Source organism: Sus scrofa, chromosome 6 (genome assembly GCF_054392235.1).
Source record: "Sus scrofa isolate SSC_HxYL_T2T_F1_AM1 chromosome 6, Sscrofa_HxYL_maternal_Yorkshire_Landrace_v2.0, whole genome shotgun sequence".
Classification (NCBI taxonomy): domain Eukaryota; kingdom Metazoa; phylum Chordata; class Mammalia; order Artiodactyla; family Suidae; genus Sus; species Sus scrofa.
This window is the reverse complement of record NC_139388.1, coordinates 19,836,136-19,958,031: the sequence shown is the minus strand read 5'-3', so window position 1 is coordinate 19,958,031 and position 121,896 is coordinate 19,836,136. Positions and strand designations below refer to the sequence as shown.

General features: G+C 47.6%; 1 protein-coding gene across 15 annotated transcripts; it reads left to right on the top strand.

Moving 5' to 3' along the window:
* The first annotated feature begins 1,146 nt into the window (after positions 1-1,146).
* On the top strand, positions 1,147-74,239 carry BBS2 (Bardet-Biedl syndrome 2). 15 transcript variants are annotated; one of them, XR_014805612.1, is made up of 22 exons: positions 1,147-1,403; positions 7,086-7,313; positions 12,401-12,526; positions 12,788-12,850; positions 14,383-14,460; positions 18,269-18,373; positions 18,458-18,544; positions 20,416-20,551; positions 21,098-21,237; positions 22,658-22,802; positions 22,890-23,061; positions 23,833-23,962; positions 25,444-25,575; positions 26,063-26,200; positions 27,128-27,240; positions 32,715-32,863; positions 33,743-33,864; positions 55,492-55,600; positions 63,746-63,959; positions 64,518-64,717; positions 65,141-65,203; positions 65,301-65,924. XR_014805612.1 is itself a non-coding variant. In XM_084959800.1 (18 exons), the coding sequence occupies exons 1-17, from the start codon at positions 1,287-1,289 to the stop codon at positions 33,847-33,849; spliced, it is 2,166 nt and encodes a 721-aa protein (XP_084815926.1). In that variant the 5' UTR covers positions 1,147-1,286; the 3' UTR covers positions 33,850-33,864; positions 65,141-65,924. The 15 variants fall into 15 exon arrangements, 6 of the variants coding, with proteins under 6 accessions (XP_084815926.1, XP_084815930.1, XP_084815925.1 ...); XR_014805613.1 differs by lacking the exons at positions 55,492-55,600; positions 63,746-63,959; positions 64,518-64,717; positions 65,301-65,924 and adding exons at positions 68,199-68,261; positions 71,117-71,179; positions 74,191-74,239; XR_014805616.1 differs by lacking the exons at positions 55,492-55,600; positions 64,518-64,717; positions 65,301-65,924 and adding exons at positions 70,230-70,999; positions 71,117-72,035.
* Positions 74,240-121,896: the final 47,657 nt, after the last annotated feature.

Below are 121,896 nucleotides of genomic sequence, written 5' to 3'. Positions count from 1 at the left end.
CTGTGGCTGTGGTATAGGCCGGCAGCTACAGCTCTGATTGGACCCATAACCTGGGAACCTCCACATGCTGCTGGTGCGGCCCTAAAAGACAAAAAAAGAAAAAAATTGTACTCCCTCCAGAAGTCAATCTCTCTCCCTTCCTTAGCACTTAACCACCAAATGACCTCCCATTTGTATTTCCTGTTTAGTGTTTCTCTCCCCTGACTTGTATGTCAGCAACAGGAGAGCAGAAGTTTGTCTTATGTTTGCTGCCATATTGCCCAGAACAGTACCCCCCACAGAGCAAGCCCTTAAAAACTATTTGAAAAAATGCTGAAAAAGTTTAGTGACTTTGCATGTCCTGCTTTAAAAATATACAGGGAGGAGTTCCTGTCGTGGCGCAGAGGAAATGAACCCGAATAGGAACCATGAGGTTGCGGGTTTGATCCCTGGCCTTGTTCAAGTGGGTTAAAGGATCCGTAGTTGCCGTGAGCTATGGTGTAGGTCTTGCAGATTCGGCTGGGATCCCGCGTTCCAGTGGCTGTGGCATAGGCCAGCGACTGCAGCTCCAATTCGACCCCTAGCCCAGGAACCTCTATATGCTGTGGATGTGGCCCTTAAAAGCAAAAAAAAAAAAAAAAAAAAAAAAAAAAAATTTATATATATATATATATACACACACACATAAATATACACACACATATGTACATTATATGTATATATACTCAGGGAATCTTACAAAGGGCCACGGGCTGTTTAAAGTTGAGAGTTTAAAGCATTTTTTTTGGGGGGGGGAGGTGATTGATACATTTAAGAACTACCGTGGGCATCAACATAACAGCTAAAGTTAAGGGGCAAAGTAGGCATTCAAGGCATATTTCTTGAATTAATGACCGTTTGGAGTGGCGTAGAAATGTGTGTAAACTGCAACGGTGCAGCAACTTGGTTGTGGTGCTAGAAGAAGCCCCAGGGATGCACTGGCTCGGAAACTGCCGAAGTAGACCCGATGAGTCCCATCGCCGTTAAGTTACAGCAACAAAAAGCAGACCCAACCACTGGGACCCAACTTCAGACTCAGCCCAGCGCGAGGCCAGAACGCGCAGCCGCAGAACTAGGTGGGCGGGCCTGCGCAGGCGCAGAAATAGCCAACGGCCCGGGGTCCACGTCGGTGCAGCGGTTTCCCGCCAGGCCTGAGGCTGCAGGAGCAGGTCTGGCTTGGTCCCCACGTCCCTCACTGCGGTGGGTGAGGCGGGCTCCACGGCTCCGCTCTCGTGCCGCTAACCCTTTTCTCCTGAGCCACCGCCATCATGCTGCTGCCCGTATTCACCCTCAAACTGCGCCACAAAATCAGCCCCCGCATGGTGGCCGTTGGGCGCTACGACGGGACTCACCCGTGTCTGGCCGCCGCTACCCAAGCGGGCAAGGTAACCAATCCCACCTGCTCCCAACCCGCACGGAGCCAGTGCCCCTGGAGTCCCCCGCGGGGCGTGTCCCTGCAATCCAGTTCTTCATTGTCTGACTCCGCCCCCAGCCAGGGTTGCCCGGCAACGAGTCCGAGTCCGTAGTGTTTGTAGCTCTTTAGCTTGCGCAGAAGTAATGAGTGAAAACGGGGAACGACTTTGCTGAGCAGTTTATTTCTCTTCAGGTACTTAGACTCGTGTTGGAATCTCTGTACGGCTAGGGAGCTTGGGGAAGAGAAGTCCCTAAAGGGGAAAGGGCTTGGTCGGCGTTAGCAGTAGGGACAGATCCCAGATTAGAGGCCAGGGCTTCTGCCTATAGCTCTGAACTTCTCTCAAACTGCCTCTCAGAGCTAAACAACTTTATGGGGAAAAAGTTACAAAGACACCCTAACTTAAATGACTCAAATTACACTTTTGATCTTTATCCACGTATATTCACTTTTCATCCTGCTGTTTATTCACTAAGTACCTGTTAGGTGCTTCCTGTGTGGCAGGTGCTGTGCAAGTTGTGAGTCACAGAGATGAAAAAGATATGCCATTCGGCATTCACCAGACTTTCTGAACTCTCCTTCGTACTAGATCTTGGGGATTCAGAGATAAAGCTGGAGTGCTTACTTTCAGAAAGTTTATCGTCCAGAAGGACAATAGACAAGGCAAATCAAGGCACTGTGTATTGACGGAGGCATGCCCACCATACATGGAATACAGTGACATCAAGCGTAGTAACTTTTAACAAGCACAAAGCCTTATTACATTAATTATATCAGCATCCTTGCTGCATTGCCAATGGCAACAGCATAGCACAGGTGTGGTAGATCCTGGCTCCAGTACCTGCTAATTTCATGACCTTGAGCAAGGTACTTAGTCCCTACCACAGAGGGTTATTAAGAGGATTAAAATGTTACAACGTGTCATGTGCTTGGCATCTAGGCGGTGGTCACTAATTGTTAGCTGTTACTTTCTTCATTAGAAATAACAGTTTAGAGAGGTTCAAAGCAATGTTTAAGGCCGCTCAACTGGAAAGTGGTGGAAATGAGATTAGAGTGCATGTTCTGTGACCCAGTGTGTCTGTCTGTGTATCTTTCTCTCTCTCTCTTCCTCCCTTCCTTTCTTTCTTTTGCACCTGAAGCATATGGAGCTTCCCAGGCTAGGGGTTGAATCGGAGCTACAGCTGCCAGCCTACACCACGGGATCTGAGCTGCACCTTTGACTTACACCACAGCTCACAGCAGTGCCGTATCCCCGACCCACTGAGCAAGGCCAGGGATCGAACCCACATCCTTGTGGATACTAGTCAGATTTGTTTCCGGTGCGCCACGACAGGAACTCCCCAGTGTGGATTTAATAAGCTAACATTTAGGTAGTGATTTGTAGTTTTCAAGACACTTCGACCTATGTTGTATGTTTTCCCATATGCTATGCCTTGGGCTATGTAAGTAAAAAGTAATGATTCATTTTCACTGAGTAATATAATGGAGTAAAACCCTTAGCACAGAGCCTGACATGTAATAATGTTAGTTATAAAAATGTTGGAAGGCACTGACAAATAGGAAAAAGACATTCGTATTGGTGCACAGCAGCTAACTCAGTGGGCTGAAAAAGTCCCATGGATGTTAGCTTAGCCCTGATTTTTTGAGGGCTTGGTATGTGCCGGGCACTGTTCTTAGCTCTGCAGGTACAAGGTTGAATGTGACAGACAAGTTGTACCCCCTTGGAGGTTACCTTTGAGAGGGGGAACCAGACAGTTAGCAGAAACACAGACACACAAACACATGCGCACAGTGTCTTGATAGAAGAAAAACAGAGTAAGGGGTTGAGTGTGAGAGGATATTGCTCTTTTAGACGGTGGTCAGATAGGCCTGTGATAAGGTAACTGTGGATCAGAGGTTTGAAAGGCAATGAGGAAACAAGCCCTGCAGATAGGCAAGGTAAGTGTCCTCCAGGCAGAGGCATCAGTAAGCACAACAGCCTTGAGGTAGAGATATGCTTGGTGTGTTCCAGAAGGCTGCTGGGGCTGGAGTGGGATGAGGGAAGCAGTAAAGTAGCCAATAGCTGGATCATTTAGGGCCTGGTATGCCATAGTGAAGACCTTGGTTTTAAGAAAGTGGGTGATGGGATTTGGTTTATGTTTTTAGATAAAGGATTACTGGCTGGTGCTGCAAACAGATGCAGGGAGGGAACTGTAGGAATGGAAACAGGAAGATCAGGCAGAGGTTCCTTTTGAAACCCTTTTATTAGAATGTGATATAGAGTCAGAAGCAGGTACACTTGATTCTAAGTCTGTTTCTGGAGATGGGAGTCGGGGGAGAGAGAGGAGGTGCTATGGCCTATGTAATTGACTGCTTTATATTCAGAACTGTAAACAAATCTGAAAAGTTCTGACCTGATCTTTTATCTTGAGACTTTAAAATAAAATTGGTACTATTTTGTGATCCATGCAATACACAAATATATTTTTCTTTTAAAACTAACATTTTAGGGAGTTCCCATTGTATCACAGCAGAAAGGAATCTGACTAGTATCCGTGAGGATGTGGGTTCGATCCCTGGTCTTGCTCAGTGGGTTGGGGATCTGGCGTTGCCATGAGCTGTGGTGTAGGCTGCAGATGTGGCCCGGATCCTGTGTTGATGTGTCTGTTGTATAGGCCCGTAGCTGCAGCTCCCATTCGACCCCTAGCCTGGGAACTTTGATAGGCTACAGGTGCAGCCCTAAAAAGCAAAAACAAAAACAAAACCAAAAATACCACACCCCAAACCCAAAAAACCCCCAAACCATTTCAGGTAAGGCTAAAGCCCTCCTTGACCCATGTCTCTAGAAACAGGACTTTGTCATTTTCAGTGAGATTCTTTTGTGAATGTGGGGCTGACTTATTGGGATCTGGTCTCTGACCTTGAGCAGGCATATTTTTTTTTTAATTTTTTTGCTTTTTAGGGCTGCACCTGCAGCATATGGAGGTTCCCAGGCTAATTAGAGTTACAGCTGCCAGCCTACGCCACAGCCACAGCAACGCCAGATCCAAGCCAGGTCTGTGACCTGTACCACAGCTCATCGCAATGCCAGATCTTTAACCCACTGAGCAAGGCCAGGGATCAAACCCGCAACCTCATGGTTCCTACTCAGATTCGTTTCTGTTGCGCCATGACAGGAACTCCAAGCAAGCATATTTTAAAAAGGGGTTTCTTGCAGGATGAACATGGTTCGTCCATGGACATGTTTCTTTTCCCCACGCAGTTGGAGGGCTTAGTTGGAGTTCACATTGTCAGCAGCACCCCCTTCGCTAGAACAAATACGTGACTTTCAGCCAGTCTGTTGGGAGTGACCTATTTGTTGTGTGACTAAACTTGACTTTTTCCTCACCTGTGGGACAGCTAGGTCTCCTGGGCACTGATTTCTGTGTGTGGAGAACAGCAGGAGGGGAACTAGGGAGAAACCAGACTCCTGGGACTCTTGTTGCTCTTGGCAGCAAACCCCAACCTCATTCCATTCCAGTAACAATGAAGTCCATGGGTTATTTCCCCGCCTGTTCTTTCTGGGCAAATCTTATTACTAGAAGACTGTACGAATTTTTTTTGTTGTTGTTCAGAATGGTTGTAAAAGGAAGACAAGTTGATAGAGATTAGAGTTTGAAGCCAGACACCTGGCTTGTGTCTTATCCTTGTCACTTATTAGTGGTGAGACCTTGGGGAGGGGCCTTAATCGCTCTGACCTTCTCTGTATATCAGGGCTTGTTGTGAGGACCAAATGCAGTAACATTTGTAAAAGCATGTTGTAAAGTAAACACAAATGAGAACAGGAACACAATATTCAGTAGCTAAACACCTTTTCTATATGTTTCTAACCCATCTTTAAAAAGTTTTTTGTTGAATAGGCTATCTTTTTTATTTATTTATCTATTTATCTCTTTAGGCCTGCACTTGTGGCATATGGAAGTTCTCAGGCTAGGGGCCCATCGGGGCTATAGCTGCTGGCCTATGCCATGGCAACGCTGGGATAATAATTTAATATTAGTCCTACTTGAATTTAAACTAAGTCCCCTAAAACTGAGTTCCTCTGCCGAGTTTATGATTAACCTCTCTATCCAAAACTTTATTCCTTTTCTCCTTTCACACCTGTTCCTCCTCAGGATTGAGGAGCAGCAAAGAAAGGGGAGGTTTGTAACCAAGCAGGAACCTGTGGGCCCTTCTGGGACAACCCCCCTCCCTGCATGTCCTCCACCTGCCTCTTGTTTGTAGAAAAGTTTTAGTCTCCTAGGCCTCTCCCGAGTCTCAAAAGACTGGCTCAAGGGTTAGTAATTAGGGGAAGTTCCCTTGTGGTGCAGCTATGGCTCGGGTTCAGTCCTTGGCCCGGGAACTTCTTTGGGTGTGGGCAAAATAAGTGAATAATTAGGCAAGGTGAAGATGTAGAAATAATGAACAGCTGTTGGGCCGAGAAACTGACAGCAGTTTAGGCTATAAAGCCACTGGACTCCCTCACACTGCCTTCAAAACCTTGTCTCCTGACCGGCAACTTGCAGATGATCTCAGGACATCAGTCCACCATCTTCCCAGGTTGTCGGGCTCCTGAATAAAGCATTTCTTTTTCCACCGCACTTGTCTCTTGAGTATTGGCCTTTCGAGTGATGAGCAACTGAGCCAGCCTTGTCTGGTTAACAGATTTATACCAAAGTGTTAAAATGCTTGTTGAAAACAGACAAGTTTTAGAACTAGAAGGGACTTAAGGGATCTCAAGTACAGTTTCTCATCCTTTTTTTTTTTTTTTTTTCCCATATTGCTTCCCAGTGAGCTTTGTTCAGAAAGTGAAAATTTTCCTAGTGAAATTTTAAAGCCGTAGATATGCTGTATATCTACCTGTTCTTGTACTTTGGTCCTTTGGAGCCCCACAAGCTTAATGTCTAAGATCCTTCACCCCAAACCCAGTTACCCCTCCTGGGAGCAATAGCACCCCTCCTGAGAATCATGTTCTTGTCCAAACCTCCTTTTTACAGATGAAGCCCAAGAAAGTTGAGTGATTTATGTGGACACTCATAATAGAGGATTATGTTTATGATAGTTGAAACTGCTAAATTAGCTTTGAGCTAACTACTTAATTCTGTCTTCCTAATATAGACAGATAGCCTTTAAAAAGCTTGATTTGTGTGACTCATTTTATGTTTGTAAAAGAGATTTACTCATTACCAGGCTTTAAAACTACCAATTTTAAGGGTTAGGGTTAGGAAGTGAATATGTTAGGTGCTTGGAGGAAAGATGCTAAAGGATGTGTTTCTTGTTTTCTCTGAGCTTCTTGGTGCATAGCAATCACTCTGTAGCTGGTAGCAGCTTTGTATAGGTTGATTAGGAAAAGGCTGTTTTGTAAAGGGGCTTTAACATCCTGCTGGTGGGGTAGTATATGAGCTGTCCAGGTAGATCTTGGCCATTACCTTATTCTTTACAAAGCTAAGAACCACTGAACTTCTATGATTCACAGTGATTGAAAGTTAGCCACACAGAAAACTGTGTGTGGGTGTTTTAAGTTTTGTACATGATTAAAGTAACTTCTTGTTAATGTTGATATCTGTTACTAACCTGAGTCTTTTTTTAAAAAAAAACTGCATGTTAATTTTACATTTTGGTATTTAAGGGGATGTAATTAACTTTTTTTTTTTTTTAGGTTTTTATTCACAACCCTCATACACGGAGCCAGCATTTCAGTGCATCCAGGGTCTTCCAGAGCCCCCTGGAGTCTGATGTTTCGCTTCTCAACATTAACCAGGCAGTCAGCTGCCTGACTGCAGGAGTACTGAACCCTGAGCTTGGCTATGATACTCTTTTAGTGGGGACACAGACTAACCTTTTGGCTTATGATGTCTACAATAATTCAGATTTGTTCTACAGAGAGGTAGGTGTACCCCTTTATAATCATAAAACTCCCATTACCCATTAATGTCTTTTTTTTTTTTAATATTTGAAAGATCAGACATTGCTTCTGGTTTATTATGTGGCTGTTATAGTGTAGTTAAAAAACATGAGATTTTGCCATTTGGAGTTCCTGTTGTGGCTCAGTGGGTTAAGAATCCGACTAGTGGAGTTCCCTTTGTGGCACAGTGGTTAACGAATCTGACTAGGAACCAGGAGGTTGCAGGTTCGATCCCTGACCTTGCTCAGTGGGCTAAGGATCCGGCGTTGCCATGAAGCTGTGGTGTAGGTTGCAGACTCGGCTTGGATTCCATGTTGCTGTGGCTGTGGCGTAGGCCGGCGGCTACAGCTCCGATTTGACCTAGCCTGGGAACCTCCATATGCCTCGGGAGCAGCCCTAGAAAAGGCAAAAAGACAAAAAAAAAAAAAAAAAAGAATCCGACTAGTATCCATGAGGCTGCAGGTTCGATCCTTGGCCTTGTTCAGTGGGTTAAGTATCCGGCATTTCTGAGAGCTGTGACACAGATGAGGCTGGCATCTGGTGTTGCTGTGGCTGCAGCCTAGGTGAGCACCTGCAGCTCTGATTTTACCCATAGCCTGGGAACTTCCATATGCTGTGGGTTCATCCCTAAAAAGAAAAGAAAAGAAAAGATTTTTGCCGTTTACATCTGCTTCATGTACTTGATACTTAATGTGTTTGGTCACAGTTGGTAACCACTTGGTGACACTCCCAACTTATCTCTCATGAGGTTGATCCATGATAATACCATCTGTTAGGATTTGCTATTGATAATGAGGTCCTGCTGTATAGCACAGGGAACTATATCCAAACACTTGTGATGGGACATGATGGAAGGTAATAGGAGAAAAAGAATATATATGTATGTATAACTGGTCACTTTGCTGTATAGTAGAAATTGACAGAACATTGTAAATTATTAAAAATTTTTAAAAAAGGTTTACTATTGAGAATTCAGCCAACAGCCAGAAAGCCATCAACCAGGTCTCCTGGTGGCTTTGGATTAAAGTTTACTATATAATTTGTGGGAGAAGCATTTACTGTAGCCTGCCATCTACAGGCCACTGCAACTTTAGTATTCAAATAATCGATCTTTATTATAGAAAAGATATGGAAGGAAAATAAAAATAGTTACCCATAATTTCTTCATTTGGAAATAACACTTAACTCTTGAATTGATTTTTCCCATTTATACTTATTTTACTAAATATTTATGATTTTTTTTTTTTTTACAAAATAAGATCATACTATGTACATGTAGCCTTTTCCTTTTTTTCCTGTAACAGCTTTATTAAGATAAAATTCGTATACCATACAAAGGCTCTTCAGTTTATTCAGAGTTGTGTAACCATCACCACAGTCAATTTTAGAACATGTTCATTATCCCAAAAAGAAACCTGTATCCATTTAGAGTCACTCTCCATTTTGCTCCCAACCTCTCATCCTTAAGCAACCGCTAATCTGCTTTCTGTCTCCATCGATCTACCTGTTCTGGACAGTTTGTTGCATGTATCACATGTCATTATTTTTATGGCTAGTATTCCATTTTATGTATACACAACATTTTATTTACCCATTCATCAGTTAATAGACATTTGGGTTATTTCCACTCCCTGGCTATTACACGTGGCCTTTTTATTCAATAAGATATGTGTCGTGAACATCTTTCAAGTTACTGTTATATCTCTGCTTTATTCTTATTAGCTCTATAGTATTTCACTGTGTTAAAATATACCATAATTTGTTTCACCCATTCCATATTGTTGCATATTTATGTTTTCATATTTTCTCTATTACAATTGATAACTTTCATAAGCATATGTCTTTGCCACCTTCTCTGATTATTTCCTAAGGATACGTTCTTAGAAGTGCAATTTTTTTTCCCTTTGGTATTTTTTTTTTCTCGGCTGCATGAGAAAGATCCCAGGCCAAGGCTTGAACCTGAGCCACAGCAGTGACAACTCCAGCACCAAGAATCTCCTTTGTGCTTACTTTTTATTTGCATGTCTTCTTTTGTAAAATGTCTAAGTCTTTTGCCTGTTTTTTATTGGTAGTGTTGAGTGGTTTTTTTTTTTTGTTTATGTTTTTGTTTTTTCCTTTTTGGTGGCCCTGTGGCACATGGAGTTTCCAGGCCAAGTACAGCAGCGTTGGATCCTTGACGCACTGTGTTGGGCCAGGCATCAAACCTGTATCCCAGCACTCCAGAGATGCCACTTGCTGTTGTGCCACAGTGGGAACTCCTTGAGTATATTATTGATTTTTAGATGTTCTTTGGATATACTTGGTACAAGCTCTTTATCAGATTCATATATAACAAATATTTTTTTCCAGTATGTGTTTCATTCCAATAGGTAGGTGTCTTGATGAGCAAAGTTTTGATGAAGTCTAGCTGATCAGTTTTTTTCTTTAATGGTTAGTGTACTTTTTGTACTAAGAAATCTTTGCCTATTTCAGGGTCACAAAGATACTCTTTCTGTATTTTTTTCTTTGTCTTTTTAGGGCTGCAACCGTGATATATGGAAGTTCCCAGGCTAGGGGCCGAATTGGAGCTGCAGCTGCCAGCCTACACCACAGCCACAGCAATGTAGGATCTGAACCGCCTCTGCTACCCACACCACAGTCCAGAGCAACACTGGATCTCCCACCCACTGAGCAAGGCCAGGGATCAAACCTGTATCCCCATGGATACTAGTTGGATTCATGACTGCTGAGCTAAGACAGGAACTCCTCTTTCTGTATTTTTGTATGACTGAAATTGCATTTAGGATTGTCTTAAGGTTCTCTAGAGAAATAGAACCAACAGGATGCATATATATGTAAAGAGAGGGAGTGGAGAGGGATTTATTTTAAGGAATTAACTCCCAAAATTGTGCAGGCTGTCAAGTCCAAAATTTTCAGGGTACACCAGCAGGTTGGAGACAGAGGGAAGAGTTGAGGTTGAAGCTCAAGTCCAAAGGCATTCTGGTGGCAGAATGCTTTCTTCCTTAGAGAGGTCAGTCTTTTTCAATTTAAACCTTCAACTGATTGAATGAAGCCCACCAACATTATAGAGGGTAATCCGCTGACTCAGAGTCTATTGATTTAAATGTTAATCTCATCTAAAAAATACTTTCACAGAGGAGTTCCCTTGTGGCTCAGCTGAAACAAATCCAACTAGGAACTAGGTTGTGGGTTCGATCTAAAAAAAAAAGCAAAAATAAAAAATAAAAAAAATAAAAAATACTTTCATAGAAACATTTGGAGTAATGTTTGACCAAATATCTGGATACCATGGCCTGGCCAAGTTGACATAAAATTAGCGATCACAAGAATTCAGTTTTACAATTGCTGAGTTAAACACCTTTTTTTTTTAAATTGGTAAGTTAACTTTTTTTTTTTTTTTTTTTTTGTCTCTTTAGGTCCACACTTATGGAACATGGAGGTTCCCAGGCTAGGGATTGAATCGGAGCTGTAGCTGCTGGCCTACACCACAGCCACAGCAATGCCAAATCCAAACTGTGTCTGCGATTTATACCACAGCTCATGACAATGTGAGATCCTTAACCCACTGAGCAAGGCAAGGGATCAAACCCATGTCCTCATGGTTGCTAGTCGGATTGGTTTCTGCTAAGCCATGACGGAAAATCCAGGTTAACCTTTTTTAAATGAGATTTTAGGTAGATATTGGTAAATTGCTCTCTAGAAAGACAACTGTTTTCTCACCTCCCCCCTCAGAATATGAGAGTGCCTACTTTATCACACCCTAGTCTACAATGGATAGTGTTGGTTTTTTTTTTCATCTTTGTCAATTTGTGAAATGGTATTGTGAGAATGGATATTTTTCATGTTTTTTGTCTATTTGTATTTCTTGTGACTTTTCTGTTTATTTATTTTTGCTTGTTTGCTCATTGATCTGCTTTGTATTAACAAAAATATTAACTCTTTGGAGTTCCCATTGTGGCTGAGCGGTTAACAAACCCGGCTAGGATACATGAGGATGCGGGTTTGATCCCTGGCCTTGCTCGGCGGGTTCAGGATCCGTGAGTTGCGGTGGCAGGTTGCAGATGTGGCTTGGAGCTGGTATGGCTGTGGCTGTGACCTAGGCTGGCAGCTGTAGCTCTGATTGAAGCCATAGCGTGGGAACCTCCATATGCCGTGGGTGCAGCCCTAAAAAGCAAAAGAAAAAATTAATTCTTTGTCTTATATATCGCAGTTATTTTTCCTAGTTTATTTTTTTACCTTGATTGATCATTTATGTTTTTTATTTTTTATGAATTCTTTCTTTTTATACACAATCTGTTTTTTGTAGTTCTTCAACTTAAAGATTATACAAGTAAGGATTGTTTTCCTGTACGATAAACAATTAGGTTTACAAAGATGTCCTTGAATATTCCAAAAATAAATTATGCTTTTACATTTTATTCAAGAAGTCTTATTTCCCTGTGACCTAGTAGATTGAGGATCCGGTGTTGTCATTGTTGTGGTGTGGGTTTGATTGCTGGCCTGGAAACTTTTGCAGGCTGTGGGTGCAGCCAAAAAAAAAAAAAAAAAAAAAAAAAAAACAATCTGAGACATTTATTAATTCTAGATGGTGGCTCTTTAGGTGTTTGTTTTATTCTTTGTAGTTTTTAGTACTTTATAATCCAAAAGAGCAGTGATAGGAGAACTGGGTAATAAAGATTAAAAATATTTCCATCTAAAATAGTTAAAATAGATTTCAAAAGTTTGAATGTTTTAAAGGCATACATCTTGATTCATTGGAGAATTTGGCTTCCAGAATCTGGTCGTCCAGGAGAACCTGGGATTTTGTAGCAAGTTGCTCTAGCAGATTAGTGTGAGGAGCCAATCACCTGAGTTGATCCTGGGTCTGTGCTCATCCTGGCATGAACACATATAAGCCAAAGAGACCATCCTAGGTGGGCAGGCCTGGCCTGCTGCTCAGGAGACCACTTGGCATTTCAGAAAAGGTGGCAGAGAAACTTGGGTGTCCAAATAGAAATAAAGATCTGTGTGCCTCCAGTGTGCCTATGCCTCATTGTGTTTGAGAGTTGATGTCTTTTTTTCCTTCTTAGGTGGCAGATGGGGCCAATGCAATTGTGCTGGGGACATTGGGAGATATTTCCTCTCCTCTTGCAATTATTGGTGGAAATTGTGCTCTGCAGGGTTTTGATCATGAAGGAAATGATCTCTTTTGGACGGTAAAGAACAGAACATTCTCTTTAATACTCTTAAGCATTTTTACTTTTAATGTTCTTTAGGTCTTGTTTGTTCGCTTTTTACAATTGACTGTAATGAATACTAGGAATAAAATAGAACACTATAATTCTGTATGTTAAAAAAGTATATAAGTAATTAGAATTTTAAATTCATGGTTTGTATCATCCTCTCTTTCATGTAGCTCCTATGTTTGGATTAAAAGGAAAAAGATGGCATAGTAATGATTTTGGTTTTATTTTCAGGTTACTGGAGATAATGTTCACTCCTTGGCCTTGTGTGACTTCGACAGTGATGGGAAGAAAGAGGTACTGGGGGAGGAGATCTGTCTCTTTTTGTGTCGGCTCAGTACATACATTTTCCCATGACAGTGACACTAGGGTTGTTAGCTTCTCATGGTTGTTGCCTAAATAATAACCTCTGTGGCCTCATTTTTCTCTCTCCTCTCTTTTGAACAATCATCATTTGTGTTTGTCTCATACAGGGATCAAGATTATGATGTTTCAGGAGTTCCCGTGGTGGCGCAGTGGTTAACGAATCCGACTAGGAACCATGAGGTTGCGGGTTCGGTCCCTGCCCTTGCTCAGTGGGTTGACGATCCGGCGTTGCCATGAGCTGTGGTGTAGGTTGCAGACGCGGCTTGGATCCCGCATTGCTGTGGCTCTGGCGTAGGCCGTTGGCTCCAGCTCCGATTGGACCCCTAGCCTGGGAACCTCCATATGCCGCGGGAGCGGCCCAAGAAATAGCAAAAAAAAAAAAGATTATGATGTTTCAAAGACACAGGATGAGGAGGGAGGGCAGAACAGTTGCTGGTTTTGCAGTCATATTCACAGTCTTATAACTTGATTCTGTTGCTTTGAAATCATAATAGCACCTACTCCTTAATTTTGGCCAACTTTTTTAGGAATCTAAAAGTTTTAGAGGTTGGCTCTTAGCCTTTTTAAACTACTGTAATGGTTACTCTAGATATTAGCATCTTGAGCAGCTAGTGAAGCACTGTGTTAGGCATTGACTTTACCTTCCACTTGTACATGAATACTGGGCTCTGGCTTTTTAAAATTTTTTTGATTTTTTTTAATGGCTGCACGTGCAGCATATGAAAGTTCGCAGTCCAGGGATTGAATCATAGTTGTAGGTGCAGCAGCACTGGGTCCTTTAACGCACTATACTGGGCTGGAGAGTAAACTTTCAACTGCACAGAGACCTGAGCTGCTGCAGTTGAATTCCTAACTCATTTCACCATAGCGGGAACTCCTGAACTCTGGCTTTTGAAATAGGGCTTTCACCTGCAGGCAGACAGACACTGAACCAGGAATATTTCAGGTGCCTAGTGAAGGAACTTGTTTTGGTAGGAGGTGTAGCCCACGTGGCAGGATCTGTAGTAACCACTTTTTCATCACTGACTGAATCTTGACCTCCTCATTAGAAGGAACCTTTCCTAGAATCACATTCCTGGGGGGTTGGAACTCTTGGGTGGCTGTAGCAGCATACAAAGTATTATGCAGTTTTGGAGTTCCCATTGTGGCTCAGCAGAAATGAATCCAACTAGGAACTATGAGATTGTGGGTTCGATCCCTGGCCTCGCTTAGTTGGTTAAGGATCCGGCTTTGCCGTGAGCTGTGGTGTAGGTCACAGACATGGATCATATCCTGCATTTCTGTGGCTGTGGTGTATGCTAGCAGCTGTAGCTCCGATTGGACCCCTAGCCTGGGAACTTCCATATGCCGCAAGTGTGGCCCTAAAAAAATAAAGTATTATGCAGTTTTTACATTTTATTTATGGAAATTTTGCTGTGTTCATTTGCTGAACTAAATATGCATAAATTTTTTTTTCCTCTTAGCTGCTTGTTGGATCTGAGGATTTTGATATCCGAGTTTTTAAAGAAGATGAGATTGTGGCAGAAATGACAGAAACAGAGGTAAGAAGTGCTATTTCAGAATTATGATAAACCTCGATAGATTAGCACAGTCAAATGTAACATTAGATTCGAGCACTCGGACATCTTACAGTCTGGACAGTTTTTAGGGTTAAAAACTGGGGATTAAACAGAGCCGTACGTTATAGATAAAGGATATTTAAATGTTTCGTTACCAGGATATATTTTGAAAAGACTGATTGCCTAGAGAAAAATTATTAAGCACCTAAAGGTATTTTAATGAGCTATTACCTACTAATAACAATAGGTGTTCCCACTATGGAGCAGCAGATTAAGGATCCGGCTTTGTCTCTGCAGTGAACTGCTGAGGCTTGGGTTTGATCCCTGGTCTGGTGCAATGGGTTAAGTATCCGGTGTTGCTGCAGCTGTGGCATAGGTCTCAGCTGTGGCTCAGATTCTATCTCTGGCCCCCAGAACTTCCATATGCTGTGGGTGTGGCCCCCATTTTTTTTTTAAAGGCAACCATTTATTGTGTACCTTATGTATACCAGGCACTGTTCTAAGTGCTTTACATGAATTTACTCATTTAATCCTACAACAACCCTATTATGAAGGTGGTAGTATTAATTCTCATTTCACAGCTGAGGGAACATGTTAAGTTTCTTTGTTAATTCTTACAAAGTTATGACTACTAAGTGACATGATCAGGATTCGAAGCTTTGTGCCTTGGCCTCCTCTTCCTCATCATCTGTTAAATGGTATTGAATATTGAAGTGCATAAATGAGATTTTTATACTTTTTCTCTTCATTCAAATTAAGTACTTCTTAAGCACATTTCTGTAGATAAACTTAAAAGTTAAATATTATGGAACCTAATGAGTTTCTTTGTGATTAGAATTATTCATGTAATTAAATCTGAGATATTAGTTTATTTTTTTTAAGCAGGATCTAAAGATTGCTCTTATCCTTTGTAGTTTTGGTATTCTGAGGATCCTTATTTGCTGCTGATTTTCTAAGCTTGGGTAAGATGGAAATAAAAAAGATGTAGGATATTCCAAATGAGGGAAGGAGAAGGAGATTAAGGAGCAATAGCTTGTGAATGTTGTAAATGGACAGAAAAAGAAACCACTGCAGAAGGAGGTTTTAGAGAGCAGAATGGTGGGATTGTACAAAATGTAATTAGGATGCTTGAGGGTCTGTATCAGAAAAGCTTGGAGTTCCCGTCATGGCACAGTGGAAACGAATCCAACTAATCCAACTAGGAACCGTGAGGTTGCGTGTTCCATCCCTGGACTCACTCAGTGGCTTAAGGATTCGGCATTGCTATGAGCTGTGGTGTAGGTCACACATTCGGCTGGGATCTGGCATTGCTGTGGCTGTGGCGTAGGCCAGCGGCTACAGCTCAGATTGGACCCCTAGCCTGGGAACCTCCATATGCCATGGGTGCGGCCCTAAAAAGCCAAAAAGAAAAAAAAAAAAAAAAAGAAAAAAAGAGAAAAGAAAAAGAAAAGCTTGAGGGAACTTGCTTCAAAACCCACCTTGACCACTTGTCCTTGCTTCTTGTCACTTACAGAACTGTCTAGGAACGTCAGGCTTCTGTTCCCCTGGCTATGAACAGGAGACCAAAGAGCAAAATGTGCATATTGATATATAAAATGTTATCAATTATTTTTAACTTGTTTACCTTTAGCATAGATTTTTGATTAGTCCTCCTATTTATATATTCATAGGTGTTATAATTGTAAGCCGACAGTTGTGGATAGAGGGAAATGAGGGGAGAAATGAGTGTGAGAAGCACTGGCCTGTAGGTGCTGCATCCTGCATTACCATTTCCCCTTCAAATTTGTAATAAATCTTTTCCCATTTGGTGGGGATCATTGAGGTCTTTTTGGATCTCTGTTAATTGTCAGTACTAGATGTGAAGGCAGTGCCTCCTCTGAAAGACCTTCTTCCTAAATCCTAGAAAAGGGTAGGAGAACAGGAAATAGGGAGATCTGAGGTGCCGGTTGATCCTCTGGTCTGCAAAACAAGAAACTAGTGAACTAATGAAGAACTGAAGGACTAGGGAATCTGGGGCTGCATTTATGACAATGTGGACTTTAGGAAATTGTTCATTTCAGGGTTGTTTTCCTGTCCTCTTGGTTTGATTTTGCTCCAGTTCAAATGTCCTTCTCACATTAGCAAAATGAGAATTTATTTGGCAGCTGAAAGTACTGGCAAAAGAATGCCTTCACTAAATGATTCTGGAGTCCTACATGGCACTTTATATTCTGAGTTAAGTGAAGTGGGTGGTTTTATAGACAAGCTGTAGGCGTAGAAGAAATTACATAACTATTCTCTGTACAATTTATTTCTTAATGTCTCTCATATTAGTGTAAGAAAGGATATCTGCAGGATTGTAGACATCATTAAACTTTGGTTTTAATTTTAAAGGATAATTTCATTTCATTCACTATCTAAAACTTTACCCTTTTAAGTATATTAAACCCTCGAATAGTGCTATAAATACTTTGTATAATACCTCTATTCTGTATGTTGTTAGATATACACACAAATCTATGTGCTGAATTTTTGTTTTCTGTTTTTCTTTTTACAGCTGTACCTGTAGCATATGGAGGTTCCCAGGCTAGGGATCGAATTGGAACAGCAGCTGTCAGCCTGTGCCATAGCCACAGCAATGCCAGATCCAAGCTGCATCTATAGCCTAAGGTGCAGCTCGCAGCAATGCCGGATCTTTAACCCACTGGATGAGGCCAAGGATTGAACCTGAATCTTCATGGACACTCTGTCGGGTTCGTAACCCACTGAGCCACAGTGGGAACTCTAACACATGGCTTTTTTTTTTTTTTTTTTTTTTTTTTCCTTTATTTGGCCACCCACAGCATATGAAGTTCCTGGACCAGGGATCAGATCTGAGCCACAGTTGTGACTTATACTACAGCTGCAGCAATGCCAGATCCTTAATTCACTGTGCCAGGCCAGGGATTGAATCTGCATCCTGGCACTTGAGAGACACCACTGACCCCATTGTGCCACCGCAGGAGCTCCTATGTGCTGAGTTTTCCCTTTTCAAAGGATTATGATTTTTTCTAAAAAATGACTTGCATCTCTCTGGCAAATAATAAATTAGGTCATAGAAAAGTAAACACTAAAGAGATAATTATGGATTTTACAAGTCCTTTAAAATTCTAGACTCTGGGATATTGTTAGTTAAGGAAACTAGAGTAATCATTAAAACATTTTGAGTTAGTATATGTAACATTTGTTGTAGGAGTTCCTGTTGTGGCGCAGCAGAAACGATTCTGACTAGCATCCATGAGGATGTGGATTTGAGCCCTGGCATTGCTCAGTGGTTCAGCGATTCAGAGTTGCTGTGGCTCCAGTTCAGTCCTTAGCCTGGGAATCTCTATATACCACAAGTGCAGCCCTAAGCAGAAAAAAAAAAAAAAAATCTGTTGTACATATTCCAGATTTGTGTATGCAGCTTATTTCTTCCTTATTTCCTCAATTTTACTATTTTTTAAATTTTTTTAGATTTTTTTAAAGATTTTTTTTTTGCTATAGCTGGTTTACAAATTTTTAAAAAATATGTAATTTGTTGAAACTTACTATATATGCTTGATCTGAAACAGTAAATTTTTGCAAGTTTATTTAATTCTAATTATTCAACTCTGGAATAGGTGACATTGATCATAGAGAAGAGCAACGCATTCCCCACTAATGGGTTGGAAGCATGTTTAAATCTAATTTTAACACACTTGTAGCAAGGCATCCAATTTCATAAAGCCACACTTTGTGTTAAATTGAGCCTTAATGAAAGGTGTTGTATCTTTATCATTATTTTCTGCAGGTAATCACCTCTCTTTGCCCCATGTATGGCAGTCGATTTGGTTATGCCCTTTCCAATGGCACAGTTGGAGTTTATGACAAAACAGCCCGATACTGGAGAATTAAAGTTAGTATGATTCAGCCTCTGATGTTCAAGGATTTTATATTTATTGAGAGTACTTCTGTACTAATTATTGAAATTTCTTTTCAGTCCAAAAATCATGCCATGAGCATTCATGCTTTTGACCTTAATTCTGATGGAGTATGTGAACTGATAACTGGTTGGTCCAATGGGAAGGTAAGTTTAAGTAAAATTCAGATGTAATTTAAAGTAATAATTGTCTGAAATAGATTGGCTGTATGACTCAGAACGGTGATGTGAGAATATAAACTTGAGTTCCTTGGCTGTGCTTTTTAACTCCATAATCTTTCCGTGTTTTCAGTTCCTGCTCTAGTTATCAACACTGCAAAGTGAGTGAGTGTCCTTTTGGTCTTATAAGTCCTATTTGGAGGAAAATCTCCAGGAAGGTTCTTTCTAAATCTCTTCTTAAAGGAATGAGATTCAGTTTAATCAGGTTGATCCTGGGCATAGGCAAGCAAAAAAGGATTTTTAATAAGCTAATAACAAACTGTTTGTATAGCTCTTTTCTAATCTTCAAGTCTAACTAAAAACTTAGAATTAATGGGAAGAATTGTGTTATCATATTGTCTTCCCAGCTACAACTTCAAGATAGAATTTTAAAAATTCTTTCCTTTTTTAACTTCAAATCAGAGTTTTCTATAGTTTTTTGGCAAGTTGGGATTGTCTTGTTAGAAACTGCCTAAGTAGCTGCCAGGTCTCCATGGATACCATTTGTCCTAGCTCTTTTGTCTGTCAGTGCTGATTGCCTAAAAGGAGATCAGCTAATTCTGTCTCTTCTTTGATTTTCCTTTACCTTTGGTCAGTGCCTTGTAATCTTCCTTTGGTGTTGTGTGAAGAACAAATTCTAAAAAACTGTTATGTTTCTTCTTCTCCACTTGATTTTGTGTTTGGTATGTACATTAAAAATTGTAAAGGAAGACTATGTAGTTGTTCATTAAAAAAATCCATAAAAGGTACCCTATTCTGAGGAATATAAATTATTGTACTGGATCCAAGTCTTCATTCAAAGAAAGGATTGTAAGAGTGCCCATCCTGGTATAGTGGAAACTAATCCAACTAGTATCCATGAGGATGCAGGTTCAATCCCTGGCCTTGCTCAGTGGGTTAAGGATCTGGCGTTGCTATGGCTGTGTCGTAGGCTGGCAGCTGCAGCTCCTATTCAGCCCCTAGCCTGGAAACTTCCATATGCTGTAGGTGCAGCCCTAAAAAAAAAAAAATTAAGTTAAAAAAAGAGAGCTAACATGTCTCATATATCTCCGTGTGCCAGGGCCTGTTCTAAGTGCTTAACATGTGTTAACACCTTTAGGCCTCTTCACAAGTCTGAGGTCTAGATACAGTTACTTTCCTCAGGTTATTATTGATCTCCAGAGGAGGAGGCCAAGTACAGAATGGTTAAGAAACTTCCCAAGATCCCACAGATAGTAAGTGGCAAATTGGAATCTGAACCTGGGCAGTTTGGACTTTTGTACTATGCTACATATTCTAAATGTACTGCCTCTCAGCTAAGCCACTTCTCCAAATGAAATATTATGTGAAGGCCCATATGGAAAATAGCTTTTATTTACTGAGAAAAAGAAAAAGAAAGCAGAGCTGATTGGCCCCTATGGTTATAAGTCCTCCTGAGAAGCCACAGGGCTCTATGGAGTACTTTTGAAAACTTCTAGACTAAAGCTGATTTAAATTTGAAATTTCAGAGTTCCCATAGTGGCTCAGCAGAAACGAATCTGATTAGCATCCATGAGGAGGCAAGTTTGATCCCTGGCCTTGATCAGTGGGTTAAGGACCTGGCATCACCTTGAGCTCTGGTGTAGGTCGCGATGTGGCTCGGATCTCACATTGCTGTGGCTGCGGTGTAGGGCAGCAGCTACAGCTCTGATCCAACCCCTAGCCTGGGGGACCTCCATATGCCCTGGGTGCAGCCCTAAAATTTAAAAAAAGACAAAAATATATTTGAAGTTTTGTGTTATTTAAACAAACAAAACAAAACTGTAGCATAAGCTATTTTTCAGGTTCTTACTTTATTTTAGGTCGATGCTCGGAGTGACCGAACTGGGGAGGTCATCTTTAAAGACAACTTTTCTTCTGCAATTGCCGGCGTGGTAGAGGGAGATTACCGGATGGATGGCCACATTCAGTTAATCTGCTGCTCGGTGGATGGGGAAAGTAAATTGAGATAGGAGCAGTCCTTGAAAAGTCAGATTTTCAATTTGATTGGGTCAGAATACTGGGAAATTCCACTAGAAAGTGTTTGTGTTGCTGTACTTTTGTCCTAATAAATTCACCGAAGTTGGGGAAATGAGGCCTTAGGTTTTAAGAATAGGTAATTGGAGTTAAGGACCTGGCATTGTCACTGCCGTGGTGCCATTCAGTCTTTGGACTGGAAACTTCCACATCCCTTAAAAGTAGACTGGGCTGAAGCATTCCCATTGTGGCTCAGTGGGTGAAGAACCTGACCTGGGTTGGGTCCCTGGCTTTGTTCAGTGGGTTAAGGATGTGGCATTGCCACAAGCTGTGACATAGGTCACAGATGCGACTTGGATCCAGTGTTGCCGTGGCTGTGGTGTAGGCCAGCAGCTGCAGCTCTGATTTGACCCATAGCCTGGGAACCTCCATATGCCACAGATATGGCCCTAAAAAAGAAAAGGAAAAGTAGATCTGGCTGTATTTGGGCCTTCCCTCAGTCTGGTGAGTATGTTTTCCTCCTGTCAGTCCGTGGCTACCTGCCAGGCACGCCTGAGATGAGAGGGAACATCATGGACACCAGTGTAGAGCAGGACCTGATCCGAGAACTGAGTCAGAAAAAACAGAACCTGTTGCTGGAGCTCCGTAACTACGAGGACAATGCCAAGGTGGGTCCTGATGCGGAGGGTACGTGGGAACCTGAAAAATTGAGGGCGGCCGGGAAGGATCGGCGCTTGTGAAAGGAGCATTTCCATGTCTGCCCCGGACAGGAAAGGGAGAGAAGTGCCTGTTGGCTAGTGCCAGAGTGAAGAGGTCGTGCATCCTTTGACCTAGAAATCCCACCGCCAGTAGCTAAGCTGTAGAAGTGTTTGCACGAGGGTTCAGAGGCATTTACTGCGTCACTGTTTGTAGCAGGGAACAGATAGAGGCAACCTAAGTTTTGATCAGTGGTAGGGAGTGTGGGAGTTCCTGTGGTGGCTTGGCGAGTTAAGAAACCGCCTAGTATCTGTGAGGATGCAGGTTCTATCCCTACCCCTTTCAGTGGGTTAAGGATCCGGCGGTATTGTCGCAAGCTGTGGTATAGGTCATGGATCCGGCTCGGGTCTGGCTTGGCAGTGGCTATGGTGTAGGCCAGTAGCTATGGTTTTGATTCAGCCCCTAGCTTGGGAACTTCGTATGTCTCAGGTGGGGCCCTAAAAAGATGGGAAAAAAAAAAAGTAGTAGGGAGTGTGTGCTGGGGAAGAATAAGTAGCTCAAGAGAAAAAAAGAAAAAATTAGGTGTATTGGAGTTCCCGTCACGGCTTAGTGGAAATGAATCTAGCTGGTATCCATGAAGACACAGGTTTGATCCCTTGCCTCGCTCAGTGGTTAAGGATCCGGCATTGCTGTGAGCTGTGGTGTAGGTTGCAAATGCAGCTTGGATCCCACATTGCTGTGGCTGTGGTGTAGGTCGGCAGCTACAGCTCCACTTCAACCCCTAGCCTGGGAACCTCTGTATGCCTTTTTAGGGGTGCAGCCCTAAACAAAAAAAATGAGGAGTATATATATGTGTGTGTGTGTGTGTGTGTATATATATATATAGGCTGATATGGAAGGTTTTCTGTGGTATTATTGAGTGAGAGAAAGCCAGGGCAGTATGTATAGAGTATCTTTTGATTTTTCAACAACAAATAAAAATTGACAGAAACTCTGGTGAGTGTGTATATACATTTATGTCCATTTACATGCTAAACTGGCAGGAGGATGAGCTGGGGAACAGGGTTTTAATTTGTTCCATTATGCACAACTGTATTTGAATTTGCTAAATTAAGTGAATTTCTTTAGTAGTTTTTAAAAAACGAAACAGCAGTCAGTAAAAGGCATGCTAGGGGACAATGGACCCTCACTGCAGAAAGGGATGAGGGTATTTCCTTTTAAAAGGCCAAGTAGAGCAAGAGCACTAATGAGGTGAGTCTCTGAAGTCTGAAGAATGGGATTAATAAGATGATGGGGATCTGTCTTCTGAAGCTGAATAGCTGAATTATTTAAAACTGGCATCAGTTCAGTGTTCCGAGGACTTGAGCTGGATGTGGGTGGGGTGTTTTTCAGGCCGAACTGAGCAGTCCCCTGAGTGAGGCTGATGGGCATCGGGGCGTCATCCCGGCCAACACCAAGCTGCACACGGCCCTCTCCGTCAACCTGGGGAGTGCAGCGCAGGCTGCCCACACCGAGTTGTGCATCTCCACTTCTAACGGTAAGTTGGTATTTATAGCTGATGTTTGCTGGCACCTGCACCATCTTGGAGTGGTTCCTGGACTGCCATCTTCTCTCTTCCCTGCAGACACCATCATCCGAGCAGTACTGATTTTTGCAGAGGGAATTTTTCTAGGTGAAAGCCACGTGGTGCATCCCAGCATTCACAACCTTTCCAGCTCCATTCGCATCCCAATCACACCTCCCAAAGATGTCCCTGTGGATCTGCACTTGAAAACCTTCGTGGGTTACAGAAGCAGGTAACCATTGCAAGTCGCTTGGTTTCCAGACAGCACTTAGGGGACAGAGCAAAATGTGTAGATTTCCCTTCATGCTATGTGTTCTCTGGGGCTGGAGGGGCCATTTAGTGGTTCTTCCCACCTAGGCAAGCCATGACTGCTTATTTCTCTAATTTGAAATCTTTAAAAAAAAAAAGTTTAAGATGGTTATTTTCTGGCTTTAGTCAAATTATCTCATATGCACAAAAGTTCCAAAAATATGTTTTATTGATGATTTAGTTTTGGCCACTAAGACTATAGGGGTTATGTTGTACCTTGCAAATGAAAGTTCCCAGGCTAGGGATCGAATTGGAGCTATAGCTGCCAGTCTACACCACAGCCACAGCAACGCAGGATCTGAGCCATGTCTGCAACCTACACCATAGCTCCTGGGAATGCCAGATTCTTAACCCACCAAGCAAGCCCAGGGATCGAACCTGCATCCTCATGGATACCAGTCAGATTCATTTCCACTGGGCCACAGAGGGAACTCCTCATTCCTTTTAGAGTGTTTTAAACCCTTGGTGCATGCATGTATATTCATGGACTCATGTTATCTCTAAATCCCAACGTGCATGTCTATGGGACTTTAATCTTCAAGGTTTTTTATGGGAGTGGGGAGGTTACTTGAGTGAAACCCATAAATATCAGGTTGATGACCCGGTAGTGATTTTACATGTATTTTCTGGGTCCTTCACGTTGAAATAACACTCCACACAAACGGTTCCCTTGTGTTCCGTTGGTTGGCCGTAGCACCCAGTTTCATGTATTTGAGCTGACAAGACAGCTCCCCCGCTTCTCCATGTATGCACTGACCAGCCCAGACTCAGCCAGTGAGCCGCCTAGTTATGTCAACTTCATCATCGCAGAACGGGCGCAGAGGGTGAGTGTCTGCCTTTTTTTTTTTTCAACACTTTTCCACTTTGGAATCCTTCGGATGTTATTTTGTAGGAAGGAGGAAATTACATGAGTGTGTTATTTGGTAGCAGTAAATAGGACATGAAAGAGTTATGTAGCTTGGAGTTGGTTTATAACCTGTAACAAAAGTGTTGCTAAAATACCTTTTCCCATTTTGAAAAATTATTCAAAAATATGTATTTTGGCTAATCAATTCAAAAGTATTTACTTAAGCAATCCTTAGTTACAGATGAGTTCTTAACCTGTTTTTAGTTCCTCTCTTTCTTTTCTCACGGTCCTTGTGTGCCTGTCCCATCTAGTGTTGCAAGAGGAGCCTGCATCAGAATAGAAAGAGTAGGACTTGGCAGTGAGAACATTTGGGGGTGGGGTGGGGGGGTTCAAGTGCTGGCTTAACTGATGAACTTCCTAGTGGTCTTAGGGAATTCCCCTCAGCAGTCTGAGCCCCAGTTTTCTCACCTATAGGTCAGGAGGTCTTCCCTCACTAGGGGCCCCGGAGGGTAACATGTTGGTGCAGTAGCACTTTGTAAGGTTTAGAGGACTACTGCCTGTGGATTTTAACCATGGTTGGACTTCAGAATTCTCAGTGAGGCTTTTCAGTCATGTAGATTGTTAGGCCCCTTCCTGGCCTGTGAAACTTGAAACTCTACAGGTGGCTCCTTCCAGGGCTCTCAGGTAGATCTTATGTGGCACCTGTGTTGCAAACCACTGTAAAGTATTATTATTATTGATATTAAAATTTATTCTTTACTTATAGAATGGATGTAGCTCTGTGTCTTTGATATGTGTACATGCAAAAATTTATGTTTTTTAAAGGATGGAATGGAATGATTTTAAGCAGGATATAGCCACAAAAGATCTGTCGTGTAAACAGAATTAGCATCATACATGAGTTGTTTCCACATGACATATAAGTTATATCTAAGTAGAGAATGCTGTAAAATCATGCATGCTGTGGGACCAGACGTAATTGTGAATGTTACTTTAAGAACATGTATGACGTGGGAAAAAGTGTGACTAGAGAGGGGTAAAGTATAAATCTTTGTTTTTGGGTCTTTTAAAAAATTATTTATTTACATCTTTTTTTTTTTTTTTTAAAGGCCAGACCCACGGTGTATGGAGGTTCCTAGGCTAGAGGTTGAACTGGAGCTGCAGCCACTGGCCTGTGCCACAGCCACAGCAATGCCAGATCTGAGCTGCGTTTGCAACCTACACCACAGCTCACAGCAACGCCAGATTCTTAACCGACCACAGCTCACGGCAAGGCCAGGGATCAAACCTGCATCCTCATGGATACTAGTCAGTTTCGTTTCCACTGAGCCATGATGTGAACTCTGGGTCTTTTTTGTTTGTTTGTTTGTTTAAACCAAGCAGTAGGATAAAGTAGAATAACTTAATGATGACTGTACTTTAAAAATTGAAGTTCATTTCATCCTCTTCATCTTAAAGGTTGTTATGTGGCTCAACCAGAACTTTCTGTTACCAGAGGACACAAACATTCAGAATGCTCCATTTCAAGTGTGTTTCACATCCTTACGAAATGGTGACCAGCTGTTTATAAAAATAAAACTTAGTGGAGAGGTAATTTTTGCTGTCATGGGCATAGATTTCTAATGTAATACCTACCTTTCAGTGTAAAGTGAAGCGGGTGGCACAGATCTCAAGGTTGTAAAACCACGTTTCAACCCAGTCTGTTAGTGTTAGCATCTCTGACATGAGGGTATCATCTAGAACAGCGGTTTTCTGCCTTGCTCTCTCTCCTTCCCTTCACCATTCCTTGCCTAATGTGGGATGGCTTAAGAATACAGTGGAGAGCAAAACATTTGCACTGTTTGAATGATTTTGTTGTTTAGTTCATAAGGCAAGAGGATTGATTTTTTTTTTTTGCCTACACTAGAAATAATTAATGTGATTTTTAACTTCTTTGAGAGCTAGATCTTATCTTTATCACTGCATATAAATTTATGTCCTGTAAGTGTGTTGAATGTGGGGATGTTAAGGTACTGTTTCAGCAAAGTTTGTCTTTAATATTCGAGGATACCAAACTTGTCTTTTTCCCTCTGGATAGATCACTATAAATACTGATGATATTGATTTGGCTGGTGACATCATACAGTCGATGGCATCATTTTTTGGTATTGAAGACCTTCAGGTAGAAGCGGATTTCCCTGTCTACTTTGAAGAATTACGAAAGGTGCTGGTTAAGGTGAGGGCACCTAGTGGGTGCATTTGGGAGAACATGGTGGTTCAATAATGCTTGACTGCCTCTGTTAAATTAATGATACTACAAATGTTACATGATAATCAAGATTTAAAGAATTTTTGCAAATTCCTTTTTTTTTTTTTTTTTTTTTTGCTTTTTAGGGCTTCACACGCAGCATATGGAAGTTCCCAGGCTAGGGGTCAAATCAAAGCTATAGCCATAGCCACAACAATGCGGGATATGAGCCGCATCTGCAACCAACACCACAGCTCACAGCAGCACCGGATCCTTAACCCACTGAGCAAGTCCAGGGATCAAACCTGCATCCTTGTGGATACTACTCAGATTCATTTCCACTGCGCCATGACTGGAACTCCCAAATTTCTGCAAGTTCTTAAAATCAAAATTGAACTAGTACTGGAGAGTTCATTAGTTAAAGATTTCTTGTATAAAAATGAGTATTTAGCTCTTGACCACCGTACTTTCTTTGTTTGGTTTGGAGGGATGCTTTTAAAAAATACATGAACGTTTTCCTTGGCTAGTCCTTCATCTTATCCACTGTATCTACTTTGTTCTTGGTTTAGTGCTTTCCAGCAACCCAAAATTGAAAGAAAAAAATGATTGTGATTCGTCCCCACTTTTATCAACATTCTCACCCCAAATCTCTAAAATATTAATATGTGTGTGGCTTAGGCTCATGGTGCTAAAACATGGAAAGGATTCACATAGAATGTCATCTCGACTGTTGGAGGCAGCATAGACTAATTATTTCATTGAAGAGGAAATGAAACAGTGGGAGACAGTTAAGATAGGATAAATGAATGATGGAAAAAAAAAAGGCCCTGGTGTATAGTAGATAGTCTTATCAATTTGTCTAATTTAAAGAAGTTTGTGAGGCCTTTTTAATTCCTGGATGTTCTCGGTCTCCAGGTTGATGAATATCACTCAGTCCATCAGAAGCTCAGTGCTGACATGGCTGATAATTCTAATCTGATCCGAAGTTTACTGGTCCGAGCTGAGGATGCTCGTCTGATGAGGGACATGTGAGTATTTTCCATTGCTAGGACAGGTGCATGGTTTAAAATGTCAGCAATATAGGGAGTTCTTGTGTGGCTCAGCAGTAACAAACCTGACTAGTATCCCTGAGGACTCGGCTTGGATCCCTGGCCTTGTTCAGTGAGTTAAGGATCTGGCATTGCCGTGAGTGGTGGTGTAGGTCACAGATGTGGCTCAGATCCCATGTTGCTGTGGCCGTGGCATAGACCAGCAGCTGTGGCTCTAATTCGACCCCTAGACTAAGAACTTCCATGTGCCACAGGTGTGGCCCAAAAAGCCAAAAAAACAAAGATTATGCACAAGATGCCTCCATTTATGTAGTTTGGAAACACACAAAAGTGAACCATATTGTTTGGGAAGCATATGTAGATGATAAAAATACAAAGAAATGCAGGGAAGAGATTATCATATAAGATGGTATTTTCCCCTGGGGAGGAGGGACTCTGCAGAAAGAACACATTGGGAAGCTTCTGGGATGTTGGCAAAGTCTTGTTTCTTGACCTAGTTAACAAGCATTTGCTTTTATGAGGTTTTTCTGAATATGTATTTTATTTTAGAATAAAAAAGTTAAAAATTTGTGCAGGTCTAGCTAGCTTTTTGCTAAGATGCAAAATTTATCTTGAAAATAAAATGTACTGAGGTGAACTCTGTAAAAAGGTTATCCATTGATGTATAAAATAGTTAACAATAATAGATGAACTTTATATTTGTATTTTAGAGGTAAGGGTTCGCCTAAGGTGCTACTTGCTTTTTTTTCCCCCTGAAAGGTCTGAGTCATTAGCAAATAGTTAAAATGGTCTTTATCAGAAATAAGTGATTTTTTTTTTGAAATAATTATATTGCTGAAAATTTCAAACACACACATGACTAGATTGAATTATATAATGATTTCCTATAATACCAGCCTCTTAGTTTCAATAATCATCGACCAATGGCTCATCTTGTTTCCTCTCCACACTCAACTTCTCTCTCTTCCAAACACGTTATTGTATTGAAATTAGATTCTAGACATCACATAATTTTAGCCACAAATATTTTAGACAGTGAAACTTTAAAAAACAATAATCGCAGTACCATTAACACACTTAGAAAAATGTAAAATAATTTAATATCACAAAATATCTAGCCAGTATTTAAAATTTCCCCAGTTGTATCATAAATGGTGTGTGTGTGTATCTCAGTGTATTTTAAGTTGTTTTGTTGCAGTCAAGACCATGTGTTGAATTTGGTTGATGAATTTTTTTTAATCCATATGTTTGCTGCTTCACTTTTTCTCCTGACCTTCTCCTTCTCCTGTTGTTTCCCTTTTTGGATTTTGCTGATTGTGTCCTTGTGGTAATGTTTAGTATGATTCTTCCGTACTGTGTATTTCTGTTAGAATGGTAGTTAGATATAGAAGATTGATCAGATTCAGGTTTAGTTTTTTTGGCAAGAATGAGTATGTACTTCCATGAGGATGCATGTAATGTCTGGTTGTCTCCTTTTTTATAATGTTACTAGCTCTCTATGATCATTGCTGAGATCGATTATTTCTTTTGTAGTTTGCAAAAATAGTGGTGTTTTAATTCACTTATTTCTTTGTCATATATTAGCTGAAATAGCTCTGTAAGAATAACATGCTCTGGAATTCCTGTCGTGGCACAGTGGAAATGAATCTGACATGAGGATGCAGGTTCTATCTCTGGCCTCACTCAGTAGGTTAAGGATCTGGCGTTGCTGTTAGCTGTGGTGTAGGTCACAGCTGTGGTGTAGGCACAGACCTGGCTCAGATCTGGCATTGCTGTGGCTGTGTTGTAGGCTGGCAGCTGCAGCTCTGATTTTGACCCCTAGCCTGGGAACCTCCATATGCCACAGGTGTGGCCCTAAAAACAAAACAAAACAAAACAAAATTCTGTCGGGAATTAATGAATTACTGGGTTTCCTAAGGTAGTTTGTCCTGGAAAGACGGGCTATTTATTTATCAGCTTTAAAATAATGAGTTGGTTTTATAGCATTTCCAAGTTGACCAATGAAATTTAAAAATCCTTATTAACATATATAATGTGCTGCAGTCCATTTCACTCTTTTTTTTTTTTTTTTTTTTGTCTTTTTGTCTTTTTTGTCCTTTTAGGGCCACTCCTGAGGCATATGGAGCTTCCCAGACTAGGGGTCTAATCAGAGCTGTAGCCACTGGCCTATGCCAGAGCCACAGCAACACCAGATCTGAGCCACGTCTGTAACTTACATCATGGCAACGTCGGATCCTTAACCCACTGAGCGAGGCCAGGGATTGAACCTGCAACCTCCTGGTTCCTACTCGGATTCGTTTCCACCACGCCACAATGGGAACTCCCTTTTCGGTCATTCTTTATGATGGCTCAGTTATCTTGTCTTTGGCTAGTGGAAGCCTTTTCAGGTTGGCTACAGTTACCTTTGGATGGATCCTATTAATTTCATTAGTTTGTTTTCTTGTACACGATGTTTTAGGCTTCTGTAGTATACATCCTGTTCTGAATCTGGAATCACCCATTTCTTTAATCCTGCTTCTTTTTAGTGGGAAATATTACATAGATGTCATAGTCTGAGCATTAGAAATGCTCATTTCTACTGGGTTGATTTTTGATTCTAGACCTTTTCAGTGGATAAAGCTAGAAAATGTATAAATTTTTTCAATGAGAAAATGTATCATGAATTCATAGTATTTAAGATTTATGAATATAGGCTCTTACTTAACTGTGATATTGGAGTTATATCTCTTCTCCCTCATGTTGAAAATCATGGTTGTAACCACTATCAACATAACTATTGGCTTTATCTTATAGTACAACATACTATAATACAACATTTAAGGATAATACCAGTATTTAAGGTCAACAATATGATTGCCAACAGTGGTGTGAGATTTTTTTTCCCCAGTGCTTTGTGTCATTAGAGTGTATTCTAGAACAGAGTTTTGGTCAAATTACTGTATTTTAAAATTTGAAATAATTCCTCACTTTGTGATCTTGCTACAGATGTGCTATACAGTTAAGTTCATTTGGTTTATTTTGCTTTCAGTCTTGGGGGATTGATGTTCTTTCCTTTTTTGTTTGATTTTATTACATATTTATTAAAACTTTTATGTAGTTCCAAAGTTGGCTCTATAAAACACATCCAGAAAAGTCTAACTCTCCTCTCCTGTCACCTCCATCCTGTTCCCTCCCTTTCATTACAAATCACTAAAAATTTTAAATATACGCATACCTCCTCACATAGCATGTTAACTCATTTCCACCTTGCTTTTTGAACTTAAAAATATACTTTGGATTTCACTCCAAGTAGCACACAGAGATATTGCTCGTTTGTTTTTACAGCTGCATAGTACTCCACTCTCCGGATGTTTATTCAGCCAATTCCACACATTTGGATCATTTTTTGGCTATTATATTGCAGTGTATAACTATTACATAAATCTTTTCATATTTTTTCCAAAGTATCTTTCAATAAAAGTTTGAAAATGGGATTGCTGGGGAAAATGGTAAATGTGTACACAGTTTTGCAAGATTTTGCCAAATTCCTCTCCATAGGTGTCATATCATTTTGTATCAGTAACCTATGAGAGTGCCTGTTTCCCTTCAGTCTTGCTGATGGAGTATATTGGTAAACTCGTGGATATTTACCAGTTCAGTGCCTGAGAAATGGTTTCATTGTAGTTCTAATTTATTTCCTTATGAGCAGTATTGAGTATCTTTTCATTGTTTTACAGGCCGTTTGCATTTCTTTTCTTTTTTTTTCTGTCTTTTTAGGGCCACACCCACAGCATATGGAGGTTCCAAGGCTAGGGGTCAAATTGGAGCTATAGCTTCCAGCCTACACCGCAGCCACATCAACATCACCTAGGTATATACAATTTTTGCTTTTTCTTGCCAGTTTTATGCCAATACAGACGGCTCCACCCACCTTTTTTTTCTCCCTGGCTTTTTTTTTTTTTTTTTAAATGGTGCTGGCTTTAGGCATTTGACTGTACTGAACTGCAGAGAAGTGATCAGCAACCTCTGAATTCCTTTTTTTCCTGATTTATTTATGTTTCATTTAGAGACTGTCAGAGGTACATTGTTTTATTTTTTAAAAGTCAAGTTAGTTGATACATAATTTATAATATACATGCAGAAAATATATGGTTTTTAGGTTTTTTTGTCTTTTTATTTTATTTTATTTTATTTATTTTTTCGACTGCCCTGGTGGCATATGGAAGTTCCCAGGCTAGAGGTCAAATGGGAGTGATAGCCGCCGGCCTATACACCACAGCTCACGGATCCTTAACTTACTGTGCAGGGCCAGGGATCAAACCTGCATCCTCAAGGATCCTAGTCTGATTTGTTTCCAATGAGCCACAATGGGAACTCCTGCTTTTTAGGTTTTTACAGTTCAATAAATTTGGGGAAATGTATACAGTTGTGCTGCTACTACCACAATCAAGTACCTCTCCTAACCTCCTGACAACAACCACTGATCTAATTTCTCTTCCGATAGTTTTACTTCCAAAAATGTCATATAAATGGAATCATACATTATATATAGCCTTTTGAGTCTGTTTTTTTTTTTTTCTTTTCTTTTTTTGCTTTTTAGGGTCGTACCCATGGTATATGGAGGTTCCCAGGCTAGGGGTCGAACTGGGGCTACAGCTGCCGGCCTACACCACAGCCACAGCAATGCCAGATCTAAGCCACATCTGTGACTTAGACCACAACTCCAGATCCTTAACTCACTGAGCAAGGCCAGGGACCGAACCCACAACCTCATGGTTCCTGGTTGGATTAGTTTCCACTGCACCAAGATGGGAACTCCAAGTCTGCTTTCTTTGACCTACCGTAATGCCTTTGAGAGTCATCCATATTGTCACTAGTTATGAGTAGTTCATTCCTTTTTATTGCTGAATAGAATTCTATTGTATAGATATCCATACTTTGTGTAACCTTCTACCAGTTAATGGACTTTTGGGTTATTTCCAGACTTTGGTAATTGAGAATAAAGCTCCTGTGAACATTTGTGTACAGGTTTTTTGCAGACATGTTTTCATTTCTTTTGGATAAATAGCTCATAGTGCGATTGCTGGGATGTATAGTAAGTGTATATGTAACTTTATAAGAAATTGCCAATATTAATCTGAATCCTGGGAGATAGCCTGAACCTTGCTCACTTTTCCCCACCCCTCATGTTGTTAGCATGGATAATTCTTGGTTCTTAAATTCAAACAAACCATGGATCAGTAACCAAGGAAGTCCTTGTCTTCCATTCATTTGGAAGAAGCAGAGTATTTGATGGAAAATTCTCAATGTTTTCAAAGCAAACTTTAGCGGTTACCCTGTTTTAATGGACATATAGCTAAAAATCTGATGTGTTCCTTTTTTAAAATTTTTTTAATTGTGTCTAAGAAGTTGGCAGCTCTTTTCATGTAAGCCCGCTGTTTTGAGTGGTGTTAAATCTATATTGATGTATACAGGAAAACAATGAAGAGTCGCTATATGGAACTTTATGACCTTAATAAAGACTTGCTAAATGGATATAAAATTCGCTGTAACAATCACACAGAGCTCTTGGGAAGCCTCAAAGCAGTAAATCAAGCGATTCAAAGAGCAGGTCGTCTGCGTGGTAAGTCTCTTTCTGTGGCATTGTATTCTGTCTGTAATTTGGGGATGAGAATCATTGGCAATGGTGGTAGCTTCAGGAATCCGTATCAGGGCTTGTATTTTTAAAGATAACTTTTACACTTAAGTTGGCACCACTCACTCGAGTTTCAGTCAGCCTCTTGTTTGGCTCTAGTTAGGCTGCAGACTTCAGAGAAAAAGAACCACTTTCAGCTCCTTTCCTTAGATCTTGCTGCATCCTCTAAAGGTAAAGCTAGTGACATGTACCCAAGAGGAAAGCCTTAAATATTCCCATTAGGGGGGAATAAAAAAAAGACCGAAAATTAATGAGGGTAAGTGTCCAACTTAAAATTTAGGAAAAGAACAACAGAATAAACCAGAGAGGCAGAACTATATTCCAGAGATTTATACTTGGAATCTGCTGTTTTGGGTCAAGGCTTTGACCTCCTTTTATGTTTTTTTTTTTTTTTTTTTTTTTGCTTTGTTTGACCAAGCCTGTGGCATACGGAAGTTCCTGGGCCAGGGACCAAACCCATAGCACTGACCTTAACTGCTAGGCTGAGTCCTTAACTTCCAGGCCACCAGGAAACTCCACGACTTCCTTTTAGAAATAATGGAAGGTGGCTAGGTGGCTATGAGCTCCAGTCCTTTTCTGTAAAACTGACTTGTGGTTTCTAGGTGTGAGATGGTCTCTATGCTTGGTTTGTGATAAAGTCCCTCACTAAAGGCATCTTTTTTAGGGAGTGGTAAATCAGTTAAATTTGCATTGTCTATAACTTTTCTACTTTAGTTTTATGTTGTTTTATTAAAGATGGCCTCTGGTTTATAATTTCACTTTTACTAATTTCTTGCTCATACAGTTTTGATGTTTCTTCTCATACAGTTGGAAAACCAAAGAACCAGGTGATCAGTGCTTGTCGGGATGCCATTCGAAGCAACAACATCAACACGCTTTTCCGAATCATGCGGGTGGGGACAGCTTCTTCGTAGGAGAGGAGAGAATAGGTAACCAAGTTCCTCAAAAGGATTTTTCTTTAAACATCTAGGCTGGTTTGCTTTGGGTCACATCCTCGTGAACCCAAGGTGCTAGGAGTGAAAACAACCTTGGTGAGTTGTACAAGTGAAAAAAAGCATTTGTTTCTGAAAAGTGTCCCCAATTTATTTTTCTGTAAAAAGTCAGTAGTACTGTTGCCATATAATACTAGGTTTGTATGGAGATAACCGAATACTTTTGAAACATTATGGATTCAAAGTCGTTTTTCTGTATGTGTGTAAAATGGTATGTAGATACGTCTTTTTTCTTGAAATTGTTACTGAATTTGTAATTAAAAATAGATTATCTACTTTTTCATTAAAATTTAAAAGTGCTGCACTTTGTGTTGACTGATTATAAAATCACCACCATATCAGAATTGCATAAAACCAATTGTATTACATGGAGAAAAACAAATGGCTATTCAATTTGTGTGCCCTTTTTAAAAAACCTTGCATTAATGTACTGAATGTTTATTTGTCAAGGACTTACTTATAATAGGAATGTTCTAGACTTGGGACTGTGCTCAAAAGATGGACCAAATATATAATTCTCTGTATAACAAGAAAAGGTTTGGAATTTTCCAAGCTTAATGTGGAGCAGAGACAGTGAAGTCTAATGTAGTAATGGAGGTTTGGCTCAGAATAAGTATTTGAGTTTTCTTCTTGTGTGACTTCCCTTTTCTCTGAAGAGCAGGAAGCTAAAACACAAATTTCTCCAATTTGTTTTCAGCTGGTGATGTCCAAGTTTGATTCAGCTTCCATTTCAGATGCAACCACATGAGACTTGAAATTTGAACTGGGAGAAATAGGATATTGGGCATGTATTTTTCCAGTGTGGATTATAGTGAATGTGATGTGGTTCCTTCCAGAGCCAGCCTCTCTGTCTCTGAGGCTTGCTGATTGAGCAGAAGTAGTTCGGGATAGTAGAAAAGGTGGCATGATATGAGACTTGGAAGCTAGAATGGCAGCTTCCTGATTTGGGGCACGTGAGGTTTCTTGAATGGAGCACAGTGATTTTGTTCTGGAACCAGTAACTGTAGCTGATGTAGCAGCTCCGATTAAGGCAGTCCTATATTTATATACACAGTAAGGGGTGCCTCCTGATTTCACAAGCAGCTTCCTGATTTGGCAGGAGAAGCAGCTCCTTTGGCAGCCTGCTTCTGCAGTGTAGACTTGAGCATAGATTCTGGAATTGCATCCTACAGCTTTTTATTCAAGTACCTTAATAATTCTCTAAGCCATCTGGCATGCTGTAATCCTCTTATTCAAATTGTCTAGCAAGGAATCCGGTCTCTGCATCAGAATATTGATCAATATGAAACCTCAGAGTATACAGAACATGTAAAAGAATAGTTTTTTATGATTATATTTTAAAAAGTCAGATAATTGGGTTGAGAAATAACTGACTCTGATAACAGTTCTCCCATTGTGATTTCTGTCCTTTTTCACTCCCAGTTATTTTCTGCTCCTTTCTCTCCATGCTTCATGTGAGGCCTCACCATTCAGAGGACAGGTGAGAGTAGGTTGCATTTTAGCTGTAATATCTGTGAGGAAGTGTTCTCTTGAAATGCAGTACTTATTGTTAGTTTGCAGTGTTTAGTTCATCCTCAGTGTGGTGCAATAATCTTTAACTCTTTTTCGGCTATATCTTCAAGTGTACACTCTCTTTTCCTCTAATCAAACAAACAAAAATCCCTACTGCTAAACTTCCTTTTTGTCCGCATTCCCTTGTCTATCTGTTGAAAAATTGCATTTAAATCTTAAAAATTCAATTTCTTTAACCTAAAAAAAACCAAAAAAGAGTTCTCCCTTTTCTCTTACCCATTCTACCCCCTACTTCTTGAAACCACCAGTCTGTTCTCTATCTATGAGCTTGGTTTTATTTTTTGTTTTTAGATTATTTTTGGTTTTTATTTTTTGTTTTTTTGTTTTATAAGAGAAATCATAATGGTATTTGTCTTTGTTTGACTTATTCTGCTTGGCATAATGCCCTCAAGGTCCATCATGTCATTGCAAATGGCAGTTTTCTGTTTTTCTTTCTTTTTTTTTTTTTTTTTTCTTCTATGGCCACATCTGTAACATATGTAAGTTCCTGGGCTAGGGTTCAAATCAGAGCTGCAGCTGCAGGCAACACCTCGGCAACACCAGATCTGAGCTGCATCTGTAAACTGTGCTGTAGCTCTCAGCAACACCGGATCCTTAATCCACTGAAAAAGACCAGGGATTGAACCTGCATACTCACGGACGCTATGTTGAGTTCTTAAGCAGCTGAGCCGCAAATGGAAACTCCCTCACACTTTCTTTATCCCTTCATCCATCAATGGACACAGGTTCTTTCAATGTCTTGGCTATTTTCAGCAATGCTGCAGTGAATATAGGGGTGCAGATATCTTTTTGAATTAGTGTTTTTGTTTCCTTCAAATAAATACCCAGAAGTGGGATTGCTGGATACTATAGTAGTTCTATTTTTAATTTTTTGAGGAACCTCCATACTGTTCTCCATAGCAGTCAAACCAGTTTACATTCCCACCAACAGTGCATGAGGATTCCCTTTACTCCAGATTCTTGCCAACATTTATTAATGCTTGTTTTTTTTTTATAATAACTATTTTAATAGCTGTGATGTTTCATTTTGGTTTTGTTTTGCATTTCCCTGATGATTAATGATGTTGAACATCTTTTCATGTAGCTGTTGGCCAGCTCTGTCTTCTCTAGAAAAACATCCATTCAGATCTTTTGTGCGTGCCATCTTTTTAATCAATGGAAAGTGAGTGTAAGCACATTGGTATTACGGGAGAGCCAATTTAGAATGACTTATTAGGTGGAGTAATGTTGAAACAAATAGATCTCAAAATTCACGATGACTTCACTTCTCATTTATGCTAGGATTTCTCTGTAGTTATTCAGGGACCCAGATTCCTTTAATCATCCTCTAGGGCAGCCTTTCTCAACCTGAGTTCCCTCGAGAAATAAGCTTCAGGAAAATGACCTGGATGACGATGTCCACATGCACTGCACACAATGAAGACCTTAGGATATTGGAGCCTAATTCCCTCACTCGGAATTCCTCCTGAGAAGGGTTGTTTTCGGGCCTTGCAGTTATTTATATCCAAGCCAGTAGAAAAGGAAAAGCTTTTAAAAGCTGTAGTCTGAAACTAGCACATTATCATTTCCACTCACATTCCAATAGCTAATGCGGCTACACCCTACTGCCAGGCAGCCGGGAAATGTTATCCAGCTGTATGCCTGCAAGGCAAAGAAAGCTGATGTTTGTGCCAACAGCTAGCAGTTCCTTCCATAAGAGTTAAAATTTCGCCTTAGGGTAGGTTTTAGGATTGGCTTCAGGACCAAAACCTTAGTTTCACATCTTAGAGCATTTAGAGTTCCCATCATGGCTCAACGAACCCAACTGGTATTCCTGAGGATGCAGTTTCGATCCCTGGCCTTGCTCAGTGGGTTAAGTATCTGGCATTGCTGTGAGCTATGGTATAGTTCTCAGACTTGGCTCAGGTCCTGTATCGCTGTGACTGTGCAGGCTGCAGCTCCAATTTGATCCTTAGCCTGGGAACCTCCATATGTCATGGGTGTGGGCCCTAAAAAAGACAAAAAAGACATAGTATTTGTAAGTAGTTAGAGGAGAAGGCCTTTCCTCTCTGGTAAATTATTTTTCTTCCATTTCTGAAATGTGATCTTTAAGGAGTCCTAAACTTTGTGAGACTATGTACAAAAAGACAAAAAAAAAAGACAAAAAAGACATAGTATTTGTAAGTAGTTAGAGGAGAAGGCCTTTCCTCTCTGGTAAATTATTTTTCTTCCATTTCTGAAATGTGATCTTTAAGGAGTCCTAAACTTTGTGAGACTATGTACAAAAAGACAAAAAAAAGACAAAAAAAGACATAGTATTTGTAAGTAGTTAGAGGAGAAGGCCTTTCCTCTCTGGTAAATTATTTTTCTTCCATTTCTGAAATGTGATCTTTAAGGAGTCCTAAACTTTGTGAGACTATGTACCTGTAATACCTTTGTTCTGCGTTTTCAACCTGTAAGCTCAAAAGACCTCCACTTATACTGTATTTTCATTAATCTCTGAAGTAATAAGGTCTCTTATATCAGCTTCAAAGTGGAGGGGAATGAAGTGCAGGGATTAATTACTTGCCAGAGTCACAGAGCTACTGGCAAAACTCAAATCCCGCTGTGGAGTCTTTCTCTGTTTTAGCCATAGTCTAAATTAAACCTTTTGAGATCAAAATCTCTAATTGGTGTTTTTTTCTTTGTTTTTTCTTTTTAGGGCTTCCTTTGAGGCATATGGAAGTTCCCAGGCTAGGGGTCAAATTGGAGCTGCAGCTGCCAGCCTACACCACAGTCAGAGCCACATTCAGGCCAGATCCCAGCTGTGTCTCCGACCTACACTGCAGCTTGGGATCCTTTAACCCACTGAGCAAGGTCAGGGATCAGACCCACATCCTCATGGATACTAGTCAGATTCTTAACCCACTGAGCCACAATGGGAACTCCCGGTATTGGTTTTAAATGGTATGGCACTATTCATCTTTAGGGACCCTTAATAATCTCATTAAAGGTCATTCTGTTGTTCTTCCGCCCCAAAACTTCCTTCTTACACCTAAAAATATTCATGGACAAGGCTTGAAGGGGTCTACTTACAGCAAGATATCTCCTTATAACCCTGATATTTAGATTACATATAGGTTATTTTCACATTAATTTGATCCTCTTTATACTAGTGTCTCTGAGCTCAGAGAGGCAGATTTTTTTCTGTAGGTGTCTACAGCTTGGTTAAGTCACAGTGGAGATTTGAAACTAAGTAGTCACTGCTTTTTCTGCTCTTTCAAACTATTCCTAAGTGAGTAAAGGCAGGATGAGATGTGCCTCTGACACCTAACTACCCTTTTTATCCCCCTCGAGGTCATGTTCAGCCTAGGGAATAGAGCTGGTGTTTGGTTATCAGCTACTTCTCTGTTTTGTTGCCATATTTCTTCTATTCTGGTAGAATCTGAGTGCCTTCTAGAAGCTAGACACTTTTGTTGCTGAATTTCCTTGAAACTTTAAGTGAACACTCTGCCTTCATTTTAAAGCTCTTGAGGATTCTGGTATTTGGGAGAAAGCTTGTAGTCACTTTTAAAGCATTCCCTTTAAAGTCACCCCCTCTTACTCCCAGATTCAGTTATTCAGCATTTCAGAGAGAGTATGATTTTTTATTACTTTCCACCATGTCTGCCTGTTTAAATGTATCAAGGCTCAGTTCAGATGCTCTCTCAGGAGACCCTTCCTTCCCCATGTCTGTTCTTTAACCCTTTTTACATTTTGTGTTTATGTAAATCTTAGTCCTCTATTAAAGGAGAGCTGGGGCTGTATCTTAATCAGCTTCATCCTCCCCATGGTGCTGAGCCAGTGCCTGGAGCACAGAAAAGCACTGCTGCTCTCCTTGGACGTGTCCTGTGTAAGCCGGTCAGTCGCTTCAGGAGTCAAAGAACTGGGAACTTTATGACTGTTACGCAGCCCTAGAGGTACTTTACAAGAAGGATCTTCAACATTATTAACATTTCAGACTTTATAATTAGCAGTTGCAGATGTGCCAGTGCACAGTCCTGTGATCACAAAAGTGAATTATCTTCAATTTAGTAGCCTCAAGCCATATGTGGGTGCGGAATAATAAATAGGCAAGTGAAGTAAAGAAATGCATACATAAATACAGCACTTAAATGAATCCATACACCTCAGGTAATGACTTAAGGTCAAATGTCACATGGCTAAAACTCTTGATAGGTTCCACAGAGTCATGTTGGCAGTTTTTTTTTTTTTTTTTCTTTTCTTCGAGAGGCTGTCGTCTGGACCCAGACACCTTTTCTGGTTCATGCTGAGCTGGTAATTTTGGGTGTTTCTCATCAAGTATTCCGTTATAGCTGACTCACAATGCTCAAGTCCTCTTTGACAGCCAAGGGAAGCAGACATAGGTATCTACATACTCTTTTTCCCACCTTATCCTTGATTTTGTTGCAAAAGTGACCAGATATACTCTCCCGAACTATATGAGGATCTCACTGCTTACCCACTCCAGGTGTGAAATTTGGCCTCTATTACCCCTCAAATCCCAGTCCTTCCCACACACTGCATGTCAAATCTGGCAACCACACCTCTGTTTTCCAGTCCATGCCTTTCTTGTGGGTGGAGAGGTTCATTTGTGCCATTTGTTGGATTCCAGAGGGAAGGAGTACCCTGGGCTCTTGGTCCTTCTCTATCTCACTTAAGTGACTTAGCATGGGAGTTTCTGTTTTCAGCCATGTGGCTGTGAATGGCTTGAATTTGATCTTATTTTATAGCTGAGTAGTGTTCCATTGTGTATCTGTACCACATCAAACTAACCTGTTGATGGATGGACATTTTTCTTGCTTCCCAGTCTTGGCTGTGGTGAAGGGTGTTGAAATGAACATAGCGGGGCCTTTAACATTTGGAAAAGGACACCTTTGTCCTGGATACATGCCCAAGAGTGGGATCGCTGTGTACTATAGGGGTTCTTTATCTTTTTTCAGGTTTACCTCGATCTCTCTTCTCCAGAGTAGTGGTACCAATTGACATAAACACCCACACTGTGGGAGGGCACCCTATTCTCAACACCCTCTTGAGAAATTGTATGGAGACTTACTAATCATGGCCATTCGAACAGGTGCTAGGTGGGACTTCAGAATAGTTTGGATATGTATGCATTTCTCTCCTAGTCGATGGTGATCATTTTTTATTTTGGGGGCTTATTGCACTCTGTATATCTGGCTTAGGGAAATGTCTATTCAAGACTTTTGCCCATTTTTCCCTTGGGTTGTTGGTTTTGTTTTGCAGTTGGGTAGTATCAGTCAGTGGTCGAGCTGGTAATTTTGAAATCTGGATCAAGTGCCTGCATGTTGTGTATGGAAGGGGGTCAAATGGGGATATTTTGGTGAGTGGCTGCGCTCATCCCTGTGTGTTTTCAAAGAAGAGGTCTGCTGAAACCGCATCCTTTCCTTTCCATGGGAGTCTATTGTGTTCTCTCTGTACACATGGTCTGAAGACCAGATCGGTAGCCGAATTCAGGTGATTTGAGGATGGTAGACTGGTATAAAGCAAGCGCTCATGGAGAGCCCACCTAGCTCCCTGGCTAAAATTTCTGTCTTTGCTCTGTGAAATTTCCTTTTTGCCTTTTGAAATTAGTCTGTTTTCAGTACAGTGCCAGAATATGAGGCCCAACCTAAACCAGCTCTGATCCCTTAATCAGGGTTGAATAGTATCATCAAGAATGCTCTCAGGGTTACCTCCTGGCCGCCTTGCTTATGAATCTCCATCTGACCCTTCTGTGGCTGTGGTAGAGTTGTGTTGGGAAATCAAACCCTGGCCAGACAACCAACCAAAGTCAGTTGGGGGCACCTTATAATTTCTATGAAGTAAAATGGATATTGCAAAGATTGAGCTCAATGGATATAGAAATCAGTAAATACATGCCTACAGAGGACTTAAGGAAATGACTGATAAGGCAATCATAAGAGCTCTCCTGGCACAACATCTCTGGTGGCAGAGGGGATTTAATACACGCAGGGGATTGTACAGCAGTGGCGTGGATTCAATTCCTAGCCACACTGTATCTTCAAGCCACACATGTGTAGAAAAATAAATATGTACATAAAATAAATAGATGAATATTAATAGAGAAATAAATTCGTACACCTCAGGTAATTACTTAAGGTCCCATTTCACATGGCTAAAGACTTGACAGGTTTAGCAGAGTCAGGTTGCCTGTTTTTTTCTCAAGAGTCATTCATCTGAACCCAGATACCTTCTGTGGTCAACACTGAGCTGGAAATTTGGTGTATTTTTTCATCAATTATTATTTCCATTTTAGCTGATTGATCATGCCCAATTTCTCTTTGACTGCAAAATGAAGATGTATATACATATTCTTTTTCTCACATTATCCTTGATTCTATTCCAAAAAATGTGACTAGATACACTCCCCCGTACTATATTTCAGAATCTCATTGCTTACCCACTCCAAGTGCAAGATTTTGCATCTATTACCCCCCCCCCCCCAAATCCCAGTCCTTCCCACACACTCCATGTCAAATCTGGCAACCACACCTCTGTTTTCCAGTCCATGCCTTTCTTTTATGTAGAGGGCTTCATTTGTGCATTTGTTGGATTCCAGAGTGAAGGGATATCCTAGGCTATATGTCTTTCTATATCGCACTTACGTCACTTAGTATGGGAGTTTCTAGTTCTAGGTATATGGCTTCGAGTGGCTTTACTTTGTTCTTTTTTTATGGCTAAGTCGTATTAAATTGTATATCTGTACATGATCTACCTAATGCAAGCATCTGTCGATGGATATTTTGTTTGGTTCCCTGTCTTAGCTGTAGTGAAGAGTCCTGAAATGAACATAGTGGGGCCTTTAACATTTGAAAAAGGACATCTTTGTTTCATATATATGCCCAAGAGTGGGATTGCTGTGTACTACAGTGGCTCTTTATCTTTTTTTTTTTTTTTTTTTTTTTGATTTACCTCGATCCTGTTGTCCAGAGCTATGGTACCAGATTACATGGAAATCCACACTTTTGGAGGGCACCCTCTTCTCAACACTTTCCTCTGGATTTGTTTATTGTAGACTTACTAATGCCATTTGGACAGGTTTCAGGTGGTACCTCAGAGTAGTTTGGATATGCATTTCTCTCCTTAGGAGTGATGCTGGTTTTTTGTTTTTTTTTCCCCCCCAGTGCTTGTTGCCCTTTTTATATCTGGTTTAGGGAAATGTCTATTCAGGACATTTGTCGATTTTTCCATTGGGTTTTTGGTTTTGTTTTGCTGATGGGTGGTATCATTTGTCGAGCTGGTAATTTTGAAACCCCATCCTGACCCAGCTTTAGGATCTGGATCAAGTGCCTGCGGGTTTTGTATGGAAGGTGCTAAAACAGGGATATTTTGGTGAGCATCTGGCTTATCCCTGTGGGTTTTCTCACAAGAGATCTGCTGAAACTCTCTCCTTTCCTTTCCATGGGAGCCTCTTTTGTTGTCTCTATTTGTGTTCTGAAGACAGGATCTGTAGCCAAATTCAGATGAATTAAGAAAGGTATATTGATATAAAGCAAGCCATCATGGAGATCCCACCTGCCTCAGTGGGTAAAATTTCGGCCTTTGCTCTGGGGTCGGTTTGGTAACCTCTGTGCCTTGAAATCCTCTAGTGGACTTAAACCTCATGCACCCTTCAGGTTGGGTCAATAAAGTAAGAATGAAAGAGTGGTTGAGTGAAAGAGAAAGAAAAAGAAAAAGAGGAAGACATTACTGTACAAATGAAGGCATAAGAGTTGGAAAATTAAGAAAAAATCAAGACTTCTATACATACATACCTGTCTTCATCAATACATAACTTCAAGTGTATCCAAAGAAGGCTGTCATGAGTTGAAGCGTTGGGAGCTGAGGGTATGAATGGAGTGGCTCTGAATGCCTTTGAGAAAGAAATAGCCCACTTGGAATGGCCCTACTTGGTATTTTAGGCAAGTGGAAGAAGGAAATCCATCCAGCATATTACCTAAGGAAAATGCAGTCATGTGTGTCGCTGAGCAAGAGAGGGGTGGAAACCCTGGGAGTTGCTGTTAGAGCAGATGTCCTCCTGGAGGTGCCAGAGTACCTCCTGGACCCAGGTGCAGCTCCAGGGCTGCAGGTGCAGGCTCAGTATTGGTGTTGATCATGTGTTTTGCAGAATCTACAACAGGCACCTAGACACCTTCTCTGGCCAACACTGGTAATTTTGGGTGTTTTTTTCCATCACATATTATTTCCATTATTGCTGATTCATCATGCACAGTTTCTCTTTGACAGCCAATCGAAGCAGACATACATGTATATACATATTCTTTTTCTCACATTAGCCTAGATCCTATTCCAAAAAATGTGACTAGATATACCTCCCCTTACTATATTTCAGAATCTCATTGCTTCCCACTCAAGTACAAGATTTTGCATCTATTATCCCCTAAATCCCAGTCCTTCCCACACACCCTATATCAAATCTGGCAATCACACCTCTCTTTACCAGTCCATGACTTTCCTGTAGAAGTGTTCATTTGTGCCATTTGTTGGATTCCAGAGAGAAAAGGTATCCTAGGCTCTTTGTATTTCCCTGTCTCATGTCACTTAGTATGGAGTTTCTAGTTCCAGCTCTGTGGCTGCAAATGGCTTTATTTTGTTCTTGTTTTATGGCTGAGTAGTTAGTGTTCCATCATGTATCTGTACAACATCTACTTAATGCAATCATCTGTCAATGGACATGGTGTTTGATTCCCTGTATTGACCATTGTGAATAGTGCTGAGATGACCATAGCGTGGCCATTAACTTTTGGAAAAGAACAGTTTTGTTCTGGATATATTCCCAAGAGTGGGATTGCTGTGTACTTCAGTAGTTCTTTATAATTTTTTCAGATTTTCCTCGATCCTCTTGTCCAGAGTATTGGTACCTAATTACATACACACACACACACACACAGTGTTGGAGGGAACCCTCTTCTTGCCACCCTCCTCAGAATTTATTTGTAGATATACTAAAAATGGCCATTTGGATGGGTGTCAGGTTGTACCTCAGCATAGTTTGTATATGCGTTTCTCTCCTAATGAGTGATGTTGATCATTTTTTCACAGTGCTTCTTCCCCTCTGTCTATCTGGTTTAGGGAAATGTATATTCAGAACTTTTGCCCATTTTTCAATTGGGTTGTTGATTTTGTTTGCTGTTGGGCGGGTAGCAGTTGTCAAGCTGGTAATTTTGAAACCTCAGCCTGACCTGGCTTTGGGATCCGTCTCAAGTGCCTGCTGGTTATGCATGGAAGGTGGTAAAACGGGGATATTTTGGTGAGCATCTGGCTCATCCCTGTGCATTTTCTCCCAAGATGTCTGCTGAAACTCCATCTTTTCTTTTCCATGGGAGCCTCTTTTTTCTCTCTATACATGTGGTCTGATGCCTGGATCCGTAGCCAAATTCAGGTGAATTTAGGCTTGTATATTGATATAAAGCAAGCTATCATGGAGATCCCACCTGGCTCCCTGGGTAAAAGTTCTATCTTTGTGATGGGGTCAGTCTGGCAACTTCTGTGGCTTGAAATCCATCAGTGGGCTGGCACCTCATGCATGCTCCAGGAGGGGTCAATAAGTATGTAAGAGGGATTGAGAAAGAGAAAAAAAAAATGAAGAAATAAATGAAGCAAGAGTTTATTGTATGAATGAAGGTGTAAGAGTTGGACATTTAAGAAAAAACCAAGAGTTCTGTATATACACAACTCTTCTCATGAATACACAAGTGCAGGTATATCTAAATCTGGAAGAAGTCTGTCAAGATATGATGGGTCAAAAGGTGATAGTTTGAGTGGCATGGCATGGGGTAGTTTGGACTCAGGGCTCTGAAGCCTTTGTGAGAGAAATATCCCACCTTGAATGGCCCTTCTATGTATTTCACGAAAGTGGAAGAAGTAAATCAACCAGCATATTGCCTAAGGCCAATGCAGCCCCAGGGGCTGCTGAGTCAGAAAGAGGAGAAAAACCTGAGTGTTGCTATTAGAGCAGATGTCCACAGGATGGCACCAGAGTACCTTCTGGATCCAGGTGCAGCTCCAAGGCTGCAGGTGTAGGCTCAGTAGTGGGGTGGATGGTGTGTTTGGTGGAACCAACAGCTAGCTTCCAGAGGTTTGGGGTTGTTTTCTGGGTACCTGTAGCTCTCTGCTACAAGATGCCTCATGTCAGTCAGAGGGCACAGGTGTCCCTTCAGCATTTTGTGTGGATTGGCACCCTGGTTGTGTGGCAGTGTGTTTAGAATGCTTGAAGGATGCTCTGGGTTTTGGAATGCCTTGTGTTCCTTTGGATGAATGGGCCTAGACCTACAGAGCATGTGTGTTGTATCAGGAGCTGGCCATTTTCAAGCCCCTGGCTGTCAGGTGTTTAGGTAGGTGGAGAAAGAGGGTGGTGCTGCTGAATGAATGGGGGACTTTGGTGGTATTTAGTGGGCAGCTAGCCTAATCCCTGTGCTTTTTTCGCTCAGGATTCTTAGTGAATTTTTCCTCTTCCCTTTTGAGATGATCCTCACTATTCAGTACAGTGCCTCAGTATGGAGGCTTGAATGAAACCAGGTCTGATGAATTAAGCAGGGTTGATTGGTATCAAGAATGCTCTCAGGGTTTTCCCTCCTGGCTGCCTGGCTTAAGAGTCTCTTCTTGTCACTGCTGTGGCTGTGACATGAGCTGCATTGGGAGATTAAACTCTGGCCAGACAACATCCTAATTCAGAGACGGCACCCCAATAAATTTATATATTCCTACAGTGTAGCTAATGGAATTGATAGATAAGTCAATCCTAAAGGCTTTCCTGACCCAATACTTCACGTTCTAGATGGTTTTATGTACAGGCCTGGGAATGTACAGCATAGGCGTGGATTCATTTCCAGGGAAGAGTGTATTTGCCTGCCACACATAGGTGCAGGTACATAAATAGGTAAGTTAAAAATAAAGGTATTATTGTACAAATAAATTCTTAAATGCTATGTATTTAGGTCTGGTCAGATGTCACTTTGATGGGAAATCTTGACAGGTTCCGTAGACTCACTTTGCCTGTCTCTTTTCTCGAGAGGCAGCAGTCTCGACCCAGACATCTTCTCTGGTGATTGCGGAGCTGGTAATTTTGTGGGTTTTTTTTGTTTGTTTGCTTTTGTTTTTTTTTTTTTTAGCACTTACTATTTTCCATTATCCTTGTTTTTCTTGCTCAATTTCACTTTAATAACAAAGTGACCCAATCATACATGTATCTACATATTCTTTTTCTCACATTATCCTCCAGTTTGTTCCAAAAATAGTGACTAGATATAGTTCCCTGTGTTATAGAGCAGGATCTCTTTGCTTACCCACTCCAAGGGCAAGAGTTTGGATTTATTACCCACCAAATCAAAGGCCTTCCCACACCCTCCCCCTCAAATATGGCAACCAAAAATCTGTTTTCCAGTCCATGAGTTTGTTTTGTGTAGAAAGGTTCATTGCTGTCATTTGTAGGATTCCAGAGGGAAGGGTTTTCTCATGGTATTTATCTTCCTCTTTTGGACATATATTGCTTAGTATGAGAGAGTTTTTCTTTGCAATTATTTGGCTGCCAATGGAAATTTTTTGCTTTTTTATGGCGGAGTAGTATTCCATGGTGTATATGGACATCCTTTTCCAAATCCAATCATCTGTCCATGGACATAGAGTGTGTTTCCATGTCTTGCTATTGTGAATAGTGCTGTACGAACATAGTGGGGCATTGAACTTTTTTAAAAGAACATTTTCTGGATATATGCAGAAGAGTGGGATTGCTGGTTCATACAGTCATTTTATATTTAATTTTCAGATTACCTGGATCCTGTGGTCCATAGTGGTTGTACACATTTTTAAATGCACACCCACACTGTAGGAGGGGACTTTCTTCTCCACACCTCTCCAGGGTTTGTTATTTGAAGATGTACTAATGATGACCATTTGGAGAGGGGTGAGGGGATACCTCAGCTTCAGTTTGATTTTCAATTCTTTATTAATGAGTGATGGCATCCACTATTCCGGTGCTTGTTGCCCTCAGTTTATATGGTTTAGGGAAAGGTCTATTCAGGTCTTTTGCCCATATATCAGTTGAGTTGTTGGTTTTGTTTTGCTGTTGGGTGGTATCAGTTGTTAACCTGGGCTTTGGGATCCAGATAAAGTGCCTGTGGGTTGTGCTGATAATTTGGAGAGAAGCTGTAACAATTGCTGGGCATTTTCTCTCAGGAGTCTCATTAAACTCCCTCTTTTTCTTTCCATGTGAACCCCTTCTATTCTTTCTATGCTCTGGTATGAAGATCTGACCTAAGCCAGGTCGGAAATATTAAGGCCAGAAGATCGATTGATATAAAGAAAACTCTCACTGAGATCCCTCCCTGCTTCCTGGATAAAAGATATGTCTTTGTCACTGCAGTGGGTTTGGTAAACACTGTGATTTGAAAAACATCGATGGGCAGACAACTCATGCATGCTTCAGGTAGGGTCAATTATTTTAGAAGAAATAGGGAATGAAGAGGTGAAAAATATACAAAGAACCAAAGACACCAGACATTACTCTATGAATGAAGTAATTCATTGGGAATTGGAAAATTAAGTTGGAAAATTGGAAAATTAAGAAAAAAAATCAATTGTTACTTACACACCTGTCTTCATAAGTACGTAAGTGCAGTGATACATAAAAAGGAAGAAGACTGTCATGACCTGTTGGTATGGGAGCTGACTGTTTAAACAGAGAGGAATAATGGTGTATGTTGCCCTCAAGGTCTGAAAGCCTTTGAGAGAGAAATAGCCAACTTGGAAGGGCACTTCTTGGTATTTAAAAAAGCAGGGGAAGGAAAACATAAGAGCATGTTGCCCAGGAACATAGCAGCCCCAGGGATTGCTGAGCTAGAGAGAGGAGGAATACCTGAGAGTTGCTGTTAGAGCATCTGTCCACAAGAGGGCGACAGAGTACCTTCTGGACCCAGTTGCAGCTCTAAGGCTGCAGGTGCAGTCTCAGAGTTGCAGTTGATGGGGTGTAGAGCGGAACCCACAGCCAGCATCCAGAGGTTTTTATGTTGTTTCCTGGGCAGCAGGGAGTCTCTGCTTCAAGATGCCTCATGTCAGGCAGAGAGCACAGGTGTCCCTTCAGCATTTTGAGGTAGATTGGCAGCCTGGTTGGGTGGCTGTGTCTTTAGAATGCTTGAAGGATTCACTGGGTTTTGGAATGCCTTGGGTTCCTCAAGTGGCTGAGACACAAACATCTGTGTTGTGTTGTGAGTTGGCCATTGTCAAGTCCCTGACCATTGGGGCTTTAGGTAGGTGGAAAAAGAAGCTGGTGCTGATGAATGAATGGGGTATTTGGGTGGCATTTAGGTGGGCAGCTGTGCTAATCTCTGTACTTTTTTGCTCACAGGTGTTAATGATTTTTCCTTCTTGGCTTTTGAGATGAGCATCACTTTTCAGTATGGTGCCCAGGGTATGGAAGCCTGACTGAAACCAGTTCAGATGAATTAAGCAGTGTTAATTGGTATCATCCAGAAATCTCAGAGGGTTCCATTGTGGCTGTCTGGCTCAAGAGTCTCTTTTATCACTGCTGTGTCTATGCTAAGGTCTGGGTTGGGAGATCCAACTCTGGCCAGACAGCATCCCAGTGTCAGTGGCACCCAAATAAATTGACAAATAAAAACAGATACTGAAAACAATGAGCTCAATTGATAAAGAAGTAAACAAATACACATATATATTCCTACAGATTAGCTAATGCAGTTGATAGATAAGGCAATCCGAAAGGCTCTCCTCACCCTACACTTAGGGTGGCAGAGGGTTTTAAGTACGACCCTGGGGATGTACAGCATAGGCGTGGCTTCGATTCTTGAGCAGATGGTATCTGCATGCCACACATGGGTGCAGAAACATAAATAGGTAAGTAAAAAATGAGTAAAACTGTTATTATAGAAGTAATTTCATACATGTTTGGTAATTAGTTCTGGTTGAATGTCACATTGCTAGGAAATACTGACAGGTTCAGTGGAGTCAGTTTGCTGCTCTTTTTTCTTGAGAGGCAGGAGTCTTAACCCTGATGCCTTCTCTGGTGAACGCTGAGCCACTAAATTTTGGGAGTTTTACTTTATTATTTAATACCTTATATTATCACTGACTTTTGCTGATCAATTTCACTTTAACAGCAAAGCGAGCCAGTCATACATATATATATACTCTTTTTCTCACATTTTAATCCATTTGTTCCAAAATAGTGACTAGATATAGTTCATTGTGCTGTACAGCTGAATATCATGGTTTACCCACTCCAAGGGCCAGAGTTTGGATGTAATGCCCCCCAAATTCCTGTCCTTCCCACACCATCCCTCTCCAATCTGGCAACCACAATCTGTTTCCTCTCCATGAGTTTTTTTCTGTAGAAAAGTTCATTGGTGTCATTTGTAATATTTCACAAGGAAGGCATATCACATTATATTTGTCTTTCTCCTTCGGACATATTTTGCTTAGTATAAGTGTTTCTCTTTCCATCTATGTGACTGCCAATGGCTTTTTTAAAAACTTTTTTATGGCTGAGTAGTATTCCATTGTGTATATGTACATCCTCTTCCTGATCCAATCATTTGTCAATGGATATAGAGTTTCCATGTATTGGTATTGAGAATAGTGCTGCATGAACAAAACATGGCATTTAAATTTTTAAAAGAACATTTTCTGGATATACACCCAAGAGTGGGATTGCTGGGGTCATTTGGTTGTTCTGTATTTCAGATTACATTGATCCTATGGTCCATAGTGGTTGTACCAAATTACATACTCACCCACACTGTAGGAGGGCACCTTATTCTCCACACCCTCTCCAGGGTTGTAATTTGAGGACTTAGAAATAGTGGCCATACAGAGGGGGATGAGGTGGTACCTCGTGTTTGTTTTGATTTGCATTCCTTTGTTAATAAGTGATTGTGATCATTTTTTCTGGGGCATGTTTCCTTTGGGATATGTCTATTCATGTTTTTGCCCATTTTTCAATTGAGGTGCTGGTTTTGTTTTGCTGTTGGGTGGTATCAGTTATTGAGCTGTTAATTTTGGATGCCCAGCCTGATCTGGCCTTTGGGATCCAGATAAAGTACCTGCGGGTTGTGCACAGGAGGTAGTAAAACGGTGATATTTTGGTGAGCAGCTGTGCAAATCCCTGTGCTTTTTCTCTCAAGAGTTGTCAGGAAATTCCATCCTTTTTTCCCATGTGAGCCTCATCTCTTCCTTCTATTCACTTGGTATGAAAACCTGGTTTAACACCGGGTCGGGGATGTTAAGGCCAATAGATTGATTGATATAAAGAAAGCTCTCACCAACATGCCTCCCAGCAACCTGGGTAAGAGATCTGTATTTATTGCTGTGGTGGGTTTGGTAAATACTGTGGCTTGAAAATCATCGATGTGCCGACAAGTCACACATGCTTCAGGTGGGGTCAATAAATTAGAAACAAAGAGAAAGAAGAGAAAAGATGCCAGATTTTACTTACTAATGAAGGAATCACAGGCAGAAAATTTATTAAAAAAATCAATCATTACATACCTACACACCTATCTTCATAGATGCATAAGTGCCGGGATATATACAAAAGGAAGAAGGCCGTCATGACATGATGGGGCAGGGGCTGAGGGTGTAACCAGAGAGGCCTGGCGTAGGTTGGCCCCAGGGCTCTGAAAGCCTTTGAGAGATAAAGAGCCCACTTGGCAGGGCACTTCTTGGTATTTCATCAAAGAGTGGAAGGAAATCCAATAAGAATATTGCACACAACCAATGCAGCCCTGGGGACAGCTGAGCCAGAGATGAGAAGGACCTGAGAGTTGCTAATAGATCAGATTCCACACGTGTGCGCCAGAGCACCTTTTGGACCCAAGTGCAGCTCCAAGGCTCTGAAGGTGCAGGCCCAGAGCTGGGGCTGATGGTGATCTGAGCAGAACTGACAGCAAGCACCCAGAGGTTTTTTGGTTGTTTCCTGGGCACCGGGGATGCTCTGCTCCAAGACGCCTCATGTCAGGCAGAGGACACAGGTATCTCTTCAGCATTTTGAGGTGGATTGGCAGCCTGGTTGGGTGGCAGTGTGTTTAGAATGCTTGAAGGATTCACTGGTTTTCAGAACACCTTGTGTTCCTCCAGCGGCAGGGGCCAAGACCCACAGAGCATCTGTGTTGTATCGGGAGCTGGCCATTTTCCAGCCCCTGACCATTGGTGGGTTTAGGTATGTGGAGAAAGAGGGGGGTGCTGCTGAATGAATGGGGGACTTCAGTGGCATTTGGGTGGGCAGCTGGGCTAGTCCCTGGGCTTTTTTTGCTCAAGAGGCTTATGGAAATTTCCTCCTTGCCTTTTGGGATGAGCAGCACTTCTCAGTACAGTGCCAGGTATGGAAGCCTGTGCGGAACCAGGTCTGATGAATTAAGCAGCGTTGATTGGTATCATCCAGCAAGCTCTCAGGGAGTGCCCTTGTGGCTGCCTGGCTTCAGAGTCTCTCCTTGTCACTGCTGTGGCTGTGGCAAGAGCTGCATTTGGAGATCCAATTCTGACCATACAACATCCCAATGTCACATGGGGCACCCAAATAAATTGATAAATTAGATATTGAAAAGAGTGAGCTTAATTGATAAGGAAGTCAATGAGTGTATATATATGTGTGTGTGGGTATATATACACATACATACATACATATGAATACATACATATGTACATTCCTACAGAGCAGCTAATGGAATTGATAGATAAGGCCACCCTAATTGCTCTCTTTACCAAATATCTTGGGTGCCAGAGGGTTTTAAGTACAAGCCTTGGGACGCATAGCATAGGAATGAATTCATTTCCAGGGCAGAGTGTATCTGCATGACACATGGGTGTAGGAAGATAAATAGGTAAGTAAAATAGTAAATGAAAAAAATTATTATAGAAATTCATACACGCTAGGTAATTAGGTACAGTCGGATGTCACTTTGCTAGGAAATCTTGACAGGTTCAATGGAGTCAGTTTGCCTCTTCTAAGAGGCAGCAGTCTCAACCACTTTCTCTAGTGAACGCTGAGCCACTAAATTTGTTGATTTTTAAAAATCATTTATTATTTTCCATTATCGCTGATTTGTGGTGCTTGATTTCACTTTAACAGCAAAGTGATCCAATCATACATGCATCTACATATTCTTTTTCTCACAGTATTCTCCGTTTGGTTCCAAAAATAGTGACACGATGTATGTCCCTGTGCTATACAGCAGGCTCCCTAGGCTTGCCCACTCCAAGGGCAAGAGTTTGGATTTATTACCCTCCAAATCCCAGTCTTTCCCACACCCTACCACTCTACTCTGGCAACCAAAAATCTGTTTTCCAGTCCATGAGTTTGTTTTGTGTAGAAAGGTTCATTGGTGTCCTTTGTAAGATTCCAGAGGGAAGAGGTTTCTCATGGTGTTTGTCTTTGACTTTTGGACATATTCACTTAGTGTGAGAATTTCTCTTTCCCTCTATGTGGCTGCCAAGGGCATTTTTTTTTTTGCAGTTTTTTTGGCTGAGTATTATTCCACTGTGTATATGTATATCCTCTTCCTAATCTAATCATCTGTCCATGTACATAGATTGTCTTTTGATAGCTTGCTATTGTGAATAGTGCTGCATGAACATAGCAAGGCATTTAACTTTTTTTAGAAGAACATTTTCTGCATATATGCCCAAGAGTGGGATTGCTGGTTCATACGGTCATTCTATAAATATTTTTCAAATTACATCGAATCCTGTCCTTTGTGGGTGTGCATGTAAATTTGGACAACCACTATGTGGGAGGGCATCTTCTTCCCCACACCCTCTCCAGGATTTTTTATTTGTAGATGTACTAAGGATGGCCATTTGGAGAGGGGTGACGGGTACCTCCACTTCGTTTTGATTTGCAGTTCTCTATTAGTGAGTGATGGTGTTCATTTTTTTTCTGCTGCTTGTTGCCCTCTGTTTATTTGGTTTATGGAAAGGTTTATTCAGGTCTTTTGCCCACTTTTCAATTGGGTTGTTGGTTTTGTTGTGCTGTTTGGTGGTGTAAGTTGTTGAGCTATTAATTTTGGAAGCCCAGCCTGACCTGTGCTTGGGATCCAGATAAAGTGCCTGCAGGTTGTGCATGGGAGGTGCTAGAATGCTGATATTTTGGAGAGCAGCTGTGCCAATCATTGGGTTGTTTCTCTTAAGAGGATTCATGAAATTCAGTCCTTTTCTATAGATGTAAGCCTCTTCTGTTCTTTCTATGCAACTGGTAAGTAGACCTGACCTAAATCCAAGTCAGGGATATAAATGCCAAAAGATTGACTGATAAAATAAAGCTCTCACCAAGATCCTGCTTCGCATCCTGGGTAAAAAAAATCTGTCTTTGTCACTGTGGTGGGTTTGGTAAACACTGTGGCTTAAAAAACATCGATGGGCAGATGACACACCCTCGCTTCAGGTGGGGTCAATAAATTTAGAAAGAAGGGAAAGGAGAGGAAAAAATGAAGATGTCAATTTACTGTACAAATGAAGGAATCACAGGTGAAAATTAAGAAAAAAATCAATTGTTATATACCTACACACCTATCTTCATAAATCTGTAAGTTCAGGGATATATAAAAAAGGAAGAAAGCTGGTATGACATGATGGGTTGAGGGCTGAGTGTTTAAATGCAGGGGCATAATATAGGTTGGCCTCAGTCTCTGAAAAACCTTGAGAGAGAACTAGCCCACCTGGAAGGGTACTTCTTGGTATTTCATGAAAGAAGGGGAAGGAAAACCAATGAGCATATTGCCTATGGCCAATGCAGCCCTGGGGACAGCTGAGCCAGAGGGAGGAGGAAAACTTGGGAGTGGCTGTTAGAGCCAGTGTCCACATGAGGGCACCAGAGTACCTTCTGGACCCAGGTGCAGCGGCAAGGCTGGAACTGCTGAGAGCTGCAAGGCTCTGAAGGTGCAGGCTCCTAGCTGGGGCTTCTGGTGTCTTGAGTGGAACACACAGCAAGCACCCAGATATTTTTCATTTTTTTTCCTGGGCACTAGGGCCTCTGTTCCAAGATGCCCCATGCCAGGCAGAGGGCACATGTGTCCTTTCAGCATTTTGAGGTTGATTAGCAGCCTGGTTGGGTGGCTGTGTGTTAAGAATTCTCAAAGGTTTCACTGGGTTTCAGGATGCCTTGTGTTCCTCCAGAAGCAGAGGCCCAGACCAATACAGAAACTGTGTTTTATCATGAGATGGCTGTTTTCAAGCCCCTGGCCATTGGGGGTTTATATAGGTGGAGAAAGAGGGTGGTGCTGCTGAATGAATGGGGGACTTCGGTGGCATTAGGGTGGGCAACTGGGCTAATCCCTGGGCTTTTTTCCCCCTCAGGAGCCTTAGGGATATTTCCTTCTTGCCTTTCAAGATGATGCTCACTTTTCAGTATGGTCTTTTTTTTTTTTTTGCTATTTCTTTGGGCCGCTCCCGCAGCATATGGAGGTTCCCAGGCTAGGGGTCTAATCGGAGCTGTAGCCACTGGCCTACGCCAGAGCCACAGCAACGCAGGATCTGAGCCACGTCTGCAACCTACACCACAGCTCACGGCAATGCCGGATCGTTAACCCACTGAGCAAGGGCAGGGACCGAACCCGCAACCTCATGGTTCCTAGTCGGATTCGTTAACCACTGCGCCACGACGGGAACTCCTCAGTATGGCCAAACATTGTGGATGCCTGACCAGAACCAGGTCTGATGAATTAAGCAGGTTGATGGGTATCATCAGGCAAGCTCTCAGGGAGTTCCCTTTTGGCTGCCTGGCCTCAGAGTCTCTACTTGTCACTGCTGTGGCTGTGGGAAGAGCAGAGTTGGGAGATCAACCCTGGCCAGACAACATCCCAATGTCACAGGTGGCACCCAAAGAAATTGGTAAATATAAGGAGATACTGAAAAGAATGAGATTAATTGATAAAGAAGTCAGTGTGTGTGTGTGTGCATAAAATGAATGCTAAGGTAATTGATAGATAAGGCTATCCTAAATGCTCTCCTTACCCAATATATCAGGTGGCAAATTGTTTAATGTACGAACTTTGGGATGTCCAGCAAAGGAGTGGATTCATTTCCAGGGCAGAGTGTATCTACATGCCACACATGGATGCAGGACAATAAATAGGTAAGTAAATAAATAAAATGTTATTATAGAAATAAATTCATTCACCCCAGGTAACTAGGTCTGGTCAGTTGCCACTTTGCTAGGAAATCTTGACAGATTCAGCAGTCAGTGCTCCTATCTCTCTTCTTGAGAGGCAGCAGTATCAACCCAGACACCTTCTCTGGTGAATGCTGAGCTGCTAATTTTTTTTTGTTTTTTTATAATTTATTATTTTCCATTATTGCTGATAGATGGTGCTCAATTTCACTTTAACAACAAAGTGATCCACTCGTACAGGAATATACTTATTCTTTTTTCTCATTATCCTCCATTTTTTTCCAAAAATAGTGACTAGGTATAGTTCCATGTGCTCTACAGCAGAATGTCTGTGCTTACCCACTGCAAGGGCAAGACTCTGGATGCATTACCCACCAAATCCCAGTCCTTCCCACACCCTCCCCCTCCAATCTGGTAACCAAAACTCTGTTTCCCAGCCCGTGAGTTTCTTTTCTGTAGAAAGGTTCATTGGTGTCATTTGTGAGATTCCAGAGGGAAGGAGTTTCCCATGGTATTTGTCTTTGTGTTTCAGACATATTTCGCTTAGTGTGAGACTTTTCCTTTCCATCTAGATGGCTGCCAGTGGCATGTTTTTGCTCTCTTTTCATGGCTGAGTAGTATCCCTTTGTGTATATGGACAACCCCTTCCTAATCCAAATATCTGTCCATGGACATAGAGTGGGTTTCTGTGTCTTGCTACTGTGAATAGTGCTGTCTGAACATAGTGGAGCATTTAATTTTTTTTGTCTTTTGTTTTTTTAGGGCTGCACCCACCAGCATATGGAGGTTCCAAGGCTAGGGGTCTAATCGGAGCTATGCTGCTAGCCTATGCCACAGCTACAGCAATGCCAGAGCCACAGCAATGCCAGATGCAAGCCACATCTGTGATCTACATGACAGCTCATGGCAACGCTGGATTCTTAACCCACTGAGCAAGGCCAGGGGCCGAAACCACAACCTCATGGTTCCTAGTCAGATTCTTTTCCACTGCGCCATGAAGGGAACTCTGCATTTAACTTTTTTAAAAGAACATTTTCTGGATACATGCCCAAGAGTGGAATTGCTGGGTCCTATGGTTCTGTGTTTATTATTTGGATAACCTGGTATCTGTGGTCCATAGTGGTTGTCCAAATTTATGTAGACACCCAGACTGTAGGAGGGCACCTTCTTCTCCATGCTCACTTCAAGGTTTGATTTTGTAGACATACTGGAAATATCCTTGGCTTGAAAAACATCAATGGGCAGACAACCCATGCACCCTTCAGGTGGGTCAATAAATTTTGAAAGAAAGAAGGAAACAGAAAAAGATAAAAGATGCTAGATTTTATGAATGAAGGAATATCATTTGTAAAATTAAGAAAGAACAATCATCATTGCATGCATACACACCTATCTTCATAAGTTCAGGGATATATAAAAAAGGAAGAATGCTGTCATAACATGCTTGGTGGGGAGCTGAGTGTTTAAACAGAGAGGCATGTCTTAGGTTGGCCTCAGGGCTCTGAAAGAATTTGAGAGTGAAAGAGCCCACTTGGAAGGGCACTTGTTGCTATCTTATGAAAGCAAGGGAAGGAAATTCAATGAGCATATTGTCCATGGCCAATGCGGCCCAGGAGACTGCTGAGCCAGAGATTGGAGGAAAATCTGATAGTTGCTGTTAGAGCAGATGGCCACACGAGGGCGACAGAGTACTTTCTGGTCAGGTGCAGCCCCAAGGCTCTAAATGTGCAGGCTCAGAGCTGGGGCTGATGGTGTCTTGAGCGGGACCCACAGCAAGCACCCAGAAGTTTTTCACTTGTTTCCTGGACACCATGGACTCCCTGCTCCAAGATGCCTAGGTGGATAATGAGGATGGTGCTAATGAATGGAGGACTTCGGTAGCATTAGGGTGGGCAGCTGGCTTGATCCCTTTGTGTTTTCCACTCAATATTCTTAGGGAATTTTCCATCTTGCCTTTTGAGATAAGCCTCAGTTTTCAGTATGGTGGCAGGTTGTGGAGGCCTGACTGAAAGCAAGTCTGATGAATTAAGCACATTTAATTGGTATCATGCAAGCTCTCAGGGATTTCCCTTTGGGCTGCCTGGCTTAAGAGTCTCTACTTGTTAGCACTGTGGCTGTGGTAAGAGCTGTGTTGGGAGATCAAACTCTGGCCAGACAACATCACAGTGACACAGTTGGCACCCAAATAAATTGATTTAAAAAGAAAACTAGATAATGAAAAGAATGAGCTTAAATGATAAAAGTCAATGTGTGTGTGTGTGTGTGTGTATACACATTCCTACAGAGTAGCTAATGGAATTTATAGATAAGGCAATCCTAAAGCCTCTCCTCATCCAATATCTCAGGTCCAAATATATTGGGTTTTAAGTATGATCCTGGGGATATACAGCATAGGCGTGTATTCTTTTCCTGGGCAGAGTATCTACAGGTACCCTTGGGTGGAGGAATATAAATACCTAAGTAAAAAAATCAGTAAAATATTACAGAAATAAATGCATGTATGCTAGGTAATTCTGGTCAGATGTCACATTTCTAGTAAATCTTTAAAGGATCAACAGAATCAGTTTGCCTGTCTAGTTTCTCTAGAGGCAGTATTCTCAACCCAGACACATTCTCTGGTGAGCCCTGATCCACTGATTTGTGGGTTTTATTTATTATTTTTAAATTTTCCGTTATCACTGATTTATGGTGCTCAATTTCACTGTAACAACAAATTGACCCTGTCTTTTATATATATATATATATATATATATATATATATATATAATTTTCCTCACATTTTCCTCCATTTTCTACCAAAAATAGTGACCAGATACAGTTCCCTGTGCTATACATCAGAATCTCATTACTTACCCACTCCATGGGCAAGTGTTTTGATCCATTACCACCAAAGTACCAGTCCTTCCCACCCTTTAACAACAAATTGATCCAGTCATGCATGTGTGTACACATTCTTTTCCTCATATTGTCCTCCATTTTGTTCCAAAAATACTGATAAGTTATAGTTCTCTGCTATACAGCATGTTCTAATTGCTTACCACTCCTAGGGCAAGAGTTTGGATCAATTACCACCCAGATCCCAGGCCTTCCCACTTCCTCCCCCTCCAATCTGGCAACCAAAATCTGTTTTCTAGTCCATGAATTTCTTTTCTGTAGAAAGGCTCATTGGTGTCATTTGAAAGATTCAAGGGTGAGGATGTATCCCATTGTATTTGTCTTTCTCTTTCAGACTTATTTCCCTTAGTAGGAGAGTTTCTCTATCCATCAATGTTGCTGAGAATGGCCTTTTTTTTTTGCTGTTTTTTATGGCTGAGTAGTACTCCATTGTGTACATGTATATCCTCTTCCTAATCCCATCATCTGTGGATGGATATAGAGTTTGTTTCCATGTCTTGCTCTTGTGAGTAGTGCTGCATGTACATAGCGGAGCATTTAACTTTTATAAAATAACACTTTCTTGATATATGCCCAAGAGTGGGATTTCTGGTTCATAAGGTCATTCTATATTTATTTTTTGGATTACCTTGATCCTGTGGACCATAGTGTTTGTACCAAATTACATGCCCACACAAAATGTAGGAGGGCACCTTCTTCTCCACACCCTTTCCAGGGGTTGTTATTTGTAAACTTACTGATGATGGACATTCAGAGAGGGGGTGAGGTGCTACCTCAGCTTCATTTTGATTTGCATTTCTTATTAATGGGTGATGGTGATCTTTTTTTTCTGGTGCATGCTGCCTTCTGTATATCCTTTTTAGGCAAAAGTCTATTCAAATTTTTGCCCATTTTTCAATGGGGTTGTTTGTTTTGTTTTGCTGTTGGGTGTTAAGAGATTTTGAGCTGGTAACTTTGAAAGCCCAGCCTGAACTGGGCTTTGAGATATGGATAAAGTGCTTGGGGGTTGTGCATGCAAGCTGGACCCCCAAAAATGCTGATATTAGGTGAGCAGATGTGCCAATCCCTGTTCTTTTTCTCTCATGAGGTCTCATGAAAATCCATCCTTACTTTCCATGTGAGCCTCTTCTGTTCTTTCTACACACCTGGTATGAAGACCTGACCTAAAAACAGGTCGAGAGATTTGAGGCCAGTAGATTGATTGATATAAAGAAAGCTCTCACCGAGATCCCTCCCGGCTCCCTTGGTAAAAGATCTATCTTTGTCGCTGTGGTGGATTTGGCAAATACTGTGCCTTGAAAATTATCAACGGGCATACAACTCATGCATGGATCTGGTGGGGTCAATAACTTTAGAAAGAAAGAGGGAAAGAGAGAAAAAGGAAAAAAGAAAGAAGTAAAAGAAGCCGGACTTTACTGTACGAATGAAGGAATCTCATTTGGAAAAATAATATGTAAATCATTACATACCTACAAACCTATTTTTATAAATACATAAGTGCAGGGCTATGTAAAAAAAGGAACAAGGCTCTCATGACGTAGTGGGTCAAGAGCTGTGGTTTGAATGGAGCGGCACAGTGGAAGTTGACCTCAGGGCTCTCGAAGTCTTTGAGAGAGAAATAGCTCAATCTTGGTATTTAAAGAAAGCGGGGGAAGGAAATCCAACAAGCACATTGCTCTGGGATAATGCCGCGCAGGGAACAGCTGAGCCAAAGAGAGGAGGAGAAGCTCGGAGTTGTTAGAAAAGTCCACAAGAGGGCGCCAGAGTATCTTCTGGACCAGATGGCACCGCCAAGTCTGCAGAAGCAGGCAGAGAGGTGGGGCTGATGGTCAGAGAGCAGAACCCACAGGATTTTCTGTTTATTCTTGGGCACCAGGGACTCTCTGCTCCAAGATGCTTCATGTCAGGCAGAGGGCACAGTTGTCCCTTCAGCATTTTGACGTGGATTGGCAGCCTGGTTGGGAGGCAGTGGGTTTAGAATGCTTGAAGTATTCACTGGGTTTCAGAATACCTTGTATTCCTCCAGAGGCAGGGGCCGAGACCCACACAGCATCTGAGTTGTACCGTCATCTGGCCATAGTTAAGCCCCTGACTTTCAGTGGTTTATGCAGGTGGAGAAAGAGGCTGGTGCTGATGAATGAATGGGGTCTTCTGTGGCATTAGGATGGGAAGCTGTGCTAATCCCTGTGTTTTTTTCACTCAGGAGGCTTAGGGAAACTTCCTTCTTGCCTTTCAAGTTGAGCCACACCTTCATTACTGCGCCAATGTATGGAGGCCTGACCAAAACCAGGACTGATGAATTAAGTAGGGTTGATTGGTATCATCAAGAAAGCTCTGAGGGAGTTCCCCCATAGCTGCCTGGCTCAAGAGTCTCTTTTTTCACTGCATTGGCTGTGGCTAGAACTGCTTTTGGAGATAAAACTCTTGGGAGACATCATCCTAATATCTTAGAGGGCACCCAAATAAAAATAGATATAGAAGAGAATGAGCTTAACTGATAATAAGTCAAATAAAAATATAGAAAAGATAAATAAAAATATAGAATATAATGAGCTTAATTGATAATAAGTCAATGAATACTTATGTATATTCCTACAGATTAGGTGAGGGAATTGATAGATGAGGCAATTCTAAAGGCTCTCCTGACCCTATAGCTCAGGTGGCAGATGGTTATAATTAGGAGCCTGGGGATGTGCAGCAAAGGCATATATTCTTTTCCTGGGGTGAGTGTATCTGCATGCCACACATGAGCACAGAAACATAAATGGGCAAGTAAAAATAATAAAATTTATTATAGAAATAAATTCATAGACACTTTGTAATTAGGTCGGGTCAGATGTCACATTTCTAAGAAATCCTGTCAGGTTCAAGAGAGTCAGTTTTGCCATCTCTTTGCTTGAGAGCCAGGAGTCTCAACCTAGACACCTCTGGTGATTGCTGATCACATTATTTTGTGGGTTTTTAAAATCATTTATTATTTTCCATTATGGATGATTTATTTTGCTCAATTTCACTTTAACGACATAGTGATCCAGTAGTCCATGTATATACATATTCTTTTTCTCACATTATCCTCCATTTTGTTCCAAAAATTGTGTCTAGATAGAGTACCCTGTGCTATTCAGCACAATGTCTGTACTTACCAACTCCAAGTGCAAGAGTTTGGATCTATTACCCCCAAATCCCAGTCCTTCCTACAAGTTCCCCCTTCAGTCTGGCAACCAAATATCTGTTTTCCAGTGCATGAGTTTCTTTTGTGTGAAAGCATCATTGATGTCATTTGTTAGATTCCAGAGAAATGGGTATTCCTAAGGTTTTTGTCTTTCTCTTTTGACATATTTGGCATAGTATGAGAGTTTCTCTTTCCATCTATGTGGCTGCGAATGACATTTTTTTTTTTGTTCTTTGTATATCTGAATAGTATTCCATTGTGTATATGTATATCCTCTTCCTAATGCAATCATATGTCAATGGATATAGAGATTGTTTCCATGTCTTGCTATGGTGAATAGTGCTGCATGATCATATTGGGGTATTTAACTTTTTAAAAAACATGTTCTGGATATATGTCCAAGAGTGGGATGTCATATGGTCATTCTATAATTATTTTTTGGATTTCATCAATCTGTGGACCATAGTGGTTGCACAATATTTCATACACACCCATACTGTAGGAGAGCACATTTTTCTCCACACCCTCTCCTGGGTTTGATTTTGTAGACACACTCATGATGGCCATTCAGAGAGGGGTGACATGGTACCTCAGCATCGTTTTAATTTGCATTTCTCTTCTAATGAGTGATGGTGATGATTTTTTTCTGGTGCTTGTTGCCCTCTGGAGATCTGGTTTTGGGAAATGTCTCTTCAGGTTTTTTCCCATTTTTCAATTGGGTTGTTTGTTTTGATTTTCTGTTGGGTGGTTTCAGTTGTTGATCTGGTAATTTTGAACCCTGGCCTGAACCAAGCTTTGGGATCTGGATAAAATGCCTGCAGGTTGTACATGAAAGTTGGTAAAAAGGTGATATTTTGGTGAGGAGCTGTGATGATCCCTGTGATTTTTCTCACAAGAGATTTCCTGACACCCTGTACTTTCTTTCCATGTGAGTCTCTTCGGTAGTCTTTATACACCTGGTATGGAAAACTGACATAAAACGAAGTCAGGTGAATTAAGTCCGATAGAATGATAGATATAAAGCATGATCTTACGGAGATCACTCATGGCTCTCTGGTTAAAAGGCCATTCTTTGTCTCTCTGGTGGGTTTGGTAACTCCTGTGGCTTGAAAAACTTCAAAGGAAAGGCCACTCATGCAGTCTTCATGTGGGATCAATAAAGTTAGGAAGGATGAGGTATAGAGAGAAAAAGAAGCAAGACATTACTGTATGAATGTAGGAATCAGATGAAAATGAAAAAAAAATTTTAAATACATACACACCTATCTTCATAAATACATAAGTGCAGGGATATATAGAAAAGGAGAAACGTTGTCATGACATGATGGTTCGGGAGATGAATGTTTCAACAGAGTGGCATGTTGTAAGTTGGCCTTAGGGCTCTTAATGCCTTTGAGAGAGAAAGAGCCCACTAGAAAGGGCACTTCTTGGTAATTTAAGAAAGCGGAGGAAGGAAAATACTTCCTAAGGTCAATGCAACCCTGGTGGCTACTGAGCCAGAGAGAGGAGGAAAACCTGAGAGTTGCTGTTAGAGTAGATGTCCACAAGAGGGCCCCATAGTACATACTGGACCCACATGCAGCTCCAAGGCTGCAGGTGTAGGCTCTGAGTTGGGGTTGATGGTGGGTTGAACAGAACCTACAGCAAGTAACCAGAGGTTCTTCGGTTATTTGCTCGACACCTGGGACTATCTGGTGCAGATGCCTCATGTCAGGCAGAGGACACAGACGTCCCTTCAACATTTTTAGTGGGACTCACTGCCTACTTGCATGGCAGTGTGTTTAAAATGCTTGAAGGATTCACTGGTTTTCTGAAAGCCTTATGTTCATCCAGTGGCAGAGTCAAATACCCACAGACCATCTGTGTTGTATCAGGAGGAGGCCATTTTCCAGCCCCTGACCATCGGTGAGTTTGGATAGGTGAAGAAAGAGGGTGGTGCTAATGAATGAATTGGGGACTTCAGTGGCATTATCATGGGCAGCTGAGCTAAACCCTGTGATATTTTGCCCCAAGAGACATTTAATTTTCTTTCTTTCCTATAGAAATGAGTCTCTCTTTCCAGTGCACTGACAGGGTATGGAGGACTGACAAAAACGAGCTCTGAGGAGTTAAGCGGGTTGATTGGTATCATCAATCAAGCTTTCAGGGAGTTCTCTTGTGGCCACCTGGCTTAAGAGTGTCTAACTGTGAGAGCTGTGACTGTGGAAAGAGCTGCATGAGATCAAATTCTGGCCAAACCACATCCCATTGTCACAGGTAGCATCCGAATAAATTTATAAATAAAAATAGATTGGGAAAGAATGAGCTTAATTGAGAAAGAAGAAAAGGAATATATATGCTTGTATTTACACTGTAGCTAAGGGTATTGCCAGATGAGACAATCCAAAAGTCTCTCCTAAACCTTTACATCAGGTGGCAGAGTGTTTTAGTACAAGATTTGGGATATAGAGCATAGGAGTGGAATCATTTGCAGAGAAGAGTGTATCTGCATGCAACACATGGGGGGAGGAATATAAATATGTAATTTAAAAATTAAAAAATATTATTATACAAATACATACACACTGGGTAATTACATCTGCTCCCATGTCATTTTACCGGTAAAACTTCTCAGGTTCAATGGAGTCAATTAGACTGTCTTCTAAAGAGGCAGATGTATATACCAATATGCATAATATGGTGAATCATAAGGAATTAATTTTATGGGATTTAATCAGTGATTACTTTATATTTTCACGAATTTATGATGCTCAATTTGACTTGAACAAAAAATTAATCCAGTCGTAATGTATATCCATCTTCTTTTGGTCGCAGTGTCTTCCATTTTGGTTCCACAGAAGTGGCCAGGTAGAATCCCTGTGCTATAGAGCAGGACTTCATTGCTAACACATGCCAAGCACAAGAGGTTGACTCTACCACTCCCAAATCCCAGGCCTTCCCACAGCCTCCCCCTACCATCTGGCAACCACAGCGATGTTTTCCAGTCTATGAGCTGCTTCTACATAGAAAGCTTCGTTGGTTCCATTTGTTAGCTTCCAGATAGAAGGGATAGCCCTTGGTATGTGTCGTTCGTGTTCCGACTTAGTTCACCTAGTATGAAACGAGGTGTCACCTAGCTTCTCGTGCCACCTACATGGCTGCGAATGGCATTTTCCTCTTGCTCTGGGGTTTTCGGGGTTCTGCTTTTTTTTTTCTTTTTCTCAATGTTTGAGGAGCATTCCAATGTGTACATATCCACTCTCTTCCTAATCCAATCATCTCTCGATGGACATTGAGTTGTTCTCCATGTCTGGCTATTGGGAAGAGTGCTGCATGAACATAGCGGGGCTTTTAAATTTAATTCATAGCTTTCCAGCTGTGACTCCTTCATTCCTATGCCAGAATACTGCTTCTTTCCGTTCATTCCTTTTGTCCTCTCTTTCCCTCGTGCTTCCTAGTGTATGGACCCCACCGCAGCTGGCCTGAGTTGTCTGCACGTCGATGTTTTCCCAGCAGCAGAGGTGAGCACGCCCGCCACAGGGACAAAGACAGCTCTGTTCCCCAGGGGATTGGGGGGACTCTTGGGGACACCTCCCTTTTTCGCAGTCAATCTACCAGCCTTAGGTCCGATTTCCGGACCAGCTGTATTGAGGGAACGGAAGAGGCTCCAAGGTAAAGACAAGGACGGCGTTTCAGGAGACCTCAGGCGAGAAACTGCCCAGGGATTAACACAGCTGCTCACCAAAGGATCACCGTTTGACCACCTTCCATGCACGACCCTCAGGCACTTTCCTCCTGGCACCAGAGCCCAGGTCAGCCTGGGGTCTCCCAATCAACAGCTCGACCGCAGACACCAGCCAACAGCCCAACAAAACCCCAAACCCAAGGGGAAAATGGCAAAAGACCTCAAGAGACATTTCCCGAAACAGACATGCAGAGGGCAAAAAGCACTGGGAGACATGTGCCCCGCATCCCTCATGAGGAGAGACATGCACGTCAAAGGGACTCTGCAGGACCAACCCACCTCTCTCTGAAGGGCCACCATTAGGAAGTCTACAAGGCACACATCCCTGAGAGGGTGTGGACAAGAAGATGCCCTCCTCCACGGTGGGTATTTTTGTACGTGTGGACAACCGCGATGGACCACACGATCGAGGGAATCCACAAAAATCAATAGCGGACGACCTCAGCACCCAGGCCTCCCACTCTTGGTCCTATTTCCGGAATTGGGTCTTTGAAAAATGTAAAAGCCCCCGCTATGTTCATGCAGCACTCTTCCCAATAGCCAGCCATGGAAAACAACTCAATGTCCATCGAGAGATGATTGGATTAGGAAGAGAGTGGATATGTACACATTGGAATGCTCCTCAAACATTGAGAAAAAAAAAAAAAAGCAGAACCCCGAAAACCCCAGAGCAAGAGGAAAATGCCATTCGCAGCCATGTAGGTGGCACGAGAAGCTAGGTGACACCTCGTTTCATACTAGGTGAACTAAGTCGGAACACGAACGACACATACCAAGGGCTATCCCTTCTATGTGGAAGCTAGCAAATGGAACCAACGAAGCTTTCTATGTAGAAGCAGCTCATAGACTGGAAAACATCGCTGTGGTTGCCAGATGGTAGGGGGAGGCTGTGGGAAGGCCTGGGATTTGGGAGTGGTAGAGTCAACCTCTTGTGCTTGGCATGTGTTAGCAATGAAGTCCTGCTCTATAGCACAGGGATTCTACCTGGCCACTTCTGTGGAACCAAAATGGAAGACACTGCGACCAAAAGAAGATGCATATACATGTACGACTGGATCGCGTTTGTGCTCAAGTGAAACTGGGCACCATACATCCGTGAGAATGGAAAATAATCACCGATAAAATCCCACACCCTTAGTGGCTTGGGATTCCCCACAGCATGTGCTATGGTACATAGCCCTGCCTCTCAGGAGAAGCCAGGCGGGCTCCGTTGACCCTGACAAGGGGCACTGGCACTATGAGCTGGGACCCGACGTGATGACCAAGCGTGGACGAATTTCTTTCTGTACTAGCCTTTCCTTTTATGTTTCTAAGTTACTAATTGATGTTCCTGCCCCCATGTGTGGCATGCAGATACACTCTGCCCCGGCAATGAATCCACTGCGATGCTTTCCATCCCAAGGCTTGCCCTTCAAACACTCTGCCACCTGAGGCAGAGGGTCAGGAGAGCCTTTGGGACTGCCTCATCTGGCAATACCCTTAGCTACACTGTCAGAATAAGCATGTGTACCCCTTTTCTTCTTTCTCAATTAAGCTCATACTGTCCCCATCTCTTCGTCTTTATAAATGGATCTCGACGCCCCCTGTGACAATGGGGTGCCCTTTGGCCAGACTTGGATCTCGCTGGAGCCATGTCCACAGCCACAGCACTGCCAGATAGACACTCTCAAGCCAGGCAGCCACGAGGGAACTCCCTGAGAGCTTGCTGGGTGATTCCAATCAACCCTGCTTCATTCACCAGACCGGGGTTCGCTCAGGCCTCCATACCCTGGCCCCGTCCGGAAACGGGAGGCTCCTCTCAAAAGGCAAGAAGGAAACTCCCCTGAGCCTTTGGAAGGGAGAAGCACAGGGATTCGCCCAGCTCTGGGTCCACCACAAAGCCACCAAAGCCCCCCATTCCTTCCACAGCAGCAGCAGCAGCAGCAGCAGCAGCAGCCGCCTGATTCTCCACCCACATCCACCACCGACGGTCAGGGCCTTGCAAATGGCCAGCTCCCGAGACCACACAGATGCTGGGCGGGTCTCCGCTCCTGCGTCTGGAGGAACACAAGGCGTTCCGACACCCAGTGCCTCCTTCCAGCAGCCTTCGAAGCACACTCCCAAGCCACCAGGCTGCCGATCCACCTCCCAATGCTACAGGGACGCCTGTGTCCTCTGCCTGACAGGAGGCGTCTTGGACCAGACAGTCCCCGGTGCCCAGGAACCAACGCAAAGGCCTCTGGGCGCTTGCTGTGGCTTCCTATCCACACACTCTCCATCCCACCACTCAGCCTGCACCTGCAGCCTTGCCGCTGCACCTGGGTCCAGAAGGTGCTCTGGCGCCGTCTTGTGGACACCTGCTCTAACAGCCACTCTCAGGTTTTCCTCCTCTCTCTGCCTCAGCCGCCCCCCAGGGCGGCACTGGCTGGGGGCAATATGCTCCTGGAATGGCCTTCCCCCGCCGCCGCCGCCGCCGCCGCCGACGCTGGCTTGATCTAGCAAGAAGGGCCAATCCAGGAGGGCCATTGCTCTCTCAAAGGCTTTCGGAGCCTGGAGGCCCACCTCCACCTTGCCACTCCATGCAAACCTTCAGCTCCCAACCCATCCTATCAGGACAGCCTTCTCCCTTTGGGAGATAGCCCTGCCACGATGCCGTTATGGAGACAGGTCCGTAGGTATGTACCCACTGATTTTGTTCATAGCTTTCCAGCTGTGACGCCTTCATTCCTATGCCAGAATACTGCTTCTTTCCGTTCATTCCTTTTGTCCTCTCTTTCCCTCGTGCTTCCTAGTGTATGGACCCCACCGCAGCTGGCCTGAGTTGTCTGCACGTCGATGTTTTCCCAGCAGCAGAGGTGAGCACGCCCGCCACAGGGACAAAGACAGCTCTGTTCCCCAGGGGATTGGGGGGACTCTTGGGGACCGTTTGACCAGCTTCCATGCACGACCCTCAGGCACTTTCCTCCTGGCACCAGAGCCCAGGTCAGCCTGGGGTCTCCCAATCAACAGCTCGACCGCAGACACCAGCCAACAGCCCAACAAAACCCCAAACCCAAGGGGAAAATGGCAAAAGACCTCAAGAGACATTTCCCGAAACAGACATGCAGAGGGCAAAAAGCACTGGGAGACATGTGCCCCGCATCCCTCATGAGGAGAGACATGCACGTCAAAGGGACTCTGCAGGACCAACCCACCTCTCTCTGAAGGGCCACCATTAGGAAGTCTACAAGGCACACATCCCTGAGAGGGTGTGGACAAGAAGATGCCCTCCTCCACGGTGGGTATTTTTGTACGTGTGGACAACCGCGATGGACCACACGATCGAGGGAATCCACAAAAATCAATAGCGGACGACCTCAGCACCCAGGCCTCCCACTCTTGGTCCTATTTCCGGAATTGGGTCTTTGAAAAATGTAAAAGCCCCCGCTATGTTCATGCAGCACTCTTCCCAATAGCCAGCCATGGAAAACAACTCAATGTCCATCGAGAGATGATTGGATTAGGAAGAGAGTGGATATGTACACATTGGAATGCTCCTCAAACATTGAGAAAAAAAAAAAAAAGCAGAACCCCGAAAACCCCAGAGCAAGAGGAAAATGCCATTCGCAGCCATGTAGGTGGCACGAGAAGCTAGGTGACACCTCGTTTCATACTAGGTGAACTAAGTCGGAACACGAACGACACATACCAAGGGCTATCCCTTCTATGTGGAAGCTAGCAAATGGAACCAACGAACCTTTCTATGTAGAAGCAGCTCATAGACTGGAAAACATCGCTGTGGTTGCCAGATGGTAGGGGGAGGCTGTGGGAAGGCCTGGGATTTGGGAGTGGTAGCGTCAACCTCTTGTGCTTGGCATGTGTTAGCAATGAAGTCCTGCTCTATAGCACAGGGATTCTACCTGGCCACTTCTGTGGAACCAAAATGGAAGACACTGCGACCAAAAGAAGATGCATATACATGTACGACTGGATCGCGTTTGTGCTCAAGTGAAACTGGGCACCATACATCCGTGAGAATGGAAAATAATCACCGATAAAATCCCACACCCTTAGTGGCTTGGGATTCCCCACAGCATGTGCTATGGTACATAGCCCTGCCTCTCAGGAGAAGCCAGGCGGGCTCCGTTGACCCTGACAAGGGGCACTGGCACTATGAGCTGGGACCCGACGTGATGACCAAGCGTGGATAAATTTCTTTCTGTACTAGCCTTTCCTTTTATGTTTCTAAATCCCTAATTGATGTTCCTGCCCCCATGTGTGGCATGCAGATACACTCTGCCCCGGCAATGAATCCACTGCGATGCTGTCCATCCCAAGGCTTGCCCTTCAAACACTCTGCCACCTGAGGCAGAGGGTCAGGAGAGCCTTTGGGACTGCCTCATCTGGCAATACCCTTAGCTACACTGTCAGAATAAGCATGTGTACCCCTTTTCTTCTTTCTCAATTAAGCTCATACTGTCCCCATCTCTTCGTCTTTATAAATGGATCTCGATGCCCCCTGTGACAATGGGGTGCCCTTTGGCCAGACTTGGATCTCGCTGGAGCCATGTCCACAGCCACAGCACTGCCAGATAGACACTCTCAAGCCAGGCAGCCACGAGGGAACTCCCTGAGAGCTTGCTGGGTGATTCCAATCAACCCTGCTTCATTCACCAGACCTGGGTTCGCTCAGGCCTCCATACCCTGGCCCCGTCCGGAAACGGGAGGCTCCTCTCAAAAGGCAAGAAGGAAACTCCCCTGAGCCTTTGGAAGGGAGAAGCACAGGGATTCGCCCAGCTCTGGGTCCACCACAAAGCCACCAAAGCCCCCCATTCCTTCCACAGCAGCAGCAGCAGCAGCAGCAGCAGCAGAAGCAGCAGCAGCAGCAGCCGCCTGATTCTCCACCCACATCCACCACCGACGGTCAGGGCCTTGCAAATGGCCAGCTCCCGAGACCACACAGATGCTGGGCGGGTCTCCGCTCCTGCGTCTGGAGGAACACAAGGCGTTCCGACACCCAGTGACTCCTTCCAGCAGCCTTCGAAGCACACTCCCAAGCCACCAGGCTGCCGATCCACCTCCCAATGCTACAGGGACGCCTGTGTCCTCTGCCTGACAGGAGGCGTCTTGGACCAGACAGTCCCCGGTGCCCAGGAACCAACGCAAAGGCCTCTGGGCGCTTGCTGTGGCTTCCTATCCACACACTCTCCATCCCACCACTCAGCCTGCACCTGCAGCCTTGCCGCTGCACCTGGGTCCAGAAGGTGCTCTGGCGCCGTCTTGTGGACACCTGCTCTAACAGCAACTCTCAGGTTTTCCTCCTCTCTCTGCCTCAGCCGCCCCCCAGGGCGGCACTGGCTGGGGGCAATATGCTCCTGGAATGGCCTTCCCCCGCAGCTGCCGCCGCCGCGGCCGCCCCCGCCGCCGGCCTGATCTAGCAAGAAGGGCCAATCCAGGAGGGCCATTGCTCTCTCAAAGGCTTTCGGAGCCTGGAGGCCCACCTCCACCTTGCCACTCCATGCAAACCTTCAGCTCCCAACCCATCCTATCAGGACAGCCTTCTCCCTTTGGGAGATAGCCCTGCCACGATGCCGTTATGGAGACAGGTCCGTAGGTATGTACCCACTGATTTTGTTCATAGCTTTCCAGCTGTGACGCCTTCATTCCTATGCCAGAATACTGCTTCTTTCCGTTCATTCCTTTTGTCCTCTCTTTCCCTCGTGCTTCCTAGTGTATGGACCCCACCGCAGCTGGCCTGAGTTGTCTGCACGTCGATGTTTTCCCAGCAGCAGAGGTGAGCACGCCCGCCACAGGGACAAAGACAGCTCTGTTCCCCAGGGGATTGGGGGGACTCTTGGGGACACCTCCCTTTTTCGCAGTCAATCTACCAGCCTTAGGTCCGATTTCCGGACCAGCTGTATTGAGGGAACGGAAGAGGCTCCAAGGTAAAGACAAGGACGGCGTTTCAGGAGACCTCAGGCGAGAAACTGCCCAGGGATTAACACAGCTGCTCACCAAAGGATCACCGTTTGACCACCTTCCATGCACGACCCTCAGGCACTTTCCTCCTGGCACCAGAGCCCAGGTCAGCCTGGGGTCTCCCAATCAACAGCTCGACCGCAGACACCAGCCAACAGCCCAACAAAACCCCAAACCCAAGGGGAAAATGGCAAAAGACCTCAAGAGACATTTCCCGAAACAGACATGCAGAGGGCAAAAAGCACTGGGAGACATGTGCCCCGCATCCCTCATGAGGAGAGACATGCACGTCAAAGGGACTCTGCAGGACCAACCCACCTCTCTCTGAAGGGCCACCATTAGGAAGTCTACAAGGCACACATCCCTGAGAGGGTGTGGACAAGAAGATGCCCTCCTCCACGGTGGGTATTTTTGTACGTGTGGACAACCGCGATGGACCACACGATCGAGGGAATCCACAAAAATCAATAGCGGACGACCTCAGCACCCAGGCCTCCCACTCTTGGTCCTATTTCCGGAATTGGGTCTTTGAAAAATGTAAAAGCCCCCGCTATGTTCATGCAGCACACTTCCCAATAGCCAGCCATGGAAAACAACTCAATGTCCATCGAGAGATGATTGGATTAGGAAGAGAGTGGATATGTACACATTGGAATGCTCCTCAAACATTGAGAAAAAAAAAAAAAAAGCAGAACCCCGAAAACCCCAGAGCAAGAGGAAAATGCCATTCGCAGCCATGTAGGTGGCACGAGAAGCTAGGTGACACCTCGTTTCATACTAGGTGAACTAAGTCGGAACACGAACGACACATACCAAGGGCTATCCCTTCTATGTGGAAGCTAGCAAATGGAACCAACGAAGCTTTCTATGTAGAAGCAGCTCATAGACTGGAAAACATCGCTGTGGTTGCCAGATGGTAGGGGGAGGCTGTGGGAAGGCCTGGGATTTGGGAGTGGTAGAGTCAACCTCTTGTGCTTGGCATGTGTTAGCAATGAAGTCCTGCTCTATAGCACAGGGATTCTACCTGGCCACTTCTGAGGAACCAAAATGGAAGACACTGCGACCAAAAGAAGATGCATATACATGTACGACTGGATCGCGTTTGTGCTCAAGTGAAACTGGGCACCATACATCCGTGAGAATGGAAAATAATCACCGATAAAATCCCACACCCTTAATGGCTTGGGATTCCCCACAGCATGTGCTATGCTACATAGCCCTGCCTCTCAGGAGAAGCCAGGCGGGCTCCGTTGACCCTGACAAGGGGCACTGGCACTATGAGCTGGGACCCGACGTGATGACCAAGCGTGGATAAATTTCTTTCTGTACTAGCCTTTCCTTTTATGTTTCTAAATCCCTAATTGATGTTCCTGCCCCCATGTGTGGCATGCAGATACACTCTGCCCCGGCAATGAATCCACTGCGATGCTGTCCATCCCAAGGCTTGCCCTTCAAACACTCTGCCACCTGAGGCAGAGGGTCAGGAGAGCCTGTGGGACGGCCTCATCTGGCAATACCCTTAGCTACACTGTCAGAATAAGCATGTGTACCCCTTTTCTTCTTTCTCAATTAAGCTCATACTGTCCCCATCTCTTCGTCTTTATAAATGGATCTCGATGCCCCCTGTGACAATGGGGTGCCCTTTGGCCAGACTTGGATCTCGCTGGAGCCATGTCCACAGCCACAGCACTGCCAGATAGACACTCTCAAGCCAGGCAGCCACGAGGGAACTCCCTGAGAGCTTGCTGGGTGATTCCAATCAACCCTGCTTCATTCACCAGACCTGGGTTCGCTCAGGCCTCCATACCCTGGCCCCGTCCGGAAACGGGAGGCTCCTCTCAAAAGGCAAGAAGGAAACTCCCCTGAGCCTTTGGAAGGGAGAAGCACAGGGATTCGCCCAGCTCTGGGTCCACCACAAAGCCACCAAAGCCCCCCATTCCTTCCACAGCAGCAGCAGCAGCAGCAGCAGCAGCAGCAGCAGCAGCCGCCTGATTCTCCACCTACATCCACCACCGACGGTCAGGGCCTTGCAAATGGCCAGCTCCCGAGACCACACAGATGCTGGGCGGGTCTCCGCTCCTGCGTCTGGAGGAACACAAGGCGTTCCGACACCCAGTGACTCCTTCCAGCAGCCTTCGAAGCACACTCCCAAGCCACCAGGCTGCCGATCCACCTCCCAATGCTACAGGGACGCCTGTGTCCTCTGCCTGACAGGAGGCGTCTTGGACCAGACAGTCCCCGGTGCCCAGGAACCAACGCAAAGGCCTCTGGGCGCTTGCTGTGGCTTCCTATCCACACACTCTCCATCCCACCACTCAGCCTGCACCTGCAGCCTTGCCGCTGCACCTGGGTCCAGAAGGTGCTCTGGCGCCGTCTTGTGGACACCTGCTCTAACAGCAACTCTCAGGTTTTCCTCCTCTCTCTGCCTCAGCCGCCCCCCAGGGCGGCACTGGCTGGGGGCAATATGCTCCTGGAATGGCCTTCCCCCGCAGCTGCCGCCGCCGCGGCCGCCCCCGCCGCCGGCCTGATCTAGCAAGAAGGGCCAATCCAGGAGGGCCATTGCTCTCTCAAAGGCTTTCGGAGCCTGGAGGCCCACCTCCACCTTGCCACTCCATGCAAACCTTCAGCTCCCAACCCATCCTATCAGGACAGCCTTCTCCCTTTGGGAGATAGCCCTGCCACGATGCCGTTATGGAGACAGGTCCGTAGGTATGTACCCACTGATTTTGTTCATAGCTTTCCAGCTGTGACGCCTTCATTCCTATGCCAGAATACTGCTTCTTTCCGTTCATTCCTTTTGTCCTCTCTTTCCCTCGTGCTTCCTAGTGTATGGACCCCACCGCAGCTGGCCTGAGTTGTCTGCACGTCGATGTTTTCCCAGCAGCAGAGGTGAGCACGCCCGCCACAGGGACAAAGACAGCTCTGTTCCCCAGGGGATTGGGGGGACTCTTGGGGACACCTCCCTTTTTCGCAGTCAATCTACCAGCCTTAGGTCCGATTTCCGGACCAGCTGTATTGAGGGAACGGAAGAGGCTCCAAGGTAAAGACAAGGACGGCGTTTCAGGAGACCTCAGGCGAGAAACTGCCCAGGGATTAACACAGCTGCTCACCAAAGGATCACCGTTTGACCACCTTCCATGCACGACCCTCAGGCACTTTCCTCCTGGCACCAGAGCCCAGGTCAGCCTGGGGTCTCCCAATCAACAGCTCGACCGCAGACACCAGCCAACAGCCCAACAAAACCCCAAACCCAAGGGGAAAATGGCAAAAGACCTCAAGAGACATTTCCCGAAACAGACATGCAGAGGGCAAAAAGCACTGGGAGACATGTGCCCCGCATCCCTCATGAGGAGAGACATGCACGTCAAAGGGACTCTGCAGGACCAACCCACCTCTCTCTGAAGGGCCACCATTAGGAAGTCTACAAGGCACACATCCCTGAGAGGGTGTGGACAAGAAGATGCCCTCCTCCACGGTGGGTATTTTTGTACGTGTGGACAACCGCGATGGACCACACGATCGAGGGAATCCACAAAAATCAATAGCGGACGACCTCAGCACCCAGGCCTCCCACTCTTGGTCCTATTTCCGGAATTGGGTCTTTGAAAAATGTAAAAGCCCCCGCTATGTTCATGCAGCACACTTCCCAATAGCCAGCCATGGAAAACTACTCAATGTCCATCGAGAGATGATTGGATTAGGAAGAGAGTGGATATGTACACATTGGAATGCTCCTCAAACATTGAGAAAAAAAAAAAAAAGCAGAACCCCGAAAACCCCAGAGCAAGAGGAAAATGCCATTCGCAGCCATGTAGGTGGCACGAGAAGCTAGGTGACACCTCGTTTCATACTAGGTGAACTAAGTCGGAACACGAACGACACATACCAAGGGCTATCCCTTCTATGTGGAAGCTAGCAAATGGAACCAACGAACCTTTCTATGTAGAAGCAGCTCATAGACTGGAAAACATCGCTGTGGTTGCCAGATGGTAGGGGGAGGCTGTGGGAAGGCCTGGGATTTGGGAGTGGTAGCGTCAACCTCTTGTGCTTGGCATGTGTTAGCAATGAAGTCCTGCTCTATAGCACAGGGATTCTACCTGGCCACTTCTGTGGAACCAAAATGGAAGACACTGCGACCAAAAGAAGATGCATATACATGTACGACTGGATCGCGTTTGTGCTCAAGTGAAACTGGGCACCATACATCCGTGAGAATGGAAAATAATCACCGATAAAATCCCACACCCTTAATGGCTTGGGATTCCCCACAGCATGTGCTATGGTGCATAGCCCTGCCTCTCAGGAGAAGCCAGGCGGGCTCCGTTGACCCTGACAAGGGGCACTGGCACTATGAGCTGGGACCCGACGTGATGACCAAGCGTGGATAAATTTCTTTCTGTACTAGCCTTTCCTTTTATGTTTCTAAATCCCTAATTGATGTTCCTGCCCCCATGTGTGGCATGCAGATACACTCTGCCCCGGCAATGAATCCACTGCGATGCTGTCCATCCCAAGGCTTGCCCTTCAAACACTCTGCCACCTGAGGCAGAGGGTCAGGAGAGCCTTTGGGACTGCCTCATCTGGCAATACCCTTAGCTACACTGTCAGAATAAGCATGTGTACCCCTTTTCTTCTTTCTCAATTAAGCTCATACTGTCCCCATCTCTTCGTCTTTATAAATGGATCTCGATGCCCCCTGTGACAATGGGGTGCCCTTTGGCCAGACTTGGATCTCGCTGGAGCCATGTCCACAGCCACAGCACTGCCAGATAGACACTCTCAAGCCAGGCAGCCACGAGGGAACTCCCTGAGAGCTTGCTGGGTGATTCCAATCAACCCTGCTTCATTCACCAGACCTGGGTTCGCTCAGGCCTCCATACCCTGGCCCCGTCCGGAAACGGGAGGCTCCTCTCAAAAGGCAAGAAGGAAACTCCCCTGAGCCTTTGGAAGGGAGAAGCACAGGGATTCGCCCAGCTCTGGGTCCACCACAAAGCCACCAAAGCCCCCCATTCCTTCCACAGCAGCAGCAGCAGCAGCAGCAGCAGCAGCAGCAGCAGCAGCCGCCTGATTCTCCACCCACATCCACCACCGACGGTCAGGGCCTTGCAAATGGCCAGCTCCCGAGACCACACAGATGCTGGGCGGGTCTCCGCTCCTGCGTCTGGAGGAACACAAGGCGTTCCGACACCCAGTGACTCCTTCCAGCAGCCTTCGAAGCACACTCCCAAGCCACCAGGCTGCCGATCCACCTCCCAATGCTACAGGGACGCCTGTGTCCTCTGCCTGACAGGAGGCGTCTTGGACCAGACAGTCCCCAGTGCCCAGGAACCAACGCAAAGGCCTCTGGGCGCTTGCTGTGGCTTCCTATCCACACACTCTCCATCCCACCACTCAGCCTGCACCTGCAGCCTTGCCGCTGCACCTGGGTCCAGAAGGTGCTCTGGCGCCGTCTTGTGGACACCTGCTCTAACAGCAACTCTCAGGTTTTCCTCCTCTCTCTGCCTCAGCCGCCCCCCAGGGCGGCACTGGCTGGGGGCAATATGCTCCTGGAATGGCCTTCCCCCGCAGCTGCCGCCGCCGCGGCCGCCCCCGCCGCCGGCCTGATCTAGCAAGAAGGGCCAATCCGGGAGGGCCATTGCTCTCTCAAAGGCTTTCGGAGCCTGGAGGCCCACCTCCACCTTGCCACTCCATGCAAACCTTCAGCTCCCAACCCATCCTATCAGGACAGCCTTCTCCCTTTGGGAGATAGCCCTGCCACGATGCCGTTATGGAGACAGGTCCGTAGGTATGTACCCACTGATTTTGTTCATAGCTTTCCAGCTGTGACGCCTTCATTCCTATGCCAGAATACTGCTTCTTTCCGTTCATTCCTTTTGTCCTCTCTTTCCCTCGTGCTTCCTAGTGTATGGACCCCACCGCAGCTGGCCTGAGTTGTCTGCACGTCGATGTTTTCCCAGCAGCAGAGGTGAGCACGCCCGCCACAGGGACAAAGACAGCTCTGTTCCCCAGGGGATTGGGGGGACTCTTGGGGACACCTCCCTTTTTCGCAGTCAATCTACCAGCCTTAGGTCCGATTTCCGGACCAGCTGTATTGAGGGAACGGAAGAGGCTCCAAGGTAAAGACAAGGACGGCGTTTCAGGAGACCTCAGGCGAGAAACTGCCCAGGGATTAACACAGCTGCTCACCAAAGGATCACCGTTTGACCACCTTCCATGCACGACCCTCAGGCACTTTCCTCCTGGCACCAGAGCCCAGGTCAGCCTGGGGTCTCCCAATCAACAGCTCGACCGCAGACACCAGCCAACAGCCCAACAAAACCCCAAACCCAAGGGGAAAATGGCAAAAGACCTCAAGAGACATTTCCCGAAACAGACATGCAGAGGGCAAAAAGCACTGGGAGACATGTGCCCCGCATCCCTCATGAGGAGAGACATGCACGTCAAAGGGACTCTGCAGGACCAACCCACCTCTCTCTGAAGGGCCACCATTAGGAAGTCTACAAGGCACACATCCCTGAGAGGGTGTGGACAAGAAGATGCCCTCCTCCACGGTGGGTATTTTTGTACGTGTGGACAACCGCGATGGACCACACGATCGAGGGAATCCACAAAAATCAATAGCGGACGACCTCAGCACCCAGGCCTCCCACTCTTGGTCCTATTTCCGGAATTGGGTCTTTGAAAAATGTAAAAGCCCCCGCTATGTTCATGCAGCACACTTCCCAATAGCCAGCCATGGCAAACAACTCAATGTCCATCGAGAGATGATTGGATTAGGAAGAGAGTGGATATGTACACATTGGAATGCTCCTCAAACATTGAGAAAAAAAAAAAAAAAGCAGAACCCCGAAAACCCCAGAGCAAGAGGAAAATGCCATTCGCAGCCATGTAGGTGGCACGAGAAGCTAGGTGACACCTCGTTTCATACTAGGTGAACTAAGTCGGAACACGAACGACACATACCAAGGGCTATCCCTTCTATGTGGAAGCTAGCAAATGGAACCAACGAACCTTTCTATGTAGAAGCAGCTCATAGACTGGAAAACATCGCTGTGGTTGCCAGATGGTAGGGGGAGGCTGTGGGAAGGCCTGGGATTTGGGAGTGGTAGCGTCAACCTCTTGTGCTTGGCATGTGTTAGCAATGAAGTCCTGCTCTATAGCACAGGGATTCTACCTGGCCACTTCTGTGGAACCAAAATGGAAGACACTGCGACCAAAAGAAGATGCATATACATGTACGACTGGATCGCGTTTGTGCTCAAGTGAAACTGGGCACCATACATCCGTGAGAATGGAAAATAATCACCGATAAAATCCCACACCCTTAATGGCTTGGGATTCCCCACAGCATGTGCTATGCTACATAGCCCTGCCTCTCAGGAGAAGCCAGGCGGGCTCCGTTGACCCTGACAAGGGGCACTGGCACTATGAGCTGGGACCCGACGTGATGACCAAGCGTGGATAAATTTCTTTCTGTACTAGCCTTTCCTTTTATGTTTCTAAATCCCTAATTGATGTTCCTGCCCCCATGTGTGGCATGCAGATACACTCTGCCCCGGCAATGAATCCACTGCGATGCTGTCCATCCCAAGGCTTGCCCTTCAAACACTCTGCCACCTGAGGCAGAGGGTCAGGAGAGCCTTTGGGACGGCCTCATCTGGCAATACCCTTAGCTACACTGTCAGAATAAGCATGTGTACCCCTTTTCTTCTTTCTCAATTAAGCTCATACTGTCCCCATCTCTTCGTCTTTATAAATGGATCTCGATGCCCCCTGTGACAATGGGGTGCCCTTTGGCCAGACTTGGATCTCGCTGGAGCCATGTCCACAGCCACAGCACTGCCAGATAGACACTCTCAAGCCAGGCAGCCACGAGGGAACTCCCTGAGAGCTTGCTGGGTGATTCCAATCAACCCTGCTTCATTCACCAGACCTGGGTTCGCTCAGGCCTCCATACCCTGGCCCCGTCCGGAAACGGGAGGCTCCTCTCAAAAGGCAAGAAGGAAACTCCCCTGAGCCTTTGGAAGGGAGAAGCACAGGGATTCGCCCAGCTCTGGGTCCACCACAAAGCCACCAAAGCCCCCCATTCCTTCCACAGCAGCAGCAGCAGCAGCAGCAGCAGCAGCAGCAGCAGCAGCAGCAGCAGCAGCAGCAGCCGCCTGATTCTCCACCCACATCCACCACCGACGGTCAGGGCCTTGCAAATGGCCAGCTCCCGAGACCACACAGATGCTGGGCGGGTCTCCGCTCCTGCGTCTGGAGGAACACAAGGCGTTCCGACACCCAGTGACTCCTTCCAGCAGCCTTCGAAGCACACTCCCAAGCCACCAGGCTGCCGATCCACCTCCCAATGCTACAGGGACGCCTGTGTCCTCTGCCTGACAGGAGGCGTCTTGGACCAGACAGTCCCCAGTGCCCAGGAACCAACGCAAAGGCCTCTGGGCGCTTGCTGTGGCTTCCTATCCACACACTCTCCATCCCACCACTCAGCCTGCACCTGCAGCCTTGCCGCTGCACCTGGGTCCAGAAGGTGCTCTGGCGCCGTCTTGTGGACACCTGCTCTAACAGCAACTCTCAGGTTTTCCTCCTCTCTCTGCCTCAGCCGCCCCCCAGGGCGGCACAGGCTGGGGGCAATATGCTCCTGGAATGGCCTTCCCCCGCAGCTGCCGCCGCCGCGGCCGCCCCCGCCGCCGGCCTGATCTAGCAAGAAGGGCCAATCCGGGAGGGCCATTGCTCTCTCAAAGGCTTTCGGAGCCTGGAGGCCCACCTCCACCTTGCCACTCCATGCAAACCTTCAGCTCCCAACCCATCCTATCAGGACAGCCTTCTCCCTTTGGGAGATAGCCCTGCCACGATGCCGTTATGGAGACAGGTCCGTAGGTATGTACCCACTGATTTTGTTCATAGCTTTCCAGCTGTGACGCCTTCATTCCTATGCCAGAATACTGCTTCTTTCCGTTCATTCCTTTTGTCCTCTCTTTCCCTCGTGCTTCCTAGTGTATGGACCCCACCGCAGCTGGCCTGAGTTGTCTGCACGTCGATGTTTTCCCAGCAGCAGAGGTGAGCACGCCCGCCACAGGGACAAAGACAGCTCTGTTCCCCAGGGGATTGGGGGGACTCTTGGGGACACCTCCCTTTTTCGCAGTCAATCTACCAGCCTTAGGTCCGATTTCCGGACCAGCTGTATTGAGGGAACGGAAGAGGCTCCAAGGTAAAGACAAGGACGGCGTTTCAGGAGACCTCAGGCGAGAAACTGCCCAGGGATTAACACAGCTGCTCACCAAAGGATCACCGTTTGACCACCTTCCATGCACGACCCTCAGGCACTTTCCTCCTGGCACCAGAGCCCAGGTCAGCCTGGGGTCTCCCAATCAACAGCTCGACCGCAGACACCAGCCAACAGCCCAACAAAACCCCAAACCCAAGGGGAAAATGGCAAAAGACCTCAAGAGACATTTCCCGAAACAGACATGCAGAGGGCAAAAAGCACTGGGAGACATGTGCCCCGCATCCCTCATGAGGAGAGACATGCACGTCAAAGGGACTCTGCAGGACCAACCCACCTCTCTCTGAAGGGCCACCATTAGGAAGTCTACAAGGCACACATCCCTGAGAGGGTGTGGACAAGAAGATGCCCTCCTCCACGGTGGGTATTTTTGTACGTGTGGACAACCGCGATGGACCACACGATCGAGGGAATCCACAAAAATCAATAGCGGACGACCTCAGCACCCAGGCCTCCCACTCTTGGTCCTATTTCCGGAATTGGGTCTTTGAAAAATGTAAAAGCCCCCGCTATGTTCATGCAGCACACTTCCCAATAGCCAGCCATGGCAAACAACTCAATGTCCATCGAGAGATGATTGGATTAGGAAGAGAGTGGATATGTACACATTGGAATGCTCCTCAAACATTGAGAAAAAAAAAAAAAAAGCAGAACCCCGAAAACCCCAGAGCAAGAGGAAAATGCCATTCGCAGCCATGTAGGTGGCACGAGAAGCTAGGTGACACCTCGTTTCATACTAGGTGAACTAAGTCGGAACACGAACGACACATACCAAGGGCTATCCCTTCTATGTGGAAGCTAGCAAATGGAACCAACGAACCTTTCTATGTAGAAGCAGCTCATAGACTGGAAAACATCGCTGTGGTTGCCAGATGGTAGGGGGAGGCTGTGGGAAGGCCTGGGATTTGGGAGTGGTAGCGTCAACCTCTTGTGCTTGGCATGTGTTAGCAATGAAGTCCTGCTCTATAGCACAGGGATTCTACCTGGCCACTTCTGTGGAACCAAAATGGAAGACACTGCGACCAAAAGAAGATGCATATACATGTACGACTGGATCGCGTTTGTGCTCAAGTGAAACTGGGCACCATACATCCGTGAGAATGGAAAATAATCACCGATAAAATCCCACACCCTTAATGGCTTGGGATTCCCCACAGCATGTGCTATGCTACATAGCCCTGCCTCTCAGGAGAAGCCAGGCGGGCTCCGTTGACCCTGACAAGGGGCACTGGCACTATGAGCTGGGACCCGACGTGATGACCAAGCGTGGATAAATTTCTTTCTGTACTAGCCTTTCCTTTTATGTTTCTAAATCCCTAATTGATGTTCCTGCCCCCATGTGTGGCATGCAGATACACTCTGCCCCGGCAATGAATCCACTGCGATGCTGTCCATCCCAAGGCTTGCCCTTCAAACACTCTGCCACCTGAGGCAGAGGGTCAGGAGAGCCTTTGGGACGGCCTCATCTGGCAATACCCTTAGCTACACTGTCAGAATAAGCATGTGTACCCCTTTTCTTCTTTCTCAATTAAGCTCATACTGTCCCCATCTCTTCGTCTTTATAAATGGATCTCGATGCCCCCTGTGACAATGGGGTGACCTTTGGCCAGACTTGGATCTCGCTGGAGCCATGTCCACAGCCACAGCACTGACAGATAGACACTCTCAAGCCAGGCAGCCACGAGGGAACTCCCTGAGAGCTTGCTGGGTGATTCCAATCAACCCTGCTTCATTCACCAGACCTGGGTTCGCTCAGGCCTCCATACCCTGGCCCCGTCCGGAAACGGGAGGCTCCTCTCAAAAGGCAAGAAGGAAACTCCCCTGAGCCTTTGGAAGGGAGAAGCACAGGGATTCGCCCAGCTCTGGGTCCACCACAAAGCCACCAAAGCCCCCCATTCCTTCCACAGCAGCAGCAGCAGCAGCAGCAGCAGCAGCAGCAGCAGCAGCAGCAGCAGCAGCAGCCGCCTGATTCTCCACCCACATCCACCACCGACGGTCAGGGCCTTGCAAATGGCCAGCTCCCGAGACCACACAGATGCTGGGCGGGTCTCCGCTCCTGCGTCTGGAGGAACACAAGGCGTTCCGACACCCAGTGACTCCTTCCAGCAGCCTTCGAAGCACACTCCCAAGCCACCAGGCTGCCGATCCACCTCCCAATGCTACAGGGACGCCTGTGTCCTCTGCCTGACAGGAGGCGTCTTGGACCAGACAGTCCCCAGTGCCCAGGAACCAACGCAAAGGCCTCTGGGCGCTTGCTGTGGCTTCCTATCCACACACTCTCCATCCCACCACTCAGCCTGCACCTGCAGCCTTGCCGCTGCACCTGGGTCCAGAAGGTGCTCTGGCGCCGTCTTGTGGACACCTGCTCTAACAGCAACTCTCAGGTTTTCCTCCTCTCTCTGCCTCAGCCGCCCCCCAGGGCGGCACTGGCTGGGGGCAATATGCTCCTGGAATGGCCTTCCCCCGCAGCTGCCGCCGCCGCGGCCGCCCCCGCCGCCGGCCTGATCTAGCAAGAAGGGCCAATCCGGGAGGGCCATTGCTCTCTCAAAGGCTTTCGGAGCCTGGAGGCCCACCTCCACCTTGCCACTCCATGCAAACCTTCAGCTCCCAACCCATCCTATCAGGACAGCCTTCTCCCTTTGGGAGATAGCCCTGCCACGATGCCGTTATGGAGACAGGTCCGTAGGTATGTACCCACTGATTTTGTTCATAGCTTTCCAGCTGTGACGCCTTCATTCCTATGCCAGAATACTGCTTCTTTCCGTTCATTCCTTTTGTCCTCTCTTTCCCTCGTGCTTCCTAGTGTATGGACCCCACCGCAGCTGGCCTGAGTTGTCTGCACGTCGATGTTTTCCCAGCAGCAGAGGTGAGCACGCCCGCCACAGGGACAAAGACAGCTCTGTTCCCCAGGGGATTGGGGGGACTCTTGGGGACACCTCCCTTTTTCGCAGTCAATCTACCAGCCTTAGGTCCGATTTCCGGACCAGCTGTATTGAGGGAACGGAAGAGGCTCCAAGGTAAAGACAAGGACGGCGTTTCAGGAGACCTCAGGCGAGAAACTGCCCAGGGATTAACACAGCTGCTCACCAAAGGATCACCGTTTGACCACCTTCCATGCACGACCCTCAGGCACTTTCCTCCTGGCACCAGAGCCCAGGTCAGCCTGGGGTCTCCCAATCAACAGCTCGACCGCAGACACCAGCCAACAGCCCAACAAAACCCCAAACCCAAGGGGAAAATGGCAAAAGACCTCAAGAGACATTTCCCGAAACAGACATGCAGAGGGCAAAAAGCACTGGGAGACATGTGCCCCGCATCCCTCATGAGGAGAGACATGCACGTCAAAGGGACTCTGCAGGACCAACCCACCTCTCTCTGAAGGGCCACCATTAGGAAGTCTACAAGGCACACATCCCTGAGAGGGTGTGGACAAGAAGATGCCCTCCTCCACGGTGGGTATTTTTGTACGTGTGGACAACCGCGATGGACCACACGATCGAGGGAATCCACAAAAATCAATAGCGGACGACCTCAGCACCCAGGCCTCCCACTCTTGGTCCTATTTCCGGAATTGGGTCTTTGAAAAATGTAAAAGCCCCCGCTATGTTCATGCAGCACACTTCCCAATAGCCAGCCATGGCAAACAACTCAATGTCCATCGAGAGATGATTGGATTAGGAAGAGAGTGGATATGTACACATTGGAATGCTCCTCAAACATTGAGAAAAAAAAAAAAAAAGCAGAACCCCGAAAACCCCAGAGCAAGAGGAAAATGCCATTCGCAGCCATGTAGGTGGCACGAGAAGCTAGGTGACACCTCGTTTCATACTAGGTGAACTAAGTCGGAACACGAACGACACATACCAAGGGCTATCCCTTCTATGTGGAAGCTAGCAAATGGAACCAACGAACCTTTCTATGTAGAAGCAGCTCATAGACTGGAAAACATCGCTGTGGTTGCCAGATGGTAGGGGGAGGCTGTGGGAAGGCCTGGGATTTGGGAGTGGTAGCGTCAACCTCTTGTGCTTGGCATGTGTTAGCAATGAAGTCCTGCTCTATAGCACAGGGATTCTACCTGGCCACTTCTGTGGAACCAAAATGGAAGACACTGCGACCAAAAGAAGATGCATATACATGTACGACTGGATCGCGTTTGTGCTCAAGTGAAACTGGGCACCATACATCCGTGAGAATGGAAAATAATCACCGATAAAATCCCACACCCTTAATGGCTTGGGATTCCCCACAGCATGTGCTATGCTACATAGCCCTGCCTCTCAGGAGAAGCCAGGCGGGCTCCGTTGACCCTGACAAGGGGCACTGGCACTATGAGCTGGGACCCGACGTGATGACCAAGCGTGGATAAATTTCTTTCTGTACTAGCCTTTCCTTTTATGTTTCTAAATCCCTAATTGATGTTCCTGCCCCCATGTGTGGCATGCAGATACACTCTGCCCCGGCAATGAATCCACTGCGATGCTGTCCATCCCAAGGCTTGCCCTTCAAACACTCTGCCACCTGAGGCAGAGGGTCAGGAGAGCCTTTGGGACGGCCTCATCTGGCAATACCCTTAGCTACACTGTCAGAATAAGCATGTGTACCCCTTTTCTTCTTTCTCAATTAAGCTCATACTGTCCCCATCTCTTCGTCTTTATAAATGGATCTCGATGCCCCCTGTGACAATGGGGTGCCCTTTGGCCAGACTTGGATCTCGCTGGAGCCATGTCCACAGCCACAGCACTGCCAGATAGACACTCTCAAGCCAGGCAGCCACGAGGGAACTCCCTGAGAGCTTGCTGGGTGATTCCAATCAACCCTGCTTCATTCACCAGACCTGGGTTCGCTCAGGCCTCCATACCCTGGCCCCGTCCGGAAACGGGAGGCTCCTCTCAAAAGGCAAGAAGGAAACTCCCCTGAGCCTTTGGAAGGGAGAAGCACAGGGATTCGCCCAGCTCTGGGTCCACCACAAAGCCACCAAAGCCCCCCATTCCTTCCACAGCAGCAGCAGCAGCAGCAGCAGCAGCAGCAGCAGCAGCAGCCGCCTGATTCTCCACCCACATCCACCACCGACGGTCAGGGCCTTGCAAATGGCCAGCTCCCGAGACCACACAGATGCTGGGCGGGTCTCCGCTCCTGCGTCTGGAGGAACACAAGGCGTTCCGACACCCAGTGACTCCTTCCAGCAGCCTTCGAAGCACACTCCCAAGCCACCAGGCTGCCGATCCACCTCCCAATGCTACAGGGACGCCTGTGTCCTCTGCCTGACAGGAGGCGTCTTGGACCAGACAGTCCCCAGTGCCCAGGAACCAACGCAAAGGCCTCTGGGCGCTTGCTGTGGCTTCCTATCCACACACTCTCCATCCCACCACTCAGCCTGCACCTGCAGCCTTGCCGCTGCACCTGGGTCCAGAAGGTGCTCTGGCGCCGTCTTGTGGACACCTGCTCTAACAGCAACTCTCAGGTTTTCCTCCTCTCTCTGCCTCAGCCGCCCCCCAGGGCGGCACTGGCTGGGGGCAATATGCTCCTGGAATGGCCTTCCCCCGCAGCTGCCGCCGCCGCGGCCGCCCCCGCCGCCGGCCTGATCTAGCAAGAAGGGCCAATCCGGGAGGGCCATTGCTCTCTCAAAGGCTTTCGGAGCCTGGAGGCCCACCTCCACCTTGCCACTCCATGCAAACCTTCAGCTCCCAACCCATCCTATCAGGACAGCCTTCTCCCTTTGGGAGATAGCCCTGCCACGATGCCGTTATGGAGACAGGTCCGTAGGTATGTACCCACTGATTTTGTTCATAGCTTTCCAGCTGTGACGCCTTCATTCCTATGCCAGAATACTGCTTCTTTCCGTTCATTCCTTTTGTCCTCTCTTTCCCTCGTGCTTCCTAGTGTATGGACCCCACCGCAGCTGGCCTGAGTTGTCTGCACGTCGATGTTTTCCCAGCAGCAGAGGTGAGCACGCCCGCCACAGGGACAAAGACAGCTCTGTTCCCCAGGGGATTGGGGGGACTCTTGGGGACACCTCCCTTTTTCGCAGTCAATCTACCAGCCTTAGGTCCGATTTCCGGACCAGCTGTATTGAGGGAACGGAAGAGGCTCCAAGGTAAAGACAAGGACGGCGTTTCAGGAGACCTCAGGCGAGAAACTGCCCAGGGATTAACACAGCTGCTCACCAAAGGATCACCGTTTGACCACCTTCCATGCACGACCCTCAGGCACTTTCCTCCTGGCACCAGAGCCCAGGTCAGCCTGGGGTCTCCCAATCAACAGCTCGACCGCAGACACCAGCCAACAGCCCAACAAAACCCCAAACCCAAGGGGAAAATGGCAAAAGACCTCAAGAGACATTTCCCGAAACAGACATGCAGAGGGCAAAAAGCACTGGGAGACATGTGCCCCGCATCCCTCATGAGGAGAGACATGCACGTCAAAGGGACTCTGCAGGACCAACCCACCTCTCTCTGAAGGGCCACCATTAGGAAGTCTACAAGGCACACATCCCTGAGAGGGTGTGGACAAGAAGATGCCCTCCTCCACGGTGGGTATTTTTGTACGTGTGGACAACCGCGATGGACCACACGATCGAGGGAATCCACAAAAATCAATAGCGGACGACCTCAGCACCCAGGCCTCCCACTCTTGGTCCTATTTCCGGAATTGGGTCTTTGAAAAATGTAAAAGCCCCCGCTATGTTCATGCAGCACACTTCCCAATAGCCAGCCATGGCAAACAACTCAATGTCCATCGAGAGATGATTGGATTAGGAAGAGAGTGGATATGTACACATTGGAATGCTCCTCAAACATTGAGAAAAAAAAAAAAAAAGCAGAACCCCGAAAACCCCAGAGCAAGAGGAAAATGCCATTCGCAGCCATGTAGGTGGCACGAGAAGCTAGGTGACACCTCGTTTCATACTAGGTGAACTAAGTCGGAACACGAACGACACATACCAAGGGCTATCCCTTCTATGTGGAAGCTAGCAAATGGAACCAACGAACCTTTCTATGTAGAAGCAGCTCATAGACTGGAAAACATCGCTGTGGTTGCCAGATGGTAGGGGGAGGCTGTGGGAAGGCCTGGGATTTGGGAGTGGTAGCGTCAACCTCTTGTGCTTGGCATGTGTTAGCAATGAAGTCCTGCTCTATAGCACAGGGATTCTACCTGGCCACTTCTGTGGAACCAAAATGGAAGACACTGCGACCAAAAGAAGATGCATATACATGTACGACTGGATCGCGTTTGTGCTCAAGTGAAACTGGGCACCATACATCCGTGAGAATGGAAAATAATCACCGATAAAATCCCACACCCTTAATGGCTTGGGATTCCCCACAGCATGTGCTATGCTACATAGCCCTGCCTCTCAGGAGAAGCCAGGCGGGCTCCGTTGACCCTGACAAGGGGCACTGGCACTATGAGCTGGGACCCGACGTGATGACCAAGCGTGGATAAATTTCTTTCTGTACTAGCCTTTCCTTTTATGTTTCTAAATCCCTAATTGATGTTCCTGCCCCCATGTGTGGCATGCAGATACACTCTGCCCCGGCAATGAATCCACTGCGATGCTGTCCATCCCAAGGCTTGCCCTTCAAACACTCTGCCACCTGAGGCAGAGGGTCAGGAGAGCCTTTGGGACGGCCTCATCTGGCAATACCCTTAGCTACACTGTCAGAATAAGCATGTGTACCCCTTTTCTTCTTTCTCAATTAAGCTCATACTGTCCCCATCTCTTCGTCTTTATAAATGGATCTCGATGCCCCCTGTGACAATGGGGTGCCCTTTGGCCAGACTTGGATCTCGCTGGAGCCATGTCCACAGCCACAGCACTGCCAGATAGACACTCTCAAGCCAGGCAGCCACGAGGGAACTCCCTGAGAGCTTGCTGGGTGATTCCAATCAACCCTGCTTCATTCACCAGACCTGGGTTCGCTCAGGCCTCCATACCCTGGCCCCGTCCGGAAACGGGAGGCTCCTCTCAAAAGGCAAGAAGGAAACTCCCCTGAGCCTTTGGAAGGGAGAAGCACAGGGATTCGCCCAGCTCTGGGTCCACCACAAAGCCACCAAAGCCCCCCATTCCTTCCACAGCAGCAGCAGCAGCAGCAGCAGCAGCAGCAGCAGCAGCAGCCGCCGCCTGATTCTCCACCCACATCCACCACCGACGGTCAGGGCCTTGCAAATGGCCAGCTCCCGAGACCACACAGATGCTGGGCGGGTCTCCGCTCCTGCGTCTGGAGGAACACAAGGCGTTCCGACACCCAGTGACTCCTTCCAGCAGCCTTCGAAGCACACTCCCAAGCCACCAGGCTGCCGATCCACCTCCCAATGCTACAGGGACGCCTGTGTCCTCTGCCTGACAGGAGGCGTCTTGGACCAGACAGTCCCCGGTGCCCAGGAACCAACGCAAAGGCCTCTGGGCGCTTGCTGTGGCTTCCTATCCACACACTCTCCATCCCACCACTCAGCCTGCACCTGCAGCCTTGCCGCTGCACCTGGGTCCAGAAGGTGCTCTGGCGCCGTCTTGTGGACACCTGCTCTAACAGCAACTCTCAGGTTTTCCTCCTCTCTCTGCCTCAGCCGCCCCCCAGGGCGGCACTGGCTGGGGGCAATATGCTCCTGGAATGGCCTTCCCCCGCAGCTGCCGCCGCCGCGGCCGCCCCCGCCGCCGGCCTGATCTAGCAAGAAGGGCCAATCCGGGAGGGCCATTGCTCTCTCAAAGGCTTTCGGAGCCTGGAGGCCCACCTCCACCTTGCCACTCCATGCAAACCTTCAGCTCCCAACCCATCCTATCAGGACAGCCTTCTCCCTTTGGGAGATAGCCCTGCCACGATGCCGTTATGGAGACAGGTCCGTAGGTATGTACCCACTGATTTTGTTCATAGCTTTCCAGCTGTGACGCCTTCATTCCTATGCCAGAATACTGCTTCTTTCCGTTCATTCCTTTTGTCCTCTCTTTCCCTCGTGCTTCCTAGTGTATGGACCCCACCGCAGCTGGCCTGAGTTGTCTGCACGTCGATGTTTTCCCAGCAGCAGAGGTGAGCACGCCCGCCACAGGGACAAAGACAGCTCTGTTCCCCAGGGGATTGGGGGGACTCTTGGGGACACCTCCCTTTTTCGCAGTCAATCTACCAGCCTTAGGTCCGATTTCCGGACCAGCTGTATTGAGGGAACGGAAGAGGCTCCAAGGTAAAGACAAGGACGGCGTTTCAGGAGACCTCAGGCGAGAAACTGCCCAGGGATTAACACAGCTGCTCACCAAAGGATCACCGTTTGACCACCTTCCATGCACGACCCTCAGGCACTTTCCTCCTGGCACCAGAGCCCAGGTCAGCCTGGGGTCTCCCAATCAACAGCTCGACCGCAGACACCAGCCAACAGCCCAACAAAACCCCAAACCCAAGGGGAAAATGGCAAAAGACCTCAAGAGACATTTCCCGAAACAGACATGCAGAGGGCAAAAAGCACTGGGAGACATGTGCCCCGCATCCCTCATGAGGAGAGACATGCACGTCAAAGGGACTCTGCAGGACCAACCCACCTCTCTCTGAAGGGCCACCATTAGGAAGTCTACAAGGCACACATCCCTGAGAGGGTGTGGACAAGAAGATGCCCTCCTCCACGGTGGGTATTTTTGTACGTGTGGACAACCGCGATGGACCACACGATCGAGGGAATCCACAAAAATCAATAGCGGACGACCTCAGCACCCAGGCCTCCCACTCTTGGTCCTATTTCCGGAATTGGGTCTTTGAAAAATGTAAAAGCCCCCGCTATGTTCATGCAGCACACTTCCCAATAGCCAGCCATGGCAAACAACTCAATGTCCATCGAGAGATGATTGGATTAGGAAGAGAGTGGATATGTACACATTGGAATGCTCCTCAAACATTGAGAAAAAAAAAAAAAAAGCAGAACCCCGAAAACCCCAGAGCAAGAGGAAAATGCCATTCGCAGCCATGTAGGTGGCACGAGAAGCTAGGTGACACCTCGTTTCATACTAGGTGAACTAAGTCGGAACACGAACGACACATACCAAGGGCTATCCCTTCTATGTGGAAGCTAGCAAATGGAACCAACGAACCTTTCTATGTAGAAGCAGCTCATAGACTGGAAAACATCGCTGTGGTTGCCAGATGGTAGGGGGAGGCTGTGGGAAGGCCTGGGATTTGGGAGTGGTAGCGTCAACCTCTTGTGCTTGGCATGTGTTAGCAATGAAGTCCTGCTCTATAGCACAGGGATTCTACCTGGCCACTTCTGTGGAACCAAAATGGAAGACACTGCGACCAAAAGAAGATGCATATACATGTACGACTGGATCGCGTTTGTGCTCAAGTGAAACTGGGCACCATACATCCGTGAGAATGGAAAATAATCACCGATAAAATCCCACACCCTTAATGGCTTGGGATTCCCCACAGCATGTGCTATGCTACATAGCCCTGCCTCTCAGGAGAAGCCAGGCGGGCTCCGTTGACCCTGACAAGGGGCACTGGCACTATGAGCTGGGACCCGACGTGATGACCAAGCGTGGATAAATTTCTTTCTGTACTAGCCTTTCCTTTTATGTTTCTAAATCCCTAATTGATGTTCCTGCCCCCATGTGTGGCATGCAGATACACTCTGCCCCGGCAATGAATCCACTGCGATGCTGTCCATCCCAAGGCTTGCCCTTCAAACACTCTGCCACCTGAGGCAGAGGGTCAGGAGAGCCTTTGGGACGGCCTCATCTGGCAATACCCTTAGCTACACTGTCAGAATAAGCATGTGTACCCCTTTTCTTCTTTCTCAATTAAGCTCATACTGTCCCCATCTCTTCGTCTTTATAAATGGATCTCGATGCCCCCTGTGACAATGGGGTGCCCTTTGGCCAGACTTGGATCTCGCTGGAGCCATGTCCACAGCCACAGCACTGCCAGATAGACACTCTCAAGCCAGGCAGCCACGAGGGAACTCCCTGAGAGCTTGCTGGGTGATTCCAATCAACCCTGCTTCATTCACCAGACCTGGGTTCGCTCAGGCCTCCATACCCTGGCCCCGTCCGGAAACGGGAGGCTCCTCTCAAAAGGCAAGAAGGAAACTCCCCTGAGCCTTTGGAAGGGAGAAGCACAGGGATTCGCCCAGCTCTGGGTCCACCACAAAGCCACCAAAGCCCCCCATTCCTTCCACAGCAGCAGCAGCAGCAGCAGCAGCAGCAGCAGCAGCAGCAGCCGCCTGATTCTCCACCCACATCCACCACCGACGGTCAGGGCCTTGCAAATGGCCAGCTCCCGAGACCACACAGATGCTGGGCGGGTCTCCGCTCCTGCGTCTGGAGGAACACAAGGCGTTCCGACACCCAGTGACTCCTTCCAGCAGCCTTCGAAGCACACTCCCAAGCCACCAGGCTGCCGATCCACCTCCCAATGCTACAGGGACGCCTGTGTCCTCTGCCTGACAGGAGGCGTCTTGGACCAGACAGTCCCCAGTGCCCAGGAACCAACGCAAAGGCCTCTGGGCGCTTGCTGTGGCTTCCTATCCACACACTCTCCATCCCACCACTCAGCCTGCACCTGCAGCCTTGCCGCTGCACCTGGGTCCAGAAGGTGCTCTGGCGCCGTCTTGTGGACACCTGCTCTAACAGCAACTCTCAGGTTTTCCTCCTCTCTCTGCCTCAGCCGCCCCCCAGGGCGGCACTGGCTGGGGGCAATATGCTCCTGGAATGGCCTTCCCCCGCAGCTGCCGCCGCCGCGGCCGCCCCCGCCGCCGGCCTGATCTAGCAAGAAGGGCCAATCCAGGAGGGCCATTGCTCTCTCAAAGGCTTTCGGAGCCTGGAGGCCCACCTCCACCTTGCCACTCCATGCAAACCTTCAGCTCCCAACCCATCCTATCAGGACAGCCTTCTCCCTTTGGGAGATAGCCCTGCCACGATGCCGTTATGGAGACAGGTCCGTAGGTATGTACCCACTGATTTTGTTCATAGCTTTCCAGCTGTGACGCCTTCATTCCTATGCCAGAATACTGCTTCTTTCCGTTCATTCCTTTTGTCCTCTCTTTCCCTCGTGCTTCCTAGTGTATGGACCCCACCGCAGCTGGCCTGAGTTGTCTGCACGTCGATGTTTTCCCAGCAGCAGAGGTGAGCACGCCCGCCACAGGGACAAAGACAGCTCTGTTCCCCAGGGGATTGGGGGGACTCTTGGGGACACCTCCCTTTTTCGCAGTCAATCTACCAGCCTTAGGTCCGATTTCCGGACCAGCTGTATTGAGGGAACGGAAGAGGCTCCAAGGTAAAGACAAGGACGGCGTTTCAGGAGACCTCAGGCGAGAAACTGCCCAGGGATTAACACAGCTGCTCACCAAAGGATCACCGTTTGACCACCTTCCATGCACGACCCTCAGGCACTTTCCTCCTGGCACCAGAGCCCAGGTCAGCCTGGGGTCTCCCAATCAACAGCTCGACCGCAGACACCAGCCAACAGCCCAACAAAACCCCAAACCCAAGGGGAAAATGGCAAAAGACCTCAAGAGACATTTCCCGAAACAGACATGCAGAGGGCAAAAAGCACTGGGAGACATGTGCCCCGCATCCCTCATGAGGAGAGACATGCACGTCAAAGGGACTCTGCAGGACCAACCCACCTCTCTCTGAAGGGCCACCATTAGGAAGTCTACAAGGCACACATCCCTGAGAGGGTGTGGACAAGAAGATGCCCTCCTCCACGGTGGGTATTTTTGTACGTGTGGACAACCGCGATGGACCACACGATCGAGGGAATCCACAAAAATCAATAGCGGACGACCTCAGCACCCAGGCCTCCCACTCTTGGTCCTATTTCTGGAATTGGGTCTTTGAAAAATGTAAAAGCCCCCGCTATGTTCATGCAGCACACTTCCCAATAGCCAGCCATGGAAAACTACTCAATGTCCATCGAGAGATGATTGGATTAGGAAGAGAGTGGATATGTACACATTGGAATGCTCCTCAAACATTGAGAAAAAAAAAAAAAAGCAGAACCCCGAAAACCCCAGAGCAAGAGGAAAATGCCATTCGCAGCCATGTAGGTGGCACGAGAAGCTAGGTGACACCTCGTTTCATACTAGGTGAACTAAGTCGGAACACGAACGACACATACCAAGGGCTATCCCTTCTATGTGGAAGCTAGCAAATGGAACCAACGAACCTTTCTATGTAGAAGCAGCTCATAGACTGGAAAACATCGCTGTGGTTGCCAGATGGTAGGGGGAGGCTGTGGGAAGGCCTGGGATTTGGGAGTGGTAGAGTCAACCTCTTGTGCTTGGCATGTGTTAGCAATGAAGTCCTGCTCTATAGCACAGGGATTCTACCTGGCCACTTCTGTGGAACCAAAATGGAAGACACTGCGACCAAAAGAAGATGCATATACATGTACGACTGGATCGCGTTTGTGCTCAAGTGAAACTGGGCACCATACATCCGTGAGAATGGAAAATAATCACCGATAAAATCCCACACCCTTAATGGCTTGGGATTCCCCACAGCATGTGCTATGCTACATAGCCCTGCCTCTCAGGAGAAGCCAGGCGGGCTCCGTTGACCCTGACAAGGGGCACTGGCACTATGAGCTGGGACCCGACGTGATGACCAAGCGTGGATAAATTTCTTTCTGTACTAGCCTTTCCTTTTATGTTTCTAAATCCCTAATTGATGTTCCTGCCCCCATGTGTGGCATGCAGATACACTCTGCCCCGGCAATGAATCCACTGCGATGCTGTCCATCCCAAGGCTTGCCCTTCAAACACTCTGCCACCTGAGGCAGAGGGTCAGGAGAGCCTTTGGGACGGCCTCATCTGGCAATACCCTTAGCTACACTGTCAGAATAAGCATGTGTACCCCTTTTCTTCTTTCTCAATTAAGCTCATACTGTCCCCATCTCTTCGTCTTTATAAATGGATCTCGATGCCCCCTGTGACAATGGGGTGCCCTTTGGCCAGACTTGGATCTCGCTGGAGCCATGTCCACAGCCACAGCACTGCCAGATAGACACTCTCAAGCCAGGCAGCCACGAGGGAACTCCCTGAGAGCTTGCTGGGTGATTCCAATCAACCCTGCTTCATTCACCAGACCTGGGTTCGCTCAGGCCTCCATACCCTGGCCCCGTCCGGAAACGGGAGGCTCCTCTCAAAAGGCAAGAAGGAAACTCCCCTGAGCCTTTGGAAGGGAGAAGCACAGGGATTCGCCCAGCTCTGGGTCCACCACAAAGCCACCAAAGCCCCCCATTCCTTCCACAGCAGCAGCAGCAGCAGCAGCAGCAGCAGCAGCAGCAGCAGCAGCAGCAGCAGCAGCCGCCTGATTCTCCACCCACATCCACCACCGACGGTCAGGGCCTTGCAAATGGCCAGCTCCCGAGACCACACAGATGCTGGGCGGGTCTCCGCTCCTGCGTCTGGAGGAACACAAGGCGTTCCGACACCCAGTGACTCCTTCCAGCAGCCTTCGAAGCACACTCCCAAGCCACCAGGCTGCCGATCCACCTCCCAATGCTACAGGGACGCCTGTGTCCTCTGCCTGACAGGAGGCGTCTTGGACCAGACAGTCCCCGGTGCCCAGGAACCAACGCAAAGGCCTCTGGGCGCTTGCTGTGGCTTCCTATCCACACACTCTCCATCCCACCACTCAGCCTGCACCTGCAGCCTTGCCGCTGCACCTGGGTCCAGAAGGTGCTCTGGCGCCGTCTTGTGGACACCTGCTCTAACAGCAACTCTCAGGTTTTCCTCCTCTCTCTGCCTCAGCCGCCCCCCAGGGCGGCACTGGCTGGGGGCAATATGCTCCTGGAATGGCCTTCCCCCGCAGCTGCCGCCGCCGCGGCCGCCCCCGCCGCCGGCCTGATCTAGCAAGAAGGGCCAATCCAGGAGGGCCATTGCTCTCTCAAAGGCTTTCGGAGCCTGGAGGCCCACCTCCACCTTGCCACTCCATGCAAACCTTCAGCTCCCAACCCATCCTATCAGGACAGCCTTCTCCCTTTGGGAGATAGCCCTGCCACGATGCCGTTATGGAGACAGGTCCGTAGGTATGTACCCACTGATTTTGTTCATAGCTTTCCAGCTGTGACGCCTTCATTCCTATGCCAGAATACTGCTTCTTTCCGTTCATTCCTTTTGTCCTCTCTTTCCCTCGTGCTTCCTAGTGTATGGACCCCACCGCAGCTGGCCTGAGTTGTCTGCACGTCGATGTTTTCCCAGCAGCAGAGGTGAGCACGCCCGCCACAGGGACAAAGACAGCTCTGTTCCCCAGGGGATTGGGGGGACTCTTGGGGACACCTCCCTTTTTCGCAGTCAATCTACCAGCCTTAGGTCCGATTTCCGGACCAGCTGTATTGAGGGAACGGAAGAGGCTCCAAGGTAAAGACAAGGACGGCGTTTCAGGAGACCTCAGGCGAGAAACTGCCCAGGGATTAACACAGCTGCTCACCAAAGGATCACCGTTTGACCACCTTCCATGCACGACCCTCAGGCACTTTCCTCCTGGCACCAGAGCCCAGGTCAGCCTGGGGTCTCCCAATCAACAGCTCGACCGCAGACACCAGCCAACAGCCCAACAAAACCCCAAACCCAAGGGGAAAATGGCAAAAGACCTCAAGAGACATTTCCCGAAACAGACATGCAGAGGGCAAAAAGCACTGGGAGACATGTGCCCCGCATCCCTCATGAGGAGAGACATGCACGTCAAAGGGACTCTGCAGGACCAACCCACCTCTCTCTGAAGGGCCACCATTAGGAAGTCTACAAGGCACACATCCCTGAGAGGGTGTGGACAAGAAGATGCCCTCCTCCACGGTGGGTATTTTTGTACGTGTGGACAACCGCGATGGACCACACGATCGAGGGAATCCACAAAAATCAATAGCGGACGACCTCAGCACCCAGGCCTCCCACTCTTGGTCCTATTTCCGGAATTGGGTCTTTGAAAAATGTAAAAGCCCCCGCTATGTTCATGCAGCACACTTCCCAATAGCCAGCCATGGAAAACTACTCAATGTCCATCGAGAGATGATTGGATTAGGAAGAGAGTGGATATGTACACATTGGAATGCTCCTCAAACATTGAGAAAAAAAAAAAAAAGCAGAACCCCGAAAACCCCAGAGCAAGAGGAAAATGCCATTCGCAGCCATGTAGGTGGCACGAGAAGCTAGGTGACACCTCGTTTCATACTAGGTGAACTAAGTCGGAACACGAACGACACATACCAAGGGCTATCCCTTCTATGTGGAAGCTAGCAAATGGAACCAACGAACCTTTCTATGTAGAAGCAGCTCATAGACTGGAAAACATCGCTGTGGTTGCCAGATGGTAGGGGGAGGCTGTGGGAAGGCCTGGGATTTGGGAGTGGTAGCGTCAACCTCTTGTGCTTGGCATGTGTTAGCAATGAAGTCCTGCTCTATAGCACAGGGATTCTACCTGGCCACTTCTGTGGAACCAAAATGGAAGACACTGCGACCAAAAGAAGATGCATATACATGTACGACTGGATCGCGTTTGTGCTCAAGTGAAACTGGGCACCATACATCCGTGAGAATGGAAAATAATCACCGATAAAATCCCACACCCTTAATGGCTTGGGATTCCCCACAGCATGTGCTATGCTACATAGCCCTGCCTCTCAGGAGAAGCCAGGCGGGCTCCGTTGACCCTGACAAGGGGCACTGGCACTATGAGCTGGGACCCGACGTGATGACCAAGCGTGGATAAATTTCTTTCTGTACTAGCCTTTCCTTTTATGTTTCTAAATCCCTAATTGATGTTCCTGCCCCCATGTGTGGCATGCAGATACACTCTGCCCCGGCAATGAATCCACTGCGATGCTGTCCATCCCAAGGCTTGCCCTTCAAACACTCTGCCACCTGAGGCAGAGGGTCAGGAGAGCCTTTGGGACGGCCTCATCTGGCAATACCCTTAGCTACACTGTCAGAATAAGCATGTGTACCCCTTTTCTTCTTTCTCAATTAAGCTCATACTGTCCCCATCTCTTCGTCTTTATAAATGGATCTCGATGCCCCCTGTGACAATGGGGTGCCCTTTGGCCAGACTTGGATCTCGCTGGAGCCATGTCCACAGCCACAGCACTGCCAGATAGACACTCTCAAGCCAGGCAGCCACGAGGGAACTCCCTGAGAGCTTGCTGGGTGATTCCAATCAACCCTGCTTCATTCACCAGACCTGGGTTCGCTCAGGCCTCCATACCCTGGCCCCGTCCGGAAACGGGAGGCTCCTCTCAAAAGGCAAGAAGGAAACTCCCCTGAGCCTTTGGAAGGGAGAAGCACAGGGATTCGCCCAGCTCTGGGTCCACCACAAAGCCACCAAAGCCCCCCATTCCTTCCACAGCAGCAGCAGCAGCAGCAGCAGCAGCAGCAGCAGCAGCAGCAGCAGCAGCAGCAGCAGCAGCCGCCTGATTCTCCACCCACATCCACCACCGACGGTCAGGGCCTTGCAAATGGCCAGCTCCCGAGACCACACAGATGCTGGGCGGGTCTCCGCTCCTGCGTCTGGAGGAACACAAGGCGTTCCGACACCCAGTGACTCCTTCCAGCAGCCTTCGAAGCACACTCCCAAGCCACCAGGCTGCCGATCCACCTCCCAATGCTACAGGGACGCCTGTGTCCTCTGCCTGACAGGAGGCGTCTTGGACCAGACAGTCCCCGGTGCCCAGGAACCAACGCAAAGGCCTCTGGGCGCTTGCTGTGGCTTCCTATCCACACACTCTCCATCCCACCACTCAGCCTGCACCTGCAGCCTTGCCGCTGCACCTGGGTCCAGAAGGTGCTCTGGCGCCGTCTTGTGGACACCTGCTCTAACAGCAACTCTCAGGTTTTCCTCCTCTCTCTGCCTCAGCCGCCCCCCAGGGCGGCACTGGCTGGGGGCAATATGCTCCTGGAATGGCCTTCCCCCGCAGCTGCCGCCGCCGCGGCCGCCCCCGCCGCCGGCCTGATCTAGCAAGAAGGGCCAATCCAGGAGGGCCATTGCTCTCTCAAAGGCTTTCGGAGCCTGGAGGCCCACCTCCACCTTGCCACTCCATGCAAACCTTCAGCTCCCAACCCATCCTATCAGGACAGCCTTCTCCCTTTGGGAGATAGCCCTGCCACGATGCCGTTATGGAGACAGGTCCGTAGGTATGTACCCACTGATTTTGTTCATAGCTTTCCAGCTGTGACGCCTTCATTCCTATGCCAGAATACTGCTTCTTTCCGTTCATTCCTTTTGTCCTCTCTTTCCCTCGTGCTTCCTAGTGTATGGACCCCACCGCAGCTGGCCTGAGTTGTCTGCACGTCGATGTTTTCCCAGCAGCAGAGGTGAGCACGCCCGCCACAGGGACAAAGACAGCTCTGTTCCCCAGGGGATTGGGGGGACTCTTGGGGACACCTCCCTTTTTCGCAGTCAATCTACCAGCCTTAGGTCCGATTTCCGGACCAGCTGTATTGAGGGAACGGAAGAGGCTCCAAGGTAAAGACAAGGACGGCGTTTCAGGAGACCTCAGGCGAGAAACTGCCCAGGGATTAACACAGCTGCTCACCAAAGGATCACCGTTTGACCACCTTCCATGCACGACCCTCAGGCACTTTCCTCCTGGCACCAGAGCCCAGGTCAGCCTGGGGTCTCCCAATCAACAGCTCGACCGCAGACACCAGCCAACAGCCCAACAAAACCCCAAACCCAAGGGGAAAATGGCAAAAGACCTCAAGAGACATTTCCCGAAACAGACATGCAGAGGGCAAAAAGCACTGGGAGACATGTGCCCCGCATCCCTCATGAGGAGAGACATGCACGTCAAAGGGACTCTGCAGGACCAACCCACCTCTCTCTGAAGGGCCACCATTAGGAAGTCTACAAGGCACACATCCCTGAGAGGGTGTGGACAAGAAGATGCCCTCCTCCACGGTGGGTATTTTTGTACGTGTGGACAACCGCGATGGACCACACGATCGAGGGAATCCACAAAAATCAATAGCGGACGACCTCAGCACCCAGGCCTCCCACTCTTGGTCCTATTTCCGGAATTGGGTCTTTGAAAAATGTAAAAGCCCCCGCTATGTTCATGCAGCACACTTCCCAATAGCCAGCCATGGAAAACTACTCAATGTCCATCGAGAGATGATTGGATTAGGAAGAGAGTGGATATGTACACATTGGAATGCTCCTCAAACATTGAGAAAAAAAAAAAAAAAAGCAGAACCCCGAAAACCCCAGAGCAAGAGGAAAATGCCATTCGCAGCCATGTAGGTGGCACGAGAAGCTAGGTGACACCTCGTTTCATACTAGGTGAACTAAGTCGGAACACGAACGACACATACCAAGGGCTATCCCTTCTATGTGGAAGCTAGCAAATGGAACCAACGAACCTTTCTATGTAGAAGCAGCTCATAGACTGGAAAACATCGCTGTGGTTGCCAGATGGTAGGGGGAGGCTGTGGGAAGGCCTGGGATTTGGGAGTGGTAGCGTCAACCTCTTGTGCTTGGCATGTGTTAGCAATGAAGTCCTGCTCTATAGCACAGGGATTCTACCTGGCCACTTCTGTGGAACCAAAATGGAAGACACTGCGACCAAAAGAAGATGCATATACATGTACGACTGGATCGCGTTTGTGCTCAAGTGAAACTGGGCACCATACATCCGTGAGAATGGAAAATAATCACCGATAAAATCCCACACCCTTAATGGCTTGGGATTCCCCACAGCATGTGCTATGCTACATAGCCCTGCCTCTCAGGAGAAGCCAGGCGGGCTCCGTTGACCCTGACAAGGGGCACTGGCACTATGAGCTGGGACCCGACGTGATGACCAAGCGTGGATAAATTTCTTTCTGTACTAGCCTTTCCTTTTATGTTTCTAAATCCCTAATTGATGTTCCTGCCCCCATGTGTGGCATGCAGATACACTCTGCCCCGGCAATGAATCCACTGCGATGCTGTCCATCCCAAGGCTTGCCCTTCAAACACTCTGCCACCTGAGGCAGAGGGTCAGGAGAGCCTTTGGGACGGCCTCATCTGGCAATACCCTTAGCTACACTGTCAGAATAAGCATGTGTACCCCTTTTCTTCTTTCTCAATTAAGCTCATACTGTCCCCATCTCTTCGTCTTTATAAATGGATCTCGATGCCCCCTGTGACAATGGGGTGACCTTTGGCCAGACTTGGATCTCGCTGGAGCCATGTCCACAGCCACAGCACTGACAGATAGACACTCTCAAGCCAGGCAGCCACGAGGGAACTCCCTGAGAGCTTGCTGGGTGATTCCAATCAACCCTGCTTCATTCACCAGACCTGGGTTCGCTCAGGCCTCCATACCCTGGCCCCGTCCGGAAACGGGAGGCTCCTCTCAAAAGGCAAGAAGGAAACTCCCCTGAGCCTTTGGAAGGGAGAAGCACAGGGATTCGCCCAGCTCTGGGTCCACCACAAAGCCACCAAAGCCCCCCATTCCTTCCACAGCAGCAGCAGCAGCAGCAGCAGCAGCAGCAGCAGCAGCAGCCGCCTGATTCTCCACCTACATCCACCACCGACGGTCAGGGCCTTGTAAATGGCCAGCTCCCGAGACCACACAGATGCTGGGCGGGTCTCCGCTCCTGCGTCTGGAGGAACACAAGGCGTTCCGACACCCAGTGACTCCTTCCAGCAGCCTTCGAAGCACACTCCCAAGCCACCAGGCTGCCGATCCACCTCCCAATGCTACAGGGACGCCTGTGTCCTCTGCCTGACAGGAGGCGTCTTGGACCAGACAGTCCCCAGTGCCCAGGAACCAACGCAAAGGCCTCTGGGCGCTTGCTGTGGCTTCCTATCCACACACTCTCCATCCCACCACTCAGCCTGCACCTGCAGCCTTGCCGCTGCACCTGGGTCCAGAAGGTGCTCTGGCGCCGTCTTGTGGACACCTGCTCTAACAGCAACTCTCAGGTTTTCCTCCTCTCTCTGCCTCAGCCGCCCCCCAGGGCGGCACTGGCTGGGGGCAATATGCTCCTGGAATGGCCTTCCCCCGCAGCTGCCGCCGCCGCGGCCGCCCCCGCCGCCGGCCTGATCTAGCAAGAAGGGCCAATCCAGGAGGGCCATTGCTCTCTCAAAGGCTTTCGGAGCCTGGAGGCCCACCTCCACCTTGCCACTCCATGCAAACCTTCAGCTCCCAACCCATCCTATCAGGACAGCCTTCTCCCTTTGGGAGATAGCCCTGCCACGATGCCGTTATGGAGACAGGTCCGTAGGTATGTACCCACTGATTTTGTTCATAGCTTTCCAGCTGTGACGCCTTCATTCCTATGCCAGAATACTGCTTCTTTCCGTTCATTCCTTTTGTCCTCTCTTTCCCTCGTGCTTCCTAGTGTATGGACCCCACCGCAGCTGGCCTGAGTTGTCTGCACGTCGATGTTTTCCCAGCAGCAGAGGTGAGCACGCCCGCCACAGGGACAAAGACAGCTCTGTTCCCCAGGGGATTGGGGGGACTCTTGGGGACACCTCCCTTTTTCGCAGTCAATCTACCAGCCTTAGGTCCGATTTCCGGACCAGCTGTATTGAGGGAACGGAAGAGGCTCCAAGGTAAAGACAAGGACGGCGTTTCAGGAGACCTCAGGCGAGAAACTGCCCAGGGATTAACACAGCTGCTCACCAAAGGATCACCGTTTGACCACCTTCCATGCACGACCCTCAGGCACTTTCCTCCTGGCACCAGAGCCCAGGTCAGCCTGGGGTCTCCCAATCAACAGCTCGACCGCAGACACCAGCCAACAGCCCAACAAAACCCCAAACCCAAGGGGAAAATGGCAAAAGACCTCAAGAGACATTTCCCGAAACAGACATGCAGAGGGCAAAAAGCACTGGGAGACATGTGCCCCGCATCCCTCATGAGGAGAGACATGCACGTCAAAGGGACTCTGCAGGACCAACCCACCTCTCTCTGAAGGGCCACCATTAGGAAGTCTACAAGGCACACATCCCTGAGAGGGTGTGGACAAGAAGATGCCCTCCTCCACGGTGGGTATTTTTGTACGTGTGGACAACCGCGATGGACCACACGATCGAGGGAATCCACAAAAATCAATAGCGGACGACCTCAGCACCCAGGCCTCCCACTCTTGGTCCTATTTCCGGAATTGGGTCTTTGAAAAATGTAAAAGCCCCCGCTATGTTCATGCAGCACACTTCCCAATAGCCAGCCATGGAAAACTACTCAATGTCCATCGAGAGATGATTGGATTAGGAAGAGAGTGGATATGTACACATTGGAATGCTCCTCAAACATTGAGAAAAAAAAAAAAAAAAGCAGAACCCCGAAAACCCCAGAGCAAGAGGAAAATGCCATTCGCAGCCATGTAGGTGGCACGAGAAGCTAGGTGACACCTCGTTTCATACTAGGTGAACTAAGTCGGAACACGAACGACACATACCAAGGGCTATCCCTTCTATGTGGAAGCTAGCAAATGGAACCAACGAACCTTTCTATGTAGAAGCAGCTCATAGACTGGAAAACATCGCTGTGGTTGCCAGATGGTAGGGGGAGGCTGTGGGAAGGCCTGGGATTTGGGAGTGGTAGCGTCAACCTCTTGTGCTTGGCATGTGTTAGCAATGAAGTCCTGCTCTATAGCACAGGGATTCTACCTGGCCACTTCTGTGGAACCAAAATGGAAGACACTGCGACCAAAAGAAGATGCATATACATGTACGACTGGATCGCGTTTGTGCTCAAGTGAAACTGGGCACCATACATCCGTGAGAATGGAAAATAATCACCGATAAAATCCCACACCCTTAATGGCTTGGGATTCCCCACAGCATGTGCTATGCTACATAGCCCTGCCTCTCAGGAGAAGCCAGGCGGGCTCCGTTGACCCTGACAAGGGGCACTGGCACTATGAGCTGGGACCCGACGTGATGACCAAGCGTGGATAAATTTCTTTCTGTACTAGCCTTTCCTTTTATGTTTCTAAATCCCTAATTGATGTTCCTGCCCCCATGTGTGGCATGCAGATACACTCTGCCCCGGCAATGAATCCACTGCGATGCTGTCCATCCCAAGGCTTGCCCTTCAAACACTCTGCCACCTGAGGCAGAGGGTCAGGAGAGCCTTTGGGACGGCCTCATCTGGCAATACCCTTAGCTACACTGTCAGAATAAGCATGTGTACCCCTTTTCTTCTTTCTCAATTAAGCTCATACTGTCCCCATCTCTTCGTCTTTATAAATGGATCTCGATGCCCCCTGTGACAATGGGGTGACCTTTGGCCAGACTTGGATCTCGCTGGAGCCATGTCCACAGCCACAGCACTGACAGATAGACACTCTCAAGCCAGGCAGCCACGAGGGAACTCCCTGAGAGCTTGCTGGGTGATTCCAATCAACCCTGCTTCATTCACCAGACCTGGGTTCGCTCAGGCCTCCATACCCTGGCCCCGTCCGGAAACGGGAGGCTCCTCTCAAAAGGCAAGAAGGAAACTCCCCTGAGCCTTTGGAAGGGAGAAGCACAGGGATTCGCCCAGCTCTGGGTCCACCACAAAGCCACCAAAGCCCCCCATTCCTTCCACAGCAGCAGCAGCAGCAGCAGCAGCAGCAGCAGCAGCAGCAGCAGCAGCAGCCGCCTGATTCTCCACCTACATCCACCACCGACGGTCAGGGCCTTGTAAATGGCCAGCTCCCGAGACCACACAGATGCTGGGCGGGTCTCCGCTCCTGCGTCTGGAGGAACACAAGGCGTTCCGACACCCAGTGACTCCTTCCAGCAGCCTTCGAAGCACACTCCCAAGCCACCAGGCTGCCGATCCACCTCCCAATGCTACAGGGACGCCTGTGTCCTCTGCCTGACAGGAGGCGTCTTGGACCAGACAGTCCCCAGTGCCCAGGAACCAACGCAAAGGCCTCTGGGCGCTTGCTGTGGCTTCCTATCCACACACTCTCCATCCCACCACTCAGCCTGCACCTGCAGCCTTGCCGCTGCACCTGGGTCCAGAAGGTGCTCTGGCGCCGTCTTGTGGACACCTGCTCTAACAGCAACTCTCAGGTTTTCCTCCTCTCTCTGCCTCAGCCGCCCCCCAGGGCGGCACTGGCTGGGGGCAATATGCTCCTGGAATGGCCTTCCCCCGCAGCTGCCGCCGCCGCGGCCGCCCCCGCCGCCGGCCTGATCTAGCAAGAAGGGCCAATCCAGGAGGGCCATTGCTCTCTCAAAGGCTTTCGGAGCCTGGAGGCCCACCTCCACCTTGCCACTCCATGCAAACCTTCAGCTCCCAACCCATCCTATCAGGACAGCCTTCTCCCTTTGGGAGATAGCCCTGCCACGATGCCGTTATGGAGACAGGTCCGTAGGTATGTACCCACTGATTTTGTTCATAGCTTTCCAGCTGTGACGCCTTCATTCCTATGCCAGAATACTGCTTCTTTCCGTTCATTCCTTTTGTCCTCTCTTTCCCTCGTGCTTCCTAGTGTATGGACCCCACCGCAGCTGGCCTGAGTTGTCTGCACGTCGATGTTTTCCCAGCAGCAGAGGTGAGCACGCCCGCCACAGGGACAAAGACAGCTCTGTTCCCCAGGGGATTGGGGGGACTCTTGGGGACACCTCCCTTTTTCGCAGTCAATCTACCAGCCTTAGGTCCGATTTCCGGACCAGCTGTATTGAGGGAACGGAAGAGGCTCCAAGGTAAAGACAAGGACGGCGTTTCAGGAGACCTCAGGCGAGAAACTGCCCAGGGATTAACACAGCTGCTCACCAAAGGATCACCGTTTGACCACCTTCCATGCACGACCCTCAGGCACTTTCCTCCTGGCACCAGAGCCCAGGTCAGCCTGGGGTCTCCCAATCAACAGCTCGACCGCAGACACCAGCCAACAGCCCAACAAAACCCCAAACCCAAGGGGAAAATGGCAAAAGACCTCAAGAGACATTTCCCGAAACAGACATGCAGAGGGCAAAAAGCACTGGGAGACATGTGCCCCGCATCCCTCATGAGGAGAGACATGCACGTCAAAGGGACTCTGCAGGACCAACCCACCTCTCTCTGAAGGGCCACCATTAGGAAGTCTACAAGGCACACATCCCTGAGAGGGTGTGGACAAGAAGATGCCCTCCTCCACGGTGGGTATTTTTGTACGTGTGGACAACCGCGATGGACCACACGATCGAGGGAATCCACAAAAATCAATAGCGGACGACCTCAGCACCCAGGCCTCCCACTCTTGGTCCTATTTCCGGAATTGGGTCTTTGAAAAATGTAAAAGCCCCCGCTATGTTCATGCAGCACACTTCCCAATAGCCAGCCATGGAAAACAACTCAATGTCCATCGAGAGATGATTGGATTAGGAAGAGAGTGGATATGTACACATTGGAATGCTCCTCAAACATTGAGAAAAAAAAAAAAAAAGCAGAACCCCGAAAACCCCAGAGCAAGAGGAAAATGCCATTCGCAGCCATGTAGGTGGCACGAGAAGCTAGGTGACACCTCGTTTCATACTAGGTGAACTAAGTCGGAACACGAACGACACATACCAAGGGCTATCCCTTCTATGTGGAAGCTAGCAAATGGAACCAACGAACCTTTCTATGTAGAAGCAGCTCATAGACTGGAAAACATCGCTGTGGTTGCCAGATGGTAGGGGGAGGCTGTGGGAAGGCCTGGGATTTGGGAGTGGTAGCGTCAACCTCTTGTGCTTGGCATGTGTTAGCAATGAAGTCCTGCTCTATAGCACAGGGATTCTACCTGGCCACTTCTGTGGAACCAAAATGGAAGACACTGCGACCAAAAGAAGATGCATATACATGTACGACTGGATCGCGTTTGTGCTCAAGTGAAACTGGGCACCATACATCCGTGAGAATGGAAAATAATCACCGATAAAATCCCACACCCTTAATGGCTTGGGATTCCCCACAGCATGTGCTATGCTACATAGCCCTGCCTCTCAGGAGAAGCCAGGCGGGCTCCGTTGACCCTGACAAGGGGCACTGGCACTATGAGCTGGGACCCGACGTGATGACCAAGCGTGGATAAATTTCTTTCTGTACTAGCCTTTCCTTTTATGTTTCTAAATCCCTAATTGATGTTCCTGCCCCCATGTGTGGCATGCAGATACACTCTGCCCCGGCAATGAATCCACTGCGATGCTGTCCATCCCAAGGCTTGCCCTTCAAACACTCTGCCACCTGAGGCAGAGGGTCAGGAGAGCCTTTGGGACGGCCTCATCTGGCAATACCCTTAGCTACACTGTCAGAATAAGCATGTGTACCCCTTTTCTTCTTTCTCAATTAAGCTCATACTGTCCCCATCTCTTCGTCTTTATAAATGGATCTCGATGCCCCCTGTGACAATGGGGTGCCCTTTGGCCAGACTTGGATCTCGCTGGAGCCATGTCCACAGCCACAGCACTGCCAGATAGACACTCTCAAGCCAGGCAGCCACGAGGGAACTCCCTGAGAGCTTGCTGGGTGATTCCAATCAACCCTGCTTCATTCACCAGACCTGGGTTCGCTCAGGCCTCCATACCCTGGCCCCGTCCGGAAACGGGAGGCTCCTCTCAAAAGGCAAGAAGGAAACTCCCCTGAGCCTTTGGAAGGGAGAAGCACAGGGATTCGCCCAGCTCTGGGTCCACCACAAAGCCACCAAAGCCCCCCATTCCTTCCACAGCAGCAGCAGCAGCAGCAGCAGCAGCAGCAGCAGCAGCAGCAGCCGCCTGATTCTCCACCCACATCCACCACCGACGGTCAGGGCCTTGCAAATGGCCAGCTCCCGAGACCACACAGATGCTGGGCGGGTCTCCGCTCCTGCGTCTGGAGGAACACAAGGCGTTCCGACACCCAGTGACTCCTTCCAGCAGCCTTCGAAGCACACTCCCAAGCCACCAGGCTGCCGATCCACCTCCCAATGCTACAGGGACGCCTGTGTCCTCTGCCTGACAGGAGGCGTCTTGGACCAGACAGTCCCCAGTGCCCAGGAACCAACGCAAAGGCCTCTGGGCGCTTGCTGTGGCTTCCTATCCACACACTCTCCATCCCACCACTCAGCCTGCACCTGCAGCCTTGCCGCTGCACCTGGGTCCAGAAGGTGCTCTGGCGCCGTCTTGTGGACACCTGCTCTAACAGCAACTCTCAGGTTTTCCTCCTCTCTCTGCCTCAGCCGCCCCCCAGGGCGGCACTGGCTGGGGGCAATATGCTCCTGGAATGGCCTTCCCCCGCAGCTGCCGCCGCCGCGGCCGCCCCCGCCGCCGGCCTGATCTAGCAAGAAGGGCCAATCCGGGAGGGCCATTGCTCTCTCAAAGGCTTTCGGAGCCTGGAGGCCCACCTCCACCTTGCCACTCCATGCAAACCTTCAGCTCCCAACCCATCCTATCAGGACAGCCTTCTCCCTTTGGGAGATATCCCTGCCACGATGCCGTTATGGAGACAGGTCCGTAGGTATGTACCCACTGATTTTGTTCATAGCTTTCCAGCTGTGACGCCTTCATTCCTATGCCAGAATACTGCTTCTTTCCGTTCATTCCTTTTGTCCTCTCTTTCCCTCGTGCTTCCTAGTGTATAGACCCCACCGCAGCTGGCCTGAGTTGTCTGCACGTCGATGTTTTCCCAGCAGCAGAGGTGAGCACGCCCGCCACAGGGACAAAGACAGCTCTGTTCCCCAGGGGATTGGGGGGACTCTTGGGGACACCTCCCTTTTTCGCAGTCAATCTACCAGCCTTAGGTCCGATTTCCGGACCAGCTGTATTGAGGGAACGGAAGAGGCTCCAAGGTAAAGACAAGGACGGCGTTTCAGGAGACCTCAGGCGAGAAACTGCCCAGGGATTAACACAGCTGCTCACCAAAGGATCACCGTTTGACCACCTTCCATGCACGACCCTCAGGCACTTTCCTCCTGGCACCAGAGCCCAGGTCAGCCTGGGGTCTCCCAATCAACAGCTCGACCGCAGACACCAGCCAACAGCCCAACAAAACCCCAAACCCAAGGGGAAAATGGCAAAAGACCTCAAGAGACATTTCCCGAAACAGACATGCAGAGGGCAAAAAGCACTGGGAGACATGTGCCCCGCATCCCTCATGAGGAGAGACATGCACGTCAAAGGGACTCTGCAGGACCAACCCACCTCTCTCTGAAGGGCCACCATTAGGAAGTCTACAAGGCACACATCCCTGAGAGGGTGTGGACAAGAAGATGCCCTCCTCCACGGTGGGTATTTTTGTACGTGTGGACAACCGCGATGGACCACACGATCGAGGGAATCCACAAAAATCAATAGCGGACGACCTCAGCACCCAGGCCTCCCACTCTTGGTCCTATTTCCGGAATTGGGTCTTTGAAAAATGTAAAAGCCCCCGCTATGTTCATGCAGCACACTTCCCAATAGCCAGCCATGGCAAACAACTCAATGTCCATCGAGAGATGATTGGATTAGGAAGAGAGTGGATATGTACACATTGGAATGCTCCTCAAACATTGAGAAAAAAAAAAAAAAAGCAGAACCCCGAAAACCCCAGAGCAAGAGGAAAATGCCATTCGCAGCCATGTAGGTGGCACGAGAAGCTAGGTGACACCTCGTTTCATACTAGGTGAACTAAGTCGGAACACGAACGACACATACCAAGGGCTATCCCTTCTATGTGGAAGCTAGCAAATGGAACCAACGAACCTTTCTATGTAGAAGCAGCTCATAGACTGGAAAACATCGCTGTGGTTGCCAGATGGTAGGGGGAGGCTGTGGGAAGGCCTGGGATTTGGGAGTGGTAGCGTCAACCTCTTGTGCTTGGCATGTGTTAGCAATGAAGTCCTGCTCTATAGCACAGGGATTCTACCTGGCCACTTCTGTGGAACCAAAATGGAAGACACTGCGACCAAAAGAAGATGCATATACATGTACGACTGGATCGCGTTTGTGCTCAAGTGAAACTGGGCACCATACATCCGTGAGAATGGAAAATAATCACCGATAAAATCCCACACCCTTAATGGCTTGGGATTCCCCACAGCATGTGCTATGCTACATAGCCCTGCCTCTCAGGAGAAGCCAGGCGGGCTCCGTTGACCCTGACAAGGGGCACTGGCACTATGAGCTGGGACCCGACGTGATGACCAAGCGTGGATAAATTTCTTTCTGTACTAGCCTTTCCTTTTATGTTTCTAAATCCCTAATTGATGTTCCTGCCCCCATGTGTGGCATGCAGATACACTCTGCCCCGGCAATGAATCCACTGCGATGCTGTCCATCCCAAGGCTTGCCCTTCAAACACTCTGCCACCTGAGGCAGAGGGTCAGGAGAGCCTTTGGGACGGCCTCATCTGGCAATACCCTTAGCTACACTGTCAGAATAAGCATGTGTACCCCTTTTCTTCTTTCTCAATTAAGCTCATACTGTCCCCATCTCTTCGTCTTTATAAATGGATCTCGATGCCCCCTGTGACAATGGGGTGCCCTTTGGCCAGACTTGGATCTCGCTGGAGCCATGTCCACAGCCACAGCACTGCCAGATAGACACTCTCAAGCCAGGCAGCCACGAGGGAACTCCCTGAGAGCTTGCTGGGTGATTCCAATCAACCCTGCTTCATTCACCAGACCTGGGTTCGCTCAGGCCTCCATACCCTGGCCCCGTCCGGAAACGGGAGGCTCCTCTCAAAAGGCAAGAAGGAAACTCCCCTGAGCCTTTGGAAGGGAGAAGCACAGGGATTCGCCCAGCTCTGGGTCCACCACAAAGCCACCAAAGCCCCCCATTCCTTCCACAGCAGCAGCAGCAGCAGCAGCAGCAGCAGCAGCAGCAGCAGCAGCCGCCTGATTCTCCACCCACATCCACCACCGACGGTCAGGGCCTTGCAAATGGCCAGCTCCCGAGACCACACAGATGCTGGGCGGGTCTCCGCTCCTGCGTCTGGAGGAACACAAGGCGTTCCGACACCCAGTGACTCCTTCCAGCAGCCTTCGAAGCACACTCCCAAGCCACCAGGCTGCCGATCCACCTCCCAATGCTACAGGGACGCCTGTGTCCTCTGCCTGACAGGAGGCGTCTTGGACCAGACAGTCCCCGGTGCCCAGGAACCAACGCAAAGGCCTCTGGGCGCTTGCTGTGGCTTCCTATCCACACACTCTCCATCCCACCACTCAGCCTGCACCTGCAGCCTTGCCGCTGCACCTGGGTCCAGAAGGTGCTCTGGCGCCGTCTTGTGGACACCTGCTCTAACAGCAACTCTCAGGTTTTCCTCCTCTCTCTGCCTCAGCCGCCCCCCAGGGCGGCACTGGCTGGGGGCAATATGCTCCTGGAATGGCCTTCCCCCGCAGCTGCCGCCGCCGCGGCCGCCCCCGCCGCCGGCCTGATCTAGCAAGAAGGGCCAATCCAGGAGGGCCATTGCTCTCTCAAAGGCTTTCGGAGCCTGGAGGCCCACCTCCACCTTGCCACTCCATGCAAACCTTCAGCTCCCAACCCATCCTATCAGGACAGCCTTCTCCCTTTGGGAGATAGCCCTGCCACGATGCCGTTATGGAGACAGGTCCGTAGGTATGTACCCACTGATTTTGTTCATAGCTTTCCAGCTGTGACGCCTTCATTCCTATGCCAGAATACTGCTTCTTTCCGTTCATTCCTTTTGTCCTCTCTTTCCCTCGTGCTTCCTAGTGTATGGACCCCACCGCAGCTGGCCTGAGTTGTCTGCACGTCGATGTTTTCCCAGCAGCAGAGGTGAGCACGCCCGCCACAGGGACAAAGACAGCTCTGTTCCCCAGGGGATTGGGGGGACTCTTGGGGACACCTCCCTTTTTCGCAGTCAATCTACCAGCCTTAGGTCCGATTTCCGGACCAGCTGTATTGAGGGAACGGAAGAGGCTCCAAGGTAAAGACAAGGACGGCGTTTCAGGAGACCTCAGGCGAGAAACTGCCCAGGGATTAACACAGCTGCTCACCAAAGGATCACCGTTTGACCACCTTCCATGCACGACCCTCAGGCACTTTCCTCCTGGCACCAGAGCCCAGGTCAGCCTGGGGTCTCCCAATCAACAGCTCGACCGCAGACACCAGCCAACAGCCCAACAAAACCCCAAACCCAAGGGGAAAATGGCAAAAGACCTCAAGAGACATTTCCCGAAACAGACATGCAGAGGGCAAAAAGCACTGGGAGACATGTGCCCCGCATCCCTCATGAGGAGAGACATGCACGTCAAAGGGACTCTGCAGGACCAACCCACCTCTCTCTGAAGGGCCACCATTAGGAAGTCTACAAGGCACACATCCCTGAGAGGGTGTGGACAAGAAGATGCCCTCCTCCACGGTGGGTATTTTTGTACGTGTGGACAACCGCGATGGACCACACGATCGAGGGAATCCACAAAAATCAATAGCGGACGACCTCAGCACCCAGGCCTCCCACTCTTGGTCCTATTTCCGGAATTGGGTCTTTGAAAAATGTAAAAGCCCCCGCTATGTTCATGCAGCACACTTCCCAATAGCCAGCCATGGCAAACAACTCAATGTCCATCGAGAGATGATTGGATTAGGAAGAGAGTGGATATGTACACATTGGAATGCTCCTCAAACATTGAGAAAAAAAAAAAAAAAGCAGAACCCCGAAAACCCCAGAGCAAGAGGAAAATGCCATTCGCAGCCATGTAGGTGGCACGAGAAGCTAGGTGACACCTCGTTTCATACTAGGTGAACTAAGTCGGAACACGAACGACACATACCAAGGGCTATCCCTTCTATGTGGAAGCTAGCAAATGGAACCAACGAACCTTTCTATGTAGAAGCAGCTCATAGACTGGAAAACATCGCTGTGGTTGCCAGATGGTAGGGGGAGGCTGTGGGAAGGCCTGGGATTTGGGAGTGGTAGCGTCAACCTCTTGTGCTTGGCATGTGTTAGCAATGAAGTCCTGCTCTATAGCACAGGGATTCTACCTGGCCACTTCTGTGGAACCAAAATGGAAGACACTGCGACCAAAAGAAGATGCATATACATGTACGACTGGATCGCGTTTGTGCTCAAGTGAAACTGGGCACCATACATCCGTGAGAATGGAAAATAATCACCGATAAAATCCCACACCCTTAATGGCTTGGGATTCCCCACAGCATGTGCTATGCTACATAGCCCTGCCTCTCAGGAGAAGCCAGGCGGGCTCCGTTGACCCTGACAAGGGGCACTGGCACTATGAGCTGGGACCCGACGTGATGACCAAGCGTGGATAAATTTCTTTCTGTACTAGCCTTTCCTTTTATGTTTCTAAATCCCTAATTGATGTTCCTGCCCCCATGTGTGGCATGCAGATACACTCTGCCCCGGCAATGAATCCACTGCGATGCTGTCCATCCCAAGGCTTGCCCTTCAAACACTCTGCCACCTGAGGCAGAGGGTCAGGAGAGCCTTTGGGACGGCCTCATCTGGCAATACCCTTAGCTACACTGTCAGAATAAGCATGTGTACCCCTTTTCTTCTTTCTCAATTAAGCTCATACTGTCCCCATCTCTTCGTCTTTATAAATGGATCTCGATGCCCCCTGTGACAATGGGGTGACCTTTGGCCAGACTTGGATCTCGCTGGAGCCATGTCCACAGCCACAGCACTGACAGATAGACACTCTCAAGCCAGGCAGCCACGAGGGAACTCCCTGAGAGCTTGCTGGGTGATTCCAATCAACCCTGCTTCATTCACCAGACCTGGGTTCGCTCAGGCCTCCATACCCTGGCCCCGTCCGGAAACGGGAGGCTCCTCTCAAAAGGCAAGAAGGAAACTCCCCTGAGCCTTTGGAAGGGAGAAGCACAGGGATTCGCCCAGCTCTGGGTCCACCACAAAGCCACCAAAGCCCCCCATTCCTTCCACAGCAGCAGCAGCAGCAGCAGCAGCAGCAGCAGCAGCAGCAGCAGCAGCAGCAGCAGCCGCCTGATTCTCCACCCACATCCACCACCGACGGTCAGGGCCTTGCAAATGGCCAGCTCCCGAGACCACACAGATGCTGGGCGGGTCTCCGCTCCTGCGTCTGGAGGAACACAAGGCGTTCCGACACCCAGTGACTCCTTCCAGCAGCCTTCGAAGCACACTCCCAAGCCACCAGGCTGCCGATCCACCTCCCAATGCTACAGGGACGCCTGTGTCCTCTGCCTGACAGGAGGCGTCTTGGACCAGACAGTCCCCGGTGCCCAGGAACCAACGCAAAGGCCTCTGGGCGCTTGCTGTGGCTTCCTATCCACACACTCTCCATCCCACCACTCAGCCTGCACCTGCAGCCTTGCCGCTGCACCTGGGTCCAGAAGGTGCTCTGGCGCCGTCTTGTGGACACCTGCTCTAACAGCAACTCTCAGGTTTTCCTCCTCTCTCTGCCTCAGCCGCCCCCCAGGGCGGCACTGGCTGGGGGCAATATGCTCCTGGAATGGCCTTCCCCCGCAGCTGCCGCCGCCGCGGCCGCCCCCGCCGCCGGCCTGATCTAGCAAGAAGGGCCAATCCAGGAGGGCCATTGCTCTCTCAAAGGCTTTCGGAGCCTGGAGGCCCACCTCCACCTTGCCACTCCATGCAAACCTTCAGCTCCCAACCCATCCTATCAGGACAGCCTTCTCCCTTTGGGAGATAGCCCTGCCACGATGCCGTTATGGAGACAGGTCCGTAGGTATGTACCCACTGATTTTGTTCATAGCTTTCCAGCTGTGACGCCTTCATTCCTATGCCAGAATACTGCTTCTTTCCGTTCATTCCTTTTGTCCTCTCTTTCCCTCGTGCTTCCTAGTGTATGGACCCCACCGCAGCTGGCCTGAGTTGTCTGCACGTCGATGTTTTCCCAGCAGCAGAGGTGAGCACGCCCGCCACAGGGACAAAGACAGCTCTGTTCCCCAGGGGATTGGGGGGACTCTTGGGGACACCTCCCTTTTTCGCAGTCAATCTACCAGCCTTAGGTCCGATTTCCGGACCAGCTGTATTGAGGGAACGGAAGAGGCTCCAAGGTAAAGACAAGGACGGCGTTTCAGGAGACCTCAGGCGAGAAACTGCCCAGGGATTAACACAGCTGCTCACCAAAGGATCACCGTTTGACCACCTTCCATGCACGACCCTCAGGCACTTTCCTCCTGGCACCAGAGCCCAGGTCAGCCTGGGGTCTCCCAATCAACAGCTCGACCGCAGACACCAGCCAACAGCCCAACAAAACCCCAAACCCAAGGGGAAAATGGCAAAAGACCTCAAGAGACATTTCCCGAAACAGACATGCAGAGGGCAAAAAGCACTGGGAGACATGTGCCCCGCATCCCTCATGAGGAGAGACATGCACGTCAAAGGGACTCTGCAGGACCAACCCACCTCTCTCTGAAGGGCCACCATTAGGAAGTCTACAAGGCACACATCCCTGAGAGGGTGTGGACAAGAAGATGCCCTCCTCCACGGTGGGTATTTTTGTACGTGTGGACAACCGCGATGGACCACACGATCGAGGGAATCCACAAAAATCAATAGCGGACGACCTCAGCACCCAGGCCTCCCACTCTTGGTCCTATTTCCGGAATTGGGTCTTTGAAAAATGTAAAAGCCCCCGCTATGTTCATGCAGCACACTTCCCAATAGCCAGCCATGGAAAACTACTCAATGTCCATCGAGAGATGATTGGATTAGGAAGAGAGTGGATATGTACACATTGGAATGCTCCTCAAACATTGAGAAAAAAAAAAAAAAGCAGAACCCCGAAAACCCCAGAGCAAGAGGAAAATGCCATTCGCAGCCATGTAGGTGGCACGAGAAGCTAGGTGACACCTCGTTTCATACTAGGTGAACTAAGTCGGAACACGAACGACACATACCAAGGGCTATCCCTTCTATGTGGAAGCTAGCAAATGGAACCAACGAACCTTTCTATGTAGAAGCAGCTCATAGACTGGAAAACATCGCTGTGGTTGCCAGATGGTAGGGGGAGGCTGTGGGAAGGCCTGGGATTTGGGAGTGGTAGCGTCAACCTCTTGTGCTTGGCATGTGTTAGCAATGAAGTCCTGCTCTATAGCACAGGGATTCTACCTGGCCACTTCTGTGGAACCAAAATGGAAGACACTGCGACCAAAAGAAGATGCATATACATGTACGACTGGATCGCGTTTGTGCTCAAGTGAAACTGGGCACCATACATCCGTGAGAATGGAAAATAATCACCGATAAAATCCCACACCCTTAATGGCTTGGGATTCCCCACAGCATGTGCTATGCTACATAGCCCTGCCTCTCAGGAGAAGCCAGGCGGGCTCCGTTGACCCTGACAAGGGGCACTGGCACTATGAGCTGGGACCCGACGTGATGACCAAGCGTGGATAAATTTCTTTCTGTACTAGCCTTTCCTTTTATGTTTCTAAATCCCTAATTGATGTTCCTGCCCCCATGTGTGGCATGCAGATACACTCTGCCCCGGCAATGAATCCACTGCGATGCTGTCCATCCCAAGGCTTGCCCTTCAAACACTCTGCCACCTGAGGCAGAGGGTCAGGAGAGCCTTTGGGACGGCCTCATCTGGCAATACCCTTAGCTACACTGTCAGAATAAGCATGTGTACCCCTTTTCTTCTTTCTCAATTAAGCTCATACTGTCCCCATCTCTTCGTCTTTATAAATGGATCTCGATGCCCCCTGTGACAATGGGGTGCCCTTTGGCCAGACTTGGATCTCGCTGGAGCCATGTCCACAGCCACAGCACTGCCAGATAGACACTCTCAAGCCAGGCAGCCACGAGGGAACTCCCTGAGAGCTTGCTGGGTGATTCCAATCAACCCTGCTTCATTCACCAGACCTGGGTTCGCTCAGGCCTCCATACCCTGGCCCCGTCCGGAAACGGGAGGCTCCTCTCAAAAGGCAAGAAGGAAACTCCCCTGAGCCTTTGGAAGGGAGAAGCACAGGGATTCGCCCAGCTCTGGGTCCACCACAAAGCCACCAAAGCCCCCCATTCCTTCCACAGCAGCAGCAGCAGCAGCAGCAGCAGCAGCAGCAGCAGCAGCAGCAGCAGCAGCAGCCGCCTGATTCTCCACCCACATCCACCACCGACGGTCAGGGCCTTGCAAATGGCCAGCTCCCGAGACCACACAGATGCTGGGCGGGTCTCCGCTCCTGCGTCTGGAGGAACACAAGGCGTTCCGACACCCAGTGACTCCTTCCAGCAGCCTTCGAAGCACACTCCCAAGCCACCAGGCTGCCGATCCACCTCCCAATGCTACAGGGACGCCTGTGTCCTCTGCCTGACAGGAGGCGTCTTGGACCAGACAGTCCCCAGTGCCCAGGAACCAACGCAAAGGCCTCTGGGCGCTTGCTGTGGCTTCCTATCCACACACTCTCCATCCCACCACTCAGCCTGCACCTGCAGCCTTGCCGCTGCACCTGGGTCCAGAAGGTGCTCTGGCGCCGTCTTGTGGACACCTGCTCTAACAGCAACTCTCAGGTTTTCCTCCTCTCTCTGCCTCAGCCGCCCCCCAGGGCGGCACTGGCTGGGGGCAATATGCTCCTGGAATGGCCTTCCCCCGCAGCTGCCGCCGCCGCGGCCGCCCCCGCCGCCGACCTGATCTAGCAAGAAGGGCCAATCCAGGAGGGCCATTGCTCTCTCAAAGGCTTTCGGAGCCTGGAGGCCCACCTCCACCTTGCCACTCCATGCAAACCTTCAGCTCCCAACCCATCCTATCAGGACAGCCTTCTCCCTTTGGGAGATAGCCCTGCCACGATGCCGTTATGGAGACAGGTCCGTAGGTATGTACCCACTGATTTTGTTCATAGCTTTCCAGCTGTGACGCCTTCATTCCTATGCCAGAATACTGCTTCTTTCCGTTCATTCCTTTTGTCCTCTCTTTCCCTCGTGCTTCCTAGTGTATGGACCCCACCGCAGCTGGCCTGAGTTGTCTGCACGTCGATGTTTTCCCAGCAGCAGAGGTGAGCACGCCCGCCACAGGGACAAAGACAGCTCTGTTCCCCAGGGGATTGGGGGGACTCTTGGGGACACCTCCCTTTTTCGCAGTCAATCTACCAGCCTTAGGTCCGATTTCCGGACCAGCTGTATTGAGGGAACGGAAGAGGCTCCAAGGTAAAGACAAGGACGGCGTTTCAGGAGACCTCAGGCGAGAAACTGCCCAGGGATTAACACAGCTGCTCACCAAAGGATCACCGTTTGACCACCTTCCATGCACGACCCTCAGGCACTTTCCTCCTGGCACCAGAGCCCAGGTCAGCCTGGGGTCTCCCAATCAACAGCTCGACCGCAGACACCAGCCAACAGCCCAACAAAACCCCAAACCCAAGGGGAAAATGGCAAAAGACCTCAAGAGACATTTCCCGAAACAGACATGCAGAGGGCAAAAAGCACTGGGAGACATGTGCCCCGCATCCCTCATGAGGAGAGACATGCACGTCAAAGGGACTCTGCAGGACCAACCCACCTCTCTCTGAAGGGCCACCATTAGGAAGTCTACAAGGCACACATCCCTGAGAGGGTGTGGACAAGAAGATGCCCTCCTCCACGGTGGGTATTTTTGTACGTGTGGACAACCGCGATGGACCACACGATCGAGGGAATCCACAAAAATCAATAGCGGACGACCTCAGCACCCAGGCCTCCCACTCTTGGTCCTATTTCCGGAATTGGGTCTTTGAAAAATGTAAAAGCCCCCGCTATGTTCATGCAGCACACTTCCCAATAGCCAGCCATGGAAAACTACTCAATGTCCATCGAGAGATGATTGGATTAGGAAGAGAGTGGATATGTACACATTGGAATGCTCCTCAAACATTGAGAAAAAAAAAAAAAAAAGCAGAACCCCGAAAACCCCAGAGCAAGAGGAAAATGCCATTCGCAGCCATGTAGGTGGCACGAGAAGCTAGGTGACACCTCGTTTCATACTAGGTGAACTAAGTCGGAACACGAACGACACATACCAAGGGCTATCCCTTCTATGTGGAAGCTAGCAAATGGAACCAACGAACCTTTCTATGTAGAAGCAGCTCATAGACTGGAAAACATCGCTGTGGTTGCCAGATGGTAGGGGGAGGCTGTGGGAAGGCCTGGGATTTGGGAGTGGTAGCGTCAACCTCTTGTGCTTGGCATGTGTTAGCAATGAAGTCCTGCTCTATAGCACAGGGATTCTACCTGGCCACTTCTGTGGAACCAAAATGGAAGACACTGCGACCAAAAGAAGATGCATATACATGTACGACTGGATCGCGTTTGTGCTCAAGTGAAACTGGGCACCATACATCCGTGAGAATGGAAAATAATCACCGATAAAATCCCACACCCTTAATGGCTTGGGATTCCCCACAGCATGTGCTATGCTACATAGCCCTGCCTCTCAGGAGAAGCCAGGCGGGCTCCGTTGACCCTGACAAGGGGCACTGGCACTATGAGCTGGGACCCGACGTGATGACCAAGCGTGGATAAATTTCTTTCTGTACTAGCCTTTCCTTTTATGTTTCTAAATCCCTAATTGATGTTCCTGCCCCCATGTGTGGCATGCAGATACACTCTGCCCCGGCAATGAATCCACTGCGATGCTGTCCATCCCAAGGCTTGCCCTTCAAACACTCTGCCACCTGAGGCAGAGGGTCAGGAGAGCCTTTGGGACGGCCTCATCTGGCAATACCCTTAGCTACACTGTCAGAATAAGCATGTGTACCCCTTTTCTTCTTTCTCAATTAAGCTCATACTGTCCCCATCTCTTCGTCTTTATAAATGGATCTCGATGCCCCCTGTGACAATGGGGTGACCTTTGGCCAGACTTGGATCTCGCTGGAGCCATGTCCACAGCCACAGCACTGACAGATAGACACTCTCAAGCCAGGCAGCCACGAGGGAACTCCCTGAGAGCTTGCTGGGTGATTCCAATCAACCCTGCTTCATTCACCAGACCTGGGTTCGCTCAGGCCTCCATACCCTGGCCCCGTCCGGAAACGGGAGGCTCCTCTCAAAAGGCAAGAAGGAAACTCCCCTGAGCCTTTGGAAGGGAGAAGCACAGGGATTCGCCCAGCTCTGGGTCCACCACAAAGCCACCAAAGCCCCCCATTCCTTCCACAGCAGCAGCAGCAGCAGCAGCAGCAGCAGCAGCAGCAGCAGCCGCCTGATTCTCCACCTACATCCACCACCGACGGTCAGGGCCTTGCAAATGGCCAGCTCCCGAGACCACACAGATGCTGGGCGGGTCTCCGCTCCTGCGTCTGGAGGAACACAAGGCGTTCCGACACCCAGTGACTCCTTCCAGCAGCCTTCGAAGCACACTCCCAAGCCACCAGGCTGCCGATCCACCTCCCAATGCTACAGGGACGCCTGTGTCCTCTGCCTGACAGGAGGCGTCTTGGACCAGACAGTCCCCAGTGCCCAGGAACCAACGCAAAGGCCTCTGGGCGCTTGCTGTGGCTTCCTATCCACACACTCTCCATCCCACCACTCAGCCTGCACCTGCAGCCTTGCCGCTGCACCTGGGTCCAGAAGGTGCTCTGGCGCCGTCTTGTGGACACCTGCTCTAACAGCAACTCTCAGGTTTTCCTCCTCTCTCTGCCTCAGCCGCCCCCCAGGGCGGCACTGGCTGGGGGCAATATGCTCCTGGAATGGCCTTCCCCCGCAGCTGCCGCCGCCGCGGCCGCCCCCGCCGCCGGCCTGATCTAGCAAGAAGGGCCAATCCAGGAGGGCCATTGCTCTCTCAAAGGCTTTCGGAGCCTGGAGGCCCACCTCCACCTTGCCACTCCATGCAAACCTTCAGCTCCCAACCCATCCTATCAGGACAGCCTTCTCCCTTTGGGAGATAGCCCTGCCACGATGCCGTTATGGAGACAGGTCCGTAGGTATGTACCCACTGATTTTGTTCATAGCTTTCCAGCTGTGACGCCTTCATTCCTATGCCAGAATACTGCTTCTTTCCGTTCATTCCTTTTGTCCTCTCTTTCCCTCGTGCTTCCTAGTGTATGGACCCCACCGCAGCTGGCCTGAGTTGTCTGCACGTCGATGTTTTCCCAGCAGCAGAGGTGAGCACGCCCGCCACAGGGACAAAGACAGCTCTGTTCCCCAGGGGATTGGGGGGACTCTTGGGGACACCTCCCTTTTTCGCAGTCAATCTACCAGCCTTAGGTCCGATTTCCGGACCAGCTGTATTGAGGGAACGGAAGAGGCTCCAAGGTAAAGACAAGGACGGCGTTTCAGGAGACCTCAGGCGAGAAACTGCCCAGGGATTAACACAGCTGCTCACCAAAGGATCACCGTTTGACCACCTTCCATGCACGACCCTCAGGCACTTTCCTCCTGGCACCAGAGCCCAGGTCAGCCTGGGGTCTCCCAATCAACAGCTCGACCGCAGACACCAGCCAACAGCCCAACAAAACCCCAAACCCAAGGGGAAAATGGCAAAAGACCTCAAGAGACATTTCCCGAAACAGACATGCAGAGGGCAAAAAGCACTGGGAGACATGTGCCCCGCATCCCTCATGAGGAGAGACATGCACGTCAAAGGGACTCTGCAGGACCAACCCACCTCTCTCTGAAGGGCCACCATTAGGAAGTCTACAAGGCACACATCCCTGAGAGGGTGTGGACAAGAAGATGCCCTCCTCCACGGTGGGTATTTTTGTACGTGTGGACAACCGCGATGGACCACACGATCGAGGGAATCCACAAAAATCAATAGCGGACGACCTCAGCACCCAGGCCTCCCACTCTTGGTCCTATTTCCGGAATTGGGTCTTTGAAAAATGTAAAAGCCCCCGCTATGTTCATGCAGCACACTTCCCAATAGCCAGCCATGGAAAACTACTCAATGTCCATCGAGAGATGATTGGATTAGGAAGAGAGTGGATATGTACACATTGGAATGCTCCTCAAACATTGAGAAAAAAAAAAAAAAAAGCAGAACCCCGAAAACCCCAGAGCAAGAGGAAAATGCCATTCGCAGCCATGTAGGTGGCACGAGAAGCTAGGTGACACCTCGTTTCATACTAGGTGAACTAAGTCGGAACACGAACGACACATACCAAGGGCTATCCCTTCTATGTGGAAGCTAGCAAATGGAACCAACGAACCTTTCTATGTAGAAGCAGCTCATAGACTGGAAAACATCGCTGTGGTTGCCAGATGGTAGGGGGAGGCTGTGGGAAGGCCTGGGATTTGGGAGTGGTAGCGTCAACCTCTTGTGCTTGGCATGTGTTAGCAATGAAGTCCTGCTCTATAGCACAGGGATTCTACCTGGCCACTTCTGTGGAACCAAAATGGAAGACACTGCGACCAAAAGAAGATGCATATACATGTACGACTGGATCGCGTTTGTGCTCAAGTGAAACTGGGCACCATACATCCGTGAGAATGGAAAATAATCACCGATAAAATCCCACACCCTTAATGGCTTGG

Bases quoted from the DNA above. Each gene is read 5' to 3' on its own strand.
- BBS2 (XM_084959800.1), top strand. From the start codon at position 1,287: ATGCTGCTGCCCGTATTCACCCTCAAACTGCGCCACAAAATCAGCCCC. The intron at 7,314-12,400 runs GTAGGTGTACCC...TTTCCTTCTTAG, and splicing joins CAGATTTGTTCTACAGAGAG to GTGGCAGATGGGGCCAATGC. The intron at 12,527-12,787 runs GTAAAGAACAGA...TTTTATTTTCAG, and splicing joins GAAATGATCTCTTTTGGACG to GTTACTGGAGATAATGTTCA.